The following is a 127,331-nucleotide window of genomic DNA, read 5'->3' on the forward strand; positions in this document are numbered from 1 at the left end:
GACGAGCTCACACTCACCACACCTACTCTCGCACTGATCACACATGGTCAGTCACAATGATCACACACACTGCACACCAACTGCACATACATGCCCATGCACACCGACCTCATTCACTCCCAACTCACACTGATCACACATACACAAAAACACATACTCCTACACACACACACTCACACACATGCACTTCCTATCATGCTCCCCTTTATCCACACACACACAGCACACACACACACACAGTGGCCTTGTCAGTGTCCCAGAAGCAGAGGCACCAAGAGGCACAGAAAGGGACACGGAGGACAGCAAGGACATCGGCGGATAGGCCGATGCTGTTGGAGAAGAAAATGGCAGCGGAATCAGGAGAGGCTCCCAGATGCAACCAGGGAGTGCTCCCGGGAGGTGGCAGCCCAGCCTAGCATGCGTCACACAGGGACAGCTGAGGCCAGAGCGCCATGGGGATCCCACCATGAGGTGGACCCAAGCTCCCTCAGACTGACTTGTTCTGTGGAGATTTCCCACCCACTTTGGTTCGCATTAAGTTCCTCCTTCCTCCCAGTGACCCCACTTGGGTGTGAGTGCTGTGTCATCGCACTGCCAGGACCCATGTTTGGGGAGGGTGAGTAACTGAGATCCCGTGGCCTCAGCTGCTTAGCCAGGGCCCAGGCTGAGTTCTCGGACTGCGGAGGGCCGGCTTCCTCCCGGACCACGTGGCACTCTCCTCCAGTGACAGGGCTCGAACCTCTAAGCCGGTGGGAGTGGATGCAGGGTCTGGACCCCTTCCTCTTGGGCCAGTGCTCTCCTCCGCCCTGAGCATAGGCATCTAGGTCCTCTGTGCTGTCCTGTTTCCCGCCTCTGAGCCCATCACTCGGCCCCTTGCAGCTTGCACACACCTGCCAGTACTCCAGAGTGAATGTGCCACTCGACAACCCCTTCAGCACGGGATAGGAAGCAGGAATCAATGTCCCCCACCCTCCAGTCCTCCAGTGGAAAGTTCTGAGGCGCTCTGTGCACGAAGGAATTGAGCCCTATCAGCCACTGTGCTCCCTGTTCACACACCCTTGTCTTTACTGGGTTTCCTATCTTCTTTCCCTGGCAATCACTTGTCCAGTCAAACCAACTGCATGTAGGCCCTGGTCTCAGGCTCTGCCTTTAGCTAAGGCCCCAAACAGGGCCCTCCTGGGGCCCAGCATCAGGGGAGCTAAAGACCTTCTCTCCTCCCCCTTCTCTTTCCCCAGGACACCAGGGCTCTGCTCTGATCTATTGTTTGCAGGGTTCAGGAGCCGCCGCATCTCTCCAGGGGGCCAAACTACTCTTGTTTACGCAATAGCAATTACTGCTCGGCAATCATCTCCAGTCTCAAGCCATACAAACAAGAGGTGTCTTCAGCAAAGAGATATCCTGTCCCCGATCTTGAGTTAGGGTGGGGGTCAGGACGCCCACCAAGCTTCTACCCAAGCCCAAGATTCCATCTTCACTTTAGAACATGCGTCCTAGGCAAGTCACCCACACAACCATTCATAGTCCTAGGTTGCGTGGGTGCGTGCCTATGCGTGTAACGTGTGTGTTTTAAGATAACTTACTGTATCTTTGGATTATGAAAGCAAATGCTTGCCAGTTGTCCGGATTACAGCAACAGAAAAAATGTATAGCTTGGGAACTGAAGGCACCTCCTATCCTATTCTTGAATGGAGTTGTTTTTAATATCCTTAAACCAGGGCATTTTCAGCATCAATGAATGAGGTCTATTGGCTTCCTCATCAGCAGGAGGTGCCCTTATAAAGTGTCGTTTTCTTCTTAGGGAAATCATTTCATTCCATGACTGTTTGGCTCCAGGTGCCGGAGACGTTGCCAAGAGCAAAGACAGACAAGGAAGGCTCTCAGGCCTGTCGGCCTCTCTCCCAATATTGTGTTTTCCCCAGTCTCTGTGCACAGCACCTCAAGCAGCTTGCTTGCTCTGGAATATTCACTCAGTTGCCTCTGACTCTTAGCGAGGTCCACGGAGCTTCCCATATCCACAGGGAAGGGCTGCACCCATTACCCAGAATGCCAAGCGGTGGTAGGGAGGTTGTCAGTCTTTGTCAGGAGGCTCCAGGCCTCTGAGGGTGCCCCTTTCAGGACAAGTCCCAAAAGGCCCAGTGTCAGGTCGCCTCTGATTGCCGCCCACGCCCAGGGTCTGTCTTGTTGGGGGATCTGGTGCTCAGAGCCAGCAGGCATCCTGAGGGCAGGGGCTGGGAGTAAGGGGGGGGCATCTCTGGCCTTCCCTGATGCCTGGTTCAGCTGCTGAAGAGCTGCCCACAACAAAGAGAGGAAGAGTAGGGATGGTCAGGGAGTTGGAGCAGTGTAGGAGAGCCTTAGGGCAGGACCGTCAGGAGACTGGGTTTTTGTGTGTGTGTGTTTTTTTTTTTTAATCAGAGACAACTGTGTGGAATCCTCTCCCTTCCCTAGGGGAGTTTGGAGCTGAGGCTGAGGCACAAGGGCAAAAACCCAGCAAGGAACACACACGGCCCAGGAGCCGGGCATGGTCTTGCCGAGTAGGGAGCCGCACAGGAGAACTCCAAGGGTAGTCCCATGTACCAGGAAGGGGGAGGTGTCCTTTGTGCCAACGCAGACCCAAACAGTATTTTTTTAATTTAAATTCAATTTAGTTAACATATAGTGTATTATTAGTTTCAGGAGTAGAGTGTAATGAGTCATCCGTTTCATACAACACCCAGTGCCCATGACATCAAATGCATCCCCCAATCGAGGCCTAAACGTCATCCTCTTTTATTAACACCTGTCTCTTTGTTAAACATAAAAACCATGCCTCCTTTAACTGCACGCAACAATTCAAAATAAAAAACACTGGGACTCCAAACAAAAGAAAACAATGGGAAAAGGTGTTTTATTCAAATTATGTTTCTCCTAAGTTTGAGCTGACACCCCCCCAACCTTGGTAATCAGAGCCCTGACAAGTTTGGACTGATGTTGGCTGCATTTCAGAATTAGCATGAGGGACGGAGAGAAACAGCTGTGATAGGATCCATTCCCTGATGAATCTTCTTCTGAGGGCTGAGTTAATTGAGGCTCTGGAAAGGGATCACTCTTTCCAGGACCTGGATGGCTGAGTTTTTCTCTCCTTTCTGATCCGTGTCTTCTGCTCTCCCTGATGCTGCTGGCTGTCCTCAGCAAACCCCCCCCCCCCGCCCCCCATGCTTTGTTCCCTTTCCCTTAATTCTTAAAGCCTGTGGCCTGTAGTGGCGCTTGGCAAGGTTCTAGCAAAGCCAAGGAAAGGAATTTTTTTTTTTTAGATTTTATTTATTTGACACACAGAGAGAGATCACAAGCAGGCAGACAGGCAAGCAGAGAGAGAGGGAAGCAGGCTCCCCGCTGAACAGAGAGCCCGATCCCAGACCCTGAGATCATGACCACAGCTGAAGGCAGAGGCTTAACTCACTGAGCCATCCAGGCGCCCTGCCAAGGAAAGGAATTTATACTAAGGTGTAAGAGATTAATAGGCTTAACCATTCACAGGAGCATTTGGGTTTTTATAGGGTGTTCGTAAATTCAAACCCATCCCAGGTGGAATGCGCACGGGAGATCTTTCTGAAGCCAGGTCTCTGGCATTCCACGTGCCAGGTGCCCAGCGGGCCACTCCTCCCCTCTTCCTTCTCGAACGGAGCTCGGCTGCGGGCCCCTCTGCAGAAGGCTGGGGCTGCCAGGGTGGGCGGGGACACTTAGGCCCGGCGCGCCCGGCGGGGCAGGCGTCCCCAAACCTCAACCCCGGCCTCTCATCTCCAGGCCCAGGAGGAAATCGCGGCGAAGGAGGCGGCGGCGGGGGTGCCGCGAGCGCGCCTCACCTGCGGGAGGCGGGAGGACACGGCCCGGGCTCCCTTCTCCAGAGACCCGGCCTGCCGCGGAGCTAGGTGTCGGGTCGCCCATCCTTCCTGCCCACCGCCCACCGCGGCGCCTCCACCGAGCGGCCGCCGCCTGCTCGCCGCCCCGGGTCAGAGCGCGGGGACACCGGCGCCTCGGCCCCTCGCCCCCCCGCTCTCCTCCGCGCCCTTCTCCTTCCCCCCGCCGGCCGCGCGGCTGGAGCGGGGCGCTCCCCCCCACCCCCCAACTCCCGGACGCGCTCGCCGCCGAGAGGGCGGCGACTGCGGGGGGAGGGAGGGGCGCCGCCCGCCTCCCGGGGCCTGGAGCGCGCGTGGCCCGGGAGCCGCCGGCGCCGCGCGGGGACTCACAGTGCAGCGCGCCGCGCCCGGACTCGGCTGGCTCGGCTCGGCGCGCGGGCGGCCCGGAGGATGCTGGCGGGCTGCCCCGGCCTCGGCCCGCGCTCCCGCCCGGGAGGGCCCCGGGCGCGCCCCTAGCCGCGCCGCCGCCACCGCCGCCAGCGCGGGGGCGAGAGGGAGGGGTCCGACCGCGCCGCGAGCCGCAGCCCCAGGGGCGGGCGCCCCCCGGTTTCCCAGCCCCCGCCGCCTCCTTCCTCCTGCCGCCGGGCACCCGCGGATGCTGAGGGGCAGCCCCGCGCCTCCCCCTGCCGGATCCCGGGCCTGACGGCGGGGGTTGGGGGGTGCTCGCGCTCCGGCGGGGGACCGGGGACCCGGGCGCTGGCGGGGCGGCGCGGTCCCCGGGCGCCCTGAGCCCTCCTGTCCCCGCCCGCCACACGCGTGACCCAGCCCCGCAGCCCGCGCAGGGACCGGCCGAAGCACGCGGCTCCCGAGTTCCCGCACAGGTAAACGCAGGGGCAGGCCAGCCTTCCGGAGGGCAGGTAGTGCCCCGAGGTGGAGAGCTCGGGGCCTCCAGGGGTCGGGTGGGAAAAGGAAGTAAACAGAAGGAAGATTCGGGAATCCCGAGGATGGTTCCAGCTGCTCTCGGGCACGTTTTATCTCCCGCTTCTAAGGCTTGGGCCTGGCGGCGTTTTAGGTGAGGAAGTGAGGGACTGAGGGAGCAGAGATGACACAGAGACGGACCCGGAGTGTGAGGGGTGGAGAGGTGGCCAGGCCTTTTGGCCAGCCGGGGACAAGAAGCTGTTCCACGAGGACAGGAGTGAGTGTGAGTGTGTGTGTGTGTGTGTGTGTGTGTGGCCGGGCGGTGGCCTGAGTGTGGGGGTGGCTGGAGAAGGCCCTGGTCCTGGAGCGTCGTGCGCAGCGATCCTCTCAGGAGGGGTGGGGTGGGTCGTGCGGAACCCCAGGCAGGAAAGCAGAGGTGTTTCTACTTAGCCATGTCCTTCTAAGTTCCAGATGACCCGCGCTACCTGTGCCCTGGAGGTCTGCGGTGCGTTGCTGCGGGAGGTGGCTGGCCCTCTGTTTGCCCCAGCTCTCCGAGAGCCCTGGTAGGTGGCCCAGTCCGGAGCCCTCCCGCCGTTCCCGGTCCCTTTCTCCTGGGCCAGTAGAAGCAGCCCGCAGCCAGGATGCCGAGGAACCAGGGCTTCTCCGAGCCTGAGTACTCGGCCGAGTACTCCGCGGAGTACTCGGTCAGCTTGCCCTCTGACCCCGACCGCGGGGTGGGCCGGACCCACGAAATTTCGGTCCGGAACTCGGGATCATGCCTCTGCCTGCCTCGGTTCATGCGGCTGACCTTCGTGCCCGAGTCCTTGGAGAACTTGTATCAGACCTACTTCAAACGGCAGCGCCACGAGACCCTGCTGGTGCTGGTGGTGTTCGCGGCCCTCTTTGACTGCTACGTGGTGGTGATGTGCACCGTGGTCTTCTCCAGCGACAAGCTGGCTCCCCTCCTCGTGGCCGCCATGGGACTGCTGTTGGACCTCCTCCTCTTCGTGCTCTGCAAAAAGGGGCTGCTTCCGGACCGGGTCACCCGGAAAGTGGTGCCCTACCTGCTGTGGCTGCTGATCACCGCGCAGATTTTCTCCTACCTGGGCCTGAACTTTTCGGGAGCCCATGCGGCCAGCGACACCGTGGGCTGGCAGGCCTTCTTCGTATTCTCCTTCTTCATCACGCTGCCGCTCAGCCTCAGCCCCATCGTCATCATCTCCGTGGTCTCCTGTGTCGTGCACACACTCGTCTTGGGGGTCACCGTGGCCCAGCAGCAGCAGGATGGCCTGAAGGGCACGCACTTGCTGAGGGAGGTGAGTCCTGCCTCGGGTCCCGCCCTGGGGCTTCCCTTCCCGCCAGCTCTCATCCAGAGTGGCCACAGTTTCCGGGGTGGGATGGCACTGTTTTCTTGGCCTTGGCCTTCGAGTCAACATGCTTTGGGGTGGGTACGTGCTTCTGGGGATCTCAGCTGCTTGTGCAGGAAGACCGTCTCTCCCGCAGCCCCTGGGCTTGGCGCTAGAGCTTTCTGTGCTGGGCCTGAGGGAGTGGAGGATGTCCGGACATTGGGCCTCAGGGCCACTGTGTCACTGGTGTCCTGCCCAAGTGGGTGGCAGGAAGGCCTATGAGGCCTGGTCCTGGGGCGGTAGTTTTCAGCCATGTCCCAGCCAGTCCCTGCCCTTGATCCCTCCAGAAAGACCTCTTGTGGGGAAAGGAGCTCCCTTGGCTTCTGATCTCTAGCCTGTCACGGGTTAGCTTCAGCAGCTGTCTAACTCGTGCAGATGCAGTGATTCTCTGTCAAGTGGGGGCTGTCTGTCTGTCCTAGTGCTCATTTCCAAGATCAGAGGGAATGTGGGTGAAGACACACTAGGAGACCTGAAGGTGTGATGGCCCTAGATCCTGCTTGTGCCGCAGGGAGCTCAGGGTGTGGGGATTACTTAGATGACGTGAGGTGTGGTGTGGGGACACAAACAGGGACAGTCGTGCTGGCCACAGCGGTGAAAGGTCTGCTAGTTCTTTGAGGACGTGTTTTGCTGGAAGGGGTGGAATTTTGGCCTCAGCTTAATTAAGAGCCCCGTGCTCTGCCCAGGACCCAAGAGCCTGGAGGTGCTGCGGGGCTGTAGAGACTGGGAGATGCCATTCTCAGCCTCCGTGTTTATCTGGTAACCCATTGGGAGGAGTCTGGGGGGGGGGGCTTAATAAATTCCATCATCCTGCTACCTCCTTTATGCACGAGATGGGAAGTGACCTGCCTAAGGCCCATCGGTCGGTACAGTAGTCATGTGCCCGGAGCGTCCATTTCTCACTTCCAGTTTCAGTGATCTTCCTACTTTATTGTGATGCTGGCTGCATCTCGGCCAAAGCCATCATCCTGGTCTTTTGCACTTGAGGGCTGAGTCTCCAGGGGCCCCGTGGGACTGTGGGGCGTTGACGCAAGAACCCTGTGGGGCTTGCCCCATCGCCTCCCCCTCGGTTAGAGGGAAAACACAAGTTTGCAGTTTTGACTTTTTCTGGGTCCTTGGACCCAAATTCTTCCTGTTCCTCCATTCTGGCTCACACACTGTGCTCACTCGGGAAGCTCTGTGCTCTCGTTCTGCAGAAGCCTAGCCCTGGGCTGGGGCAGCATCTGAACCCTGTGGGTACAGCAACAGGTCCTTTGTTTTTCTCCGAACACCCCGTTCACATAAAGTGACGACCTGGGTCTGCCGTCGCTGTCTCCACTTCTGGGTCGGTCGGCTTCAGCCTGTGCTTCTGCCAGTCAAGGGCCCTGCTGGGAGCTGTCTGGGTAAGAATGTGGCAGCCCTGCTGCTTGGAATCAGTAGGCAGCACAGACTGGGGCAGACAGGCAGGTGGACATGGCAGCATTTGGGGTCTGTGATCTGACACTGAACCGTTCCTAGCTGCTGCGGGCATTTTCCTCTCTGCTGGAGCCCCTGAACCATGAGTCTCTCCCACATGCTTCATTGTCCGTTAAGGAAGCAAAGCAAAAATTCCATCCTTTGGAGCCTCAGATGCTAAACCCAGGATTGCTGGTATCCTTTGGGCACTATTAAGAGGAGACAAAAACCCGAAAAGATTAAGAAACAGGAAAAGAAATAAGTAAATAGAAGATAACCACGTTAGCATCCCAGGAGAGCATGGCCTTGACGTGGAGGCAGGGCCCTCCTTGTGGCTTTGGGGGATGGTGGGGAAGGAGGAGGTGGCTCTCGAGGTCCATTTGGGAGCCTGAGATAGAATGCAAGAGGCCCCGGCTTTCAGTAGGCTGTGTTCCAGAAGTTTGAGTCACTTGTTTGGAACTCCTGTGACTTTTTAAAAGGTGCCTGGGTTCCCAGGCTCACTCGCCAAAGTTTTCCTTAAGTCACAGAATTGCCGCCTTCAGTATTTCTGGATGGGGTGGAAACAGCCCAGGTGTGTGTGTGTGTGTGTGTTGTGAGGACACTGCATCCAGCTGTCCTCCAGCTGTGGAGTGAAGCGACACTCACCTGCCGGCGGCCCTGGTGGGCCCAGCTTACCTCCTGGGATGGGACAACCATCAAGGGTAGGTTGGCCCAGGGGCTGCGGGGCAGGGATGTGAGGCTGGGGGAGCTGGATGCCCAGCCAGAGGGACACCAGGCACGCACTCCAGACCTCCTGCCCCTCCTTGCTTTTCTGTCTCTTACCTGCAGCCTCCCGTCTTCTTTTTCTTTGCCCATCACCTGTTGGTTCTGGCCAGGAATTCCCTTCTGGGCCTGTGGGGCGGGGGAGTGTGAACTAAGTTTCATGGTTAGAAGCAGACCCTGGATTTGGGGGCTTTGAGAATGCTTCTGTTGCTTCTGCCTTCTCTGCACCCTTTAATCTCTCAAACCTATGCTCTGCTCTCATGGGGGCTGGGGATCGACAGAGGGATGGGGGGGGGAGTCCTCACAGTAGCCCACATGTCCCAGGCAAGTCATGCAGCCGGCCCCTGGCTCTTCTCATGGGAGGCAAGCAGGTTGGGGTTCCGATAGGAAGAGCAGGTGAAATCTGGCTGTCGGGTGGGGTGTTGCTGGGACTTTATTTGTGAAGTAATATTACTGGGCAAGAGGGATGGGCCTTAACCTGCAGGGTTGCGACTAACAGGAATCCGATAATCACAGTCAGGCACTGGGGTGGAGGGGAGCCTGAGCTGTGGCTGGCAGGGTTTCTCTACATCCCTTTCCTGGCCTCAGTCCTGGCACCACTAGGTCTCTTATGGCACAACTTGCCTTCTGCTGCCCTGCACCACCCCACGTGATGTGTTGGAGCAGGAGGGGGTCAAGGGCAGGACCAGGCAGCAGCCAGTGGGTGAAGATGGGGAGGGGGAAGGGCAGAAAATACAGCCACGGTGATGGGGGGCATTCCTGAGACCAGCGACCATTCCTGAGACCTTGATGCATTCAGGACCTATTAGCATCTGATGGGGGTGTTAGAGCAAAGAGTCTGTGACAGGTTAGGGGACAAGGAACAACATTTACAAAATCACTTGTTGCTTTATTTCATAGCAGAAAGGTTATTTGGAAGCAAAATTTCCTCTTGGAATTAATAGCCTGTTAAGACCTTTCCTTACAAATTAGAACATGACAGAGCCGTGGATGTGTAATTCCCGCCACCCATACCATGACCTAGACCATTCACTGTTCACCCTGTGAAGGAATGTTCGGCTCCAAGGGGCTGGAGGCAGCTACAGTAGGGGTGTTGTGGAAGGGCTGATGCTTCCAGATGCCTTCATTGGCGGGCTGGAGTTTAGGGTTCTATGCACATCCTCCCATTCAATCCTGGATGGTTACCAGCTCCATTTGACTGATGAGGAAACCGACGCCCAGGGAGGTTGAGGGATGGAGGGGCCGGGTAACTGGGGAGGGTCACTGGGGAGTGAGAAAGTGGGTGCAGGGGGTGGGCAGGATGGATCCCGGGGCTTCCCTGAAGGCCTCTTTCTCTCCGTATGGCCTGAACCACCAGAGGCATCAAGGTAAGAGATGGGTGCAGGCAATGTGGGGGGGACGGGCAGGAAGGCCAACCCCGGATCAGCTCTGCCACCGTCCCAGAGCGGGACAGAAACGGCCATCCACTGCCCCCACCCCTCAGAGTGTGCAGGTGGGCAGGTTTTAGGCATCTGAATAATAAGGAAAGGCCTCGAAGGGGACGGGGAGGTATAGAAATCCAACTGTGAAAGAACAGTCAATTAACGAACACATAAACACCTTTGCAGCACGTCACCCCCTCAGTCCTGTCCTGGGTTGCATTTCTCTGTGGCCTCTTTGGGTCCTTCTCTATGTGGAAACAGCTTTTCCAGTATGTCCTTGTCCTGCACGTGCGGTGGGCCCTGCCTTTTGCTGGCTGCATTGCCTCTCAGAGCTTTAGCCGTGAGTGTCCAATCCCTCGTGTTTATTTTAAATCTGTGCTTTATCCTTAGTGGGCTTCCCTGGAGAGGAAACCAGAGCCCGGGGCTGGGCTGCTGGTGGGTAGCTGGGTAGCAGCAGGCTAGATTAGACACCAGTGTCCGTGCTGCGGTCTCCCTTTGCCCCCCCGCCAGGCCCGCCTTGTGGGCAGGTACATGTTGTACGTCCATCCATATGTGTGTACACATACACGCACACCCAGGCTTGGTCTGCCTCACAGCCTGCCTGAAAGCCCCTTGAGATGGACTTGCCGGGACTCCAAGGTGACGCTCATCCTGCAGTTTCTTGGTCAGTAAATCCCACTAGGGTGCTCCAAGCCTGCATAAATATTCGGACCTTCCCCGCCAACCTCCCTCCCCTGTCCTTTCTTGATATGCACTCTTGGGGGTAGGCGTCCGTGGGTGTCATCCAGACCGACACTTGGATGTGTGTGCTCAGGGCTCACGCCCACGTTCAGGGCCAGGCCTATGGACGTGGAGTATACACAGGTGCCCTCATTTACTGAGCTCCACCTGGGTTTCTGTCGAGGAGCTCCCAGCAGGAGGTGGATATCATTTTCATTTTACAGACAGGGAAACCAAAATGCATGATGAGTGACGTGACTTGTCCAAGGCCATATAGCTAGCCGGTGGCGGAGCAGGATTCAAACTCAGGTCGGTGGGATTACAGTGTTCCTTGTCTTCTGCAGTCCTAAAAGAACCTCTTGGATTAGCTATCCTCAGCCCTGTTCCAGTCGGGATAGGATTCTTGGTTCCTTAACTCACAATCCTTCCAAGGAGCAACGTGGAGGAGGAGGTGTTTCTGGGGGCAGGCATGGCGCTGTGGGTCAAGAGCACTGTGGTCTGGGGGGGCCAATGAGGGTTGCAGCCAAGAGCCTGTGCACTTCTGTGGCTGCTGGAGCCTTTGCTGTGCTCCGGGACCGTGTCTAACTGATGTGTGCCAGGCTGACTCGCTCATCCGGAAAACGCTGAATTACATCTCGTGTAAGATGGGGCGCGGTATTGCTCTCTGAAAACATTTTTGGGTCAGAATTGGGTAAAGACTTGTTTGAATATTTTGGTTCTCTAGGAAATTCAGTGTGGGGCGGCCCTTTTCTCAGTGGCCTTCCCGCACACGTATGTGCTCACGGACTATGTGTTTCTCTTACCCTTTCTGTGATAGTCTCAACACGAGAGCCTACTGTCTCATGAGTCCCTGGGTCGGCTGTGCTCAGCAGGGCAGTTTTTCTGTTTCCGAGGCACCGACTGGGGTCACTGTCTTGACTCTGGCCCTCAGCCTTCGGCATCCAGGAGAATGCTGTCCTGGAACGCTCTAGGAAGCCTTGCGTGTCCGGAGCCTCGGAGCTCCCTCACGTGACTTCTCTGTGTGTTCCACTAGGGCTTCCTCACAGGTGTGGTGGTCCCTGAGAGAACATGGAAGCTACTAGAATGTTTTAGAGGCTAGACTAGTCATCGTGGTCAAAGCAGGTCACAAGGCTAAGCCGGATGCAAGATAAGGGGAAACGGATTCTACCCCTTGATGTGAGAGTGGCATGTTTATATCGGGAGGGAAGGGATAGAGGCCAGGCATCTTCTGAGGCTGCCCACAAACCAGGGGGGCACAGGGGGTGTGCTGGGAGAAGGGATGAAAGAAATCCATGAGTCTTGGGGGGGGGGTTAAAAAAAATACCATGTGATCACAGGTTGCTTCCAGAGTTAGAGATGTGATCCAGGCAGGGTGTATAGAACTTTAAGGCATTGCTTCTCTGTGAAATTCATCATTTCTAAGATTTTCAGAAAGTTCCAGAAACTGCATTGCACATAGAGAGACAGTGGCTCATAGTTCATCTGCATGGGCTATGGCTTGCCTTATGTTTTTGAGAAGACTTCGTTCTCTAGTCAAACATGCAGACCCGCTCTGTCCAGGGCTCTGTGCCAGTTCCTGGGGAAGCTGTCCCTGCCTCCAGCCCTGGTCCATGCATCGGCTAGATTGGCAGCCTGGCTCTGATGTTTGTCTTCCTTTCCCAGAAGGTGGGAGTTTGCTCAGGTACGTGCTTCAGAAACATGTTGGATTCGTCTGTCTTAGCAGGTTGTCATTTATTTCAAGGAGATGTTAAGAATGATTGAATTCCTTTTCAGCTCTTTGTGGTGCCTCAGTTGTGACTGTCACTCTGTAAATGTTGAATACATACATTCCTGCTTTGCTTTTACATTTGTTTCCTTCCTTATCATCTCGTGAAGAGTTTGATAAATTTTTGGTTCGATCCAAGATGGGAATGTTTTAGTGCTAATCCAAGTGATTTGAGAATTTTTAAAAGCAAGATTTATATTACCTTTCAGGGGGTGCTGATTCATACTCCCTTGCTGCTTGTTTGAGGAGAAAAGCAGCAACAAAGGAGGGTTCTTAGGAGCCCCCAAAATGAGTCCTAGATCCTGTTGGCTTAATTCTAATCTCCTCTTTGGACAAAAATGTGATTTGTGTGAGATCATACAGAAGAATGGCTAAGCCGAGTTAGACCTCTTACCATCTCACCTCCTCTGCTATTCCTGTAGTTTAAGGAGAAACTTCATTCCTTCCACCACCTCTCAGATATTTCATCAGGACTGCAAGCAGTGATCTAGTGAGAGTGTACGGAGAGGAAAACTTGGCTCCTTCCCTTTAGAAGCTCCTTCCCTCTAGAAGCTTTCCTCTTGGTACAAGTCCTGTTAGTGAGGACCTACCTAGGCAAAAAGAAGGCTTCTTAAGGAGCTGGCCATTGATCTGGGTTTTGAAGGATGAGTAGGAGTTTTCCAGGGGGAATAATAGGAATGGGGCTTTCCAGGCAGAGTCATAGGAGTTTTGCTCTTGATTGGGACTGGTGAGCATCATTATGTGACAGGAACATAAGTGGGTTACAGGAGCTGGAGAGACAAGGTGTAGAGAAGTCAGATTTGGGCTTTGTTCCTACAGTGGTGAGGTCCATCAAAGGAATTTAAGTAGGGGCAGATGGAGTCTGATTTACATTCTGAAGAGTCATTTTGATGGACTTGGGTGAGGCCAAGATTGATTGATTACAAGACTGTTGAGGTCATACGGGCATGATGCCATGGGGGCCATCCAGCAATATGGAAACAGGCTGGAGAAGATGAGTTCAGTTTGAGGTGCCCATGGGACATCCACGTAGAATTATCAGCTTATTCAGTGGGTAATTATTGAACACTAGGCCCTATATTCAAGATCTGGAGCTTAGAGACATTTAGAGTTCCAGATTTGGGAATCATCAGCATTTAAATGGCACCCATCTCCATGGGGAGGGTGAGTTTTGTCCAAGAAAAGTGTGTAGAATCAAGAGAGAAGAGGGCCTAGGACTTAGCTCTAGGGAATAGTCAGAGGAGGAGTCCCCAGCACAGAGCATCCATGCCCCTCCCCGCTTCCTACTGAGGTCCCTGGTTATGTATTGTTTTGTGTCCTCTATAATTTTTCTTGCTTACCAATATGGATGCCTCATTTCTTTTTCTTGTCTGATTACGATGGCTAGGACTTCTGGTACTATGTCGAATAAAAGTGGCAAGAGTAGACATCTTTGTGGTGTTCCTGATTGTAGAAGAAAAGGTCTCAGTTTTTCACTATTGAGTAGCGTGTTGGCTATGCATTCTTCATGTATGGCATTTATTACCTTGACGTATGTTCCCTCTGAACCCACTCTGAGAGTATTGTGAACAGTTGTTGAATTTTGTCAAATATTTTTTTTCTGCATCTATTGAAATGATTATATGATTTTTATCCTTCATTTTGTTGATGTGGTATATTGTGTTGATTGATTTGCAAATATTGAGCCATCCTTGGATCTCTAGAATAAATTTCACTTGATTGTGAAAGATGATTTTTTCCGTGTATGGTTGAATGTGGTTTGCTCATATTTTGTTAAGGATTTTTGCATCTATGCTCATCAGGGATAATGGCCTGTAGTTCTTTCCTTGTTGTGTCTTTGGCTGGTTTTGGCATCAGGGTAATGCTGGCCTCATAGAATAAGAATATATTTAGAAGCTTTCATTCCTTTTCTATTTTTTTGGAATAGTTTAAGGAAAGTAGGTACTTGCTCTTCTTAAAATGTTCAGTAGAATTCTCCTGTGAATCCATCTGGTCCTGGATTTTTATTTTTTGGTCGTTTTCTGATTATTGATTCAATTTTGTTACTAGCAATCTGTTCAGGTTTTCTATTTTTTCCTGACTTAGTTTTGGAAGGCTGTATATTTCTAGGAATTTATCCATTTCTTCTAGGTTGGCCAATTTGTTGGCGTATAATTTTCCCCGGGTGTTCTCTTACAATCCTTTCTCTTTCTGTGGAATCATTTATGACTTTTGTTTCTGATTTTATTTGGGTCCTTTCTCTTTTTTCCTTGAAGAGTCTGGCTAAGGGTATATAAATTTTGTTAAACTTTTGAAAGAACCAGTTTTTTGAGTTTCATTGATTTTTGTTTTTCAGTCTCTGTCATTTATTTCTGTTCTGATCTTCATGATTTTCTTCCTTCTACTCACTTTGGGCTTTGTTCTTCTTCTTTTAGTTCCTTTAGGTATAAAGTTGGACTATTTGAGCTCCCTCCTGGCCATTTTCTGTCTGACGTGTCTTCCTTTCTCTGTTTAGGTTTTTAGCCATTTCTTCCAGCAAAATTCCTCTTTGTGGTTGTGAAGAAATTTCCTTTGATTAATAACGTAGGCTTTTCTTTTTTCCCTTTCCTCTCTTCAAGAACACTTTCTTTATTGTAAACAAAACCAAAAATGACATGTTTAAGAAAAATTCCCACCCCACCCTTTACCCCCATTCAAAACCCCAAAGTAAGCAACTGGATTTGAACCTTTACAAGATTTCCATGGTTGTGGTTTCTTGTTCCCATGTCCTTTCAAGACTGCTCCCTATGCAGTGTAACTTGGGTCCAGCTAAGTGAGATCTGGCAGCATAAGGCCAGGCAGCTGCCTCTCCCATTTCTCTGCTTGGCTCTAGATGAGCTTCTGGACTGCTTCTGGAAGGCTGTTTCCCACTCAGTGGGACTGGGCCCTGGGTAACTGATCCCTACTGGCCAGATTCTGAAGAGACTGACTGATCAGCCCAAGGCTTACTCACCAGCGTGATGATGATAGATGGACCTTGCCATCCTCCTGAGGAGGAGAATACTATGCATGTCTGTTTTTTCGTACAAATTGACTGCCAATTCCTAAAAAAACAAATCCATAATTTCCTGAAGGGGAATCTGAGCACAGGGCATCCAGTGCTGCTGAGGGTGGGTCATCCTCTCAGGCTGGGGCTGGGAGCTGTTCCTTCTGCTCCTGCTATCCTTACGGCCTGTTTCCCAGTATTGGATGACGCCATTAGACACAGCCTCCCTCTGATGGCTGGCAAAGGGGCACGATGCCCTCTTCAGCTCTTTTCCTGAACTCCTACATGTGATTGTAGTTGATCCTTCATGAGCACTCTGGAAAACACTACCCTCCTCCCACCCCAAAAATTGGGATGGTAAATTATACTGCCCACCTCTGGGAACAAATCTGGGACCCTGCCTCTTTATTTCAGGAAGGATCCAGTGTAGCCTGGCCATTTTAGGGAGCGTTTTCTCTCCTTTCTGTAGCCTCTGGTCTCCAGCTGACCTCTACGGTTATAAACTGGTACAGGGGCCTTGGGAGCCTGGCCTGCCCATGAGCTTGCTGCTTTGGGAATCTGTAAAGGCAACTGGCTTCCCACCTTTGACTCTGAGTACCTCCTGGTTCCCCAGCTTACCAGCTGTGAGCTCTTCGGTACATCATTTAATCTGTCTGTCCAGCATCTATCTCTGTGACCAGTGTCCGTGGCCTTCCAGCACAGGGCTGGTTCACTGCCAGTGCTAGCCATGCTTGTTGCTCCGGCTGGGGCTGGCCTTGTTCCTGGCTCTGATAGAGAGGAATTTCGAGCAGCTTGGGCCAGTCCCAGGGGAGAGAAGAGCAGCTCCATGTTCCAGATGTCTAGAGGGCATCTTGGTTGGTCACTGGACACTTAACCCCCTTTCTGGGAGGGGAGGGGAGCTCGGCCACCATTTTGTTGTCATTGTTGTTGTTGCCTTGTAAATGTTAGAGGGAATGTGTTTTCAGCTGAGGTTTCCCATGAGGACAAAGAATTCTGTACTTTTTTTTAAATTCTGTACTTTTGATGCGGGGGTTTTTGTTTTTGTTTTTGGATTTGCCTCACAGCATTGGCCTTTCATTTAGTATCTTTCCCTATTTGGAGAGGACTGAATTAAGAGTAGGTCATGCGTGGGTGAAGAAAGTCTCCAGAACAGATTTGGATGGAGTCATATCAAATGTATTCTCCTGGGGTCAAATCACTTGAGCCATGTGGTGCTTGGTTTCTTTATTGGGAATAAAGGGGACCCTGGGGGCTGGGGGACATCCTGCCTGATCCTGGGTGGCCTTGCTATGCTCCTCTCCACCAGTATTAGTGACACATACCGCCTAAGACTTCTCACTGGACTTGGGGTGGAAAGAGTTGTGGGGCTTATGGTCCAACACACAGGCTGTGGATGCCCCAATCCATTCTCTAGTCTTTGCTTCCTTTTTTCTGGGGCGGGGGAGCTCCCTTTCTTTACCAACAGCCTAATTGGTCTGAAGACGCTGTTCAAACTAGTTCCAAAGGACATTTACATAGATCTTTAGAGTACTTCTTAATCTGCTGAATGTCTTTAGTCCTCATACCTACTCTGAGTTGATATTCTTGTTTCTGGAAGAGAAGAGGGCAGAGGGGCATGGGGGTAGACGAATGCCCAGGACCATGCACTGAAAATGCAGTGTAGGCTCATCTCAAGTCTTCTAGATCCAAATGTAGTGAAAGTGCTCTTGCCTGATGAAATAGGGGTGGGTCGCTGGCCAGTGAGTGTGCAAAGTTCCAGTGATAGTGGCCACACAACTGTGTGCCAAAGCACATAGACTACTATACACCGAGAGAGTAAATTCCACTGTATGTGACAGGAGTAAAAGCCCAGGCTGGATGGCTGGGGGTCAACAGATGACCTCAATATGGCATGGTAGGAGACACACTACCTCAGCAGGACTGTTTGTGGGGTGAGGGCGCAGACTTGGATGGACCCTGATGGAACATTCTGGAGTGAAAAAAAAATGTTCCGGGTCGTGATTGTGGATGGAGTCCCATAGCTGTTTGTATTTGTCAACACTCCTCAAAATACACACTTGCCGATTGTAAAGAAGAATGCAATGAGGTAGAATTTTTTAAAAAGTCAGTAGAATCCAGAGATCGCAAAGCAATTGTATGTATGCAGATACATTTATATGTATTTAACATTATTTTAATTGAATACATTTAGCTGTATCATCGCTTGTTCGTCTTTTGTTGAGGGGAAGATCTTTCCTTTCCGTCCAGCTAATGTTCCTTAGAGCGAGGGTAAGTCATCTGTAACTTCCAGTTTCCTTAAGAGAGAGGATTGAGGGTCAGTTGGAAATAATCCAGATACAGAATTTTAGAGTATTTTTTTCTTAAGACTTTGTCAGAGAGAGTACAGAAGCAGGGGAGTGTCAGGCAGAGGAAGAAGCAGGTGCCTGCTGACCCAGGACCCTGGAATCATGACCTGAGATGAAGGCACACGCTTAACAGACTGAGCCACCCAGGTGTCCCAGAGTTTTAGATTTTTAGGATCTTTTTTTGGTCAAATTTTTGCTGGTATCTTGCTCACTTCTAATTTATCAGCAGTTTCTTCTAGCTGCTCACTCAAAATTTTCCAAAATATTCACTTTACTTTCCTTAGAAACAATTGCCTTCTTTAAAAACTCAAACTTTATCCATTTAGGTTGTATTTAAATTATGTAAATATGATACCAAAAAAACAGTGGACAGACCCAGGTTTGGGACTAAACACAACTGCCTCTGGGGAAACACTCCAAAAGTTGGAGCAGAAATGCAGGCGAGTTCCAGAGATGATCCTGCCAGCTACTAAAGGCCAGGAAGTTTGAGAGGGACAGATGGTCTTGCCTCCTCTGGCGTATTGGTTCACAGGACTTTGGGGCTGTCCTGCACTCCTGGCCTTTCTCTCTGCGCCCCTTCCTTCCCTCTCTTAGCGTCTGTTCCTAGTTGTAGTTTATATCGAGAGAGATGTGCACCTGCCTCCTGCTTCCTGTCCGGCAGCCCTTCCAGTGTTTGAATTTGGCCACCTCGCTCCCCTCAGTCTTCTCAGCTGAAGCCACCTTACCTTTCCAACAAGTCCTCAGGAGACGAGGGTTTTGGACCTTACAGGATGCTGGGCACCTTTTGCCTGCAAATCGAAACGCGGTGCCTGGGAGCACCGGCTCCTGTCTGACAGACCTCGTCCCCCGGCCTTGCTAAGAGCCTGCCTGGCTTGCCTTGTCTCAGGACACATGTGCTAGTGGCATACATCCTTCTACAGCTCTTCTTTAACATTTGGTGGCGAGGGTGGTCTCTGCTCTTGGACAATTAAGGGATCAAACCTTCAGGAAAGAATTATAGTCTCCGCAAATATTTACTGTAATGTAGAGAAACCCACTGCTGCTGGATGCCTGCTCGGCGGACACTGTTGGAATGTTCCCCTGCCTGGCTGTGCTGTTTAAGGGAGTGGGGGGTAGGCAGAGGAGCCCTTCCAAAGGACCGTGCAGCTGGGGACTGCTGCTCAAGCCTGGAGGGTGTGTTAGCTAACCTGGGCTGCCCACAACCCCTGGCCATGATTCTGTAGCCTGCACGCCCCTGTGCCGTCTCCTTTCTCTGTTGCTTCTCTGATTCCGTGACCCGCCAGAATAGCCAAGATGAGTGTGACTTCCAAGTTAACCTGAGTCGGACCCATCCCCGTCTTTGCTGTCGTTTCCTGCAGGGATGATGCGTGTGATATTGACTACCTGGACTGGGTAATTTCATTCGCACGTCTGCTGCTGGCCATCTGTGGTCCATCTAGCTAGTCATTCTTCTTTTTGGTCAGCCAAACACCTATGGCTCTGGATCCATGTTTGTGCAAGGTGCTGGGGCTACAGGAATGAGTAATCTGGGGTCCTGCCTACAAGGGGCACCCAGCTTGCTTTATTTACTTAAAACCAAAAAAATTGTCTGAATATGAGCATGGCACAGAGTGGTGCCTCCATAAATATTTGTTGAATGTTGATGCATGAATGATTAGGTGGGATCATCTGAAATCACCAAAATCCAACCACTTTCAATCTGTAAAAAAAAAAAAAGGTAATTGCATTGCTTATGGTTCAGTCTAATATAAAAGTAACAAATGTGCCCATTATGGAAAGCCCGGAATAGACTAAATAGTATAGGAAAATATTGCCCATGTTACCCCTCAAGGATGCCTACTGGTAACATCGGGCCCCTTTTTATCAATCGATAGATACGAAGATTGATTTTCTTCTGTGTTGTGTGAAGTGCTTGATGTAAGAAATGATTCGACCCAGGCAGGAGCTATAAATAGTTATAAATAGCGAAAGCCCCCCCCCCCCCCCACACTTCCGGCCCCTGCTCCCCTTTCCATAGGCCCCCGCTACCAAGTGTTTTTGTGTGTGTGTACTTCCAGAGAACTTCCTATGAATTTGCGTATTTGTGTGAGTATATGCACATTTAGGATTGAGAGATTATTCATACGTTTATGCAAATCACTGAAACTAACTCCTCGCTAATGCCCACCCCGCTCGCTCCTCCTCTCCGTCACCCGGTTTTCCCTCTCAAGGTGGGGACATATACCTGCAGCCTGCAGCAGCCAGGGGGTTCCCACCCGAGGTCCATGTTGTGTCTCTCGTGTGCAGCTGTGGCTGCTCCTTAAGCCGAGGAAGAGCCGGGCTGGTGTGGTGAGCTGCTCCTGCAGCCTCCATGCCTCCCTATGACAGCATGGGGGACTCCCACGGAGCAGGAAGTGCAGGCCCAGCCCAGCGGGCTGAGGGGGGGTGGCTGGAGGGGTCGGGGAGGTGGACGGCAGCACCCTGGCCGCGGGTGAGGTGCTCCATGAGTCCCGGCACTTGCTGCGGCCCCGGTCTTGAGTGGGGCACTTAGAGGCACCCGCATCAGCACAAATCAACTTGCCGGGCAGAAGAGAGAGAGGGTGGCACTTTGTGCAGATGGAGGGGACCCGAGCTGGGAGCTGGCCACCCAGGGCACTGTGGAGAGTCGGGGCCCCGCAGTACCCACCTTTCCTGCCTGTGCTGACATTCTTCACGCTTTGCCTGTTTCATCACTGTTTCATCAGGGAATGGGAGCTGTGTTCCCACAATGGTCTTCTTTGGGTGCTGGCATCTGAGGCAAGCCCTTTGATGTTCCAGGGGTTGGTTGGCTCCTCCCTGAGTGAGGAGGCTAGAGGGGCGAATCCCTGATGAGTAAGAGCCAAATGCAAGGCCAGATGCTGGGGTTCCAGGGCTGGGTCTGCCATTCATCAGCTCTGCCGTCTCGGTCAAGTTGCTCAGCCCGGGCTGTGCCGCCCATGTTAAGCCTCTGCGTGAGTGATCGTAGGTAAAGCTCTCAGAGCAGCGCTGGCCTCACAGGTTTGCTGAGATGCTGGGGACCAGCCCGCTGGGTTGTGGCGAGGAGGGTGGGAGACGATGAGTGCAAGTCCTTTGTGAACCACCAAGCCCTGCTCACATGCAAGTGTTACTTTGCGTTTATTGGTAACCATGTTAAACCAGAAAATGTATCCTCAGGGAGAGGTGCTAAACTGCATTTTGCTTGAGTGGAATTTACAAATTGTGCTGAGCCCAAATTTACAAATTTGCAGCTAAAAGGACCTTGTTCCTTCCGCTTTCTGTCCCCTGCTTCGCATGTTGCTTCTGCCAGGTGGGGGACGGCCTTGGAGAGGTTACTGTTTCCAGAGAGAAGATGCCGAGGCCTAGAGGGGAGGTCACTTGCCTGGAGGTCACATGAGAGATGGTGTCCTGGCCCCTCTGGGTAGCACTAGTCTCCTGGTTCTCAAGCTGGCTCTTTTCCATCCCCTCAAAGAAGGGAGCTGATATGATAAGGCAGGGACGTGTAACAGGTACAGTAAATGGAAGGTGGAGGGTCTGTTTGTGCGTATCCTGTGTGGTTCTCCTCCAGGAACTTATGTGGAGATGGGAGAGCCTCAGAGGACTGGGGGTGGAGGGGTAAGTGGGCATTGGGATATGGGGTGACAAGGGTACATGAGGGTTAGTGGGGTATTATGAGGAATTTACTCAAGTGGAAGGGTATTGAGTGTGTGGTTGTGTGAAGAAGATGTGAACAGGAGGTGGCGGTCAAGGAAAGGTGGGTGACCTAGGGTGGGCACACTTGGAGGGGATGGTCCGGAGTTCTGTACCTTGAAAGAGCTTCCAGTGTAAAACTGGGGTGGCCTTAGGTTTTTAGATTTTTTGCTGGGGAATTGTTCTCAGTTGCATGGTTAAACTTGCTTTTGTTTTCCCAATCTTGGGAAAGGTTTGTTGTCCTGGGGCCAGGGCTCTCTCCTCTGAGATCTGGAGCCAGGAGCTGTGTGGTTTCCTGGGACAGGATTGCCTGCCCCCTGCTCCCCTGGCTGAATAAGAAGGAAGTCAGAGGCTGGCGTGGTTTTTCTCCCCAACTCCTGAGAGGCTGTATTGAGAGAAACTGATCTGACAGTAAATACCTCTACGGGTATTTCCTCTGGCTCAGAATAATTGACTTAATCTGCAGTGTGGCTCATTTTTTCCCTTTGGAAATAGGAGAGCTTCTGCCTGACTCACTCCTTCGTAAGATACTGTTGCTCACCTTCTCCCTCAGGAAAGTCTCTCATAGGCACATTTTTGATATAATCGTTACTTCTACTCCCAAGACAGAGACATTTGGGTCCAGCACCTTTCCTTTTCCTGGGCATGAGGGTGGGGCTCACCCCAAACTGACTGAAAGGATGTCCTGAAACCCTCAGAGTGCCGCTATGACACATAAGACTTATGAGAGTACAAAGAATACAACTTCTTTCTATCTTGAGAGGGAGAATGCTCATGGAGGAGGCAGTACTGAGCTGGGCCATGAAGGGCAAACTCCACTGTGAGCTCTGTATTAAGAGATGGAGGCAACTTTTAGTGAGCAGTGGTCTAGAGGATAAACATATATTAACAGAGATCCTTTGGAGAATTGGGTAAGATAGTAAGAGAGAAAACTAGAAGGTAATTTTGGATCTGAAGTGGAAGACCTGAACAGACATTTAAGACGACCTTGACTGCAATCTGTAGTCCGTGGGGAGCAGTGCAGTCCCAGAAAGGAAGACAGAAAAAATATTTGAAGTTGTGTCTGAAACTGTAAATCCATATTTTAAGAAGCACAGCATAATTCAAGTAGATACAAAAACCAAAACTAAAGAGAATCACATCGGCGCCAGGGTGGCTCAGTCGGTTGAGCAGCCGCCTTTGGCTCGGGCCATGATCCCAGGGTCCTGGGATCAAGTCCCATACTGGGTTCCCTGCTAAGCAGAGAGTCTGCCACTGCCTCTCCCTGCTGCTGGTGCTCTCGTCCTCTCTTTCTCAAACAAATAAATCTTAAAAAAAAAAAAAATCTCATCAAGGTGCATCATAATTGAAATGTTTAACACTAGTAATAAGGAGAAACTCATGAAAACTGGAAAGAAAATGAAAAGACATGTTATATAGAGAGGAAAAAGAATGATAGCAGATGTCTGGTCAGAAATTATTCTAAGGCAGAAGACAACAAAACTGAAAGATAAAAATGGTCAATCTAGAATTCTAACGCCTGGGTGGCTCAGTTGGTTAGGCAGCTGCCTTCGGCTCGGGTCATGGTCCCAGCGTCCTGGGATCGAGTCCCACATCGGGCTCCTTGCTCGGCAGGGAGCCTGCTTCTCCCTCTGCCTCTGCCTGCCATTCTGTCTGCCTGTGCTCGCTCTCTCCCCCTCTCTCTCTCTCTCTGATAAATAAATAAAATCTTAAAAAAAAAAAAAAAAAAAAAAAAAAAAAAAAAAAAACGGCAGCGCCACGAGACCCTGCTGGTGCTGGTGGTGTTCGCGGCCCTCTTTGACTGCTACGTGGTGGTGATGTGCACCGTGGTCTTCTCCAGCGACAAGCTGGCTCCCCTCCTCGTGGCCGCCATGGGACTGCTGTTGGACCTCCTCCTCTTCGTGCTCTGCAAAAAGGGGCTGCTTCCGGACCGGGTCACCCGGAAAGTGGTGCCCTACCTGCTGTGGCTGCTGATCACCGCGCAGATTTTTTCTCCTACCTGGGCCTGAACTTTTCGGGAGCCCATGCGGCCAGCGACGACACCGTGGGCTGGCAGGCCTTCTTCGTATTCTCCTTCTTCATCACGCTGCCGCTCAGCCTCAGCCCCATCGTCATCATCTCCGTGGTCTCCTGTGTCGTGCACACACTCGTCTTGGGGGTCACCGTGGCCCAGCAGCAGCAGGATGGCCTGAAGGGCACGCACTTGCTGAGGGAGGTGAGTCCTGCCTCGGGTCCCGCCCTGGGGCTTCCCTTCCCGCCAGCTCTCATCCAGAGTGGCCACAGTTTCCGGGGTGGGATGGCACTGTTTTCTTGGCCTTCGAGTCAACATGCTTTGGGGTGGGTACGTGCTTCTGGGGATCTCAGCTGCTTGTGCAGGAAGACCGTCTCTCCCGCAGCCCCTGGGCTTGGCGCTAGAGCTTTCTGTGCTGGGCCTGAGGGAGTGGAGGATGTCCGGACATTGGGCCTCAGGGCCACTGTGTCACTGGTGTCCTGCCCAAGTGGGTGGCAGGAAGGCCTATGAGGCCTGGTCCTGGGGCGGTAGTTTTCAGCCATGTCCCAGCCAGTCCCTGCCCTTGATCCCTCCAGAAAGACCTCTTGTGGGGAAAGGAGCTCCCTTGGCTTCTGATCTCTAGCCTGTCACGGGTTAGCTTCAGCAGCTGTCTAACTCGTGCAGATGCAGTGATTCTCTGTCAAGTGGGGGCTGTCTGTCTGTCCTAGTGCTCATTTCCAAGATCAGAGGGAATGTGGGTGAAGACACACTAGGAGACCTGAAGGTGTGATGGCCCTAGATCCTGCTTGTGCCGCAGGGAGCTCAGGGTGTGGGGATTACTTAGATGACGTGAGGTGTGGTGTGGGGACACAAACAGGGACAGTCGTGCTGGCCACAGCGGTGAAAGGTCTGCTAGTTCTTTGAGGACGTGTTTTGCTGGAAGGGGTGGAATTTTGGCCTCAGCTTAATTAAGAGCCCCGTGCTCTGCCCAGGACCCAAGAGCCTGGAGGTGCTGCGGGGCTGTAGAGACTGGGAGATGCCATTCTCAGCCTCCGTGTTTATCTGGTAACCCATTGGGAGGAGGAGTCTGGGGGGGGGGGCTTAATAAATTCCATCATCCTGCTACCTCCTTTATGCACGAGATGGGGAAGTGACCTGCCTAAGGCCCATCGGTCGGTACAGTAGTCATGTGCCCGGAGCGTCCATTTCTCACTTCCAGTTTCAGTGATCTTCCTACTTTATTGTGATGCTGGCTGCATCTCGGCCAAAGCCATCATCCTGGTCTTTTGCACTTGAGGGCTGAGTCTCCAGGGGCCCCGTGGGACTGTGGGGCGTTGACGCAAGAACCCTGTGGGGCTTGCCCCATCGCCTCCCCCTCGGTTAGAGGGAAAACACAAGTTTGCAGTTTTGACTTTTTCTGGGTCCTTGGACCCAAATTCTTCCTGTTCCTCCATTCTGGCTCACACACTGTGCTCACTCGGGAAGCTCTGTGCTCTCGTTCTGCAGAAGCCTAGCCCTGGGCTGGGGCAGCATCTGAACCCTGTGGGTACAGCAACAGGTCCTTTGTTTTTCTCCGAAACACCCCGTTCACATAAAGTGACGACCTGGGTCTGCCGTCGCTGTCTCCACTTCTGGGTCGGTCGGCTTCAGCCTGTGCTTCTGCCAGTCAAGGGCCCTGCTGGGAGCTGTCTGGGTAAGAATGTGGCAGCCCTGCTGCTTGGAATCAGTAGGCAGCACAGACTGGGGCAGACAGGCAGGTGGACATGGCAGCATTTGGGGTCTGTGATCTGACACTGAACCGTTCCTAGCTGCTGCGGGCATTTTCCTCTCTGCTGGAGCCCCTGAACCATGAGTCTCCCACATGCTTCATTGTCCGTTAAGGAAGCAAAGCAAAAATTCCATCCTTTGGAGCCTCAGATGCTAAACCCAGGATTGCTGGTATCCTTTGGGCACTATTAAGAGGAGACAAAAACCCGAAAAGATTAAGAAACAGGAAAAGAAATAAGTAAATAGAAGATAACCACGTTAGCATCCCAGGAGAGCATGGCCTTGACGTGGAGGCAGGGCCCTCCTTGTGGCTTTGGGGGATGGTGGGGAAGGAGGAGGTGGCTCTCGAGGTCCATTTGGGAGCCTGAGATAGAATGCAAGAGGCCCCGGCTTTCAGTAGGCTGTGTTCCAGAAGTTTGAGTCACTTGTTTGGAACTCCTGTGACTTTTTAAAAAGGTGCCTGGGTTCCCAGGCTCACTCGCCAAAGTTTTTCCTTAAGTCACAGAATTGCCGCCTTCAGTATTTCTGGATGGGGTGGAAACAGCCCAGGTGTGTGTGTGTGTGTGTGTTGTGAGGACACTGCATCCAGCTGTCCTCCAGCTGTGGAGTGAAGCGACACTCACCTGCCGGCGGCCCTGGTGGGCCCAGCTTACCTCCTGGGATGGGACAACCATCAAGGGTAGGTTGGCCCAGGGGCTGCGGGGCAGGGATGTGAGGCTGGGGGAGCTGGATGCCCAGCCAGAGGGACACCAGGCACGCACTCCAGACCTCCTGCCCCTCCTTGCTTTTCTGTCTCTTACCTGCAGCCTCCCGTCTTCTTTTTCTTTGCCCATCACCTGTTGGTTCTGGCCAGGAATTCCCTTCTGGGCCTGTGGGGCGGGGGAGTGTGAACTAAGTTTCATGGTTAGAAGCAGACCCTGGATTTGGGGGCTTTGAGAATGCTTCTGTTGCTTCTGCCTTCTCTGCACCCTTTAATCTCTCAAACCTATGCTCTGCTCTCATGGGGGCTGGGGATCGACAGAGGGATGGGGGGGGGGAGTCCTCACAGTAGCCCACATGTCCCAGGCAAGTCATGCAGCCGGCCCCTGGCTCTTCTCATGGGAGGCAAGCAGGTTGGGGTTCCGATAGGAAGAGCAGGTGAAATCTGGCTGTCGGGTGGGGTGTTGCTGGGACTTTATTTGTGAAGTAATATTACTGGGCAAGAGGGATGGGCCTTAACCTGCAGGGTTTTGCGACTAACAGGAATCCGATAATCACAGTCAGGCACTGGGGTGGAGGGGAGCCTGAGCTGTGGCTGGCAGGGTTTCTCTACATCCCTTTCCTGGCCTCAGTCCTGGCACCACTAGGTCTCTTATGGCACAACTTGCCTTCTGCTGCCCTGCACCACCCCACGTGATGTGTTGGAGCAGGAGGGGGTCAAGGGCAGGACCAGGCAGCAGCCAGTGGGTGAAGATGTGGGAGGGGGAAGGGCAGAAAATACAGCCACGGTGATGGGGGGCATTCCTGAGACCAGCGACCATTCCTGAGACCTTGATGCATTCAGGACCTATTAGCATCTGATGGGGGTGTTAGAGCAAAGAGTCTGTGACAGGTTAGGGGACAAGGAACAACATTTACAAAATCACTTGTTGCTTTATTTCATAGCAGAAAGGTTATTTGGAAGCAAAATTTCCTCTTGGAATTAATAGCCTGTTAAGACCTTTCCTTACAAATTAGAACATGACAGAGCCGTGGATGTGTAATTCCCGCCACCCATACCATGACCTAGACCATTCACTGTTCACCCTGTGAAGGAATGTTCGGCTCCAAGGGGCTGGAGGCAGCTACAGTAGGGGTGTTGTGGAAGGGCTGATGCTTCCAGATGCCTTCATTGGCGGGCTGGAGTTTAGGGTTCTATGCACATCCTCCCATTCAATCCTGGATGGTTACCAGCTCCATTTGACTGATGAGGAAAAACCGACGCCCAGGGAGGTTGAGGGATGGAGGGGCCGGCCGGGTAACTGGGGAGGGTCACTGGGGAGTGAGAAAGTGGGTGCAGGGGGTGGGCAGGATGGATCCCGGGGCTTCCCTGAAGGCCTCTTTCTCTCCGTATGGCCTGAACCACCAGAGGCATCAAGGTAAGAGATGGGTGCAGGCAATGTGGGGGGGACGGGCAGGAAGGCCAACCCCGGATCAGCTCTGCCCACCGTCCCAGAGCGGGACAGAAACGGCCATCCACTGCCCCCACCCCTCAGAGTGTGCAGGTGGGGCAGGTTTTAGGCATCTGAATAATAAGGAAAGGCCTCGAAGGGGACGGGGAGGTATAGAAATCCAACTGTGAAAGAACAGTCAATTAACGAACACATAAACACCTTTGCAGCACGTCACCCCCCTCAGTCCTGTCCTGGGTTGCATTTCTCTGTGGCCTCTTTGGGTCCTTCTCTATGTGGAAACAGCTTTTCCAGTATGTCCTTGTCCTGCACGTGCGGTGGGCCCTGCCTTTTGCTGGCTGCATTGCCTCTCAGAGCTTTAGCCGTGAGTGTCCAATCCCTCGTGTTTTATTTTAAATCTGTGCTTTATCCTTAGTGGGCTTCCCTGGAGAGGAAACCAGAGCCCGGGGCTGGGCTGCTGGTGGGTAGCTGGGTAGCAGCAGGCTAGATTAGACACCAGTGTCCGTGCTGCGGTCTCCCTTTGCCCCCCCGCCAGGCCCGCCTTGTGGGCAGGTACATGTTGTACGTCCATCCATATGTGTGTACACATACACGCACACCCAGGCTTGGTCTGCCTCACAGCCTGCCTGAAAGCCCCTTGAGATGGACTTGCCGGGACTCCAAGGTGACGCTCATCCTGCAGTTTTCTTGGTCAGTAAATCCCACTAGGGTGCTCCAAGCCTGCATAAATATTCGGACCTTCCCCGCCAACCTCCCTCCCCTGTCCTTTCTTGATATGCACTCTTGGGGGTAGGCGTCCGTGGGTGTCATCCAGACCGACACTTGGATGTGTGTGCTCAGGGCTCACGCCCACGTTCAGGGCCAGGCCTATGGACGTGGAGTATACACAGGTGCCCTCATTTACTGAGCTCCACCTGGGTTTCTGTCGAGGAGCTCCCAGCAGGAGGTGGATATCATTTTTCATTTTACAGACAGGGAAACCAAAATGCATGATGAGTGACGTGACTTGTCCAAGGCCATATAGCTAGCCGGTGGCGGAGCAGGATTCAAACTCAGGTCGGTGGGATTACAGTGTTCCTTGTCTTCTGCAGTCCTAAAAGAACCTCTTGGATTAGCTATCCTCAGCCCTGTTCCAGTCGGGATAGGATTCTTGGTTCCTTAACTCACAATCCTTCCAAGGAGCAACGTGGAGGAGGAGGTGTTTCTGGGGGCAGGCATGGCGCTGTGGGTCAAGAGCACTGTGGTCTGGGGGGGCCAATGAGGGTTGCAGCCAAGAGCCTGTGCACTTCTGTGGCTGCTGGAGCCTTTGCTGTGTGCTCCGGGACCGTGTCTAACTGATGTGTGCCAGGCTGACTCGCTCATCCGGAAAACGCTGAATTACATCTCGTGTAAGATGGGGCGCGGTATTGCTCTCTGAAAACATTTTTGGGTCAGAATTGGGTAAAGACTTGTTTGAATATTTTGGTTCTCTAGGAAATTCAGTGTGGGGCGGCCCTTTTCTCAGTGGCCTTCCCGCACACGTATGTGCTCACGGACTATGTGTTTCTCTTACCCTTTCTGTGATAGTCTCAACACGAGAGCCTACTGTCTCATGAGTCCCTGGGTCGGCTGTGCTCAGCAGGGCAGTTTTTTTTTCTGTTTCCGAGGCACCGACTGGGGTCACTGTCTTGACTCTGGCCCTCAGCCTTCGGCATCCAGGAGAATGCTGTCCTGGAACGCTCTAGGAAGCCTTGCGTGTCCGGAGCCTCGGAGCTCCCTCACGTGACTTCTCTGTGTGTTCCACTAGGGGGCTTCCTCACAGGTGTGGTGGTCCCTGAGAGAACATGGAAGCTACTAGAATGTTTTAGAGGCTAGACTAGTCATCGTGGTCAAAGCAGGTCACAAGGCTAAGCCGGATGCAAGATAAGGGGAAACGGATTCTACCCCTTGATGTGAGAGTGGCATGTTTATATCGGGAGGGAAGGGATAGAGGCCAGGCATCTTCTGAGGCTGCCCACAAACCAGGGGGGCACAGGGGGGTGTGCTGGGAGAAGGGATGAAAGAAATCCATGAGTCTTGGGGGGGGGGTTAAAAAAAATACCATGTGATCACAGGTTGCTTCCAGAGTTAGAGATGTGATCCAGGCAGGGTGTATAGAACTTTAAGGCATTGCTTCTCTGTGAAATTCATCATTTCTAAGATTTTCAGAAAGTTCCAGAAACTGCATTGCACATAGAGAGACAGTGGCTCATAGTTCATCTGCATGGGCTATGGCTTGCCTTATGTTTTTGAGAAGACTTCGTTCTCTAGTCAAACATGCAGACCCGCTCTGTCCAGGGCTCTGTGCCAGTTCCTGGGGAAGCTGTCCCTGCCTCCAGCCCTGGTCCATGCATCGGCTAGATTGGCAGCCTGGCTCTGATGTTTGTCTTCCTTTCCCAGAAGGTGGGAGTTTGCTCAGGTACGTGCTTCAGAAACATGTTGGATTCGTCTGTCTTAGCAGGTTGTCATTTATTTCAAGGAGATGTTAAGAATGATTGAATTCCTTTTCAGCTCTTTTGTGGTGCCTCAGTTGTGACTGTCACTCTGTAAATGTTGAATACATACATTCCTGCTTTGCTTTTACATTTGTTTCCTTCCTTATCATCTCGTGAAGAGTTTGATAAATTTTTGGTTCGATCCAAGATGGGAATGTTTTAGTGCTAATCCAAGTGATTTGAGAATTTTTAAAAGCAAGATTTATATTACCTTTCAGGGGGTGCTGATTCATACTCCCTTGCTGCTTGTTTGAGGAGAAAAGCAGCAACAAAGGAGGGTTCTTAGGAGCCCCCAAAATGAGTCCTAGATCCTGTTGGCTTAATTCTAATCTCCTCTTTGGACAAAAATGTGATTTGTGTGAGATCATACAGAAGAATGGCTAAGCCGAGTTAGACCTCTTACCATCTCACCTCCTCTGCTATTCCTGTAGTTTAAGGAGAAACTTCATTCCTTCCACCACCTCTCAGATATTTCATCAGGACTGCAAGCAGTGATCTAGTGAGAGTGTACGGAGAGGAAAACTTGGCTCCTTCCCTTTAGAAGCTCCTTCCCTCTAGAAGCTTTCCTCTTGGTACAAGTCCTGTTAGTGAGGACCTACCTAGGCAAAAAGAAGGCTTCTTAAGGAGCTGGCCATTGATCTGGGTTTTTGAAGGATGAGTAGGAGTTTTCCAGGGGGAATAATAGGAATGGGGCTTTTCCAGGCAGAGTCATAGGAGTTTTGCTCTTGATTGGGACTGGTGAGCATCATTATGTGACAGGAACATAAGTGGGTTACAGGAGCTGGAGAGACAAGGTGTAGAGAAGTCAGATTTGGGCTTTGTTCCTACAGTGGTGAGGTCCATCAAAGGAATTTAAGTAGGGGCAGATGGAGTCTGATTTACATTCTGAAGAGTCATTTTGATGGACTTGGGTGAGGCCAAGATTGATTGATTACAAGACTGTTGAGGTCATACGGGCATGATGCCATGGGGGCCATCCAGCAATATGGAAACAGGCTGGAGAAGATGAGTTCAGTTTTTGAGGTGCCCATGGGACATCCACGTAGAATTATCAGCTTATTCAGTGGGTAATTATTGAACACTAGGCCCTATATTCAAGATCTGGAGCTTAGAGACATTTAGAGTTCCAGATTTGGGAATCATCAGCATTTAAATGGCACCCATCTCCATGGGGAGGGTGAGTTTTGTCCAAGAAAAGTGTGTAGAATCAAGAGAGAAGAGGGCCTAGGACTTAGCTCTAGGGAATAGTCAGAGGAGGAGTCCCCAGCACAGAGCATCCATGCCCCTCCCCGCTTCCTACTGAGGTCCCTGGTTATGTATTGTTTTGTGTCCTCTATAATTTTTCTTGCTTACCAATATGGATGCCTCATTTCTTTTTCTTGTCTGATTACGATGGCTAGGACTTCTGGTACTATGTCGAATAAAAGTGGCAAGAGTAGACATCTTTGTGGTGTTCCTGATTGTAGAAGAAAAGGTCTCAGTTTTTCACTATTGAGTAGCGTGTTGGCTATGCATTCTTCATGTATGGCATTTATTACCTTGACGTATGTTCCCTCTGAACCCACTCTGAGAGTATTGTGAACAGTTGTTGAATTTTGTCAAATATTTTTTCTGCATCTATTGAAATGATTATATGATTTTTATCCTTCATTTTGTTGATGTGGTATATTGTGTTGATTGATTTGCAAATATTGAGCCATCCTTGGATCTCTAGAATAAATTTCACTTGATTGTGAAAGATGATTTTTTCCGTGTATGGTTGAATGTGGTTTGCTCATATTTTGTTAAGGATTTTTGCATCTATGCTCATCAGGGATAATGGCCTGTAGTTCTTTCCTTGTTGTGTCTTTGGCTGGTTTTGGCATCAGGGTAATGCTGGCCTCATAGAATAAGAATATATTTAGAAGCTTTCATTCCTTTTCTATTTTTTTGGAATAGTTTAAGGAAAGTAGGTACTTGCTCTTCTTAAAATGTTCAGTAGAATTCTCCTGTGAATCCATCTGGTCCTGGATTTTTATTTTTTGGTCGTTTTCTGATTATTGATTCAATTTTGTTACTAGCAATCTGTTCAGGTTTTCTATTTTTTCCTGACTTAGTTTTGGAAGGCTGTATATTTCTAGGAATTTATCCATTTCTTCTAGGTTGGCCAATTTGTTGGCGTATAATTTTCCCCGGGTGTTCTCTTACAATCCTTTCTCTTTCTGTGGAATCATTTATGACTTTTGTTTCTGATTTTATTTGGGTCCCTTTCTCTTTTTCCTTGAAGAGTCTGGCTAAGGGTATATAAATTTTGTTAAACTTTTGAAAGAACCAGTTTTTTGAGTTTCATTGATTTTTGTTTTTCAGTCTCTGTCATTTATTTCTGTTCTGATCTTCATGATTTTCTTCCTTCTACTCACTTTGGGCTTTGTTCTTCTTCTTTTAGTTCCTTTAGGTATAAAGTTGGACTATTTGAGCTCCCTCCTGGCCATTTTCTGTCTGACGTGTCTTCCTTTCTCTGTTTAGGTTTTTAGCCATTTCTTCCAGCAAAATTCCTCTTTGTGGTTGTGAAGAAATTTCCTTTGATTAATAACGTAGGCTTTTCTTTTTTCCCTTTCCTCTCTTCAAGAACACTTTCTTTATTGTAAACAAAACCAAAAATGACATGTTTAAGAAAAATTCCCACCCCACCCTTTTACCCCCATTCAAAACCCCAAAGTAAGCAACTGGATTTGAACCTTTACAAGATTTCCATGGTTGTGGTTTCTTGTTCCCATGTCCTTTTCAAGACTGCTCCCTATGCAGTGTAACTTGGGTCCAGCTAAGTGAGATCTGGCAGCATAAGGCCAGGCAGCTGCCTCTCCCATTTCTCTGCTTGGCTCTAGATGAGCTTCTGGACTGCTTCTGGAAGGCTGTTTCCCACTCAGTGGGACTGGGCCCTGGGTAACTGATCCCTACTGGCCAGATTCTGAAGAGACTGACTGATCAGCCCAAGGCTTACTCACCAGCGTGATGATGATAGATGGACCTTGCCATCCTCCTGAGGAGGAGAATACTATGCATGTCTGTTTTTTTTCGTACAAATTGACTGCCAATTCCTAAAAAAAACAAATCCATAATTTCCTGAAGGGGAATCTGAGCACAGGGCATCCAGTGCTGCTGAGGGTGGGTCATCCATCCTCTCAGGCTGGGGCTGGGAGCTGTTCCTTCTGCTCCTGCTATCCTTACGGCCTGTTTCCCAGTATTGGATGACGCCATTAGACACAGCCTCCCTCTGATGGCTGGCAAAGGGGCACGATGCCCTCTTCAGCTCTTTTCCTGAACTCCTACATGTGATTGTAGTTGATCCTTCATGAGCACTCTGGAAAACACTACCCTCCTCCCACCCCAAAAATTGGGATGGTAAAATTATACTGCCCACCTCTGGGAACAAATCTGGGACCCTGCCTCTTTATTTCAGGAAGGATCCAGTGTAGCCTGGCCATTTTAGGGAGCGTTTTCTCTCCTTTCTGTAGCCTCTGGTCTCCAGCTGACCTCTACGGTTATAAACTGGTACAGGGGCCTTGGGAGCCTGGCCTGCCCATGAGCTTGCTGCTTTGGGAATCTGTAAAGGCAACTGGCTTCCCACCTTTGACTCTGAGTACCTCCTGGTTCCCCAGCTTACCAGCTGTGAGCTCTTCGGTACATCATTTAATCTGTCTGTCCAGCATCTATCTCTGTGACCAGTGTCCGTGGCCTTCCAGCACAGGGCTGGTTCACTGCCAGTGCTAGCCATGCTTGTTTGCTCCGGCTGGGGCTGGCCTTGTTCCTGGCTCTGATAGAGAGGAATTTCGAGCAGCTTGGGCCAGTCCCAGGGAGAGAGAAGAGCAGCTCCATGTTCCAGATGTCTAGAGGGCATCTTGGTTGGTCACTGGACACTTAACCCCCTTTCTGGGAGGGGAGGGGAGCTCGGCCACCCATTTTGTTGTCATTGTTGTTGTTGCCTTGTAAATGTTAGAGGGAATGTGTTTTCAGCTGAGGTTTCCCATGAGGACAAAGAATTCTGTACTTTTTTTTAAATTCTGTACTTTTTGATGCGGGGGTTTTTGTTTTTGTTTTTGGATTTGCCTCACAGCATTGGCCTTTCATTTAGTATCTTTCCCTATTTGGAGAGGACTGAATTAAGAGTAGGTCATGCGTGGGTGAAGAAAGTCTCCAGAACAGATTTGGATGGAGTCATATCAAATGTATTCTCCTGGGGTCAAATCACTTGAGCCATGTGGTGCTTGGTTTCTTTATTGGGAATAAAGGGGACCCTGGGGGCTGGGGGACATCCTGCCTGATCCTGGGTGGCCTTGCTATGCTCCTCTCCACCAGTATTAGTGACACATACCGCCTAAGACTTCTCACTGGACTTGGGGTGGAAAGAGTTGTGGGGCTTATGGTCCAACACACAGGCTGTGGATGCCCCAATCCATTCTCTAGTCTTTGCTTCCTTTTTTCTGGGGCGGGGGAGCTCCCTTTCTTTACCAACAGCCTAATTGGTCTGAAGACGCTGTTCAAACTAGTTCCAAAGGACATTTACATAGATCTTTAGAGTACTTCTTAATCTGCTGAATGTCTTTAGTCCTCATACCTACTCTGAGTTGATATTCTTGTTTCTGGAAGAGAAGAGGGCAGAGGGGCATGGGGGTAGACGAATGCCCAGGACCATGCACTGAAAATGCAGTGTAGGCTCATCTCAAGTCTTCTAGATCCAAATGTAGTGAAAGTGCTCTTGCCTGATGAAATAGGGGTGGGTCGCTGGCCAGTGAGTGTGCAAAGTTCCAGTGATAGTGGCCACACAACTGTGTGCCAAAGCACATAGACTATACACCGAGAGAGTAAATTCCACTGTATGTGACAGGAGTAAAAGCCCAGGCTGGATGGCTGGGGGTCAACAGATGACCTCAATATGGCATGGTAGGAGACACACTACCTCAGCAGGACTGTTTGTGGGGTGAGGGCGCAGACTTGGATGGACCCTGATGGAACATTCTGGAGTGAAAAAAAAATGTTCCGGGTCGTGATTGTGGATGGAGTCCCATAGCTGTTTGTATTTGTCAACACTCCTCAAAATACACACTTGCCGATTGTAAAGAAGAATGCAATGAGGTAGAATTTTTTAAAAAGTCAGTAGAATCCAGAGATCGCAAAGCAATTGTATGTATGCAGATACATTTATATGTATTTAACATTATTTTAATTGAATACATTTAGCTGTATCATCGCTTGTTCGTCTTTTGTTGAGGGGAAGATCTTTCCTTTCCGTCCAGCTAATGTTCGTTAGAGCGAGGGTAAGTCATCTGTAACTTCCAGTTTCCTTAAGAGAGAGGATTGAGGGTCAGTTGGAAATAATCCAGATACAGAATTTTAGAGTATTTTTTTCTTAAGACTTTGTCAGAGAGAGTACAGAAGCAGGGGAGTGTCAGGCAGAGGAAGAAGCAGGTGCCTGCTGACCCAGGACCCTGGAATCATGACCTGAGATGAAGGCACACGCTTAACAGACTGAGCCACCCAGGTGTCCCAGAGTTTTAGAGATTTTTAGGATCTTTTTTTGGTCAAATTTTTGCTGGTATCTTGCTCACTTCTAATTTATCAGCAGTTTCTTCTAGCTGCTCACTCAAAATTTTCCAAAATATTCACTTTACTTTCCTTAGAAACAATTGCCTTCTTTAAAAACTCAAACTTTATCCATTTAGGTTGTATTTAAATTATGTAAATATGATACCAAAAAAAACAGTGGACAGACCCAGGTTTGGGACTAAACACAACTGCCTCTGGGGAAACACTCCAAAAGTTGGAGCAGAAATGCAGGCGAGTTCCAGAGATGATCCTGCCAGCTACTAAAGGCCAGGAAGTTTGAGAGGGACAGATGGTCTTGCCTCCTCTGGCGTATTGGTTCACAGGACTTTGGGGCTGTCCTGCACTCCTGGCCTTTCTCTCTCTGCGCCCCTTCCTTCCCTCTCTTAGCGTCTGTTCCTAGTTGTAGTTTATATCGAGAGAGATGTGCACCTGCCTCCTGCTTCCTGTCCGGCAGCCCTTCCAGTGTTTGAATTTGGCCACCTCGCTCCCCTCAGTCTTCTCAGCTGAAGCCACCTTACCTTTCCAACAAGTCCTCAGGAGACGAGGGTTTTGGACCTTACAGGATGCTGGGCACCTTTTGCCTGCAAATCGAAACGCGGTGCCTGGGAGCACCGGCTCCTGTCTGACAGACCTCGTCCCCCGGCCTTGCTAAGAGCCTGCCTGGCTTGCCTTGTCTCAGGACACATGTGCTAGTGGCATACATCCTTCTACAGCTCTTCTTTAACATTTGGTGGCGAGGGTGGTCTCTGCTCTTGGACAATTAAGGGATCAAACCTTCAGGAAAGAATTATAGTCTCCGCAAATATTTACTGTAATGTAGAGAAACCCACTGCTGCTGGATGCCTGCTCGGCGGACACTGTTGGAATGTTCCCCTGCCTGGCTGTGCTGTTTAAGGGAGTGGGGGGTAGGCAGAGGAGCCCTTCCAAAGGACCGTGCAGCTGGGGACTGCTGCTCAAGCCTGGAGGGTGTGTTAGCTAACCTGGGCTGCCCACAACCCCTGGCCATGATTCTGTAGCCTGCACGCCCCTGTGCCGTCTCCTTTCTCTGTTGCTTCTCTGATTCCGTGACCCGCCAGAATAGCCAAGATGAGTGTGACTTCCAAGTTAACCTGAGTCGGACCCATCCCCGTCTTTGCTGTCGTTTCCTGCAGGGATGATGCGTGTGATATTGACTACCTGGACTGGGTAATTTCATTCGCACGTCTGCTGCTGGCCATCTGTGGTCCATCTAGCTAGTCATTCTTCTTTTTGGTCAGCCAAACACCTATGGCTCTGGATCCATGTTTGTGCAAGGTGCTGGGGCTACAGGAATGAGTAATCTGGGGTCCTGCCTACAAGGGGCACCCAGCTTGCTTTATTTACTTAAAACCAAAAAAATTGTCTGAATATGAGCATGGCACAGAGTGGTGCCTCCATAAATATTTGTTGAATGTTGATGCATGAATGATTAGGTGGGATCATCTGAAATCACCAAAATCCAACCACTTTCAATCTGTAAAAAAAAAAAAAGGTAATTGCATTGCTTATGGTTCAGTCTAATATAAAAGTAACAAATGTGCCCATTATGGAAAGCCCGGAATAGACTAAATAGTATAGGAAAATATTGCCCATGTTACCCCTCAAGGATGCCTACTGGTAACATCGGGCCCCTTTTTATCAATCGATAGATACGAAGATTGATTTTCTTCTGTGTTGTGTGAAGTGCTTGATGTAAGAAATGATTCGACCCAGGCAGGAGCTATAAATAGTTATAAATAGCGAAAGCCACCCCCCCCCCACACTTCCGGCCCCTGCTCCCCTTTCCATAGGCCCCCGCTACCAAGTGTTTTGTGTGTGTGTACTTCCAGAGAACTTCCTATGAATTTGCGTATTTGTGTGAGTATATGCACATTTAGGATTGAGAGATTATTCATACGTTTATGCAAATCACTGAAACTAACTCCTCGCTAATGCCCACCCGCTCGCTCCTCCTCTCCGTCACCCGGTTTCCCTCTCAAGGTGGGGACATATACCTGCAGCCTGCAGCAGCCAGGGGTTCCCACCCGAGGTCCATGTTGTGTCTCTCGTGTGCAGCTGTGGCTGCTCCTTAAGCCGAGGAAGAGCCGGGCTGGTGTGGTGAGCTGCTCCTGCAGCCTCCATGCCTCCCTATGACAGCATGGGGGACTCCCACGGAGCAGGAAGTGCAGGCCCAGCCCAGCGGGCTGAGGGGGGGTGGCTGGAGGGGTCGGGGAGGTGGACGGCAGCACCCTGGCCGCGGGTGAGGTGCTCCATGAGTCCCGGCACTTGCTGCGGCCCCGGTCTTGAGTGGGGCACTTAGAGGCACCCGCATCAGCACAAATCAACTTGCCGGGCAGAAGAGAGAGAGGGTGGCACTTTGTGCAGATGGAGGGGACCCGAGCTGGGAGCTGGCCACCCAGGGCACTGTGGAGAGTCGGGGCCCCGCAGTACCCACCTTTCCTGCCTGTGCTGACATTCTTCACGCTTTGCCTGTTTCATCACTGTTTCATCAGGGAATGGGAGCTGTGTTCCCACAATGGTCTTCTTTGGGTGCTGGCATCTGAGGCAAGCCCTTTGATGTTCCAGGGGTTGGTTGGCTCCTCCCTGAGTGAGGAGGCTAGAGGGGCGAATCCCTGATGAGTAAGAGCCAAATGCAAGGCCAGATGCTGGGGTTCCAGGGCTGGGTCTGCCATTCATCAGCTCTGCCGTCTCGGTCAAGTTGCTCAGCCCGGGCTGTGCCGCCCATGTTAAGCCTCTGCGTGAGTGATCGTAGGTAAAGCTCTCAGAGCAGCGCTGGCCTCACAGGTTTGCTGAGATGCTGGGGACCAGCCCGCTGGGTTGTGGCGAGGAGGGTGGGAGACGATGAGTGCAAGTCCTTTGTGAACCACCAAGCCCTGCTCACATGCAAGTGTTACTTTGCGTTTATTGGTAACCATGTTAAACCAGAAAATGTATCCTCAGGGAGAGGTGCTAAACTGCATTTTGCTTGAGTGGAATTTACAAATTGTGCTGAGCCCAAATTTACAAATTTGCAGCTAAAAGGACCTTGTTCCTTCCGCTTTCTGTCCCCTGCTTCGCATGTTGCTTCTGCCAGGTGGGGACGGCCTTGGAGAGGTTACTGTTTCCAGAGAGAAGATGCCGAGGCCTAGAGGGGAGGTCACTTGCCTGGAGGTCACATGAGAGATGGTGTCCTGGCCCCTCTGGGTAGCACTAGTCTCCTGGTTCTCAAGCTGGCTCTTTTCCATCCCCTCAAAGAAGGGAGCTGATATGATAAGGCAGGGACGTGTAACAGGTACAGTAAATGGAAGGTGGAGGGTCTGTTTGTGCGTATCCTGTGTGGTTCTCCTCCAGGAACTTATGTGGAGATGGGAGAGCCTCAGAGGACTGGGGGTGGAGGGGTAAGTGGGCATTGGGATATGGGGTGACAAGGGTACATGAGGGTTAGTGGGGTATTATGAGGAATTTACTCAAGTGGAAGGGTATTGAGTGTGTGGTTGTGTGAAGAAGATGTGAACAGGAGGTGGCGGTCAAGGAAAGGTGGGTGACCTAGGGTGGGCACACTTGGAGGGGATGGTCCGGAGTTCTGTACCTTGAAAGAGCTTCCAGTGTAAAACTGGGGGGTGGCCTTAGGTTTTAGATTTTTGCTGGGGAATTGTTCTCAGTTGCATGGTTAAACTTGCTTTTGTTTTCCCAATCTTGGGAAAGGTTTGTTGTCCTGGGGCCAGGGCTCTCTCCTCTGAGATCTGGAGCCAGGAGCTGTGTGGTTTCCTGGGACAGGATTGCCTGCCCCTGCTCCCCTGGCTGAATAAGAAGGAAGTCAGAGGCTGGCGTGGTTTTCTCCCCAACTCCTGAGAGGCTGTATTGAGAGAAACTGATCTGACAGTAAATACCTCTACGGGTATTTCCTCTGGCTCAGAATAATTGACTTAATCTGCAGTGTGGCTCATTTTTCCCTTTGGAAATAGGAGAGCTTCTGCCTGACTCACTCCTTCGTAAGATACTGTTGCTCACCTTCTCCCTCAGGAAAGTCTCTCATAGGCACATTTTGATATAATCGTTACTTCTACTCCCAAGACAGAGACATTTGGGTCCAGCACCTTTCCTTTTCCTGGGCATGAGGGTGGGGCTCACCCCAAACTGACTGAAAGGATGTCCTGAAACCCTCAGAGTGCCGCTATGACACATAAGACTTATGAGAGTACAAAGAATACAACTTCTTTCTATCTTGAGAGGGAGAATGCTCATGGAGGAGGCAGTACTGAGCTGGGCCATGAAGGGCAAACTCCACTGTGAGCTCTGTATTAAGAGATGGAGGCAACTTTTAGTGAGCAGTGGTCTAGAGGATAAACATATATTAACAGAGATCCTTTGGAGAATTGGGTAAGATAGTAAGAGAGAAAACTAGAAGGTAATTTTGGATCTGAAGTGGAAGACCTGAACAGACATTTAAGACGACCTTGACTGCAATCTGTAGTCCGTGGGGAGCAGTGCAGTCCCAGAAAGGAAGACAGAAAAAATATTTGAAGTTGTGTCTGAAAACTGTAAATCCATATTTTAAGAAGCACAGCATAATTCAAGTAGATACAAAAAAAACCAAAACTAAAGAGAATCACATCGGCGCCAGGGTGGCTCAGTCGGTTGAGCAGCCGCCTTTGGCTCGGGCCATGATCCCAGGGTCCTGGGATCAAGTCCCATACTGGGTTCCCTGCTAAGCAGAGAGTCTGCCACTGCCTCTCCCTGCTGCTGGTGCTCTCGTCCTCTCTTTCTCAAACAAATAAATCTTAAAAAAAAAAAAAATCTCATCAAGGTGCATCATAATTGAAATGTTTAACACTAGTAATAAGGAGAAACTCATGAAAACTGGAAAGAAAATGAAAAGACATGTTATATAGAGAGGAAAAAGAATGATAGCAGATGTCTGGTCAGAAATTATTCTAAGGCAGAAGACAACAAAACTGAAAGATAAAAATGGTCAATCTAGAATTCTATACCCAACAAAAATATCCTTCAGAAAGTAAAGGTGAAATATGTTTGAGGGGGGCATGCCTGGTGACTCAGTTGGGAGAGCATGTGACTCTTGATCTCAGGGTCATGAGTTCAGGCCCCACAGAGGGGGTAGAGATTAATATTTTTCTTAAAAAATACTTTTTAAAAGATGTATTTATTTTAGAGAGTGTGCACATGAGAGAGCATGTGCGAGTTGCGGGGAAGGGCGAAGGAGAGAGCATCTTTAAGCAGACTCCCTGCGGGGCATGGCGCCTAATATGGGGTTTGGTCTCGGGACGCCTGGGTGACTCAGTTGGTCAAGCAGCTGCCTTTGGCTCAGGTCATGAACCCAGTGTCCTGGGATCAAGTCCCTCATCAGGCTCCTGGCTTGGCGGGAAGCCTGCTTCTCCCTCTGCCTCTGCCTGCTGCTCTGTCTGCCTGTGCTCGCTTGCGCTCTCTCTCTCTCTCTCTCTGGCAAATAAATAGAATCTTAAAAAAAATATGGGGCTCAGTCTCATGACCCATGAGATCATGACCTGAGCTGAAACCAAGAGTCAGACACTCAACTGAGTGAGCCACTCAGGCACCCCAAGAAATGCTTTTTTTTTATAGACAAACTAAAGAGAATTCATCAATAGCAGAACTGTACTACAAAAAGTATTTATGAAAGATTTTCAATCAAAAGAAAAATGTACTGGACAGAAATTTGGACTGTACAAAGGAACGAGGAGACACTAAATGGTAAATATGTGGGAAAATATGAAAGTCCTTTTTTCCTCATTTAATCTCTTTTGAAGACTATCTAAAGCAAAAATATGAAGAATGCTCTGTGAGGTTTATAACCCAGAGGAAAGATGTAGGACAACAATAGCACAAGGGACCAGAGAGGAGACATGACTATAGACTATTGTAATTCTCTTATACTTTAGGTAAAGGAATATTTGAAGTGGACTTTATTAAGTTAGTGATGTGTATTGTAAATATCAGAGCAACCGTTAAAAAAGTGTAACAAATAAGTATGGCACATAAGCCTATAAAAGAGGTAAAGGAGAATGATAAAATCAAAAGATGCAGGAAAAGAGGAGAAAAGCAACAGAACAAATGAGACAAATAGACAATATTGATAGTTGAAATTCAGCCGTATCGATGAAAATATTAAATATATGCAATGTAACGACTCCATTTAATAGGCAGATATTGTCAGATGGATAACAAAGCAAGAACCAACTATAAGCTATTATAAGGTAACCCATATTAAATGTAATAAAAGGATGGAAAAAGATATCCCATTCAAATATTAATCAAATGCAAGATGGCTTGGCTGGCTCTGTTAGGCAAAACATAAAGACAATGGGACTTGGGAATCTAGAACATTACCAGGGACAAAGAGGGACATTTCATAATGATGGAGACAATTCATCAAAAATTCATCATAATCCTAAATACATATGTACCTAATAACAAAGCTCCAAAATACATGAAGCAAAAACTGACGGAACTAAAAGGAAGAATAGACAATTCCATAATATTTGACGATTACATCATTCCTCTGTTACTGGTAAAACAAATAGGCAAATTAGTAAATATATAGAACATTTGAACAATCTGAACAACCAGCTAGACCAAAGCGTTTTATAGAACCTTCCACCCATCTACAGAAAATGCATTATTTTCAGGTGCACTGAAATGTTCATTAAAAAATGATTAAAAGCATACAACAAAGTATGTTCTCTGACAAAAAAATGATGGATTGAAGTAGAAATAACAATTGTATCTTGAAAAATCATAAAGTATTTAGAAATTAAACCAATACCTAAAGAACCCATGGGTCAAGACAAATCACAAGAGACATTAGAAAATGTTGAGTTAAATGAAAATATACCAAAACTTGTGCAATGTAGGCAAAGTAGTATTAAGAGGGAAATAAAGAAGGTCTAAAATAAATTATGCTCCGACCTTAAGAAAAATCCAGAGTAAAAAGTTGGAAGGAATTTAAAAAAATATAACAGAAAATGGTGACAAATAATAAAAAACAGTGAATCCAAAGCTGGTTCTCTGAAAAACCCATAGTGCTAAATCTCTAGTTAGATGATCAGGGAAATGAGAGCAAATACAAATTACAAATACCAGAAATGGAAATGGGAACATGACTCTAGGTCCTACAGACATTAATAGAAAAATAAGATAATATTATTATCTTTAACTACTATATGCCAACAAATTTGACAACTTAGATATATTGAACAAATTACTGGAGAGATATAAACTACAAAGTTGAGTAGTCCTATATCCATTAAATAAATTGAGCAAGAACTTAAAAACCTTCTTCAAAGAGCACTCCAGTTCCATGTGACTTCAAGGCTAAATTCCACCAAACAATTAAGAGTGGAATAATATCAATTCTACACAAACTGTGCCAGAAAATAGGATGGAACATTTTCCTACTCCTTTTATGAGGACAGCATTCCTGGATATCAAAACCAGAAAAAGACGTGGTGTGGGGGAAGACTATAGGCGAATAGCTCTTTTTTTTTTTTAATTTTATTTATTTATTTGACAGAGAGAAATCACAAGTAGATGGAGAGGCAGGCAGAGAGAGAGAGAGAGAGAGAGGAGGAAGCAGGCGCCCTGCTGAGCAGAGAGCCCGATGCGGGACTCGATCCCAGGACCCTGAGATCATGACCTGAGCCGAAGGCAGCGGCTTAACCCACTGAGCCACCCAGGCGCCCCTAGGCGAATAGCTCTTGTGTAAAAATCTTCGAAAGAACATTAGCAAATGAAACCCAGTATGTAAAAAGAGTAACACATAATGACCAGTTAGGGATTTTCAAAGGAAAATAATGTTTTGACATGTTAAAGTCAATTGATATAATTCAGCATATTAGACTAAAAAGGCAAATTCATGATTATTTCAATAAATGTGGGAAAAGTACTTGACAAAATTCAACACCCATTTATGGTAAAATGCGTTAGCAAACTAGGAACAGAAGAAAATTTCTTTGACCTGAAAAAAGGCAGCTCTGAAAAACTTACATCCTATTTAATAGTGAAAATCTGAATTCTCTCCTCCTAAGCAGGCTTGGCTTTGTGGGCACATGACTTGTGCCATCTTGAAATTCTTGATGTTATCTCTGACCTTCTGTTTTGTCATTGAAGTCTACTGGGACAGTGGAACATGCCTGGGTACAGAGGAAATATGCACAGTATGTGTGTCTTCCATTCTTTGGTCCATCTTCTTGTAGTGTTTGCAGAGCTCCAATGGCATGAATTCTGGGGGAGCTCCTAGAGTCTGGGAGTTCAGCAAGATGCAAAACAAGTACAAAATAAACTTTTGTTGCATCTACAACTAAGTGGAGATCCTGACAACCTTGAGGGGCCTTGCTTTCTGTTCAAACTAGAACTTGCTTCTAATGTGGAAAGAAGTTCAGTGGCATTCTAAGAACATCTCTTTTTACCCACATTGCTTCCCTGTGTTAGCCAACCATTTAACGCAGAAATTGGTGGCATGGAAGGAAAGATAGAAACCATAGTCCCTTTTCTTTTCAGTCCTTCATTAGTCAGCTGAAGGTAAAGTAGACAGTGTTAGTAGAGTGCGTGCATATCAAATGAAATAAGTTTAGTTTTGTACAGTGTTTCCACTGTTTTGGTAAGAATAAAATACACATATGAACCTATACACGTGGAGCTACTCACTGTTTCATTTCAGTGTTCTACATATGTGTCATGTGCTCTTGTATTTGCATTTAAAATTGGCATTGTACAATGTAAAGATGGTGAAAATCCATGCTAATAATTTTTAAATTTAACTTAGACCAATGTTGCATAAAAAATAAAAATCACCATGACAAAGGAAATACCACGGAGGAAAGGACAAAGCTTTGTATTTTAGTACCTTCATTGGCTCTTTTTTCCTGCTTTTTGAATAAGGGAAACTTCATTTTTCCCTTTCCAGTAGTTATGTAGCTGGCCCTGTCCCTCAGGTCAGGAACAAGAGAAGAAAGAAAATTGGTTCTTAGCACTTCTTTCATGAGGTCCTAGCCAATGCAATAAAGCAAGAAAAAGCAGTCCTACAAATAGGAGAGGAATGGAACTGTGTATTTTCATGTGATTGGATCATCTGTGTAGAAAATCCTAAGGAGTCCTCAAAAGAATAGGAAGTTACATGATTAGTGTTGAAAGATCTTTTGTGGGGGTGCCTGCGTGGCTCAGTTAAACTTCCAACTCTTGATTTCAGCTCAGGTCATGATCTCAGGGTTGTGTCATCAAGCCCCATGTTGGGCTCCGTGCTGGGTATGGAGGCTGCTTAAGATTCTTTCTCTCCCTGTGCTGTCCCCCCTAAACACTGCTCTCATGCACTGTCTCTCTTTAAAAAAAAAAAAAAAAAAAGGAAAAAAAAGTCTATTTTTTGTATACTGGCAACAATTAGAAATTGGAAAAAAAAATTGGGAAAAAAAATCCATTTAAAGTAGCATCCAAAACCAAAAACTACTTAAAGCTAAACTTAACAAGATGTGTGAAGACCTTTATAATAAAGAATAAAAATATCACTGAAAAAAATTAAGACCTACATTAATGGAGAGATCACAGATACTAAAATGTCAATTCTCTCTGAATTGTTACAGATTCAATTCAGTGCAAATCAAAATCCTATCAGTCGTTTTTGTAGAAACTAATAAGATTAAAAATTTATATGGATACATATGCTAGAAAGATAACAATATTTTAAAAAAGGTCTTATACTACCTGCTTATAAGATATAAGGTTATAGGGACACCTGGGTGGCTCAGTGGGTTAAAGCCTCTGCCTTCGGCTCAGGTTATGATCTCAGGGTCATGGGATCAAGCCCTGCATCGGGCTTTCTGCTCAGCAGGGAGCCTGCTTCCCCCAGTCTCTCTGCCTGCCTCTCTGCCTACTTGTGATCTCTGTCTGTCAAATAAATAAATAAAATCTTTAAAAAAAAAAAGATATAAGGGTATAGCAATCAAGATAGTACAGTACTAGCCCAAGGATAGATTCCAAATAAAGTCCAGAAATGAGCACATCTATAATCAGTTAATATTCAATAAAAATGCCAAGGTAATTCAATAGAAAAATGATAATCTTTCAACAGATGATATTGGAATCATTGATATCCATGTGGCAAAAATCATAATCCATATCTCACCCCAAATATAAAAATTAACTTGAAATAGATCATAGTAAAACTTACAGAACTTTAAGAAAAAAAAACCCTTGTGACCTTGGGCTGGGCAAAGATTTCTTGAAAGGAGATAGAATTGGAGCTGCAAACCTCATTTTCCACATGAGGAAGTTGAAGATGGTGGTTTTATGGGACCTGCGAACAGATGCTAGAATAGGAGTTGTTGGGCTCCAGAGCCACTGCTCGTCCCGTGGGGTCACACTGCCTCCTGTCGTGGGGTGGGAGAAGGGCTTGCTGACGAATGGCTGAGGTTCTTCGTGTCTCTGTATGGGGACAGCACTGTGGGCCGGTGAAATGCTTGGAGCAGCTGCTGGCACTGCCATCAAAGGCTTCCCAGTCGGAGTGGGTAAAGGGGCAGGGTATTCTCGGCTCACAGAAAAGGAGCCAGCTCACAGCGGCGGTGACTGGCGCAGGTCCCAGCCCCCAGCGACAGGGGCAGGATTCAAGCTCCGTGTCTAACTGCCATGTTAGTGGCCCTGACTGGTACTTCATGGAGGGAGGGGAGGGTGGGGGTGTGTCGGGGGACAGAGTCATCAGGGGCCCACAGAGGACGATGCCGTGGGAGCGTGGAGTGCGGGTGGTGAGCTGGGAGAGGTGCGGCAGCCCCTGTGGGCAGAGTTGGCTGTCTCCGGCCGGAGAGAGCCCAGGTCGGGACCCTTGTGTGTCAAAAGCCTAAGGCCGATAAGTGGGGAAAAAGCAATGGAAATATGTTAAAAGCCAGGAACCTCTCAGGAAGCTGGGGGTTGGTTTTTAGAACTCTTTGGAAGCCTGGAAAATGCGTGTTCCCAGGCCGGGAAATCCCCGCCGCCTCCGTGGCAGCGGCCCGTCTCCCAGGGAGAGCCTGATGGCGGCTCCCGCAGGAGGAAAAGCGTTTGAGGCCACGAGGAAGGAAGCTGGGTGGCTGCAGAGATCAGCCCAACAAGCGAGTCCCGTGGCGTTGTTCGTGAGGGATGGTTGGGCTGATGGCGATGGCCCGACGGAGCCCCCTGGGACCCGCGGCAGAGCCACGCCAGTCAGCGTGTTTACGGGGGGCCACTCCCAGTGTCCGTGAAGAGGAGGCTCTGTCCCCAAGCGTCCCCACGTCTGCTGGCGGTCCGGCTGTTCCACGAAGAGATTTGCGCTAGAAAGATGGTAAGGCAAAACAGGACAGAAGAAGTTGTCCTAAATGTACAGCCCTGCCTTCCCTCACCCCTGCAAGATAACCACGGCTGACATTTTGGTATTTTTGCTCCTGTCCTATCCATCTCGTTCTGTGAGATCGGAGTGCGGCTGCATATTTAACCCCCCCCTCCCCGCCCAGTAATTTATCCTGCACGTGTTTCCTCGTCAAGAAGCGTGGGGGAGACGGATTGCTCAGGCTGTCAAAGAAGGCTCTGTGGAGGAGGCAGGGCTTAGCTAGATTTGTAAGGGAAGGGTGGAAGGAGTGGGGGTTACAGGGGGGCATTTCGGATGGGGCCCTTCTCACATCCGGGTCTCACATCCGGGGCTGGGGGGAGGTGTTTTCCTGCTGTGCGAAGTGTCAGGGTCGTAGCTATGGAGGCAGCATTTCCCTTCTCTCTCCATCCCTCTGTCTGTCCCTCCCTTTGCCCAGCAGTCACTGAGCACCTCGTGCGTGTCCGGGGCTTGCTGAGTGCTGGGGACATGGTGGTGATTGGAACAGACCTCATCTCTGTCCTGCTGGTGCGTATAATATAACGGGCAGACATGTCTCTTTTACTCTTTTACAACATTTAAAAGTAGTAATACAAAGGGGGTTTTCATGGACTAGAATGCCAAGTCCATGTGCCCTAGCAGGGTCGGAGGAGGTTTTCCTCCCAGATGCTTTAGTGGGAAAGTTCAAGAGCTCTCAAAGTGGGGGGCCGTAGTCAGTGCTGAAGCCAGACGTGCCTGCTGGCCACCACACCAGGGATGTCAGCTTGGCTGGAGCAGATGTGTTACGTCAGGGACGTGGAGGGCGGGAAATTTAGAAAAATCGATTGGGGCCAAAGTAGGACTTTGAGTGCCAGAATGAGGATTTTGAATTTCTACCTTTTAGACGATTGGAAGCTAGCTATGTGTTCTGAGCAGGAGATAGTGCTTGCAAAAAGACAATTTGGGAAGATTATGTGATTCCAGGGGGTGGATGGACAGAACCAGAGAGGGGCCAGGGAGGGCCCCATCCTGAGGGATAGGTGATGACGAAGGAAGACCCAGAGAGAGGAGATGGGATGAGTGACCCATGGGTGCTGCTGAAGGGAACCCCCGCCCAACAGGGAGAATGGGCTAGTGCGGGTTCAGGCATTCAAGGAAGGTTTCCTGGGGTGTGCACAGTGTTGGGTGCTGGGTTCTAGTCATCTGGGGTGCACGGTCCCTGTGAACACCGGGGAACTGGACTAAAGGCAGGATCCTTGAACTGGCATTCATGGTGGAAGACCTCTCCGTGGGCATGGCTTCCAATGTAAGGAAGAGATGCAGGTCGACGGGGAAGGGCAGTGAGGAGGTCCGGTGTCTGGGGGGTGAGGGGTGAACATTGGAAAGAGTCAGCAGACAGGAGAAAAATAGGTGACGGGCGCAGGGGGGGGGTGATGGGAAGCAGCCATGTATGTTTGGAGTTTGGTTTATAGAACCAGGAAAGTGGGGGGGGGGGATCTTGGCTTTGCTTTTGTATTTATTACACCACCTAGAACAGTGACTTGTAGAAGAGACGCACCAGAAGTAGAGAGGGTGCAGTGCAGCTTCTTGTGCTGCAGGCAGGAGGGCCCCGGGAGTCCCGTTCTTCAGCTGGTCCCCTGGGGATGCCAACGCACTTGGCTCCGAAGCCCGGAGCTGGAGAGATAGCAACCGAGGGGGAAAGCCCTGGAGGGTTGAGTTGGAACCAGTGACTGAGAAAACCACCCTGGCTGTCATTGGACGGGCTCCGAGGGGCCGCAGGAAGAAAAACCCCTGAGGAAGGCCTCAGCGGCACGTTGGGAGAGAAGGGGATGGCGTCCCCAAGGAGGAGGAGCGGTGGCTGGTTTCTGCAGCTGGAGAACCTGCGGGAAGGCTCACTCTCAAGGTCTGAGCCGCTCTGAAATGAGAGGTCGGCAGCTCTGGAATCCTGGGAGCTTGCTCTGTCCCATGGGGCAAGGGCTCCGATGTTTTTGTGTGATTGGCGGTCTCCCTGCACATTTCCGCATGCTCGGTTTATGTGATGGTTCTGTTTCCAGAATTCCAAAAATCTCCTGTCTCTGGATTACGTGCTCCTCCTCCTCTGGGCTGGTACATGTGTTCTCGAGTTCATTTGAAGACATTTCCAGAAATTCAGGGTCTATGCATTAAACGCAGCTGGATTGCTCAGCGGCAATAAGACCAGAGCAGGAGGCACAGAGCTCTGCTGTCACTCTGCTCACTCTCGTGAGCATCCAATTTATTTTTTGCCTTTTTTTTTTTTCATTTAATATTGGTCATCAGAAATTGGCTTAAATGTTCTTTACCATCCAGAATCCATATATTAAAACATCTATAAAAGCTCAGTGTTGCGTGTGTGAAAGTCCATAACCAAGTTTGCCAGATCAAATTTTACTCCCTCGTGGGGGCCTTTGCTGACCTACCCTCCCCCCCCCAAAGATTTTATTTATTTGTCAGACAGAGAAAACACAAGCAGGGGAAGAGGCAGGCAGAGGGAGAAGCAGGCTCCTGGCTGAGCACAGAGCCTGATGTGGGGCTTGATCCCAGAACCCTGGAATCATGATCTAACCCGTAGGCATGTGCTTAATCAACTGAGCCACCCAGGCATCCCTAGCCTTTTCTCCATCAGGATCAGTCTGTGCTTCCTCTCTTTCTAGTAGCTTCTTTATCCCCACTAGAGTTAAGCTCTTGAGGCCTTTTTTTTTTTTTTTTTAACTGTCAAGGACCCAGTATGGGACCCCACTGTTTCCCAAGACACTAGTGGGATTGAGTTTTTTAAAAAAGGAACTGAAGCCAAACATGATTAAATGTTGTAAAATAGAGCCCTTTAAGTAAAATCGGAATTATTTGGCCTGGAGAAGAGGACCAAGGTGACTAAGTAACGGGGTCACATCAGTAAGAGAAGACACGGAATGCTGGGACCAGATGTCTTCTGTCTGTAGTGAAGCCACTGGAGAAGGGGGAGCTTTTGATGAGTTCTGTGGTTCTTACGTATCTGGGCTAACAGACCCTTCTGAGAATCTGGTGAGAGCAATGGACTTGCTTCCCCAAAAAGGGTGAAACATTTGCCCCTAATTTTAGGGGTTTGCTGATTCCCAGTGTCCTAGTCCCCTTCAAGTGATAATCCCTGGGTCAGTATAAAATATTAGGTGTGGGATGTTCATTCCTGCGTCTCCTCCTGCAGAGAGACAGGCAGGACGGCCTTCTCTGTCTTCATCGCCCTGCCCCCAGGGACATGGCCGTCTTTCCATCCTGGGTGGGTTTGTCAAGATACCGTGTCCTTACGTTCAGCGGGCATCAGTCACGATTTCCTCTCAGCCCCAAGGCCTGTGACAGACATCAACATCTGCTTGCTCGCATCTTTGTCCTCAGAGTTTATTACCGTGCAGTTAAAAAACCTTAGGAAAGTTTCATGTGAATACTCGGACATCAGAGAGGAAGATGATTTTTTTCTAGCCAAGGTTTCCCGACCTCGCGTCTATTGACACCGGGGGCTAGGTGATTAATTGTTGTGGGGACTGCTGTGTGCTGGTGGTAGGGTGTTCTGTAGCGTCCCTGGCCTCCGCTCAGCAGATGCCGGGAGCCCTGTGTCTCCTTGTCGCTGTGGTCAGACAGTCCCCAGATGCACTGCTGCCTGGCCCCCCGGCAGGCTGGACTGCCCCCAGCTCTAGCCTTTGTCTGCCTCATTTTGGCTCTCTTACCTAAGGGAACACGTCAGTGGAGGGTGAACCCTTCTCTGGCCTGCCTTCTCTTGCCATTCACTGTGCTCTGTGCCAGTTGACTGTGCCGGCCCCAGAGGCTGCCGCGGAAGCGAGAGACACCCCTGCCCTTGGAGACTTTGCTGTGTCCCCGGCAGGGAGAAGCAGCAGAAGGTACAGTGGGTGGGGGCGTCCGGTGGAAAAGAGGCATGTGTTTCTCCAGCCAGGACGCTCTTTCTTCTTGACTTTTCCCATGGCGGAGTCTTTTTTGTCATTCATATCTCAGCTTCGAGGTTCTTGCTTCAGGACCACCTGCGCTAACGACCCGTCCGACCCCGAGTGGCTCGTAGCCCCACGTTCCTCACTTGCACGAGCGCAGCGTGGACAGCGCGTGGCCCGTCGGGGCTGCGTTCAGCTGGGCTGGGCTCCAGGCGTAGCTTGGGTTTTGCGGGGCTCGCACGGGTCCCTCGTTCTGCTGGATCCCTGCGCGTCTCCATGCTTATTGTTCTCAAGGCAACAGTGGAAACACGAGAGCACATGCGGGCTTGTCTCAGCATTCCCTCGCGTCATCCGCGCTGAGGTCCGTTTGGGCCAGAACGGATCCTGGGGTCAGAATCCATAGGAGGGAGGAGTCTCGGTGAGGGTGCGGCTGTACAGTGCTCGTCCGGGGAGACAAGAATGGGGCCCGCGCCGGCTCCCTCGCCTTCTGATCCGAAGCAGCTGCCCGTCACCTCATCATCTCTATTCTCTGCTGAGCTCTGACCCTCTTGTTGTTGAATTATGTTTCTTTTCTAGTTCTGTCACCAGAACATCCACTCCTGATAGCTGGAACTGCCTCTGCTGTGTTCAATGCGACATGCCAAACATCTCCCTGGCACAGGGTGGACATTCACAAAACCTTCGAATGAGTGAATGAATGAATGAATAGTTCTGTTTGGGGAGTGGGGGTTGGAGCTGGGTCTTGGGACTGTAACAATAACAGGTATGTGCTGGGAGTTTGAGCCAGGTTATGCTGGAGGGTCATCCCGTGTGTCCCTCCACAGGCGGAGCAGAGGCAGGATGTTCTGGTTAGAGCTGTAGAGCCTATCTTACTGGAGGATTGGAGAGAGGATCAGTGTGGCTGGGGTGAGGGGAGCGCAGTGGGCAGCAGCCAGGTAGAATAAATAAGTGATACTAGAACCCAGTTGTTAGGAATGCCATGTTCCACACCTGCAGGGGAGCCGTCAGGTCAGAGTCTGCAGAGTGGTGCCCCTGGTGTTATGCAGTGCACAAGCTGAGAGACTGTTCTGGCAACCCAGTGGATCATGGAGGACTTCTTGTAACATGTCAGGTTGGCTGGATGCTTATTCTAGAAGTCGTTTTTATTTTGGAAGAGAGTAGACATTGAATATTTTTTAGCAGAGGCATACCCAAGCTATAAAACTAGCTGGAAGCTTCTAGAGGTTTTCTTGTTTTGAGGCCCCTGGTGGAAACTTGACAAATGCCCAGCTTGGAAGGATAGCTCAGTGGTACCTCAAGGCTCAAACCTTGAATGATACAGAGTAGGGTTGTATTTACTGGAGACCCCAGACATCTCTTGGCACAGTGATGCTAGAGTTAGCTTTAGAGTAGCATGAGAGTGGCCCCTGTTGTCCTTTCTGGGTTCTGTGCTCCCCATGGGCCGCAGGTGCCTCAGACTCCACCCAGCCTCTGCTGAGCCTCATCACAACTCAGCTGAGTGACGCAGGGCAGGTCCTGGACTCCTGCTCAGGTCCTGTGCTGGCTTGTCAGGGCGAGGCCAGCAGCGGACCAGTTCTCGGGCAGTACAGGTCTGGTCAGGCTGTCTTCTAATGTTCGGTCTCCTGGGTTGGGGGTAGGTTTTTATTAATGTCTTGAAACTTGAACTCTGTGCTTGGAGCGGGGACAGAAGAGGAAAGAGATCTGGCTCTCGCGTCAGCACCATCAGGAGACCATAACCTTGTTGCTTCATGCCTCTGAATCCAAGTGTTTTCCATAAAATGAGAATAGGAACTTCACTCGTTGTGACATATGAGGATCGTGAACCTGGAGGCTCTGAGCAAACTGTTACAGTGTCGTCAGGAGGGACTGATTTCCCAGAGTCACTCAGCACCTGCTCTGTGCTCAGCCCTGGACCAGGTGGTCTTGCACATGACCTCTGTTTTGATCTTGTGGAGGAGCCTTCAGGGCCACCGAGGGGACTAAGCCACTTGCTCCAAGCCACACAGCCTGACCTCTCTCTGCCACGCATTCATCCAGTGGGCACCGGCCTTCCCGTGTGGACTCACAGTCCCAGGGCTGGGGAATTGGCAGGGAAACAGAAAAACAGAGCCCTGTCCCCTGGGCGCTGGCTTTCTAGTGAAGTAAACAGAGTAAACGGACAAATAAGAAGATCAGGGAGTGGGAAGTGCAGGTACTTCTCTGCAGGGTCTAAAACAGGAAAATGTTAGAGTCGGGGGTCGTCAGGGTAGGTCTCTGCGAAGAGGGGACATAGCAGGGACCTGACTGATGAGGACCACCTATGGTCTGCAGTGAGCTCCAGAGAGGGGTGTCTCTCGGGCACTGTATGGGACCACCGCAGGCTCTGGCCTGGCTTCCTTAGGTTGGGGAGCCTGGTTACCTACAGAGGGGCCTGCTCCCTTGCTCCTTCCTGCCCTACAGCTCCTTGGAGATTTTTTTTTTTTTTTTTTCCAAAACATCTAAGTTAGTTTTAATGAACAGAGGCTCCAATGTGGTCTTCCCCCGACACAGAGCATCACAAGGTCTCTGAGGGCAGCTGGCAAGGATGTTGATTCCCCAGAGCGGCTTTCTCTCTCTGGGTTTCTTCTCCCCAGTTCTAGAGTGTTCTGGAATCTCCAGGCTGGAATGAGCCTATGGGGAGGGGCCAGCCTAGGCAAGGGAGGCACCAGCCCTCCTTGGATAGGATGACTTCCTGCTTGGCCCAGCCCCGTGTCCCCGGGGACTGTTAGAAATGTGCAGGATTTTGTGATTCATCAGATTCCAAGGGGAAGGATTTTGTGAAGGAATTTTCTCACGGCTGCGTCTCGGAGCTGGGGTATTACAGACACTCCATCCGGCTGTCATCGGTTAGATGAAGCTGTCTTCTGAATGTTTGCCCACTTGGGAGATTCATTCATTCTCCTCATTGTTTTAAAAATCTTACATTTAAAAAAACAAACAGTTCTTTTGCACTGAGACTGAGGCCTAGTCTCTTTCACTGGAGAAAGGAGACCACTGGGATAAGAAGAGGTGACCTTGATGGCACCCTAGAACGGGACTTCTCAGGCTTGCTGTGCGGGGGAATCACACCGAGTCTGAAGCCTGGTGTGAAACAGGCTCAAGGTGGCACCACGGCCCCCTGCCTGAACCCCATCTCCCCTGGAGCCAGAGGCCATGCATCAAGGCTCCCATGGGCCTGCCCGGGCTGGGAACCTCTTCCCCTTCTGTTCCCAGGGTCATGTGTCCTGTGTGCGAACCCTGCCCCTGGAGCACCCCAGGGCAGTCCGTGTTGACAGTGATGGAGAGGAGAAGCCTCCCGGCCATGCTGCCATGCTCAGGGGGTTGCCAAGTGCAGTGTCCAAGCCGGTCTTTGTTTCCAAGACTGGCGACTTCCTGAAGCTGTGCAACACCTCCCTGACCCAGTGTGACCCTCCCCACCTGCCTGGCCTCTGTCGGCACTCTTTGCAGGCTCAGCCTTCGCCTCTGGATATTTCCTGCAGGGGACGGTCTCCCATGCTGTCCTGGCCTACACGGTCCCCAGGGAAGTTACCGAGCCTTGTTCCTCTATTCTGATCTGGGGTGGGGTAGGGTGGGAAAGGTGTGGGGTGCACGGAGGGGATATTGACTCGAGGGCTGGCTCCCGGGGAGATCCTGAGGCTGGGAGGTCAGGTCTGTGATGGTTTCTAGTCAGCTGACCAGAGGCTGAAGGGGTCAGGGGGGGGGGGCGAGTTGTGACGTGGTTGCACTACCTCTCAGGTGGGCCGGGGGAGCACAGGGGTGGCGGGGGATGCTGCTGGGGGCCATGGGGGCTGAGCAGGGCTCTTGAGGAGAAGGAGGGGCCTGCTGGGTAGGCCAGCTGTAGCTGGGGGTGGGCGAAGGCAGCCCTGGAGGGCGGAGATGAGTCCTGAAAAGGAGACCTTCCCCCCTTACCCTGGCATGAGGTGGGGGGGCGCGCTCCAGGACTTACTGTAAGACAGCAGGGCTCAGGGCTCAGTTTGGAGATGCCTGTTTGTCCCAGTCACATGAGAGACATGGTTCAGATGCTTGCTGGGGTTCAAGTTTTCCCTGGGTCCTGTAGTGGGAGCAGGACTCATCAGTGTGTTTTGGAGAGAGGACAGCCTCCCTGCTTATCCCATCTTGTCCTCCCTGGACCCGGGCCACCTCCCGCCAGCGGCAGCCCTGGGGGCAGGGACAGTGTCTCAGTCCCCGTGGACTCCTCGATGCCCGCACCGTGCTGGGCTGAGAGCAGGAGGAGGTTTTCTGGCCCTGGACACACAGCAGGCCGCACAGCAGGATCACCCAGCAGCGTTGGCAGACCTCTGCCCACCACGTCCAGCCCCTGAGCGCCCCCCACACCCCGAGGGTGGAGCCGGCCGGGCAGCCATTACCCAGGTGACTGTGTTGCTGTGTGCTTTGCATGTTGAGAGCCTCCCCCTTGAGCAGAGCAGCAACTCCTCACTTCTGAAACTTCCTCCTCCCTAGTGGACCCTGGCTTCCCGGCTGGAGGTCTCCTTGGCTTAGCAGCATCGCCCGATCTGATTCATGGCCTGGACCTGGAGGCAGAGAGTCACCTGTAGGGCCCTGGCTATCCTCCCACGGCTGCGTGGAACAGAGGGGTTGGGTTGGAACAGAGCAACAGCCACCCTGAGGACCCTTTCTTTTGTCGAGGCAAGTTTGGAGAACTGAGGGAGCTCTGAGAATCCCACAGCCTGGGGCTCCTGGGAGAATTCTCTAGGAAGGAATAAGCTCCCCGGGAGGCCGGGAAAGAATTCCCTGGCATGGGAGGGACCTGCAGGACCCACACGAGTCTCCAGTGTGTGACCCAGTCATGGCCATTTGCCTCCACGTCCTGCTGAGAGCGCAGGTCAAGAAGGGGTGGGCCGCGCCCTCTGTAATTCGGGGTGCTCCTGGGACAAGACGCCGTGTGAACGCCCCGGCCTGACCTTCCCTCCTCCGACTCCAGCCTTGCCAAGTGGGTTCTCTCCAGGCCCAACCTTCACCCTCCCAAGTGCAGCCTGATGGGGGCCAGATGGGGTCAGGACGGCAGGGATGTGTGAGAGGAGTTAGCCCGCCCCTCAGCTCATAGATGGCAAAGCAGGGGCTCAGAGAAGGTACCTGAACTAGTGGGTCGCCCATCCAGCGAGGGGCAGCACCCCTGGCCAGTCTGCCTTCTACACTTGTTGTCTGCACCTACGAGTGGAAGGCAGAAGGGGCGCCTGTTTTAAAATAGGGTTCGAGGAAGGGAGTGTGGCTCCATGTAAATGGTCGCCAAGGGCGAGCCGAGCCTGAATCTTGTTTTGCTCCTTGGATAACCATCTTTGGTGGGGGTTGGTCTGAGGCTTTCCCACTGTAGTTGCTGACTGTCGCAAAGCGGGTGTGATTTTCTCAGGGGGCAGCCCGATGGGTCATGACAAAAGTAATCCTGGAACAGCCTCAGCGAAGTACGCTTCACAGAGTCTGTTCCATCCACCGTGCCAGGTGGTCAGGCTGAGCTTGTTGCAGGGCAAAGAGACCCCTGAGCATGAAGCTCTGTCCGTGGCCTGGTATGGCAGCCTAGGCTAGTTGTGGCTGGGACCCAAGATGAGCCTATGGCCCCAGGGAAGCTTGCCTGGGGCCTCTGGTTCGGAGTCATGGACACTGGTATCTATGGGGCCCAGACATGTGACTCCTGATGTGCAGCTACTCCCCTGACCTCTAGGACTCAGAGCCCCATAAAGCCGGAGACCCTTGGTCTTGGTGACTGCTGTATCTGGACCCCACGTGGGCTCTGGCAAAGTGCGAGTGCTCAGTGAGGATGTGTGAGGTACAGCCTGACCTTGTTGACTGGCTTCCTGTACCATGAACTTGGGGCTGGGCAGATGTCCAAAGTTATACTGCCTTGGAAATACAGGTAGCCTCTGGGCTGGTAGGAGGTCCTGGACCTCAGGCCAAGACTGGCTTTCAAACTCAGCATGGTCTGTGTGATTTGCATGGACTCAACATAAATTGGTGGCTCTTTGGACTCTCGGGTATTTAGTAAGTAGCCTGAGGCCATACAGATACTGAGAGCTCAGGTGAGAATGGTCTGTCATGCCCAAGCAGAAGAGCAGGAGACGTCCCATGGGACTTTGAAATCGCCCACCCACCACATGAATGGTATGGGCATTCGGGGCTGCCCAGACCCCAAAACACAGTAAGGTGGTATTTGCTGGAACCAGCCACTGAAGGAGCGCGTGACATCTGCGTTTGATGACCAGTAGCAACACACATGTCACCTACTAACAAGTTCACTACTCAGCAGGCCTTTGCTGATTGCCCAGGCCTGCAGGAACGTTCTGCTGGGGACTGATCAGCCCCGGTGAAATAGAAGTAGGAATATGGCGCAACCAAGAGTCCCCAGGACATTCACGTCAGAGTTAATCTCTCTTATTGTCTATTAAACCATCTTGTTCAAGAATCTAAAATTGATGTTCCTGCATTTTTCACCTATTCAGAAAATTTGGAAAACATGATACTTCACTAGGAGAACTTTTCTCTCCGAGGGGTCAGAAATGGAGAACCTTTGTCACCCTAACCACATCTCAGCTACAGACTTCTGCCTGAAGAGCCACACCCTTCAGAGAAGGGGTCAGGCCTCCCCTGGCGCGGATCAGGGAACCCAGGTGGGGAGGATGTGAGCCGCCCCCCCCCCGGGGGACGTGAGAGGGGCCTGACCTGGAAATGGGCCTCGTGGGAGCTGGAGAAGCTGTAGAGCGAGAACCTGGGCCAGCCCTAGATGGGACCTAGTCAGGGTCAAAGGCGGTGGCCATTTGCACAAGCACTAGGAAATCGGATGTGGTTTTATGTTCCGGTCCAGAGCCAAGGTTGCCTCTGGCAGGAGGCAGTCAGGTCTGCGATCCCAGTAGCTGTGGAAGGCTGGGGACCACAGGCACCAGGGGGAGCCTGCAGGGGGCCAAGGAGGGAGGAATAGACTCTCAATTCCCCAAGGAGGGCTTTGTGCCACTGAGCTTGCAGAACAGGAGTCTGGCCCCATAATTGCCCTTTCCCCTTCCCGTAGCTTCCTCATGGCACCTGGGTACTGGGACTGCCAGGTGGGCTGGCTGAGGGGGTGCATGTGAAGCCCAGCCCCCTCCACGCCTGCAGCCCACACGTAAGGTCGCGTGATGCCTGTGGGTCGGCCCGGGGCGGCTGCCTGTCCCTTGTGACCTTCCATACAACCTGTAGCTTTTAGAGTCATACGCTCCTGGCTGGTGGATCTGGGGGCTGGACCCTCTCCAGCCCTGCTAATCAGCACAGCAGCTAAGGGCACCTACTAGGTCCTCAGCAAGTGCTGGTTGAATGAATGAGTACGTGAATGAATGAATGAAGAATGAACTGGGTAGCAGAGGGACCTCACAGGTGGACAGGATTGGCCAGTTTAGCTGTGGTGTGAAGCAGGGGGAGAGAACAGCCCCTTGACCAGGCTTCCAGGCCTGGGCCTCCCCCACCAGTGGCAAGTGGGGCAGGGTGTGTTCCGGGGACCCAGGTAGGCTCGCTGGGGTCCCCCATGGGCACCGTGCAGCTTGGGAGTTGATTTTTGTTACCCCTGCGCCACCTCCCTCCGTCCCTCCTCCTGAGCTGGAGCTTCATTGCCGCTGTCCTTTTCTCTCCTCGGGGCACAGATCCTGGCCAACGTCTTCCTCTACCTGTGCGCCATCGTCGTGGGCATCATGTCCTACTACATGGCGGACCGCAAGCACCGCAAGGCCTTCCTGGAGGCCCGCCAGTCGCTGGAGGTGAAGATGAACCTGGAGGAGCAGAGCCAGCAGCAGGCGAGTCTCCTTCGGGGTGGCCGCCGGCCTGGAGCCGGGGGGTGGGGGGGGTGGGGGGGAACCAGGGCGGGACCCAGCGGGGGAGGGGGGATCAGAGTTCACTGCCAGGGTCAGGGGTTGGCAGCCTCCCGGGCCTGTCGCCCCCAGAGAGCTCCTCCTGACGTCAGGGAGTTTCTCTCGCTGGAACCTCCCTCCTCTCTCCTTCTCCGTGCTTGACCTAAACCTCCCCTCCGTCTGTGTGTTTTCCCCTGTAATTTAAAACTTTGTAAAGAACTGCATTGACCCAAGCAGTCACCGGTGACTTCCTGTGTTCCTCTTTCAGGCTAAAAAGTTCTGTGTGTTTTTCTTTTGAATACTTCCCCTCCCCCCCCCCCCCCCCGGGGGCATCACCTCCTCGGCTGCCCTTTCTGGTTCTCTGGCCCCCTGGCGGCGCGCACCTGCCGCGGGCTGGCCTGCGCTGGGGTCTCTGCCGCTGTGGTGGGCCCAGCTGTAGGGGGGGCCTTGCCTGTGAGGCCCCCCAGCCTGCTCCCCTCCACCCAGGGTGCTCAGTTTCCTTTGGGCTCAGGGCAGGTTCCCATTTCCTTCTCCTTCTAAGTCACTGATGAAGAAGTAAAACCAGCCCAAGCCCGGGGGACCCCGCCCCGCTGTTTACATTGTCCCACGGAGAGAAGTGCCTGCGTCTCCGCTCTCTGTTTACCGGCTTTACTCCAGCCTGACCCACCCGGTTCTCCTGTGAGTCAGTCGTTTATATAGTTTCTGCTCTGGATTCATCTCAAGTGCCTTTCGACGGTCTGCAGAAGTTCCATCTGCCACCTTCCTGTTACCCATAGGCTTGCTTCCCCCTAACAGACTCAATAGGTTGAAGCTACAGGATTCTCTGGGCTGGGAACCATGTCATTTTGGGCTCAGGTGGTGCTCTTGGCTCTGGATTCGCTGAAATTGTTGTTTTCACAGACCCTGCCACTCAGGTGGACAGAGCCATAGTTTTGGGGGGCCGTTCTGGAAGGCTGTCCCGTGGGCGAGCCTCACCTTCTCTCAGTGGTGCTCTTCAAAGCCACATACTGAGTCGTTGGCTGAGTCCCGAGGATGTGTTTTGTCTGTTTACCAGGGATTGCTAGAAGCTTCTGAGCTGGGCCTAGGGGCCAGCTTCTTCAGAAGACAGGTTTTAGAAGAGAAGTCTCCCCAGCCTCCATTGCCACAGGGGCCAAGTTCAACCCGAGAGCTCACTGTGTGTGTCTCCTTCTCCTATCCCTGTATCCCGTGGTTCCCCAGGAGCTGCTCCTGCTTGCCTGGACCTAGAGAATCCTGCTGTACCGGCTTTATGGAGTCTCTTGAAAGGTGTTTTTCAGTTTTGGCTTTTATGCTGTCTCTTGTGTCTTCGCATCTCCTCTCTCCTCGTGTGGAGTCATCCCACTGGGTTCTCAATGTTAAAAACCACTTGTGTCCCCGCTCAGCTAGGTCAGGAGTTTTTGTCCCTCGTACTTGTGCAGTCTCCAGCCTCCCTGTTCATCTCGTCTGCCTCACAGCGTGTAACTGGCATAACCCAGGACATCTTCGGTCACCGGGGGTGGGGGGGGCACTGCTCCTGGGGTGCTGGGGAAGGTCCTGTGTCTCCCCTGGACCTGTTATCCTCTGCAGAGATAATTTAGACAAGCTGCCCACCTCCCGCAGCCTCGCTTTCCTCGTCTGCAAAGCAGGAGTGTTGTTACTTGTCTTGTGGGGTTCCCTGCAGGTAGGAACCCGGCGGGAGTGCTTCGTAGCCTGTAGAGCTTGGACATGCTGCTGATCAGGCTGCAGTGCACGGGCCACGCAGTGCTTGGGCATTTTCTGATTCCCCTCGAGGCAGGGTCAGCGTCAGGAGCCTGGGGACCACGCGCTCTAGGACTCCTGCATGCCACATGGCAGCCAGGGGGCGCTGCAGCCTGTCCGGGCCACACTGCTGTTCCACGTTGTTGCCTGCCCAGGGCCGCAACCGCAGAGCAGACTCTGGTTGCAAGAGTGGGAGGTCCAGGGAGGCAGAAGGGAGGTGGGGGGGGGCGGGGGAGGAGACACACAAACAGGCCAAGCTGGGACAACACAGGTGCCTGTAAATGCCCATCACGTGGAATGAATTTGGCTCGCCCCGCTCTAGCCCATGTGACCTTGGGACAGCATCTTCCCCTTTTTGGGCCTCAGTTTCCCTATGTGTAAAGCGTACATGAGAACAAAACCTTTGGCGAAGATGGGATAACATGCGTGAGTCCCTCTGGAAATGAGGAAAGCACTGTCCCCTTCAGGAGGGGCAGAATTCTGCAGCCCCCCAGCACCACTGTGCCTTGCACTTGGCTCATGTTTCCCTTGGGACCCTTGTGGCTGTGCATGGAAGAGAGCTGCTGGCATTTTTGCTTTCTTCCCATGTCCTTGGCAGGTTTGGGCATCGTGGTTGTGCTGGACTTAGGAACTAATCTGAAAAATGTTCCTTTTTTTTTTTAACCTGGGGGAGCTTGAAGAATGTACGGGTTCTTTACAGGATTAAAAGGACTCACGAGTGAGGTCCCGTGGCTCAGGAGTTTCCTTTATGAGACTCCGTTTCCTTCACAAGTACAAAGTTTTTGGTTTTTTTGGTTTTTTGTGTAAGTTATAGAATGCTTTTGTTTTTTCAGGAACTCCTCCATTTCATATATATATGTTGCATTTTTGACATGTTTATTCTCTATCTTTGTGGGATTTGTAGTGATGTTCCTTTTTCATTACTGGTGTTGGTAGTTTGTACCTTCTGGTTTTGTTTTTTTTTTATTTCTCCTTAATCTGTCTTAGTTGGGGTTTATTAATGTTTGGGCCTTTTCAGTGAACCACCTTTTTGTTGCTTTTTTTGTACACTTCTATAATTAGTTGTTTTTGACTTTGATTTTCTTCTGCTTTCTTCAGGGTTAACATCATGTTCTTTTTTACCTTCTCAAGATGAAATTTAGCAAGTAATTTTAGTGTTTTTATTTTCTAAAACATGCACTAGATGTTATAGATTTCCCTCACTACTTGTTTTTTTGCTTTCTTCTACAAATTTTGATATGTTTTAATTTCCATCAAGGTATCTTTGATCCACAGGCTATTTGAGAGGACATTAATTAATTTGCAAAGATCCAGGGAATTTTTAAGGTCATCTTTTCATTACTGATTTTTAGTTTACTTCTGGTGCAGTCAGAGAACATATTCTGTATGATTTCAGTCCTTTGGAATCTGTCGGAACTTTATTTTTGATATTGCATTTTTTGCTTGACTTTGATGTACTTAAGGATGACATGTATTTTGCAAAATGCATCAAAATATCTTTCAGCAATGACATAATGTCGGTACGTGTCAATCGTGCATTTTCATCTACACCAAACTAGTACTTTTACCTTTTTGGTCACAGTGCAAGGACCTCACAACGCTCAATTCCCCCTCCCCTAGACTTTCTGGCAATTGTAATATATTTTAACTCCACATATATCTGAAGCCCCGTCAGATGGTATGACTGCATCTTCCTGCAGCAAATAGCCAGTGTGCACACTTGCCCCCATTCTGCCTTCTCAGATGCTCTCTTGTTTCTTCATTTTTGTGCTTCCATCTTGAAGAATTCCCTTTAGTGTCACTTTTCTTGAAGGTCTGTCGGTGGTAAATTCTCTCCATTTCTAATTGCCTAGAAATGTGTCCATTTTGCTTTCAGTTTTGAAGTTCAATTCTCAGAAGGAGAATTCTAGGTTGACTCTGCTTTACTCTGAGCCCTTTGAAGGTGTCTTTCCGATATCCTGTGGCTTCCACTATTTTCGTTGAAATGCCAGCTGTCCGACACACGCTGCTCCTCTTGAAGTAATGCAGTAGTTTTTCCTCTGGTTGCTTTTACAATTTTCTTTGGTGTCCACAGTTTCCTAAGGATGAGCTTAGCACTTTTCTTTACAGCTACTCTGCCTGGTATTTGAAGAGCTCCTTGAGTTGATGGCTTGAGGTTTTTCGTCAGTTTTGAAATTTTCAGCCAGTATCTTTTTGCTTCATTCTGTCCTTTCCTTCCAGAACTCTAGATGTCCTTATTAGATATTTTTACCATGTTCCATGAATCTCTCTCTCTCTCTCTCTTTTTATTCCCCTGAATCATCTTCTTCTTCTTCTTTTTTTTTTTTTTTTCTGGGCTCCAGACTGAATATTTTTACTGACCTAACTTCTGGGTTACTAATTCTTTTATCTGCTTTATTAAATCAATGCTTGAGCTCCTCTGTTGAATTCTTAATTTCACTATTTTTTCATTTCTAGAACTTCCACTTGATTTAAAACAGAACAGATTCCTGTTCTCCAGTTAAGTTCTGTGCATTGTCATCTATTCTTTGGAACATATGGAACATTTTAAAGGCTCTGACAACTGTGATGTCTGACAGACCAATGGGTCTGCTTTTCCCTCATGATTTTTGGTTTTTTCCTATTGACTTTTGCCTTTTGTGGCATTCTGGACTTTTTTTTTTTTTAATGCTGGATAAATTAAATGCTGAATGTCGTGTACAGAGAGTAGTCATGGCTCTGGTGAATATGTTTCTCCTGAGAGGATTTACTTCTCTTGCAGCTCATCTTGATCCAGCGTGGGGACGAGAAGATTTAGGGCTGGGTTTTGGTCTGAGAGTGGGTTTCTCTTTGTGCCTCCTCTTGGGAAAAAGTCCTTCAGGGGTTTTAAGTCAAAGGCTTCTTCCACTCTTGAGGGGCCCTGAACTCCCAGCACTGAGAGGACTGCCCAGACTTCCCTTTGACTTCAGCCTTTCCGCTGTCACTTTCTGCTTGGGTTCTCTGTCTCGCTCGCCTCCTGTAGCTTGGGGGTCAGCAGATGCTTCGAGAAGGTATATGTAGAGAAAGGGTCTCTCCTCTCCAGGACCTCGCCCCTCTGTTCCGCCTTGGAAGCCTAGCTCAGCAAACCTTGTCTCTCCAGCCCCTCGACAGCATATAGCCCTCGCTCTCTGGCCGGCCTCCGAACCCTGGTCTCAAGGGCAAAAAGGGGCAGAGTGTCGGCCTCACTGAAATGTGTTTCCCTGCCCTCAGAACCTTGTCCTTCTCATCCTAGCTCCCTATGTGGTTTCCCATGGTCTTCAGATAGCTGTCTTATCCAGCGTTTCTGGTTGGTCTTGGCTGAAGCATTGATCTGGTGTAAGCACCTCTATAATAGCAAGAAGCAAAGGTTGGACATCCTCCTCAATGCCTTGAAGTTAAATTTTAAGTAGCTCAGAGTGTATGTACATGGTATAAAATTATGAAGGTGTGAAAAAGATTATTCCATGGAAAGTAAGGTTTCCTGCATGGCCATCCACTTCACCATCCCTCAGATCGCCACCGTCACATCTTGTAGACCCTTTAAGGATTCCAGTTACTTCCAAATCTGGGGCACAGACTTTGCACACACAAGCAAGTAGTACACCCTTCTCCTGCCCCAGGTCTTTCACCTGCTCTTCTAGAGGGTTCTCCGGTGACATTGCATTGCCTTATCCTTGTAAATGACTGTATCGTATTCCGTGATCAAGAAGTAACGTTTACTTAACTGGGCTTCCAAGTGTACTGTTCTCAGTGGCATTGAGTTCACGGTGTTGTATGCAACCTTCACTGCTATCCATTTCCAGAACTTTTTTATCATCTCAGACCGAAACTCTGTGGCCATGAAACACTAGCTGCTCCCCCTTCCTTTCCCCTAGCTGCCACCATCCTACTTTCTGTCTTGATGAGTTTCCCTTTTCTCGGTACCGCACGTCGGTAGTATCACGTCCGTCTGCGACCAGCTTCTCGTTCTTGGCACAATGTCATCAGAATTGATCTGTGGTGCCACACGTGGCGGGACGTCCTTCCTTTTCAAGGCCCAGTAATGTTCTGTTGCCCGTACACACCACATCTGTGTATCCCCTCGTTTGTGGATGCCCAGTTGGGTTGTTTCCCCTCCTAGCTGTGGGGAATCATGCTGCTGTGAACACAGGTGGATGCCGACCTGTTTGACTCTCTGCTCTCGATTCTTCGGGGTGTAAACCCAGAGGTAGAATTAACGGCTCATGTGGTAGTTCTCGGTAGTAGTTCTCATTTTTTAGGAAACCAGGCACATTCATGGTTAGTGTTGAGAAATAATACTGAATTGTCTCATATAGAGGTTCAAAGAATTTACACTCCTCCCAGCAGTGAACGAGAATGCACTTGGGCGGTTAAATCTTCCTGGTTTATTGAGAAAATGCTGCTTTGCTATGGGATTGCAGCAGCTCCTCCAGAAATGCCTGTTTGAAAACCCCAGTGGCAGGGCAGGGGCCCCGAGGAGGTCGTGGTGTCCTGTAAGCTCTTTCCTGCTGAGGACTCCTTTGGCTCAAGTCATGGGCCAGGTAGACTGAGGCTGGGAAGAGCTTTCCTTGTCTGTATATTTTACCATACATTGTAGACTATTTGGTAAATGCAAACAAGTATTAAAAAAAAAAAAACACTGATAGAGAATTATCCCTACGAGTCTTTTTTTCTTCCTCTGTGTTTTGAGAGTGTCCTCAGCATGTTTTCCTGATTATAGAAGTAACATGTTATTCTCGTAGATAGCTGGTAAGAATAGCGGCTAAGAACCAGCTGTCCGAGTGTGGACGCCTGTGTCACGTGGTACTGTGGATGCCAAATGGAGAGTCTGTTTTGCACAGTGCACTGGGCTGTCTCCTATCGGATGGTTGTTGTTGGATAAAAATCTGAAGATAGAGAGAAGCGTAGAAAAGACCACCCAAACTTCCCATCCTTTGGGTGTTTGGGAAATATTTAAAAATAACTTTAGGCGTGGCTGGGTGGCTCAGTCTTGGATGTCTGCCTTCAGCTCAGGTCACGATCGCAGGGTCCTGGGATGGAGCCCTGCATCAGGCTCTCTGCTCAGCGGGAAGCCTGCTTCTCCCTCTCCCACTCCCCCTGCTTGTGTTCCCCTCTTTTGTTGCCTCTGTGTCTGTCAAATAAATAAATAAAATCTTTAAAAAAAAAACACCTTAAAAACTACAATGTGATAAGTTGTTCTCTGCTAGAAAAGGTCTTAGAGCTTTCCAAATTTGCTTTTTTTTTTCTTTTTTCCTTTTTATGGAGGTGAAATTCTTGTGCCATCGAGTTAACCATACGAAAGGGTGTCATTGAGAACCTTCCCAAGGCTGTGCCAGCACCATATCTAGTTCTAAAACATGTTCATCACTCTGAAAGAAAATCCCATACCCAAGCCTGATCTTCAAAACTGCACAGAAGGCACTGCCTGAGCGTCAGGCCAGCCCCGAGCAGCTGGTTGCTTTCCTTGCCCCTAAGGACTGAGGCCTGAGGTCCTCGCACGCACCTGCCGTTCTGTGTGCGCCTCTCCCTGGGACCGACCCCAGGGTCTGAAGCCTGCACCACAGGCGGGCCCCGCTGATGAACTTGGCCCTGGGATTTGTGTGCATTACTTCCTCCAGCATTTTCTGGGGAGAAGTGAGACCCGGCTTTCCCACCTTTTTCTCACCTTGTGATGTTGGCACTCTGCCTGTTTGGTCTTCACTTTTCTGCAAAAGTGAGATTAAAGATAATGCCGCGTCATGGGGTTGTCTGGAAATCGCTGAAGTAAGAACACGGAGATGGGTCTAGAGACGGCGAAGCTCTTTCGTGCTATTGGCTGCTGTTGCGCTGGCTCCTGCCTTGGGGACATTGGCTGGGGAAGGGGCCCCAGGTAGATGGGACCCGGCTGCCTCCCTCCCTGGGTGGCAGGGCCGACCTGACATCTGGGAAGGTCGGCTGAGTGCCGGTGAGGAGGAAAAGTCAGCAATCTCATATCGCTGTCCTCCCACGAGGACCTCTGGTGAGAATAAAAATGAGATTGTAGGGGCGCTTGGGTGGCTCAGTGGTTTAGGTCAGCTCAGGTCATGATCCTAGGGTCCTGGGATTGAGCTCCGCATCGCATCCCCCTCTCTCTGCCTGCCTCTCTGCCTGCTTGTGATCTCTGTCTGTCAAGTAAATAAAATCTTTAAAAAAAAAAAAAAATGGGATCATAGATGTGAAAATGCTAGAAAGGACTGCAGAAAGTCGGGGAAGCTGGTTTCATTGCAGCTTCCGTGCGAGGAGCTGTCTGAGGTCTGGGCCTCTGTGGTCCCTCCCAGTGTTTAGATGCCTTGGTGAAAAATTCCTAATTAAAAATACGCTCAGTAGATCCTTTGCAGAGGAGGCCTCATTTCAGAATTGAGTATATCATGGTTCATGTCTCAGTTTGGATTTTGTTGGTGTGTATTTATCTTGTTTTCTAAGCCTTGCCGGGGGGCGGGGGGGGGCGGTGGAGCAGCGTGTACACCGACGGGGGGAGCTGCCCTGGCGGCTGGGCAGCCTCCAGCAGGACGGTGGCCTCTCTGGGCCTCCTCCCCTTCCCCAGCCAGGCTGAGGGGATCCCATCCCAGCTCTTCAGATTCTGTTTTCCTTGCCACTGTCACCTGGGAGGTCGTACTCTCCTTCACGAAGATGGCCAGCGTCCTGCTGGTAATGGCAGGTGACCCCTGACAGTGGGCCCCCTTGCCCCCACCCCCACCTCTGGAAGGTGCAGAGCAGCCCCGGGCCTTGGTGTACAGGCTTCCCCTTCTGTTTTGGCACCGAAGTGGGCACGTCTGTGTCGTGAGAAGGAGTGGGATGGGGGTTCTCAGGTTCCAGTCGCCCCATTGCTGCAGCCTCCCTGACCCCAGTCTCCTGTCTGCAGGGTGGGGTCAGGGGGTCCTGACTGCCCCGAGGTCGTTGGGAGCCGGAGTTCTGGGACGGCACCTCTGGCAGGCACGGGGCACTCTTTCTGCTGAGCACCTGTCCCACTGCGGAGGCAACCCCTGCACCAGCCTGGGGCACGGGGCCATAGGATGGACCTGGGGCCTCGCTCCCGCCTCCCCAGCTCCAGGGGCCTGTTAGGGTAGAGCAGGGAGCCCAGAGGACTGGAGGACTGGCGTTGTTTTCCTGTATACCCGTGTGGCCATACCCCAGGGTGTGCTTGGGGACCTCGAGGGTTGCTAAGTGGCCCAACCGCGGTGTGGCAACGGCAGGCTGACAGGAAACCTGCGCAGCACATACCTGTCGCCAGGTGCAAACGACAGGATTCCGAGCTTCTCTGGATCTCACGCTCAGAATTTACTTCCCAGGGAGTGGGACAAGGTTGGAGGAGGACGCCAGGGAGGATGGAGGGATGACAGGATGTGGCAGCGGCAAGCGTTTCCTTCAGACCACGTTCTCGTAGACGGGTGGGCCTGTCCTTACTCGGGGAAGGGAGGACTGCCCCGGACCCCACCCATCAGAAGGGAGGAGGGAGAGCCCAGGGCTGACTGCGCAGGGTTGATTTTAAGTCAGAGAAGCATCCGCTGGCCTCAGGGAGGGCCAGGGGGCCAGGTCATCTTCGTCTGGGGCACCCTGGGGAGCGTGGTGCGGGTGGTTTCCATGTAGCCCCTGGGGGCATGTGCAGGACAGAACAGCCCATTTTCTCTGCTTTTCCTTCTACTTAAAGCGAACTGTGTCTTTAAGGGTCACTGTGACCAGGGGGTGGCGTTTCTTCTTCCTGCTGGAGTCTTTCCTCCAGGGGGTGACCTTCGGCCTTGACATCTGGGAGGGAAGAACCACCTGTTCACGGGGAAAGGCACAGACTTCTCTCCTGGGAGCCCTAGAGCTTGGGACTCTGGAGCGCTGTCATTTCGTAAGCTCCACTGCTTGTCTTCTTGAACGGTCCTCCTGGCTGACCTCTGCCCACGCCTCACGAGAGGCTGGCTGGGGAGAGGGAAGTCGGGGCAGGAGAGGACAGACACACAGACACAGAGCAAGAAAGACACACAGAGAGAGACCAGCTACCTCTTGCCCTGGGGTTGGGGCATCTGGTGTCCCTCCTTAACATGCTGGCTCATGTCCTGGCAACAGTGAGGTTGGGGCTGGAGACCTGCCTTCCGGGGAGCCACTGGGCAGGGGTGGGGGGGGCAGGTGCAGGGTGGGAGGAACATGGTCCCAGCAGCTGTGCCTCTAGCCCCTCGTGTGGTGGCCCAGGGCCAGGCTGCTGTGCCATCAGCCCCTGATGTGGGCGGGACAGACCCGTCAACCCCCAGAGAGTCCAGACGACCCTGCACGCCAACACCAGGCTCGAATGTACTTACCACCTGAACTTCCAGTGTATCGGATATTTGTAAGCTTCATTTCAGCCACGAGCATGTCTTGGTTTGAGAAAAGCCAGAAGGCGAGTTGCCCGGGGTGTGAAGCAGGAATTCATGCTTCTGTGGGCTCCACCACCACCCCTCAGATTTGACAAAACGTTCTTCATTCTAACGTTTTAGGACTTAGCAGAATAAATCCACGTTTTAAATAATGCAAGGGACGAGCCCACAGAGGACAGGTATTTCCCAAGCCATGGGGCCTCCCGGGGGCGGGCGGGCATCTGCAGGGTCGGGCAGCCCCAGGACTGAGTGAGGGCTGCGTGGCTTCAGAGCTATGGCCCAGGGGTAGGGGGAGGTGGCGGCGGTCAGAGCTGCAGCGCCTGCCCCCCCCACCCGCTGCGTGTGTGTCCCCAGTTTTAGCGACTACCATCCGTGTCCATGACCAGTGTGGCTGGGGCTGTGCTGAGTCCTGCCCTTTCTCTGGCCTGGGGCCCAACGTTTTGTTTCATCATGGGGTAGTTATGAGCAGGTTACTTTGTGTCGAGCCCTGGGCTGCGTTTTCACGGGATTACCTCCTTGAATCATCCCGGCAAACCCAGCGCAGAGGTGGCGCACCTCCCTCCCAGCGGGGGCCTCTGTTCTGGGTACCGGCAGCTTCACGGGTATCTTCTTTGGACCACGCCTGGCCTGTGGGGATCTGCTTCCTTTGACCTTGCCTAGAGTTTAAAACATTTGTAATGCTTAAGAATTTGGACATTCTCTTTATAAAACTTGTATACCTGACTGCCTTGGAAAATGGAAAGATACGAGAGCACAGGGCTCAGGAGTCAGACTCGCGTTCACATCCGCGCCAGCCTCTTACTTGCCACATGACCTTGCGCCCGTTAATTATGCCCTCAGATCCCCCTTGTGAAGTAGGAATGGAGTAAGCTTGTTAAAAGGTCTAAAAGAGAGAGCATTTATTGCAGAAATATTGTGGGCCCTGTCCTTGGCGCTGGGATGTGGTTTTAAGCAAAACAGATTCCAGTGGGGAGACAGATATTAAATGAGCATATGCTATTAGCAGGTAGGAAGGCTGTGGGCAAAGCAGGGGATGGAGCATAGGAGGCTTTCAGATAAAATAAGACTTGAGCAGAGACCGGAAGTCAGGGTGGGAGCTGTACAATGTTTAGGGAGAGGAAGCAGTAAGTGCCAAGGCCCTGTGGTAGGTTCACGTGACGTCATGGCAGTGGTTGCAGGTTGAGTAGAAGTCAGGGGAAGAGAGGGAGGAGGTGAGGCAGGGAGTGGGTGGGGGTCAGTCCTGCAAGGTCTTGTAAGGACCATGGCTTTCCCTTGAGGGAGATGGGAGACCCTGGAGGGTGGTAGGTTTGAACTGGATCCATCTGGCTGCTGGTGGAGAAGAGCGAGCAGTGGAAGCAGAGCGACCAATTTGAAGCAATGCGGTAATTTTTGGAAGAGAGGATAGTGGCTCAGACCAGGGTGGAGGGGACGAGGGGAACACTTCTGGATGTGTTTTGAAGGCAGAGCCAACAGGACTGACTGCTGAGTGACCCAGGAGGTGAGAGGGTGGGGAGTCCGTGATGGCGGTCAGGATTGGGGCCAGGAGGCAATTGGAGGGGGAGGAGGCCCAGCTTCGGTGGGGGGTGGAGAGTCCGTCTTTCTGATGTCTAGGAGGAGAATTGATGGCACCCAGCTCATCCTGTGCCCTGCCTGCATGTTTGGGAGGCTCGCTGGGCCAGGTCTGCATCTGCATCCTCCGGAGGGGCCCTCCAGGGGTGAGGAGGGGGTTCCTGTAAGACAGGACCTCATGCTGGGGAGTCCAGCGAAAGTTGGCAACCACACGGCCCGGGTCAGAAGGGCTGGGAAACGTGTGTTCAGGCTCGCATTTGTAACGTGATGGGTGCGGATTCTTGGGTGGCTTTTCAAGAAGCCGGGTGGGTGCTGGCCAGTGCACACTGGGGAGAATGGAGTCCCGATCCACGTGGAAGGGCAGAAGTGGGTCAGCGGGGGCTGAGTGCAGAGGTGAAGCAGGACACGTGGCGGACGGAGTCCTCCCCAGAGCACCCATCACTCGTCACTTGCATGAGAGAGCCTGGGGCCGGAAGCCCAGCCAGAACTGGGCTGGGGCCGAGCCGAGTAAAGGCCCAGAGAGTAAAGGAAGGGGGGAGCTGTGTTTGGGAAAAGCACTGGTAAGATTTACTGCTCCATCGGGAGGAGCAAAGGGAGCGAACCCAAACCACCACGACCCTCACAGGTGGAGAGCTGGTCTGTCAGACTCGCTGGAACCTTCACGCCTGGGTGGGTTGAGCAAGGACGGAAGCCCGTGGTTGTGCTCCCACCGCAGACACGGCAGGTCTTTCCCAGTGACAACAGATGTGGCCTCGGGGTCCTCCAGGCATCGGCTCTCGGTTACCCAGAGTTGGCCCGTCAGCCGCACTTGCTTGCTACAGTGTCTAGAACTGCATGCACTGATAAGGAAGTTACTAGTCATATGTGGCCATGTACATTTAATTAAAATTGAAAAATTAAGCATCAGTGTGTCTGTTGTACCAGCCACGTCTTCCGTGCCCCGTAACTACAAGTGGCTCGTGGCTACCATCTTGGACAGCACAGACCACACAGCATTTGTTTGATTGCCGAAAGTTGCTCGAAGGCGACGGCTTGCCCCTTGGGCCGCGGCTCCTAGTTGACAGCTCATTATCTCGCCAAACCTCTATGGAGCACCTGCTCCGTGTCAACCACGCCGGGCCAGGGCTGCACACACCACACACGTGGCCGTCTCTGGGCCCAGAGGGCCATCTCCTGAGATGGCAGTCCCCTTGGCCCACACGGTGGCCCCCATCTCTGGAGACCGTACAGGAGTCCAGGCAAGTGTCCCCTCTCCCCCTCCAGCAGGGTCAGGGTTCTGCGCTGCCCTTGGGTCTGTGTGATTTCTGCACTGTCACTGATGACATGGCCTGGTGGTGACTTGTTGGCCCGCCCCCCTCCCCGTTCTGAGATTAAGCATGACGCTGCTTCCGTCTCGGGGCTGACAACTTGGGAGACTCTGGGGATGCTGTTTTCACATACGAGGGGCTTGTTTAAAGAGATGCCGGTCTTTGAGCTGCCTGTGAATGCCCACAGCCCTTGGCTGAAGACAGCAAAGCGCTCCGGCCCCATGAGACCAGTCACTGCGGGAGGACCTGAGTGCCCAGGCCGTCGGACCTCTCGGGAGGACTGTTTACCTTTGACCTTGCTGGCATTTAGCTTGGGGACTTGCAGAGATGACCAGTGATTGTTCTTTGAGGGACGTGGTGACCGTGTCTTTGGATGGGGCAGCCCGTGCGGGTCCCTCGTCTATATGGTGGCTGCGCACCCCGGGCACATGGCAGCTCGGGAGTTTCCCGATTTCACACGTCGTGGCCCTTCGCCCTCTCACTGGGGAGAGGTGAGCTGTGTGGGTTCTCGCCTCCTGGGGCCGGCCAGGTCCTCCCGCTCCTTGTTTCCTTCCTTGTGCTGCCTCCTCTGCTCAGCTGGTCAGGCCAGGATGGGCACCTGTTGTGGCCGTTGGACGTTTCTTTGGCTTTCAAGTGTCCTGGGAGCTCCAAGAATCTGGAGAAATCAGGCCCAGAGCAGATGTGTTTGTGGACAGCTGTGCATGTGCTCACAGCCTGTTATGGGTTGTAGTGAGGTGTGTGTGTGTGCACGGCACACACAGAGGACATATGTGGGTGTGCACAAGGACACAGCATGCAGACTCCGTGCTTGCTCGGTGCAGACGCCGCACACAGCCCCCAGCTACCCGGGCGCTGCTGATCTCTCTCTCCCTTGTAAGCCTTCCTCCCTCTGCCCCTTGACAAGGATGTTGTAGAAACTTAGCCGCTCATCAGCCAAGCTCAGGTATCCACACCCCTGCAGCCCACGTGCTGTCATCCACTCCCGAGTGCCGCCCCAGGACCCCTGGGGGTAGCAGGGGCCTCCTGCTTCTGTCTCAGTCCTGAGCCTTACAAAGGCCAGGCCTGGCCTGAGTCACTGCTAAGGAGAAGGGGGCGCGATTGGTTCCTTCCCAGAGCCTTGTGGAGGCCATCCGGACCACCTGTCCCTGTCAGGGGTTCAGGGCCCACCTGAGCAGTGCGGCAAATACCTGTTTCCAGATCCCTGCCTGGGACTGGGACACACGCTGCGCCCCAGCCCGTCCCCACCCCACCCCACCTCCGCACAGTGCCCAGGGCGGGCTCCGGTTCTTCTCCGTGGGATCTGGGTACCAGGAAGTCTACTAGAAACTTTCAGGGCTTGTTCGTTGTTTTGCTTCCTTTGGTTCTTTTCCCAGAGCAGGTCAAGGCCTTGACTTGGTGCGCATTTCGAGGACAGCCCGCAAAGCACAGCGGGACTGGGGAGAGACCACGTGAGGCAGCTGCCCACCTTCCCCATCTCTCTGCGTGGACCCGTGTGGCAGGGCCCCTGGCCTCGGCCTGACGGGTCTGGCATGTCCCTGTCCGCTGGACCATCCTGTGGTTGGCCCCCTCCGGTAGCCTCCTCATCCGGTGTCTGGGACCAGAGCACACTAGCTCTCTGGGCAGCATATTCCTCATATTCCTTGTTTGAACTGCTTTGACTCGTAGAACATTTTTTTCCTGCTCTAGAAGCGACAGTCTGTTCCCCAAAGCCTTGCCTCACCAGCTTCCTGTTGTGGGAACCTCCAGGCAAGCACCATTCCTTCTCCACACACCCTCAGGCCTGAAGGTTGCTCTGTGTCACCTCTGGGTGGCTTCCCGGCCCCTCAGCCCACCTCTGATCCCTGGCCTCAGGCTCTTGCACCGTGTGGTCCCTCCCCAATGAGGGCCCAGGTGAACAGTTTCCTTGAGGAACTCTTTCCTTGAAGGCTTTTAAGGGGGAACTTCTAAACTTTAATGTGGTCACAGGTTACCTGAGGTCATCTGGGCCTCATCAGGAAGCGGCCTCGGGTGATGCTTGAGGCTGCCACTCGGAGCAACGATGCTATGGGGCCTGAGGTCCTGAGGGATGGGCTCGTTGGAAGCAGGGACCTCCTGGAGCCCAGACGTCCAGGGATTTGCCATAGATTTCTGCTCTTGCGGGTAGCGGTGTCAAACAATGCCACATTTCCCCCATTAACCTTACTGGGCCCCTTGCGGGCAGTTGGGTGGCCTCATGCTGTGGATGTGTCACGGTGGAGGCCTTCTAGGGCCCCCACAGCTGGCCTCTGTCATAGCTGTAGGGTGACTCAGCATTTGACCCTCACATTTGGCCCTGTTGGTTACATTCAGGGTCCACAGCCAGTCACCGAGACCAGGCCTCCTGGCATTGGCCCCTCTCCCCTCCCCTCAGCCTGTGAGGAGGGTGTACAGAGGCTGAGGGAGGTCACTGTGGCCTGCCGGGGTCTGTCATGGGGAGCCAGGCATCTCCCTCAGTAGCACCTGTCTCCTCTCCTCTGCTCTGCTGACCCATCAGAAGGAATGCCAGCAGCTGCCACGAGCCCTGGCCTGCTCTCCCTGAGGCCCCGAAGGGTCTGGTCTGGGGCACCTGGGTGGCTCGGTGGGTTAGGCCTCTGCCTTCGGCTCAGGTCATGATCTGAACTTAGGGTCCTGGGATCGGGCTCTCTGCAGGAGAACGGGGAGCGTGCTTCCTCCTCTCTCTCTGCCTGCCTCTCTGCCCGCTTGTGAGCTCTGTCTGTCAAATAAATAAAATATTTAAAAAAAGAAAAAAAGAAGGGTCTGGTCTGCTGCCGGGCCACCATGCTGAGGCAGCCACAGAGGTCTTAGTCTGCTTCTGCAAGGAGGGACCCACACCAGGAGTGGCCGGACGTCCCAGCTCAACTCCACGAGCACGGGGCAGCACAGAAAGGACGTTCCAGTGGCTCACCCACGGGAGAGTCCTCGTACGGGTTTCTAGGTCCTTACTAGGGAAGATTTGGGTACTGCATGTTCCTTCATATTTGCAGCAAAATAGCGTCCAACTTGGATGAGAGAATTACTGTGTCAAAAGCACATTTTTTTTGGTGAAAAAGAAAATCCCACCCACTCTTTCGGTCCAGGAGCCCTGGGTTCTGGTTCTGGATCCGTCACTGACTCTGAGGTACCTGGGGGAAACCACTTACCCCCTCCATGGTTTGATTTGGTCAGAATGGAAGCAGAATTACACACACAGGAAAATACAGGGGAAGTGAGGAAGTTTTAGCGAAGAGAGACGGCATTGATATTAGCCCGTAGTGTCCATCTGCCTGGGGAGTGGCGAGACAGAAACCAGCCCGGGAGGATCGTTCTGTCACTCGGCCCTCAGAGAGGACCCCTGGCCACCTTCCTCTTGTGCTGTGGGGAGGGGGTCCCCCCCTGGCTTCGAACCTGGGCATCAGTCTCCTTCTTCAGCTCATATCCAGGCGGACGTGGGAGTCCGGAGCGAGCCCGGTGGACTTGCAGGGCTCTTCCCTTTCTAAGAAATCTGGTCATTGCAGCCAAGTGGGGTCAGGGTCACAGCTGGCGTCAACAGGAAGTTTTGTGTTTATTTCCTGTTTAAGAAGTACGTGAAAAGTCAGCGGCAGCATAACCATATAGCAGTTTTGAAAAACCTCCCGTTTTCTCTGGATTCCATTCGCCAGGTCGCAGTACCCTGTTCTCTCTCGCACACGCTCTCCTGCCGTGGTTCAGGGCCACACCTGGGTCTGCTGTCGCCTCCTCAGAATACGGTGTTGGGTCTTTTTCCTTTTGGTCATGTTTGCCTCACGGCACTAGTCATTATGATGATTTCTGAGGTTCATCCCAAGGATGTGTCCCAGTTGAATGAGCCACTTCCTGGGCATTTGGGCCTTCTGGTCTTTTCCACAAGTGTGAGTAATGTTGCCTTGAAGTCTCTCTGGCATGTATGTCTTTTTCTTCTTGTGGATTCTATCTGTTAGAAAAATTCCCAGGAGAGCCATTAGTGGGCCAGAGGCCTGGAACATTCTTGTGACTCCCAAAACATATAGTAGTTTCTTTTTGAGGAAGAGCAGGCTCTGCCTCTATGCTGGGGAGACCAAGCCACAGCCCTCAGCTGCTCTGGGTCGCCCTGTTCCCCTGTAGAGGCCTAGCTATGTTTTTAGGGCAATTGGGACTGTGATCCGGGGCACAGAGCACCTCGCAGGACTGGACTGGTTCCCAGGTTGCCCAGAGAGGCTCTTCTGGAGGGGCGGGACTCTGAGGTGGGGTCTGAGCGCGGGGGAAAGGCCTGATCTGTGGGCGCTGGGTGCGGGCTGCTGGGGCTGGTAGGCGGATTGGCCGGGAGTCCAGCTCAACACTGGGACTTTCCTAATCCTTGGTGTCCCGCGACCCCTCCCTGCGCACACACCTGCGTGCCCTCTTCCCTGGGGTGCTGGGCCCTCCCGCACTCCTCACACGTCTACCTTCTACCTCTTCTTCCCCTTAGCGAGCACCTGCACACACACGTGGCGGGGTCCAGGGGGTGGGGGACAGAGGGAGAGCAAGGCAGGGACACGCATGGAAGGAGGGAGCCAGTTCCCTTTCATTGTTGTGCCTGGACCAGACAGAGTTCCTAGGCCTGGCCAAGTGACCCCAAGACTTTCTTCTCACCCTGGACACCCCACTGGGACTCTTAACCTGTCATAAACCTGTGGCCAGCTTCAAGGCCCAAAGGATTTTAGGCCTCGTCTTTCTGAGGCACCTGTTGTCTCCACACCCTCAGGAGCCACACTCTCCTCAGCTCAACAGTTATGTCTCCTCAGGTGTCATAACAGCTGCTGTGTATTGAGTGTTTACTGTATACAGGCCTGTCCTTCATGCCCTACAGTGAGGAGTCACTTTTTCTCCTGCTTTACCGATGAGGAAACCAAGGCCAGGGACAGTGAGAGTCATGTGGTGTCACCCTGCGTGTCTCAGTGGCGGGGCCTGAAGTGAGCTGTGGGGTCCAGAGCTCAAGCTCTTCCCGTCCATGTGCTCCTGTCCCTACCAGCCGGATTCCTGCCCCAGCGCTCACCACCTTCACCCTCCAGACTCCGGCAGCTCCCCCCAGGCCGCCCTGAGAGCTGGCAGGGCCCCAGGTCTCTGGCTTGTCCGGAAAACCCCCCCTTGTGGCCCCTGTTCTGCCCCAGCTGAGTGCTTGCTCCTGCCTGGGGTCAGTCCGGTTTCCGAAGGCCCCTCACCATGTGCAGGCAGCGGGCACAGGGACCGTGCCTCGTGCTCCTTCCTGGGCTCAGCGGGAGCCACAGCAGGGCACACCAGGCTGATTTTGGCCCCTCGTTCCTTGGCATTGGCGCCTCCCGGTTGGTGGTTAGCTGTGGGGGCCACATAGCCGTGGAAATGGGAGAAAGGTGGTAATGGCTGTGGTGCTTCAGGTAAGAGCCGTGCCCCGCACACTGGACCAAGGGCCCACCTGGTCCTTAATGGTGTGATTAGCCACAAGAAGGAGGGACAGGGGAGAGGGACTTCCTGTGGCGCAGGGGCGAGTGGGCCGAGGCTCTGGTCTGCACATAGTCGTGGGAGTAGAAGGGAGGGGCTGCCCCTACCGCTCAGCCGTCTTCTCCCAGAGCAGGTGAGGCCCCAGCCCTCTGCCTTATGGGGGGCACGGGCCCGGGCCCCCGAGGGGCTCTTGGCTGCCTCACTCCAGGGAGAAGAGCAGAACCTCCACACCTTGGTTCTCCTGCCCCAGTGAGAGGTGTGTTTAATACGCAGGGCTGGGGCCTGTGGCCTCGGGGTCCACTGAACACAACAGAGAACAAGAGCCAGTGGGACCCGCGTCCTCCCAGGCCCTTGTGGAAGGCGGGGTCCCCCGCTCCTGTGCCCCCCAGGACCCACAGCCCCTGTTTCTCTATGGTCCTGTGACGCCTGGCCTGGCCCCAGGCGCTGAGGACGCAGAGCAGCTCTTGGTTTCCTGCCACCCCTGCACCAGCAGCAGGCCGGCTAGACACGGTGCTCCTGGACCCCCCTCCCCTCCCGCCTGGCCCCTCCCTGTCCGTCAACCTGGTCAGCAGCACGTGGTCTGGTGCCTCAGAATCACTCCAGCACAGGGGACAGACCCAGATGTGCCTCTCCGTCCCCTCCCATTCCTGCTGTGCCCCCCCCCACCCCGCTTCTCCCAGGCTGCCCTCAGTTTTGCTGCCACGCCCCGCAGGCCTCCAGAGAGCCTCACCGCAGCCACACTTCCCGAAGCTGTTGATGCTTCTGAGCTTCCATCCCGCAAACCTCAGCTTGAGCCGCAGCCTCAGGTTTCTCCCCACCTCGGGGGAGGCCACGCACCCTTGTTGACGTGGCGCCCGGCCTGGGCTTCCCTGTCCGGCTTTACCTCCTCCTGGGGTCCGTCTCCTGCCCCGGCTCCCAGCCCCGTAGCCGGCTCGGCCTCTGCCCACAGTGCGTCCCAAACCAGCCCTGTCTCTCCTTTCACATCTCTCTGCCTCTCTGGTCCTGACCCCTCAGACCAGCACCTTCCACCCAGAAGCCCAAGCCATGGGCCTGTCCTGCCTGCTTGGTGCAAACCCTCCCTCTGCCTGGGTGACAGCTGACTGGTCACCCTGCCCCACCCCACCGTGTCTGCCCTGGTCCTTCTCTGTGGCTTTCAGGAAGGAGCGGTCCTGTTCCTCGCCTGGCACCCGAGGCCCTTTGTGGTGCAAAACGGGGGTCAGCAGACATTTTCTGGAAAGGGCCAGAAGAGCCCTTTCAGTTTTGTAGGCCATATGTTCTCTGTCACAGCAACTCAGCTCTGCTGTTGGAGGGAGAAGACAGCCGTAGATGACACGGAAACCAGCGAGTGTGGCTGGGGGCCAGCAAGACTACTTTGGCGCAAACAGGCAGTGGCAGGATTCGCCCAGCAGATGGCAGTGTGCTGACTACGCCCCCCCACACCGTCCCCCACACCGTCCCCCTCCCCGACACCCCCATCCGAACCCACCTCTGGAGCTGCACTTCCCTATTTCTCCCTCCACTGAAGGACTTGCAGGTCCCTGAACCTGGGGTCCTTAGGTCTCTGTGCCTTTTTTTTGTGGCTCCCTCCGACGAGATGTTCTCAACATCTTAATCTTCAAGCCTCACTTCCAGGAAGCCCTCCTGATTGCCCCGACACCCCCCGGCTGATTCTGGAACCCTTTTTTCTTACTCCCCTGCTCTCCCTCGCTCGTCTGGGCACGTACCGTACCGCACCGCAGTGGACACACTTACCTGTCCCCCATGAGACCCTCAGCCCTCTGAGGGCAAAGACTCACTCCTTTGGTAGCATTGGTTCCCAGCGGGCTACCTGGCACATGGTAGGTCTTTGGTCATGTCGAATCAGAATTAAGTGATTGCTCTGTGCAAGGTGGGGTGGATGACACAGGTCCTGCCCTTGGGGGCTCCCAGCGATGTAGGCACTGTCGCCTTCCCTGTGGCCTTGAGGATGTTCTAGAGGCACAGAACCAAGCGTGGGTTTCTTCATGAGTGTCTGACTCCCGTCAGGGCCCGAAGAAGCTCAGTCACAGGAAGTTGCTGCCTGGGCCTCTGGCTGCTTCCCCGCGTGGGGTCTGCGCGGAAAGCCTCTGGCTGACGTCTGCCGCCGGAAACCTCCGAACCCGCCTCTGGAAGGATGCAGGCCAGACCTGCCTCCCCACTAACGCTGTCCTCCTCCCCGCAGGAGAACCTTATGCTTTCCATCCTGCCCAAGCACGTGGCGGACGAGATGCTGAAGGACATGAAGAAGGACGAGAGCCAGAAGGACCAGCAGCAGTTCAACACCATGTACATGTACCGGCACGAGAACGTCAGGTGCGCCGCCCCCACGCCCGGCAGCAAGAGCGGGACGGGGGCCGGACTTCATGGGTCGGCCGTGCCCTGTGGAGTTCCAGAGCCCTCCCCAGGCCTAGAAGCCGGGCCACCCCCGCCGTGTGAGCCTCAGCCCCTGCGGGAGCAGTGGTGCTGGCCGATGCTGGGGCTGAGACATCGGGGCCGTGTGGTCCAGCCTGTCAACCTAATATCACCCCAGGGTGGAGAGGTGACATCCCGGAGGTCACCCAGCCGTTCAGGGCCAGCACGGGGGCTCACAGCCACGCTCCTTCTAGGAGGGGTAGGTTCCCCCAGGAGTGGGCAGCGTAGGGGAAGGTGGCCCTTTTGAGGGGGGCCCCCACAAAATAGAGCCCCAAACCCGCCCTGGAAGTGCAGGATCTCACTGCTTTGGGGCCTGAGCAAGGGCCCCGTCCGCCGGGATCCTGGCTGCCTGCGTTCGGGTGCCGGGGCTGGCGGGGGGACCCGCGCGGTGTCTGCAGCCTCACGGCCACGGCCCGCCCTCCTCCCGCAGCATCCTCTTTGCGGACATCGTGGGCTTCACCCAGCTGTCCTCGGCCTGCAGCGCCCAGGAGCTCGTGAAGCTGCTCAATGAGCTGTTTGCCCGCTTTGACAAGCTGGCTGCCGTGAGTACCCGGGCTCACCCGGCTTTCGGGGTCGGGGGCCCCCTCGGGGTGCGGGCCTGGCCCTCCCTGGTGCGCCCGGTTTCCTCCCGCCGTGCGAAGGAGGGACTCAGAGCCACCCCCACCCCTGTCCCTTCAGAAATACCACCAGCTGCGGATTAAGATCCTGGGCGACTGCTACTACTGCATCTGCGGCCTGCCCGACTACCGGGAGGACCACGCCGTCTGCTCCATCCTCATGGGGCTTGCCATGGTGGAGGCCATCTCGTGAGTGGGGTTCTGGGGTGAGGGCCGGGGACCACGGGAGAGGCAGGCCTTTCTGGTGCGCACCCCAGGCCCCCACGCCGGGCGGGTGCCGTGTTGGTCGGCAGGTTGCTCGGTGCCCGGTTCTGGGCAGCGGGGACGTGGTTTGCATTCGTCACGGCCGAGGGGCCGCGAGCCTTCCACAGCCTCCGAGGGGCCCAGCCTCCATCCGCCAGGGTTTTCTGGAGAAGTGGCAGTCATGGCGAAGTCTGTCATGCCCCCTCACGCTTGCTGGGACTTTCCTCTCAGATCCCCTGTTCTTCTCTCAGTGTTTTCTCACTGTGAGCCTCCAGGCTCATCTCAGAAAGTCCTTGTGTGGCCACGAGGGACTGGAATCCTGGCCTCTGCTCTGGGCTCCCAGCCAGGGCTCCTGCCTCCGGTGCTATGAGGCATGAGGACGTGACCCTTGTCCTCACACTTCCCATCGCTGTCCTCCCACAAGCCCCTTGGAGGCCCTACCAGGCAGGCCCTGGCCACATCAGGCCCCCCAAGAAGCCCCCCAAAGGGAAAGGGGTCCTTGCTGAAGCTTCTCCCCTCAACCATGGTGGGGCCAACAGGGGTCACCTTGCCACCAGAGGGCCGTTTTGCATTGTTACCCTTTTCTGGGTTAGAGCTCCTTTGACATTAGCCTAGAAACAGATGCTGTGCTGGGGTGGGGGGGCAGCTTTCCCGGCTGCACATGGGCTCCGGCGTGGTGTCCAGCACAGGTGGATGTGGGGAAGCAGCAGCCTTTGCTCTGTCATCTCCCACCTGCACCCCCATCACGTGAGCCTGTGATGTGGAGTCTGGGCACAAGCCTGCTGGACCCCCAACCGCAGGTTACTCAGCTCAGGTGGAGGCAGAGAGTTGTGGGGGGCCCAGGAGTACCCTGGGCCTGGAGGGGAAAAACCCCACGCAGAACTCCTCCCACGGGCACAGAGGGCTGGTCACCTTGCTACGGCCAAGCCTGAGCCCCCTCCTCTCCACGTGTGCCTGGCAGGTACGTGCGGGAGAAGACGAAGACGGGGGTGGACATGCGTGTGGGGGTGCACACAGGCACCGTGCTGGGGGGCGTCCTGGGCCAGAAACGCTGGCAGTACGATGTGTGGTCGACCGACGTCACTGTGGCCAACAAGATGGAGGCCGGTGGCATCCCCGGGTGAGCAAGCGTTTCTTCCCCGGGGGGGAGGTGCGGGGGCTGAGGCAGGGGTTGGCAGTGACCGTGCAGCCGCCCATCTGGCTGGAGCTCTTTCCCGGACTCGGCCGGTCAGGGTGGACACCCCCCGAGGGCAGTCATGATTCATTTCTCTGCGGTGACTCCCCAGAAGTGGGTTCATTATCCCCGACAGCCGTGTTGCAGCTAGGAACCCACGAAGTACACACCTCACGGCAGAATTGAGGGGGGCCTTCCGAATTCCTTACCTCCCTCAGTGCTCTGGGCGGCCGAGGACATGTCCTTCCTGCCTCGTGGGTGTAGCGCTGAGGCTCAGAGGGCTGGTGGCCTCCCCTGGGGTCTGCCGGCCTGATGGGCCTGACGGGCCTCTCGCTGCCATCCAGGCGCGTGCACATCTCCCAGAGCACCCTAGACTGCCTGAAGGGCGAGTTCGACGTGGAGCCAGGCGAGGGGGGCAGCCGCTGTGAGTACCTGGACGAGAAGGGCATCGAGACCTACCTCATCATCGCGTCCAAGCCAGAGGTGAAGAAGACAGCCGCCCAGCATGGCCTCGGCGGCCCGGTGAGTCCCCCACCCACCCCGGACAGGGCACGGGAAGGCGGGTTCTAGAAGCAGGGCAGGTAGAAGAGTGGGCAGGGGTGTGTGGAGGGGGCACCCTGGTGGAGGCGGGAGGAAGCAGGCTCTGGGGAAAGGAACGGGCCTGGCTCCGGCGGGTTGACAGAGGGGAGGCCCCTGGAGGGGTCTCTGTGGCCCTGGGATAGCAGCTGGTGAAGACAGGTCTTCCCTACATGGGGGAAGCGGTCGGAGCCATGGGAGAGCTGGCCAGGATGCCAGCAGGCGGGGGGCAGGGAGTGGGGTTGGCTTGGTCACCGAGGGGAAGAACGGAGGCCGGGGAGGTTTGCTGGGTGGGAGATGAAGCAAGAACAGGATGGAAGCAGTGAAACCGCCCCGCCCTGTTCTCGTCCCTGGGCTGCTTCCCTGCATCTCCTCAGACCAGGTGCCCACAGCAGCTGCCTGGCTTCTCCGGCCCTGTGCTGGCCTCCTGGCAGGCCATCTGGTTAGGAGCCACCAGGGGCCGCTGCAGAAATGGGCCTTCTGTCGTCCTCTGCTGAACCTGGGAATTGTTTTGGTCCTTGTAACGTTGTACTTAGGAACCCACCCGTCATGAGAATCGAACGAATAAGGAGTTTGGCGCTCTCGGGGTCGACATGTGGTCTGAGACCATCCCAGGGCTGGGGCTTTGCATAGTAATAACAAAAGCAGAGCATGAGCTGGTCTGGGGAGGCTTCAGGGGCTGTGGCTGAAGATGCAGCCCGTGGGGAAGTTTTAAAAGAAAAATACACCTTTCCCTTCCCCGAAAATATATGGTGATGGCCAGCAAATCAAACACAAACGAAGACTCATCCGTTAACTTTAATCACAGCCACTATTCCGGGAGTGCTTCTGGGCATCTGTTATCTCATTCTTCAAGACAACTCTGCGAGAAGGGGGCTGTCATACCCACTTTGCAGAGGAGGAAACTGAGACCCAGAACTCTGCAGGCGAGTTGCAGATCTAGTAGGCAGCAGGGCTACTGGGCCTGGTCCCCCCGCCTGCCAGCCACCCTGCCTCCCAGATGCGCGTGTGTCGCTCCTGTGTGCAGCTCACACAGACTCAGCACCGGGGGGGGGGGGGGGATGCACGGGTGTGTGGGCCACCGCCTCACTCCGAGTAATGTAAAATGCCCCGGCGCCCGTGGTGAAGCGGAGGACAGCTCAAGATGCATTGTGTTGCATGTAAGGTTTGAGCTACAGTTAAATGCTCCAAAGAACTCAGAAGAGTAGGCACCGGTCTTTCAGGAAATTAGGAACTGTCAGAGTAGAAAGGAAAGCCTCATGAGAGAAGACTTGACCTTGCCCCCAAATTAACAAGTCCTTTGTATTTGTCAGAGTGCTGCATACAGAACTTCAACATACTCCCTAGCACATGTTAAAAATGTGTCTTCTAGGCTGTTCTACGAGACTGTAATAGACAGTACTTTAGGAAATCACCTACTTTTTTGTGAAGTGCTTGGGAATTTATAATTTCTGGGATATAAAATTTTGTAAGTAGAGAAATGTTCTTCCATTCAAAAATTACCCCCAAATTGGGCTTTACCAGGGACCACCGTGAAGTCACAAAGCAGCAGTCAGATAGGTCTTTGGGACACTCGTTCCCGTTCATTCTAATCTTGCATTCTATTGTGCTGATTTGAAATTTGGGTCCGGCATTGTTCGCCTGACACCCCCACTCCGAGGGTGCAGATGAGACCACTGAGGCACAGGGAACTTGGGCAGAGCGGGCCTTATGAAGCTGTTGAGCTTGAGTTCTTAGCTTCCAAAGGAGAGAAAGGTTGAGCTTGTGGTGGCATCGCTTCACACGTGAGCACGGAAGCCGTGAGCGAGGAGGAAGGGGCCCGCGCGGAGGCTGCTGCCCGCACAGGACGGGTGGTGGTGGCCGCCGGCACACTGACCTTGCCGTCCGGGGTGCCCCGTCACACGCGGCAGCCAGCGCCCCTTCTGATGGAAACATGGACACCGTTCTCTCTTCAACACTTCTTTCAGTGACATGTTGTGGCCATCGAGGTTTTCAGTATTTTGTAAAGTTGATTTTTAACGGTTTCTTAATGCTCCTGCCGGAGAAATTTCTTGAAGTAGGAAGGCTGGGTGAAGGGTTCTGCACGTGGGAAGTTTTACTCCTGTCCCCGCTCACTCACCTCCTGATGCCCCCCGCCCCTGGGCACCCTCCCTGCCTGGCTCTGAACCCGGCTTCGGCCCCCTTCAGCTACGTGGGGGCTCCTGGTTGACCCGAGCAGGGAACCCTCGCTCAGGCGGCCGTCGTCAGGCTCTTGTCAGACGTCCAGCACGTGTCAGCCCTGCTGCATCTCGGGGACTTTGAACGTTTAGCTGTGGTAGCTCGTCTCCCCCCCCGCCGCCCCTGGATCCCCGTGTTCATGGCAGGGCAATGCACAGGTGAACCACGCATCACGGCTGGTGTAGCTCGTGTGGCCAGCTCGGCGACTGTTCCAGAAGTCTCCTCCTCAGCCACATGTGTATAAGGCGACATCTCCATGGGTCAGAAGCAGTAATGCATGGACGATATGGGGGGGTGGGTGACGCAGGTGTAGTTGGGGGGGGGGGGACAGTGGGGTGAAGGAAGGAAGGTGGTGAGGGGATCTCCTCGGGAAGTCACAGCAGCGAGCGCAGTCCCACTTGCAGAAATCTGGGCCCGCGGTTCAGCGCAGCAGAGCGATGGACGGGGAGGAAGAGAATCCTCGCGAGTCCTTCCAGGCCTCTCCCTGCCCACCCTGCCCTGTTGCCAGGCTCACCCAGTCTCCTTGTCTCAAATGCCACCTCTGACGACTCCCGGGTCTCCACCTCCGGCCCAGCAGCTTGCCCGCACTCACCCCTGCATGAGCAGGGGCAGTTCCATCCCAGGCCCGGGGCCTGCTCATCCCTCCGGCCGCCCAGCTCCCCGGCGGCCCCTTCGTTCTTTCAGCAGCTCAGACCAAACACTGAACACAGGCTCGAGCCCGGTCTCTACGGGACACAAGCCAGCTCTGTCGACCCTCCTGTGAGGGAGGGCTCTAACCGCCCCCCCCAGCACCCTCCCACCGGCCACCACCTCCCACCCCCCACCGCGAGCCAGGCAGGGCTGTGCCTGTGTGGCCAGATCGCAGGTCTCCAGCTAGTGATCCTGCTGCTGACCCGGTCCTGCCTTCCCTTCTCCCCAGCAGGCAGTGCTCCCGCTGAAGTGACAGGGGACATCCTGTCGCTGCCTTGGTCTCCGCCTCCCTCGGAGGGAGAGCCAGGTCCCACGGAGGCCGGGAGAGCCCAGGACACCCAGGCCCTTGCTCTGCTGTCACTCATTGCTTTGGCAGCGGCATGGGCCTCCTGGAGGCGGGGGGACATGCCTGCTGCAGGGCCTTTGCACCAGCTTCTCTCTCTTCTTGGGGCGGGGGAGAGGGGGTGGAGGCATCCCCCCGGGAGCTGCAGGATTCACTCCTTCGGGTCATCACTGAACTGTCTCCCTCGCGGGGACACCTCCCCTGGCCTCGTTACCCTCTCGCTGCCCAGCGATCCCTGGGCCCTTTCTCGCTTTACCTCTCTCCAGAGCACTTCCCCCTTCTTCCAGACTGTACTGATTTGACTGACTTGCCTTCCTGCTGCCTTTCCTCACTAGAACGTGAGCTCCACAGTCAGGAATTCCAGTGTATCCCCAGAAGTTTAGGGATTCGGCCAACGCCCATGAATCGAGAGGACTGTTCGGCCGTGTTACAGGGTTTGACTTACTCTGTCAAGGAAAAGGGACTCGTCACTGGGGAGACAGGCTGGTGGGACTTAATCAGACTTTTGGAAGGCGTTCGTCAGGTTCTACGACCGGCAAGGACCTCTGTGTCAGGGACTGTGTCAAGCTATTGTTTTAGAAATAGGAGTGGGAACAAGAGGGTCTTTCTCTGCTTAGAAAAATTCCGATAGTAGAAACCGGCACCGGCAGAGTACGGAGTTTTAAAATTAACGTCCTAGAGGAGGAGTCAGGAAGTGACCTTTCTTAGCCTCCCGTGGCAAGATTCCAGACGGAGGGCGGACCGAGCGCGTGTGCCGGGGCGGGCGGGCGGCTGACGGCTGCTCCTTCCCACGCAGGCCCTGCTGAACGGCGCCCCGGCCTCCTCCAAGCCCGGCTCCCCCGCCCTCATTGAGACCAAGGAGCCCAATGGGAGTGTCCACACCAGCGGCTCCACGTCGGAGGAGCCCGAGGACCAGGATGCCCAGGTGCGTGCAGGGCGAGGGCCGGGGCGTGAAGGTTGCCAGAGGAGGTGTCCTGCATGGGACTCGGGCACCTGGCCACTGGCTCTGCTCCTTTTCAGCACTGTCGCCTTGGGCGTCACCTCCTCCCCTGGTCCCACGGTCTCCTTAGTAGTTCCTGGGCTGGGGGTGAGTAGGGACAAAAGAGGTGCTCAGCTCGGAGGCTTTTGTCTAGCCCTCCTGTCCCAGAATCCTGTGGCTTTGAGGTCAGTGAGGACATCCATGGAAAATTCTGTAGGGTCTGACGAGACCGTTGTCGAAGTGAGACCTCAGGGTGGGCTCACCTGTCTGGCGAGGTCCAGACTCCACAAGGCCTGGGCACAGATGGGGCATTTCCAAAGCAGTGAACATGGTCCCCGCCGAGGACGGGGTCCTCGCTGGGAGAACATCCAGGGCCTGCCCTTGACTACGGAGCTGCCCGGCTACGTTCACTGACGAAGGCAGCTGCCCTGTGGCCGGAAGCCTGGCCTTGCCTGTCCTCCCTGTCCCGGTCCCTCTAGGTCAGGCTCTGTGGACTGAGAGGGGACACAGGGCCGGGAGCTGCTGGGTTTTTCTGGATCACCATGACATTCAGCAGCTTTTCCCTAGTGTGATTTTCTTGATGCAAAGTGGAAATGCAGACCCGACGTGACTCAGCAACAGGGGCGCCATGGTTTTAGCAGCCTCTGGCTCTCCTGTCCTCACGCTCAGCCGCACTCTCCCACGCGTACTTCGGGGACACAGGTTCTCGGTGCTGGAGCAGACCTCCCACGTCATTTTACAGGGAAGAAAGCTGGAGCGGGGGAACATGCGTGACATGGGTCCTAATGTCAGCCAGTGGCACCGGAGCTTAAGGCCGGGGCCGTCTTGGTTCTGGCTTCCGTGTGCACTCTGGACCAGTACACACAGCTCCGATGGGCCCAGTGTCCCTTGTTATTTAGGCCGATGGCCGTGGAATCAGTCTGGATTCCCATCTCTGGAGCCGAAGCTTACCCTTTATGGGAATAAAAATAGTAGCGGCCCCAGCCCCACCAGCCCCAGCCCCACCAGCCCGCTAGTGACAAGGACGTCCCTTCCTCTCCGAGCACTTCCCCCCCAGACCTTCCTTCCCCAGGTGAGCTTGATGTGTGTTCCTTTAAGAGCTCCCGGAAGCCTGAGGGTTGGGGGTGGTTCACCTCCCCAGCGATAACCAGGGGTGACCCCACGGCTGGGGGCTCCCCTCCTCCTAGCAGCACAGCAGTCTCACACTGCTGGCCCCCGCTCCCCGACGGGCTGCTGGTAGCAGGTGGTCACTGCAGAGCCGTGGGGCCGGGAAACCAGGAAGGACTGTGTCTTTGGGTCCAGACCCAAGCGGGACGCAGCTGCAGGGGGGCATCGGGAACGCTTCCCTCCAAGTGGTTCCTAGAGTGGAGGGCCTAGTCCTCCTGAGTGTGATCCTTTTGTTCCCCTCCCCTGACCACCCTCTTCCCCCAACTCGCCCCGCGTCCCTCCCGCCCGTCCCCACCTGGCGCACTGGCTCGCAGGCCGACAATCCCTCGTTCCCCAACCCGCGCCGGAGGCTGCGCCTTCAGGACCTGGCGGACCGAGTGGTGGACGCCTCTGAGGACGAGCACGAGCTCAACCAGCTGCTCAACGAGGCGCTGCTGGAGCGAGAGTCCGCCCAGGTGTAAGTGGTCTCCCTGCACGCACCTCGTAGGCCCTAGCTCGGGGGTCAGCTGTCCCGGGTGGGGACCCTTCCGATGGGCCAAGACAGGTGTGACATTTATCATTTCCTGGGTCTCATTTCCTTTGCAGAGTGAAGAAGAGAAACACCTTCCTCCTTTCCATGCGGTTCATGGACCCCGATATGGAAACCCGCTACTCGGTGGAGAAGGAAAAGCAGAGCGGGGCTGCCTTCAGCTGCTCCTGTGTTGTCCTGCTCTGTACGGCCCTGGTCGAGATACTCATCGACCCCTGGTGAGGGAGGGCATGGCAGGAGCCAAGAGGCCGGGAGAGGGTGAGGTGGTGAGCGTCCTAGGCCAGGCGGGAGGGAGGTCGCTGCCTCCGCAGGAGCAGGACACTGGGGCAGAAGCTTGGTCTCGTTCTTGCCTCCAGTGGAGCTGCCCAAGTGAACTCAGGCCCAGGTGTGGCTATGACCGTGCTCTGGACCCCCTTCTTCCTGTCTACCCCGGGGTTCTAGAAGAGCACTAGCATCAAAACTCGGACCGAGAAAGCCCAGGGACAGAGAGGGGTCCAGGAGGTGGGAGATCTTGGCTGCGTGGGCCTGAGTGGGGCGGGGACAAGGAGACAAGATGGGGACATTCCTCAAGCCCAGTCGTCAGGGCTGATCTGGCTCCCGTCTCTTGCTTCATCTTAGCAGATGGATTTCAGGCTCTGGGTACAACCAGACCCCTGGCACCCAGCAGTAGGTTGTCCGAGGCAAGGAATGTTCTGGAGTCCTCGCCCCAACTGTTGAGACCCAAGTAGAGGGCGGCTGCCCGCCCCCTCCCTCCCCATACCCCCCTCCACCACTGCAGCTCACTCCTATGCAGGGGTCCCTGCTCCCTGTGAAGGGGGGCGGTGGAGACCTGCCCCAGCTGTAGCTAGGGGAACCATGAGAAGCCTTGGATTTTATCGTAGCTTCTAGACACAGTTTCCTTGCCAGTCTGTTGCACCGCTGTATCACCAAGGTTCCAGAAGCCAAAGATGATGGTGGTGCTTGTGGCTTGAAGGTGGTCACATCTGCCACTAACCCCTGGGAGGGCTGGGTCACATGCACTCGTGCAGTGTACAGACGGCGGCTAATCAGCGCCAGGCACCGAGGGGCCAGGACGTGCCGTGAACACAGCACAGCAGCTCCCCGGCCCGCGTGGAGCTGATGCCCTCCTAGGGGGCATCAGAAAGGGCGCGCAGGCAGGGGCCAGCGGGGCGGGTAAAAGTGAGGAAGGCAGCAGGAATGCGGGCGGCGAGTTCCATTTTGTCTGCGCCGCCTCTGCCTAGCGCGGGGCGGAGCGGGCCTCACGCACGGGGACAGGGCGGTGTTGCGGCAAAGAGCCAGAGTCGGGCGAGAGATGACCGCGAGCCAGGCGCTGGCCTAGCAGCGGGGGTCTCTCTGGATCCAGATGGTGGGGTTGTGCGAACGGGGAGGATCTCCCAGTCATGAAGGCGGTGTTCAACTATGAAGCTGTGTGGTTGCCCGGGGGTCACCCTGCCAGCACCACCCCCGCCCCGACAGCCGGGCTGCCCCGTCCCAGGCTGCCCCCTCGCGAGCACAGTGCTCACCCTGAAGCACCCCCAGGTTTCCACTGGGCACCCAGCAGCAGAGGAGGGGCACACGTTCCCAGGCCCTGTGCTCGGCCTCCCTCTCGCCTGTGTGGCAGGAGGCAGGAGTCGGTGGCATCGTGGGGACACCTGAGGAGTGGGCGCAGAGGGCCTGCTCTTGTACCTTCTCTCCTCTCCCAGCCCTCCCCCCTCGACCCTGATCTCACTGGTTCCTCTGTCCCCCTCCCTGTCTCTCCCTGTTACAGGCTAATGACCAACTACATGACCTTTGTTGTTGGGGAGGTTCTGCTGCTGATCCTGACGGTCTGCTCACTGGCTGCCATCTTTCCCCGGGTAAGAGCCACTTGGGCTCAGGAGCCCTCCCGGAGGCAGAAGGGGTCCGGACGGAGTTTTGCGTCACCCGACTCCTTACGAATAGACTGTTGTGTTGGGACAGCGCAGGCGTGTGTCCATCCATTCATTCCATGTCACTCACTCGCATCTGCTGAGCTAACAAGGCGCCTACGCCGGAGCCCAGACCAACGGGAAACTGTAGGACAGCAGTGGAGGCCCAGCTGGAAGCGGGTTGGCCCTGGATTGTGAAGGACCAGGAGAGCCAAAGGGACTGAGGTTTCCTCCTGTAAGAACTGGGGTGCCACGCAGAGTTTTTGATCAGAATGACAAGAGAAAAGCAGTGTCTGAGGGGAATGGGTCCAGCAGGTGGCTTGCTGGGTAACTTGGAGGATTTCGGGTGAACTGACCCAGGAAAGGCGGGGGCAGCCAGGCAAAGATGGCTGCCCCGAGACTCCTTCCCCACCACGGCCTCGCTGCTGGGACTTACACGGAGCGGGCTGCCGCCGGCTGGTGCTGCCCACAGCCTCCTGGGCTGGTCACAGCGACTGCTCCAGAAAGGGCTCCTGGGTGGCCCTGCTGTGTCACAAACCCCTCCAGAAGGACTGACAAAGAGCACCAGGGTCCTGCTCTACGTCTCAGCTCTGCCAGGTTTTGGTTGACTCGCAGGCAAAGGTCTACATTTTAGGTTCCTGGGAGGTAGGGGAGCAACCAGAGTCATTAGTAGAGACCTTTTATAGGAGAAAAAAACATCAAAAGTTTATGAAATTCCATTCCTGAATGGAATGGAATCCCATTCCTTCTAGGCCTTTCCTAAGAAGCTCGTTGCCTTCTCGACCTGGATCGACCGGACCCGCTGGGCCAGGAACACCTGGGCCATGTTAGCCATCTTCATTCTGGTCATGGCAAACGTCGTGGACATGGTGAGCTCCTGCTGTGCCTGGTGAAGGGACCTCCCCCACCCCCCTGTCCAGTGGAGAAAGGCTGGTGGTCAACCAGTCCTCCCCCACTAGACACAGGTTTAGAGTGGCACTCAGTTTCCTAAACACATCACCTTGGCCAAGTGGAGGGGATCTTCTACCCCAGAAACCTGAGACTGACCTGTTTCCCCCAGCTCCTAGCTCTCTCAGAGTCCAAGGGCTCAACCCTAGGCCCCAGGCCCCGTGGCGGACGCTGACTCATTGAATCTTTCTAACATTCCCAAGACATTGGTATCATTATCTACAGCTGCAAAGCTCAGGTTAATTCACTTAAGGTCACAGTCAGTAAGTGACAGAATCAAGGATCAAGCAGTTCTAGATCCCAGTCCTGGGATCCTAGATCCCTCACTGCTCAGGGGACACAGTGCTCGCCGCTGGCAGCCCAGCACTGTGGACTCAGAGCCACCAGGCAGCGACTGAGCCTTAGCAGCTTGGAGCTGCAGGGAATGTTCTTGTCAGTCCTCATGGTCCCCAACAATTTTGGCTGTACTGTATACGTGCTCTTAAAAAGTCCTACTTTTTACAAATAAATGTTACATCATTTGCTTTATTTTCTCTAACAATTTAAGCCCCGGGGTTGGGGAGAACCTCACTGTGGAGACTTGTTCTGTAGCAGCATAGGTGAAAAGGCCCTTAGGCCAACTGCTCCAAAGTCCAGTTAGAATGCCACGTTCGGAGCTGCAGAACCCCACAAGCCCGGGTCACGCGGCGCCCGAGTGCAGGGAAGGAAGCCTGAGCCCCTGGCCTGCCTGAGCATCCCTGGAGCCTGGCGCCGGGTCTGGGGACCACTGTTTTAGCAGGGTCACGGACACTGTGCAGGACAGGATTTCGAGATCCCGTCGCCAGGGCAGGATGAAAGACCAGGGCAGTAGGACAGCTTTTCACTGAGAACTTCCCCGGGGCTGGCCGAGTACCGGCGGGTGAAAGTTCCGGGAAGTAGGTTTGCTGCGGCAGATGGACGGACTTGCCATTGACTTACGTCTGCCAGGCAGCGGGCCCAGGCCCGGAAATAGAAGCATCTGAGCAGAGACTGGCTGCCAGGCGGCGAAACCGGGACCGAGGCCCCCTGGCTGGCCCCTCCTTAAGCAACAGTGAGAAGGGACAAGCGCACATTGTACGGGAAACCTGAACGCTGGACCCCTCGCTCTGGCGGTCCCGCTTGCTGAGCGCGCTGCTGGGCGCAAGCCTAGCCTCGGGGGGCTTTCTGTAAAGGTGGCGACACTACAGATACTCGACGATTTTCATAAACATCCAGCAAGATACGGTTCAGTTCTTAGTGAGAACTACTAACTTGCATTGTTCCTTGGTAGCTGTCCCGTCTGTCAGTGTTTCTGAGGGAGCTGTGGGACGTGGTGGCCACGACCCAGCCGCCTCTGACCGGTGTCTGCTGTCCCCTTGCGCTCCGTGTCCTCCTGCCCCCGGGTCCTGGCCTCCAGCTCAGCTGTCTCCAGTACTACACCGGGCCCAACAACAGCACCGCAGGGCTGGACGTGGAGGACGGCTGCGTGGAGAACCCCAAGTATTACAACTATGTCGCCGTGCTGTCCCTCATCGCCACCATCATGCTGGTGCAGGTCAGCCACATGGTGAAGCTCACACTCATGCTGCTCGTCACGGGGGCCGTGGCCGTCATCAACATCTACGCCTGGCGCCCCATCTTTGATGAATACGACCGCAAGCGCTTTCAGGAACACGAGTAAGATGAAGCCTGTCTGGGGATCTGTATCGTCTCCTTCCTCCACCCCAAGTCCCCACTTCGAGGTCCCAGGCCTGGGGCTCATCGGAGGATGATACGGGAGTCGGGGTTCGCGACTAGTGGGCTGTGACCCTGGGGTAGATCCTTTCATTCTTGATGAGCAGACGATCCTGGCTCCCTCCGTGTTTGGCTGTTGGATGTCAGCCACTTGTCCCCAGGGAGGAACTAAGGGTGCTACATTCTGTCCCGCAGCTTTCCCGTGGTCGCCTTAGAGAAGATGCAGGGACTTTCCACCCCTGGGCTCAACAGCACTGGCAGGTAAGGGCAGCGGCTTTCCTCTTCTTGGTCGGGACTTAGTCGCCCTGCCCTCTCTTCTAGAGACAAGAGAAGGCCATGATCTCACCCCTTCAGAGGCACACAGTGTGGGATTTTCATTAGAGGAGGGTTGGAGAGAGCCAGAAGGACGCTGGTCTGGACACTCCGGGGCCAGAGCGAAGCAGGGGAGCAGCAGCACTGTGCTTTAGCGGGCGGGACAGGGCTGGGTTGAGGTGAGGAGAGTGGGAGCCAGTGGGATGGACAGCAGAGGAGGAGGAAGGAAGACTGCACCCAGTCTAGAAGGTTCGAGGATGTAGCTTTGCTCCCTGCTGCACGGCTGTCTCTGGGGCCACAGGCAGGCCAGTTTTTTAGTCTATTTTACATCTTAAAGAGGATATTGGACTAGAAGCTCTCCAAGGTCCCTTCTAGCTCTTAACATTTTGATTCAGTGACTTGATTAGACCTTCAAATTAAAAAAAAAAAAACAGATTATGTAAGAGAATTAGGGCAGAAGAACAGAATAGGCCCTTCCTAAAAGAAATCTAAATGGCTACTAATAAATGAAAGGCATTCACGTAATCACGGATGTGAACATTAGGACCACAACAAAAGACCACTACGCACCTATCAGCTGGGCAAGGACGGAGAAGTCTGGTACTATCAAGTACAACAGTGACGTACTCCTGATGGGAGTATAAACCGGTACAACCATTTTAGAAAACAATTTGGAGTTATTTAGTAAAGTTGCAAATAGTCCTACGACGCAGCATTCCCACCGAGCCCTACGAACATCACAGAAATCCGTGCGCACCTCACCACTCCAGGATGTGCGCACAGTCGTCCAGCCCCGTCGTTCATCATAGCTGCACATACACAGGAATACACAAAGCAGATGAGAACCCAAACCACATCAACAGCAAATGGCTCCACAAGCTGTGATACATTCATACAACAGACTACTGTATAGTAATGCAAAGGGTAGCTCCATCCAGAAATGTGAAATTATTAAAAAAAGAATCATACCCTCGTATGTACCCTCGTCTCATCACTGCAACGCCAGGCTCTCCTTTCTCCAGAGACTTCATGGTTGCACCTATGGTGTTTTCTTAATACCTGGGGAGCCCTGAGGTGGATTCTGGGAGGGGCCAGGGCTCGGCTGCCTGTTAGGAGCCCAGTGGTTGAAGAAAGATTGACGTGTGGGAATCTGGACTTGCTGTGAAGGTGCCTAAGGAGCTGGGAGAAGTTTCTGGCCCAGGGTGACAGGAAGGGCCCAGTCCCATTGGAGGGAATCAAGCTCTTCTCTGGCCCACAGGCTGCCCCTGGTGCCCTCTAAGTACTCCATGACCGTGATGATCTTCATCATGATGCTGAGCTTCTACTACTTCTCGCGCCACGTGAGTGCTGGCACGCCCCCCCCCCCCTTGCACACAACCCGGTGGGGCCTCCTGAGAAGCTCAGGATCCAAGAACCCGAGCTCCTCGGGAATGCTGCTTCCCTTGCGTAGCCTGACATGTGGGCCTGCCTGAGCCTTCACCCCCTCCATTTTTCGGTTTCCTGCCTGTAATACAAGAGTCTTTGCCTCTTCCTCCTGACCGCCTCCGGGATGCTGAAGCAGAGCACAGAGACTGAAAGCTGAGAGAAAATCTGTTTCCTAGGTCAGGGCCCGTGGGTTTTCACCCACCCTGGCTCTGGGGGTGGTCACTAAGACACCATGGAGCCAGAAGAGAAAGGGAAAGAAGCTGATGAAGTTTTGTTTGCTTAAAAGGAAGAAGAAAAAAAGCAAGCAGACCTGGGGGGGGGGTGTGGAGTAGCTCCCCGAAAGCCCAAGTGCCCCCCAGTGGTTTGCCAGGGGAAGTACAGCCTTCCCTAGCCACTTGTTGGCTGATGGGGCCCGCTGGAAGTCGGGGCTCCACCCCAGGCTAGGAGGTCCCCACTGCTGCCACCAGCCTCCTAGACAGACCCATAGCTAGAATGAGGTCCCAGAGCTAGGCCCCCACATACCCAGAAGGCTCTTGGAGCTCTACACAATCACGGCGAGGCCGGGAACCCCACTGAGGTGTCGGTGCTTCTCTCTGTGTCATCTTTCCTTGGCCACTTGGCCGTCTTCCTGTGGGTGTTTCCCCCGTGGAACCCCTCCGAGTTCCACTCTTCGCCTTTCCATCAAATGGCCGGCTGAAGCACACACCTTGCCCGCGTCTGTCCACAGGTGGAAAAACTGGCAAGGACACTGTTCTTGTGGAAGATTGAGGTCCACGACCAGAAAGAACGTGTCTACGAGATGCGGCGCTGGAATGAGGCCTTGGTCACCAACATGCTGCCTGAGCACGTGGCCCGCCATTTCCTGGGGTCCAAGAAGAGAGATGAGGTGAGGGGTGGCCTCACACGGTCGCAGGCAGCCAGGACGCTGTGTGTCTCCACCTGGCTGTCGGCGGCGGACGCGAGGCCGGCAGTGCACAGGCTTCCGGGACGTTTTTCCGCGGCCACACATCCCTGGAAGGCCCCACCCTCTGCCAGGGGTCATCTCCTCACACGAGGGTTCTGATGCCTCATTTCCCGACTCCATCCACCCTCCTCCTCACAGCCAGGGCTCTTACAGGGCCCAGGGAAACTCATTCGAAGTCGCGATGGGCCACATCCTTACAAGCTGCAGTCCATCCAGAAAGCGGAGTCCACCGTCCTGGGGGTGGGAGGGATTCATTCCTGGGCACCGACCCCACCAGGCCCTGCCTCCTTAGGAGCTGTACAGCCAGTCCTACGACGAGATCGGAGTCATGTTCGCCTCCCTGCCCAACTTCGCCGACTTCTACACGGAGGAGAGCATCAACAACGGCGGCATCGAGTGTCTGCGCTTCCTCAACGAGATCATCTCAGACTTTGATTCCGTGAGTGCCCCTCCCGCCCCTCCCTCGCCCTGTGCCAGCCCGTCCGGGTTCTAGCGCAGGCCGGGCCGCAGCAGTCGGAGAAGCTGCAGCTACGCCAGCGGCTCGGTCTTCCCGTGTGCGCCTCTCCCGGGAGCGCAGGAGCTTCTGCGGCCTGGCGGGTCTGCGTGGGGCAGGCAGGAGGGGGGGGGGGGGGGGGGTTACCTACACGATCACAGCGGAAGCACTGGCCCAAATAAGATTCTGAGGCACCGTCTGCTCCAAACCTGATTGAGATTCCGTAACTGTCTACTGGGTGACTTGTGTTGCCGAGGAAAATACTTTTCCAGGTAGGTTCAAGCACCCTAGGGGCCTGGCAGTTTTGTCGCATGTTAAGGTGACAGAAATGGAGTCTCCGTCGGCAAGTCTGACTAACATCATGTGACCGATAAGTGGCAGAAGAGCTTTGGTGGAGTCCTGTGGGGCTGCTGTACACAGGCATATCTGTCACTTAGTTGACTCGTTTATCTCCTCGGACTCTGGTGACCTTTCTCTCCTCTTTACTACTGGCCTCAGCTGCTGGACAACCCCAAATTCCGGGTCATCACCAAGATCAAAACCATCGGCAGCACCTACATGGCAGCTTCAGGAGTCACCCCAGATGTCAACACCAACGGCTTTGCCAGCTCCAACAAGGTAGCTAAGCGCCCCCCCATGGCTGGAGGGGATGGGGCGCTGTCTCCTGAGGCAGGAGCGCGGCAGTCCACGGCTCGCATGCGAAGCAAGGAGTCACCAGGGTAGCTGACGTGAGCGAGCACTGCTGGCTCAGTGGGTCACACACACACCAGCACGTAAGGCAAACTTAAAATTAGGTTTATTGGCACAGTTTTTTTTTTTTTTTTAAGTTTTTTTTTTATTTGTCAGAGAGGGAGAGAGAGAGCAAGTGCACAACCAGGCAGAGAGGCAGGCAGAGGTGGAGAAAGAAGCAGGCTCCCTGCCGAGCAAGGAGCCCAATGGCGGCACTCGATCCCAGGACCCTGGGGTCCCTTTACCAGCCCAGTTTAACGGGCAGAGAAAGAGTAGGCTACACAGCCCCCCTCCACCCCTGCAACTGGTGCCCAGCTTAGGCCAGGCAGAACTGCTCTAACCGTGGCCATGCTCCCTTTACGCTCTAAACTTTCTTTCTTTCTTTTTTTTTTTTTTTTAAAGATTTTATGTATTTATTTTGACAGAGAGAAATCACAAGTAGATGGAGAGGCAGGCAGAGAGAGAGAGAGAGAGAGATGCGGGACTTGATCCCAGGACCCCGAGATCATGACCTGAGCCGAAGGCAGCGGCTTAACCCACTGAGCCACCCAGGCGCCCATACGCTCTAAACTTTCTAAAGAGCTGGGGAGTAAGCAACCATCCACGCAATTACGTGACAATGAAAACATCCAGGTTGGGGGAGCAGTTCTGATAGAAAAGGGGTCTTTAGAGCTCACTGGCCTGCATCAGCCTGTTCTTTTGTCTTGTCGGACTTGCAGAGCTAGCTGTTTACGAGAGGAAATGAGCTGTGGGGGCCCAGGGCCCAAGAGCTGTTCTTAAACTGTTATCATCCTATTTTGTTTTTCAACTGTCCTATACAAGTACTACTACCATCTCCATTTTATGGATGAGGCTAAAGAAACCCAAGATGGGTCATGACCTTCAAGGGCTTAGAATCTAGTTAAGAAATCAAAATGAGGACTACCCCAGACATGAGCCCAGGCAAGGCGATGAGGTAGGACTCCTGATCGGCCACATAGCAGATGGGAAGCAACGTAGCTGGCCAGGATTGGCCCCACCCCACCTGGGGACCCTCGGGACCCTAAGGGATCCAGGGGAACTGTCAGTGACGAGCCAAGGTAGAGGTCACGGCCTCATTTGTGGGAGGTGTAGGAATTCGCCTCCAGAATGCCGCAAAGGGAGGAAGGTGTCCATTCCGGCTCCTCATGCTCTCGCCGCTGCTCCCCTGCTCAGGAGGAGAAGTCAGACAAGGAGCGCTGGCAGCACCTGGCTGACCTGGCAGACTTCGCTCTGGCCATGAAGGACACACTCACAAACATCAACAACCAGTCCTTCAACAACTTCATGCTGCGCATCGGTAAGGGTTCTCGGGCCTGTGCGCTCCTTGCCATGCTCCGAGGCAAGGGCTTCAGCACATCCTGGGCAGGAAGGGCCAGAGACTTAGCCTTGGAGGCGTTTAGGTTGGGGAGGGTCGCACTTGCACAGCTCTGGGACCTTAGGGATCTCAGATGATCAGACGGCACATCTGGCAACATGGCCATACCTCACGGTGATGAGCCTGCCTTCGGAGCGTGGCTGCGGTCAGGCTGCCTACTCCGGCCCCCCAGGGCAATCCTGCATGCCTGTGGAGAGCTCTGCTGCCTCAGTCCAGCGTCTTAAGAGTTCATGTCCCCTGCTGTCCCCTCTGTGAAGAGGTGGGGGTGGGATTCTCACTCCTGGCTGAGCTCACAGGACCCCTGCAGTGACAGATACGCGTTGAAACTGGCAGCTTCTGTGCTGCATGAGTTAGCATGGTGGTCAGGACAGGACAGGACAGACGGGAGACATATCTGCCCTCTGGCGGCTTAGAGACGAGCTTCCTGAGGACTCTGTTCACAGGCTTGGGAGCCTTGTGGCTGGGATCAGGTGGTGAATTCTCCGGGAGAGGAGCTGGTGGCTTCTGAGATGGGATGGCGAGTGGGATAAATCATGGCTCGCGGCTGCGCTCAGTTTTCTGTCCCTCCACCAGGCATGAACAAAGGAGGGGTCCTGGCTGGGGTCATTGGAGCCCGGAAACCACACTATGACATCTGGGGCAATACGGTCAATGTGGCCAGCAGGATGGAGTCCACGGGGGTCATGGGCAACATTCAGGTGAGGCCTGCAGCAGAGCAGAGCGTGTGCGCAGACGCAGGAGCCGGGAACAACATCGGACTAGCGTGTGTTGCCATGTGCTCCTGCCTGTCTGTTGGCCCAGGGTATCAAGGGGGTAGCTCTGGAAGGTCACAGGCAAGGGTGGGAAATACTTCACTCCCCTTTGCAAAATTTAGGCTTAAGCTCTTGGTAACCCTATGCTTTTGGTATGAACTTTCTAATCTCTTGCACCACCACCAACTTCCCCCTGAAGCCACCCCGAATCATGCCAGCTGGGTCTGGCAGAGAGTGCCGACAAAAGAACAGGGAGCGATGCTGCCAGAGACAACCTAGGGCTGTCCTTTGGGTCAGCGAGCGCTATTGCTGTGAGAGAGGCCCCAGGCAAACTACCCTGGCCCCCTCATGCGCAGAATAAGGGGCCTGGCCGAAGACATCTGGAAAAGAGCACTACAGGCAGACTCATCGGGACCCGCAGGCCCCATGTGGACACCTCTGGGCAGCCCCGGTCTGAGCTCACACAATGTTCTCCCTCTACAGGTGGTGGAAGAAACACAAGCCATCCTTCGAGAGTACGGCTTCCGCTTTGTGAGGCGAGGGCCCATCTTTGTGAAGGGGAAGGGGGAGCTGCTAACTTTTTTCCTGAAGGGGCGTGATAAGCCAGCTGCCTTCCCTAACGGCTCCTCGGTCACCCTGCCCCACCAGGTGGTGGATAACTCCTGAACGGCCTCCAGTTTCACCACAGTCCAGATGGGAAGGAAGAATCTATTTTTTGGAATCAGAGAAAGGCCTTGGGAAAGGACACATGACCAAGTCCCGACATTCCCAAACTGTTGAAGTGCACACTCACATAGACTTTAGGTTTAAAAATCTCCTCAAGCCTTCATTTGTTCATGGATACGTGAGCTCTGAGGGTGGCCATACTCTTCCTCAGTGTGCCTGTAGCTTCCTCAGAGAGTAGGGGTCTTAGGCTTAGTACTGGAACAGAATCTTCCAGAGCCCTGGGTCTGACCAGCCCTCCTTCCCCCAGAGAGGCCATGGCCACTGTGAGCAGGAAACGTGTCCGAGGTGGAACAAAGCTGCCTTTGCTTCTGGGCTCGGAGCACAGACGGGAAAGCTGTGCTTCAGACGAGGACGTGGTGGGACAAGATGGCCGAGCAGGCAAGTGTTCTGCTCCCCAGTGCTCACCTGGAAGCAGTCTTTCAAGTTGGAGACCTGCTCGTCTCAATCTGGTCCGGGTTAGGTGAACTGGCCCTCATGCTATGTTCCTGATAATCTTGAAAGGTTCTTCCGGAACCCCTGCCACCTTAGTCATGACAGCAGAAAGTGCAATATTTCCTTTTACCTGGTGGGAGGGAGGGAAAGGGAATTTATTTCTGAGAGAAAAATATATAAACAGATCTTCTACATTTATATTTTTAACTTTCTGTTTAAAAAAAAAAAACCACTTTCCGATATTGCCTTGCCTCTTGAGCTCTTGCTACAGTCAGTCGCCTTTGCTACTGCTTTAAAAAAGAGAATTTACAGGTATTGATAAAGAACAAGACTGTTTTATTAAAAGCTTTATTCAACTTGAATGTGATCATTGTGAAAATTCTGTGTAGTACTTTGCTGACTCACACCGCGCATCCTTACCAGGTGCCTGGAAGGCAAGAGCCTGAACTAAGACGGCTGATCCTGCTCAAGCCCCTTTCTTCCACATGGTGGTCCCAGCCGACTCGACCCGCCCCACGGGCGCCCACACGCGCAGGGTTGCTTCCTGGTCACCTGGTCTAGGAAGTGACCGTGTTAGGGCAGGATGCGGCTGTGGGCCCAGGGCAGGACGGGGAGTAAGGACACCTACTTGTGCCTGGGCAACGTGCGGACAGGCTCTCAACAGCTGGACCCTGCCAGACGCAGGCTTTCACATCCGGGCACCGTCCCTCTACATATTCCCATAAGGAACAAAACATGTCAGCAAGGCTGAGGCCGGGGTTATAACGTAAGGAGAAATGATCCTTGTAACTGAGATCAGGAGACGGGGGGAGGCAACTGTGCAGCTGTGGCCAAGAGCCTGCAGGAGAGCGAGGAGGGAGGGTCTGCGGCCCCTGACAAGCACGGAGTAAGAGCAGACTTCGGATCACGCTGTTTATAGCTGACTTAATACACTCAACTCTCTACTAACATGTTTAGAAACAAAGTATTAGCTACATACTGCCCTGATTATCCATGGTACTTAACACGTATTCTTTATAAAACAGTAGCCTAGAACACAGGGCTTCAAACTAAAGATCACTCTTTTCTTAGCCATGTGATTCCTGTCATATCAGGAACCTGGAGTGTTCGTTCTAAGAACTTTCTTTTCAAAAGTCTCAAGAAAATGAAACAGAATTACTTAAAGCTCTCAAAAAAGCTAGGAATACTCTCTAGTTAAAAGGTACTTACTCCCTCTTTGACAACACGCCTTCAACTGCCCCATCACATCCTCTGGTTTTCAGCTAAAACACGATCAGATCGACACCAAAACTGTCCGAACCGCCCCGACCACCCTGATGGGCTGCGCGATTGCTCTCACTGCAAGGATGGTCCCCAGGCAGGGGGTCTGAACCTTTCAACAGTTTTCAGTTCACAGGACCTAGCCTGGGGACTGTGCACAGTATTATTTTACTCACTTTTTGACATGTTCCCAATGAAAATATTCTAGGAGACCAGGCTCATATCCAACTTTTCTCCTTTTCTTGCAAATGAAGTAAACACTTGATGTAGGGGCTTCGAAAAAAACAGATTTTCATGGGATGCTCGCTGTTCTTCCCACGAGGGGGATAATGCGTCCGTTCCTAGAACAGATTATATCGACCTCATTTAGTGCGACTAAATGAGGAAAGAACCCAGATCGCTGATGTTCTGGACCCATGTAACCTTTTTTTTTCGGTCTGGAACTGAAACTGCCCTTTATTGGACCAATGACATTTTAAGCCCCAAACAGACTCTGCCCAGAAGTCTAAAACCTATAGTGTAAAATGTGTGGCAGCTTTGAAACTTTCCAACTTCCTAAAAATACTTGATCCTTTTTTACATTATGTCCCATGTCACATTACTCTGGTTCATTTAACCAAAACAGTTACACAATCTCTCTCAGCCAGGGCTCCAGAATTCCCATACACCGAAGGGTCTCTAGAGAGCTAAGTGTATACTTATTTGTCTAATTGGCTGCCTAGTGAAACGAGTCTACTGGCGCGCTCGGTGAGTGACCCCATGACTCGGCCTCATTAGCTGTCTCTCGAGAGGGGTCTCCAATGACGACGCACATGAACTGAAGGAACACTGGCCGAGTCCGATGGGGCAGAGGAGGTGGGAACTAGGGTAATTATGTTTACATAATTACAAAGAGGAGAGGAAAAATGGTAGAAAAAAGGAAAATAGTCTTTGTATTGTACTGAGTAAATGTCTAGAGTAACAGAAGACTGGGGCTCCGGGAGAGAGTCCACCATTTTACCCCGTTTCATTCCACCTGAACCCCACAGAGCACGTCATCATTTCTTTGCCAAGGTGTCCTTCCTCTCACCTTGGTACGTAACGGTGACGTCAGTTGGCAGGGTTGTCGTGAGGTCCTTATACCGCAGTCTGGCACAAAATGGGACCGACTGACCCTGCAGCTCCACTTTGTAAGTGAAGGAGAGCAAGTTGCACAGCGAGTTTCTCCGCAAGGGCCCGGCCAGGAAGGCTGCAAAGTCACTCTGAGGAAGGTGGGGGTCAAAACAGACACAATACGGGATGGTGACAGTTCCAAAGGCAGTGGGTGGCTGTGACACTTCAAACATGTCTACAAAAATACGGCCCGTGAATCAAATTTCAGAGAAATAAAGGGCAGAAAGAAGCCTGTGAAAAGGACTAATGATAAAGACTTATAAGATAACCAAGAGTTGGCAGCATCCTAGAAAGGGCGGCAGGAAGCACTGAATAAACGCCCAGGGCACGAGGGAGATACACGGCCTTTGTGCGGCCGGCGGAGAGGCTCTGTGTCCGCCTTCTCGTATCCGTCTACCCGAAACCTGAGAGCGTCGGAGGCACTCGGAATGCAGGCAAGCCGGGGCGGGGAGAACAGGACACGAAGCTGACAAAATTCACATATTCCTTATCTGCATTCATTTTCCATCTATGTAAAGAAATTTGTTTTAGCCCAACCCTAGTTCCATTACATCCCCCCAAAAGGCCAGAGTTTAGACAAAGATGGACAGTACCCCCTATGTATTATCCCGCTCCGCATCTATACCCAAGCTTCGGCAAGGCACCCGGCACAAGGCAGATTTGATAAACCCCTGCTGAAGTGAAAGCACAGAAACTACACGGACATACGCTGGAGATACTGTGGGTTGATTTCCCAACCACCGCAATAACCTGGAATTTTTTGGTTTCCTAGGACAATTATGTTTATACTACACTGTAGTCTATTAAGTATGTAATAACATTATGTCAAAAAAACTAGTGTATACATTTTAGTTAAAAAATACTTTAATTAAAAAATACTTTATTGCTAAAAAAAGGCTAACCCTCATTTGAACTTTTAATGAGGTGTAATCAATGATCAGATCGCCATAACAAATAATGAAAAATTTGGTAATGCTGTGAGAATTAGCAAAATGTGACAGAGACACAAAGTGAGAAAATACTGTTGGACAAATGGCACCAATAGGCTTAACACACGCAGTTGCCACAAACCTTCGATCTGTAGAAAAATGCAATTATCTGCAAAGCACAATGAAGAGAAATACCAGAAAACGAGCTGTGACTGTACTACTCTGTGATGGGAAGACAGGGTCAAGTATTCAAGCCTGAGGACCACCATCAGGGAGTATAAATAATCCCTTAACCAGTATCCATGCTTCAACAGCATCCACCATTTCAAGAGGGGAAGAAGGTGGAAAACAGCTTGTATATAAATAAGAAACATGCACCATAAGGATAATGGTCAAATTTCAGGCTCAGAATTAAAAAGCATTTTAGAATACGAAAGAAAACTTGTTCGCCTCCCCCCTTTCTTTCCCCTTTTTAAGCCTATTCTGAGCTCATAAAATATAAGATCCCAGACAGGGGCACCTGGGTGGCTCAGTGAGTAAAGTGTCTGCCTTCAGCTCAGGTCATGATCCCAGCATCCTGGGATCAAGCCCCACATCCAGCTTCCTGCTCAGTGGACAGTCTGCTTCTCTCTCTCCCTCTGCCAGTGCCCCTGCTTATACTTTCTTTCTTTCCCCGTCAAATAGATAAAATCTTTAAAAAAAGACAAATAAACAGGGGCACCTGGGTGGCTCAGTGAGTTAAGCCTCTGCCTTCAGCTTAGGTCATGATCCCAGGGTCCTGGGATCGAGTCCCCCATCGGGCTCTCTTCAGCGGGGAGCCTGCTTCCCCCGCTCTCTCTGCCTGCCTCTCTGCCTACTTGTGATCTCTGTCAAATAAATCAATCTTTAAAAAAAAAAATAAATAAATAAATAAAAACCCCAAAACCCCAGACAAATACCTGAAGTCGATCTGCCTGGTACTTCCTCCCAGCGTAAGCATTTAGGTATTCACAAAGACAGAACAGGAAGTGCTGAATATTAGTCTGTAAGTATTTTGCAGAGATCTCCTCGAGGGGAATGAAGACCGGAATGGAATGGTGATGTATCCGAAGTGGCTTCTGTATGACAAGGTCGACGAAATAGGAATCCAGCAGATTTCCCTCAAAAGCAGTGCTGATGCAGACACAGAACCCTCGGCTGGTCAGCTTCCCACTGAGCCCTGCAGAAAACAAGAGAAGCCTCTCAACAGACAGCAGCACAGGGAGTGTCTTCTTCAGCTGCGCACCCCTTCGCTTCAGCACTGCCGTGTACATACAGTATGAGCTCAAACTGTATTGAAGGAACATCATAGACACTTTCTGCTCACTCTGGCTCATTTTAAGTTTGAGCTGCTAAAACCAGAGAAAATGGTGGAAAAGATCAAACATCTTAATATCAAATTATGGAAGAAGAGATTTCGAAATTTTCATTTTACCTCTTCTTTTTCTCTGAGTGTCAATTAATGTACAATAGTCCAGTTCCTTCCACAATCCTCTATGCCACAGATAATGGGCAAGATAAATCCCCATTTTAATGGGGAAACAGAGACTTAATGGGTTCGAACTATTTGACCAGTGGCATTAAGGCAGCCAGTAGCAAAGGCAGTTCTAGTACCAGTTCTGATACACACTGAATAGCTAAAATGAATCCTCTAAGCTGGCCACGAACCAATCTTCTGCAAAAAGAGGCCAATTTTCTAGGTCAAGATGCCTACAGAGAGTATGCCAGCTTTGTATGTTATGTTGAGGAAGGCAAGCTCATGAAATAAGTCCAGGATCAATAATGTATCTAGCAAACCAACTCACTAAAAACAAGAGATTCGGACTGAAGCAGGTCAGAAAATAAATTATACCTGTGAAACGATACGCCCGCAGGATGGCTTTCACATTTTCTCGTCTTCTTTCCGCAACTTCTTGCTCACTGATTTCCAGGGTTTGGTCAGGTTCTACATTGGCAGCAGATGCTTTAATCTGCAAAATATGTAGTAAATCAAACTGGGTAGGGGCATAGCACAGAGTTCTTACCCTGACACAAGTAGAAAGAAAGCTAAATGCGGAGTTTGTTTTTTGTTTTTAAAGACTTAATTTATTTATTTGACAGACAGAGATCACAGGTAGGCAGAGAGGCGGCCAGAGAGAGAGGAAGGGAAGCAGGCTCCCTGCTGAGCAGAGAGCCCGATGCGGGGCTCGATCCCAGGACCCTGGGATCATGACCCGAGCCGAAGGCAGAGGCTTTAACCCACTTAGCTACCCAGGCACCCCAAATGCAGAGTTTTTAAAATTATTATGTAATATCTCAAGAAATGCTACTGTGACCAGGTAATGCTATGAATTCACAACAGAGGAAGAACCTTGTGGGTTACAGAAGTAGAAACTGTGCTTGCCTGAAGAACAAATTAAGGCTTTGGTGGGACTGGAGAGTATTGTGAGAGGAATAAGACAAGGATGTGAGGGAAGTCTAGGATGAGTATAGGGTGAGCAAAGCAATGAAAACATGACATACCACAACTTGAGGGATATAGTTAAAGCCATGTGCTATGGACTGAATGTGAGTATCCCTCAGAATTCATTCGTTGCTGGTGATTAGGTCACAGTGTTAGAGCCCTCACGAATGGGATTAGTGCCCTTGTAACTAGTGTCCAGAGGGCTAGCTTGCCGCTTCTACCATGTGAGGCTACATGAGAACAGTACCATCAATTGGGAAACAGGTCCTCACTAGATGGACATTGAATCTGCCGGGTCCACAGTCTTGGACTTCCCAGCCTCTAGAACTGTGAGACCTAAGTGTTGCTGTAAGCCACCCAAATCACGGTATTTTTGTTACAAGAGCCCATATTGACTAAGACACTGTTTAGTGGGAAATTTATAACCTCACATACAAAAAGGGGAAAAGAAAGACTTAAAAAAAAAATTAAGTATTCATCTCAGGAAGCTAAAAAGCAACTTAAATCCAACAAGAATGATAGAATGATGAGACGATATCAATGAAAATACAAACACAAATGCAATACACATGTACCAACAGAGAAAATTAATAACACCAAAATTAATAAAACTAATACAAAATTGATAAAACTTAAGAGCGATCCAGAAGAGAAAAAGAGTAGAACAGTGAACACAAATTACCAATAATAAAAACAAAAATTACCAGAATAAAAAATGAGACCATATTACTGACTAATCCTACTCACAAGCTGGTAAGTTGTTTGAGAAGGTTCAAACAACTTTATAAAAGTGAGTTTAGATGAAATGGACAAATTCCCTGAGAAATGCGACTTATCAAAGATGACCCAAGAGGAAATAGGAAATATAAAACCTTTATATTAATCAAAGAAATTGAAACAGATGATTTTATTTATTATTTGACAGAAAGATGGAGAGGGCGAGAGCAGGCACAAGCAAGGGGAACAGCAGGCAGAGGGAGAGAAGCAGGTTCCCCTCTCAGGAGAGAGCCCAATGTGGGGCTCGATCCCAGGATCCTGGGATCATGACCTGAGCTGAAGGCAGATGCTTAACCGGCTGAGCCACCCAGGATTCCCCAAATTAGAAATTTAAAACCTTCCCACAGGGGAGGCCTGAGGGGCTTTCCTAGGTAATTCTTTATAAAAATTTAAGGAAAAAACCACACTATTTTATATAAACTCTACGATCAAATTGAGGAAAAAAAGGGAAAACATCTCAAAATTTGCATTCTGAGACCAGGTTAAATGTGCTGCCAACACCTGACAAGGACATTAAAAAAAAAAATCATAAGACAATCTCATGAATTGAGATGTAAAAGTCCAATTAGCAAATATCAGCAAATAAAATTCAGCATTATATAGAAAGGATAACACATCAAGCCAAATTAGGTTTATTCCAAAAAAGTAAGCCATTATCAAACACCAACCAATATGTAGCACCACATTAATAAAAGAAGAAAAACATGACAACTTTAATATATGCAGTAAAAACATTTAAAAAACCTCAATACCTGATCACAATTAAAACTCTAGCAAACTAGCCATACAAGAGGATTTCCTTAATCTGATCAGAGTATACAAAATTTAGAGGGAACATGTTAACCCTAAGACTATTTCTACTCAACAATATAGTGAAGATCTCAGCTAACAGAATAAGGCAAGAAAAACAAGTTACAAGGATTGGCAAGCAGTAAAACTGTGATCGTTTGCATATGACATGATTCCAAATGTAGAAATCCCCAAAGAATAGAGAGAGAAATAGAATGTAGATTTAGCAAAGTTGTGAAATATAAAGTCAGTATACAAAAATCAAATATATTTCTACACAATTTGAAAATCAAATTTCTAAAAAACAATCCATATATCAGAGGTCATCAAAATGTGGCTTGTGGGTCAGACCTAATTGGACACTTATTTTTGTAGATAAGGTTTCACACCCATTAAATTACACACTGTTTGCGCCACTTCACAATACAACAGCAGAGCTAAGTAGCTGCCCTAGAGACCGTCTGGTTCACAAAGCTTCATATACTGACGATCTGGCCTCACACAGGAAAAGTCTGCTGACCCCTGCCTTATATGGTAACAACAGGAAAAATCAAATACCCAAAGATAAATATAATGACTGATTTAAGACCTCTACACATAAAACTACACACATTGCTGAGAGATTGAAGAACTAAATAAATGGAGAGAAAGATCATATACACTGGCTGGAAGATGCAATACTGAAAATATTTCAGTTCTCTCCAAACTGGTGTACAGATTCAATGCAATCCCAAATCAAATGTATAGGTTTGTTTTTGGAAACTGATGGCTGATTCCTGAATTTATGAAAAATTCAAGGGGCCAAGAATAGCCCAAGATAATTCTGAAAAAGAGGACATATATGACAGATGTATATCATATAGGACATATATACAGTAAATGAACCTCTGGTACTAGCACAAACAGACCAATGGAACAGAAGTCAGAAACAGGCCCGCGAGGGACCAAAGATCCATTACAATACAATGGGGAAAGAGTGGACTTCAGAAAGTGATACTGGATGCAGTGGATATTCATATGGAAAACTAAAAAAATATGCCTTCTATTGCATACCATACACAAAAATCAATTCCAGATGAACTGTAATTCTGAAAGTACAAAGTATAATAGAGCGTTTAGAAAATACCACAGAACAGCTTCATCATCTTAAGTTAGGCAAAGATTTATTAAAAGAAAACAAAAGCAGTAAGTCAAAAGTTAGATTCCTAAATCAAACTTCACTGAAATGAAGACTTTCTTTTCATCACAAGACACCATTAGGGAGTGAAAAGGTAAGCCACAGGCCAAGAGAAAATTCGTAATAAATATCCCAAACAAAGAATTCATATTAAAAATAAGTAAAGATTCTACAATGCAGTAAGAGATAGACAATGCAATAAAATTTCTGTGCAAGCCTTGAAAAGCACATTTCACAACAGAAGACTTTCAAATTTCCAATACAAGCCCTTAACAGCATTAGTTATGAGGCGAACGAGATTCTAGGACACTCCCACCAGAGAGACGGATTTTTTAAACTGACAATATCAAGTTCTGGTAAAGATGCACAACAATGGAAATCTCATACCCTGCTGCTGGGAATGTAAAATTGGTATAATCACTTCAGAAACTGTTCTGCAGTATTTACTAAAGACAGTATACATACCCTGTGACCCAGCAACTCTACAAGGTATATACCCAATAGAAAAGTATATATTTCCATCAAAAGACAGAAACAAGAATGTTTCACAGCCCCAAAGTGAAACAACCCAAATAACCCAAATGTCACCAACAATACAATTTAGTAAATAAGTTGTGGACTAGTCATAAAATGAAATTACTATACAGCAACAAAAAAGAATGACCACTATATGCAGCAGTTTGGATCAGTCTCACAGAGCAGTCAGGAAAAAAAAAAAAAAGTCGGACAAGAAAGAGTTTACACTTTTTACATTTATATAAAGTCCAATGATGTGGTGTTTTATGAAGCATTTTCTTGCCTGTGCAGGAGTTATTAGAGCAGCAGAGGTACAGAAAGAGAAATAACTAGCAGACTACTGCAATAATCCTGGCACCCAAATCACCTAGTAAACATTTTACAACATGTGGATAATAATTGAAGGACAAAGACAATCTAAAGGAAAATCTGACAGGTCATGCTGACTCTGGGCTTGAGAGAAAACTGAAAAGAGGGAAGAACTGAAGTTCACTGTGTCGTTTCAAGTGTGGGTAAGGGAAAGATGGCGCTAATGACAAAAGTGCCAATGACTCAAGTCAGGCTGAGATTGAGGGAAGACCCGTGCGTCTGAATGCGGGCTAAGAAACAATTCGAAGAACCTGCCTGGCCTGTCAGTGGTGTCTGACAATTACTGGTTCATACTGATATTAGCTGACTCTACAGGGCTGATCACTTGAGAGGTCGAGGGCTGAAATCAATCCAGGAAGATCACAGGTGAAACCCAGTATACAAATCTGCTAATTCCCAGATCCTGCCTGCTCTTTACACTCTCGGAAAACCTGCTAACGTTACCCTTGCACTCACTCTGGCTTGACGCTGCTTTGCTTCAGCTCTCAGCTCATCTCGTAGACATCTCAGTTTATGAATCTTGGTCCTAAGAGCGCCTTCAACAGCCTGTGCTCTCTGCAGATCTTCTGAGTTTTTACGGGATCTATTCACTTGAATCTCTAGTCTTTCCAAGTGAGCTAAAACACCTGAGGAAAGAAAAAAGGCCATTTCACAAGAAGCCAGGAATCTCTAACTCTGGCAACAGGAAGCACTTCAGGGGGAACAAAGGGTGACTCTTTTCAGAATTTGGGTCAGCTAAAATGTTGGACATTAGCCACAATTTATAAAACCAGAGAAGGTGACAAGAGAAATCAATGACAAGCCACCTCATAGCTCAGCACTAATGTACAAGCAGTCCCTGACCAGGACACTGTCCAAAGAGAGCATTTTCTGAATATAACTCATCTCACTTACCCATGATAATAAGGACCACGGGAAAACGAGGTCACCAAATTCAGACTTTCTCAGAACCTTTTCTTAAAATGTAGAATGATTTTTTAAATTGTCTTTTATGCATGTTTTCCCAAAGTGCTAATGCATAACTCTTTGGATTTAGACATCCAGAGAGACTTAAATGAAGTACTTTAAAGCTCCGAAAAGTATTACTCACACAGGACTATAAAGACACACACGAGAGGGAACTGCCTACCAGTACCACTGGGTATCGGAAAGGAAAACAAGTTCGTGGTTGGACAGAAATTCAGAGGCAAATCTCAGTTCCCAAGAGCTTAAAGACCAACACAGGAGAGGTCACAGTTTCAAAATGCCAATCAAGTCCAACAACGAACCGCCTGCTGAACATTTCCTACCTCTAAAGAGTCTTGTGCTAGAGGCTTCACTTGCAAACCATGTAAAGACTGAAAGCATGAAGAGAATGAAGTCCTTCTCTAATCTCTACAACCACCACCGTAAGGCTATCCTTTGCCTTCCCTTTCCAGATGAAGAAATTAAGGCAGAGAAAGGTAAAATAACTTGCCTAAGGCCACAGTATTTCTCAGGGCAGAGCCGGGACTCAAACCTAGGCCTAACCAACACCAAAGTCACTGCCTGGCATCGACCCTTCCACAGGCATAATGCATAGATGACCCCAAAAAATCCTGGAAAGAGGCCTCGCTGGCTAGAACTGTAACTCTGAATATAAACACTGAGCACATGGTGAACTCTACCCTATCGGTTTAGAAAGGGCCTAAACAAGAGCCTAGAAACGTTTTAAGTGATTTTCCTTGTGCCAGGAATGATCTTATGTCCCTTTCAGTCTCCTGTCTGTTCCTTTCACCCTAATGCTCCGAAACAGGCCAGGTCACGCCCGTCAGAGGAGGAAAGGGCTCCTTTAACCTAGAGGTCGTCTTGGCAGCCGTGGTGGGGAGGGGAGGCGACCCTGTGAATACCTCCTTTGGACTTGCCGTCATTCGCCCACTCCATCTCCTCAGATTTCCACAGGCGCCCCTGTGAAGCTGGGCAGGCAAGCGGTAACAGACACCCAGATTTCCTTGCTGGTAAAAGAAAAAAGGCAAGAAAGTCACACCTATTCACGGCAGGACGCGCACAACTCAGGAACGCACCGTCGGCCTCCGGACACCTACCTGCTCCAGAACACGCCGTTTTAAGAAGCCGTTCACCCTTCCACCCTAGTCACGGTCCCGTCCGTCACCAGGTCTTACGTTTACTCTTACCTCCGCTCCTCTCGCTTAGGCAGGACAAGGACGAGCAGTTCCCGCCGTCCACGCCTTCAAAAAATCAAACCAGTCGGACCCAGGGTGCTTTGCGCCGCCGCCGTACAAAAACATGGCTGCCCTCAGGGCCCCTCCCTCATCCCGGCATGCACCGGGGAGCAGGGCCGGCCTTTCGGTGGGCCAGGAAGATGGCGTCCTCTGGCCCAGAGCCGCAGATCCTAGTCCAATACTTGGTGCTACGAAAGGATCTATCGCAGGCCCCATTCTCCTGGCCGGCGGGCGCACTGGTAGCGCAGGCCTGTCACGCAGCCACCGCGGCCTTGCACATTCACCGCGACCATCCCCACACGGCCGCATACCTCCAGGACCTGGGGCGCATGCGCAAGGTGGTCCTCGAGGTGAGGCATCCGGCGGAGGGGGAGGGGCATCGAGGCCGTCGAGAGCGGAAGTGGGTGTGGTGTTGAGGCTGAGGCTTAACTTCGTAGCGCGGGTGCGGCGATAGTTGGGAGGGGCCGTTTACGTCTAAGTGTTGGAAATGGTTCGGGGGCTTCAGCTGTTTCCCCGGGCGTCTTCCCATGGCTGGAGCGGGTCTGTGTAAAGAGTGGACTTCGGTCCACTTATTAATGCTTCCCGCACCCCTCCGCCCTCACCCACGGATGTCTTAGGAGGTGCCAGTGAGGGTGGAGGCCGGTGGAAACGGGCCCTGCCCTTCTACCTGTGCACTGGGCCAGCCTTTTATTGCATCTCCCGAAGGTACTGTCACGCTCCCTCCCGGAAAAACCGATTCGGAAGGGACAAGGACACGGAGTTCCTATTGCAAGTAAAGTGAATCTGAAGCATTACGGGGATATGATGCCTAATTATTTGAAAGTTAATGTGTACTTAATGTAAGTTGAACCTAGCATCATAAATACCAGACACAGGGCGCCTGCCTGGGTGGCTCAGTGGGTTAAAGCTGCTGCCTTCCGCTCAGGTCATGATCTCAGGGTCGTGGGATCGAGCCCCCCATCGGGTTCTCAGCTCAGCAGGGAGCCTGCTTCCCCCGCCCTCCCCACCTGCCTCTCTGCGTACCTGTGATCTGTCTGTCAAATAAATAAAATCTTTAAAATACATACATACGTACGTATGTACGTACATACATACCAGACACCACCGGTGAAGACAGAGGTAAGGTTCTTTTTGCAGATAGCCAAACAGATCTTACCCTCACCTTTACCCTTTGTCAGTTCTGCTGCTGCTGGAAATGTATCACGGGAAGATAATCAGATGCGCCGAGGCGCACTGTATACTACAAGAATATAAATAGGAGCACTTTATAATAGTAAAAAATGTGGAAATTACCAAATTTTCAAAACTAGTGATTGGTTCATTTTATGCCCATAAAATGTGCTATAATAAAGCTAGCATATCGTGGTTTTGGAGCATATTTAGTTGGCATGGAAGAGTGCTCATTATGGGATGCTAACTGAACTGTATTCTATACAAAATGATCCAGATTTTGAAAAGAAAAACTAAGGAAGTACATCCGAATATTAAGCTAGTGGTAGGATTTTGGTTTGTTTCTAATGCTTCTCTATTCTTTTTAGTTTTCGATGTGAAGCACATCTTTTACTTTACATTGTAAAATTTATTTTAAACAAACTAGAACCCTGAGGTGCAGTAATACTTTATGGCTAGCTGGCACAAACCGATTTATCTGTCAAGAGAAAAACTTCTGTTGGGTAGTAAAATATCAGGCAGTAATTTCTATGGGGAAATGTCTTGAGAATCCGAGTAGACAGAAATGAAACAGATTTTTAAAAAAAGATATTATTCATAGGGGCACCTGGGTGGCTCAGTGGGTTAAAGCCTCTGCCTTCAGCTCAGGTCATGATCCCAGGGTCCTGGGATTGAGCCCCACATCAGGCTCTCTGCTTAGCAGGGAGCCTGCTTCTTCCTCTCTGTCTCTCTGCCTGCCTCTCTGCCTACTTGTGCTCTCTGTCAAATAAATAAACGAAAAAAATTTTTTTAAAAAGATATTATTCACTTATTTGTCAGAGAGAGAGCACAAGCAGGGGGAGCAGCAGGAAGAGATCGAAGCAGGCTCCTCGCTGAGCAGGGAGCCTGATGCAGGATTCAGTCTGAGGACCTGGGATCATGACCTGAGCCAAATGCAGACGTTTAACTGACTGACACCGTGGTGTCCCAGCCGATAGCTTTTTGTTTGTTTCTTTGCTTTAAGATTTTATTTATTTACTTGAGAGAGAGAGAGGGCATGAGAGGGGAGAGGTCAGAGGGAGAAGCAGACTCCCTGCTGAGCAGGGAGCCTGATGCTGGACTTGATCCGTGAGCTCCAGGATCATGACCTGAGCTAAAAGCAGTTGTTTAACCAACTGAGCTACCCAGGCACCCTAACAGATAGCTTTTTATTCAGACTCCTTTTGTAGGAAGCAGCTCAAGAAATTATGTGGTTCAGACAACCCCCTCCCCCTCACTTTCAGGCAGATAATATATTATTCACCCCATTTCTCAGATGAGAGATCCGAAACCCACAGAGATTAGGTGACCTCCCCTAAGTCTGAAAGACGTCTGATGATTCCTAACTAATAGCCATACCCAAGAAAGGGACCAAGGAATCACCCCTGAGTAAATTAAAGTGCTGCTGCAGCCATAAAGACCAATAAAATACAAGACCATGCCAAGGCTAATTCCATTTCTTGGGTGCCTGCTATGTGCCAGGCACTAGTCTGAGCCTAATTTCTTTGAGTCATCACTACAAAGAAAGTCCCTGCTAAGTCACGTAACTCATCAAAGATCACACAATTACTGGGACACTTGGGTAGCTTGGCTGGTTAAGGGTCTGACTGTTGATCTCAGCTCAGGTCTTGATCTTGGGGTTGTGACTTCGGCCGAATTGGGCTCCATACTGGGTGTGGAGCCTGCTTAAAATATACACATGTACAGAACACAGTCAGTAAGGGGCAGAGCAAGAGTTTGGGCTTACTCTCACTGTCCTGTGCTAACGTCTGGTGCTGAAGGAGGGAGGGGAAGTCCATGAGTTCTTCAGCGTGGCTGTGCCCAGAGGACTCTAGGTAAAGAGTGACAATCTCAATTTCCTCTATTTCAATGACACATATCTCTAGTTACCTTACTGGCTTCTGCCTTCCTAGGCAAAAAAAAAGGGGGAAAAATACCTTATTCTAAATAGCACACTAATTATTATTATTTTCTGAGAGCTAGCTCTAATACTTCCTGCTAATGGGAGCCAGCACAGTGATAAGGATGATGAGACACAATGGGAGAGGATGTGAGAGATTTGCCTGTTGAGCCACCCAGCGGGCATCTGTCCCAGCAGAAGGAAAGCCCTTCACGTTTGGTCAGGTGGGAAAGCGGGGGAGGACGGAGATGGAGGCGGTGTGTGTTAGAACTCCTTTCCTACAACTCATTTTTTTTTTTTAAGATTTTACTTATTTATTTGACATAGAGATCACAAGTAGGCAGAGAGGCAGGCAGAGAGAGAGGAAAGCAGACTCCCTGCGGGGCAGAGAGCCCGATGCGGGGCTCGATCCCAGGACCCTGAGTTCATGACCTGAGCCGAAGGCAGAGGCTTTACCCCACTGAGCCACCCAGGCGCCCCCTTTCCTACAACTCTTAAAGTCAAAGCTGGCTGAAGGATTAGGGATAGCTGGATGGACACCAGCCATAAGAGAAGTAGAGCATAATTACAGTCAATGCATACAGTATCTCAGGAGGGAAGAGAAAAATCGTTTCTATTTTAGAAACAGATTATACCTCTCCCTCTCTGACCCCCCAAGCCACTTATCTAAGGTCCTTCAGAGAGTGAACAGCAAATGGGGCAGTGAAGCTCTTGCTTCTGGAGACTTGCTCTCCAGCTCTTTCGTTGAGAAAACCTATTTCTCCACTTTGAGTCAGGAGGAACCCCCCCCCCAGCCCCCACACCTTTTTTTCATTGCCTCCCGACACTTCCTCAAAGGGCCATTCAGTCTGTGTTCTGTGCTCTGCTCCTTGTAGGCCGCCGATGAGCGCGCCCTGAAGGACCTGGCTGAGACCCTACAACAGAAGAACGTTGACCACATGCTGTGGCTAGAACAGCCGGAGAATATCGCCACTTGCATTGCGCTCCGTCCCTACCCCAAGGAAGAAGTAAACCAGTATTTGAAGAAGTACCGATTGTTCAAATGACTAAGGTTAGCAGTTGCCTTGATGTATTTGAGCATCAGCTGGATCCAGAAACTTCTTGCCATCCATCCCTAAGCATCATGTACTCCTCTCAAAGGCAACTCACCCTTCCTTTAAGTTACGAATGTTTCTTGAGGGTCAAACCCATGTTCTTATTAAAGTTGTCATTAAGAAGTACTTCCTCCTATTCTTAATTATTAATTAGTTCCGATGGGCAACTGATTAATAGTAGGTGAGCCGCAGTATTGTCTATGCGGCATTGCTCAAATGGAAGATCTGGTTAGACTCCTCTCCGGGGGTCAAGGAAACGAATACCCGTCCTTCCAGTCATCCGGTCACCCAAGTTGAAAACTTTGCCTTTGAATTCTTTATTTCTTATTCACATCCAGATATCATATTCATTGAATCTCGGACACTATCAACTTTAAGATACACCATTATTTTACATGTTGTTAGGAAAGAAGAGACGCTGCCAATTAAGACATGCGATTAACCATAAAATGTATTTCAGTTTCAAAGATGTTAAACTGTACATATGCACACACACAAACACACAAATACATATTTGATGAAATTTGTCAAGTACCGTATTGTGGTTTTTGGTGCTACCAGCCTGCATTAGGCTCTCATTTTGTTCATCTGAGTGTCCCACTGGTCTGCTCACGTCTCATGTGTCCTGGCTACAATCCAGCAGGCTTTCTGCCATAAGGTTTATTTAAGATCACTGAGCACCCGGTTCAGTAGAGACTCCTACCTCGCCATAGAATAAAGTACGGACTCTTCAGCTTAGCCTTCAGATCCTCCACATGTGCATTTCCTACCCAGTATTTTAAGCTTGTCTTCTACATTTTCCGTACACAAACTTGATGCTTCAACAAAGGCACTCCAGTTGCTGCCTGCCGGTCTCTGGCCTGGGAGTCAAGCATTGGTATTCTTCCCTCCCTGTTCCCACCTCTGGACTTGAAACGAATTCTGGCTTAAGTTCGATCACCTTCACAAAGTCTTAGCCAGCCCAAAATGACAGGTCCCCTCTCTGAACATCTAGAACAATCCACAGTGTTTTACACAGAAAGATTTGGAAACATCTACAGAAGACTGCTTGGACCTCTGTGAAGCAAAGGTTTTAAAGGGTAATTTGCTCAACAAATACTTGTTGTAAGTCTATGGTGGGTGGCATTGTATTAGGAGCTGAGAATATAAGGTTGGACAGAACAATTTTTGCCTTCAGAAAGCTGAGAATCTAATGAGAATACAGATACATAGATAATTCATACAGAAAGAACTGTGCAAGGAAACATGGGTATACTTGCCACTCCTCTCTAGACACCAAAACAAATAAGATACTAGATACAAAGATTTTCTGTTCTAAGAGGTGGTCATTTGAAACTGGGAGAGTGGCTTGGAGAATTAGTAGAGTGCTGAGGGCAGAACCAAGTCCAGGAAACCACATCAATAGAGTTTCAATCAAATGCATTGTGGAATTTCAGTATCTAAGTACTAGAAACAGGTCGCGTTTGGGAACATAACGGTGAACTTGTGGGAAGCAGGTGAGGGAGGCCATGGGGTGGGAATCCGACTGTCGTCTATTGAGACCAGAATGGGAGAGGAGGTAAGAGGTGGGGACTGTTCCTTTAAGAAGTTCAGATGGGAAGTCGTAATGACCAAATGGGGGCCAGAAAGATGAATTCTGGGTCCCACAGGGGGACTTTTCTTAGATGTCTAAGCAAGTTTATGGATGAGGAGAGGGAGGCTGGGGAGAAGAGAAATCGAAGTTCCTAAAAGGAATAACTGATAAAGGAAGTCCAGAAAAAGGGGGAAGAGGTGGGGTCCAGGACATAAGGAAGGACCGGCCTTGAGCAGAGAGAGAAAACTCTGAGACTGGAGGAAAGAAGTGGGGAGACGCAAACATAGACACGAGTCTATAAACCAGGGAAGGGAGAAAGTTGCAGTTGACCATCCTTGTTGACTTCATTTTCTTCTATGAAGCGGGAGGGACATGCAGCCTTTCGTAACACAGAACAGACTTCCCAAGCACTGTATTATATGGCACAGCATGGTGGTGAAGGCCTCATACTCTGGTGTCCTATGGCCTGAGTCCAAATCCTGGCTCTCATTCCTTCAAGCTGTGTGAATTCAGAAAAGTCAGTCATCTTCCCTGACCCCCAGTTCCTTCATCTGTACAATAGGAATTTATGGGAGTGCTATGCGGATTAAGTGTGTTAGTACAAACAGGTCCCCTTAGAACAGTGCCTGGGCACTTGTTGCTAGAACCTACGCATAAAAAGATAAGACACAGTCCTTGAAGAGCTTTCAGTCAAGCTTTCAGTCAAGTAAGCCTGTTTTCTGCTTGAGAGGGATGCCATCCAGTTGCTGCTATTAGGAAAATGTTTCTAAATGACACCATATCTTAAAAAACTTTTTTTCAAAATTCTGAATTCTGCTGCAAGACATAGTGATAAAGCTGAGAGAGAGAGAGAGAGAGAGAGAGGAGGGAGAGAGAGAAGTCAATAGAGCTGAGAGAGAACAGCTTAGACAAATCCCTAAAGCCGAGATCTGAGGACAAATAGCATAAACTTGTACCCAAGAGGGGAGAGGAGAGGTATCCACGGTTGATCTCGAGTGAATGCAAGCTAGTACCAGGGAAGTAGCACATCTTATGAGCATCAGCTCAGACCATTGTCATTTGAACTAGATCAGTGTTTTTTGAAGTGTGGTCCCTGGGTCAGCCTCACTTGGGTACTTGTTAGAAATGCAAATTCTCAGGTCTTACCCCAGACCTACTGAACTGGAAACTGGTGCTGTCTAGAAGCAGCCTGGACCCTGGAGGAAGCTGGCTGAAAAGATGAAGAATAAATATGTGTGATTTAGAACCAACCCATTATGGTGGTGTACAACGTGCCTTCAGAAAGGACTGAGACGAAGAGCAAGACTCTAGCACCAAGTACAGTGTAACTGGCCTTGCATATCAAGTTTACAAAAAAAAAAAAAAAAAAGTGATGTATTCTCCAAAAAAGCAAAGATTGTACTGGAGGTCCCAGATAGGTGATATATCCTTGAAAAGAATATCCTATGCTTTGGTAAGTTTCTTATATGTGAAAAATGTTTTGTAATTAACAAAAGACTTTGCTAAGTGCAAATCAATCCTGGCAGTTGCGTGCAATGCAGGCCACCATGTCTCAAGTTTGCAGATACAAAAAGGCTTTGACTTGCCTGCGGTCAAAGTCAGTGGCAGATCTGGAACTGAAAACCAGGTCTTTTGTCAGTCTCATTTTCTCGTAACCTCCCCTAGTTGGCTACTAATTTGGGTTTCAGCCACCTAGCTACTAGAAAGGGGTTTGAAAAGGGGTCATGAGTAGTTCAAGTGCTGGGAAGCTGTATCTTCCATTTTAAATTGGTTAATTGACATTCCGGATTATAAATCAGCCTCCTGTGACTGTGAGTTGTGTGACTCAATACCCTAGAGTCCAATTATCACTGGATGAGCTGACAAAATCGAGTTTCTGAGCTGGTAGCACTGAGAACCCGTGCCTCAGCCATGGCTTCTCGTGGGGCTGGCAGGATGCAGAGGGCTCCCCTGGAGGGGTATTTAAAATCACGTTTTATTGTCATTTAATCAGCATACATCTTCCCCCATGGATTCTGAGATGCCATCCTGGGAGTGTGCCCTGCTTCTTGGTTGAGAATCTTGGCAATAGCGAACCACAGTCCCTGGCGGGAAGGTATCAGTATGGAGACATGGCTGAGAACCACAGCCCTCGGCAGTTTTAGCTGCTGTCTGATGTTAAGCTTAACACAACAAACCCAATTTCTCCTCTACTTCAAGATCCAGGTTTGGTAGGTCTTAAATGCTGGCCTAGGTCTGGCTTTTAGCTGTGGGGGTTTTGCAAGGGCCGAATAGGTAGCACCCAAGTTCTGAACATAGATTCTTGATAAAAATGATTAAAAAATGGATGGAGAAACAAAATGTCACTTCTATTATCAATGGGTGAGAAGATACAGCTTTATCTGATAGCCTAAATGGGCTTGATAATTTCCCGTCCTAAGGAAAGCAAGCAGACAGAGGAGGTTTCACTGAAGTTGCAGAGTACGAAGAGAACAAATCCCCCACATTCAATCTATTAAACTTCGAGAGATTAGTTCCACCCAATTGAGAAACATGGACCACAGGCAATCATCTAGCAAGTGGGTTATTCATTCAACCCACACAAGGAAGAGTAAGGGCTGAAGGAACCAGGAGCTCTATGTTCCTTAATTCACTCAATAAAGGCATAAGTGGACATAAGGATTCCGCCTCCTCCCCAGCATTAGATGTAAGGAACTCCGGAGAAGTGCCAATGATCCAAGAGGAAGACTGATCTGACAACATGTACAGGATGTATTTGCTATGAGTGGAGAGAAACTTTGGGGCATCAGTAAGGAGACTCGTGGAAATATCAAGGCATGACTGTGACGACGTAGCTGCAAAATGAAAATTGAACTATAAGAAACAGGATCTTACTTCCTTATGGTACAAATGACAAAGGCCAGGCAAGTGACTACCTCAGAAGACCTGGTTCAGGCTGAACTTTGCTACCTAATCGCTACGTAATTTTACCTCACCTGTGAATAATTCCTGACAAGAATTATTTAAACAATCAACTCAAATTTAAGGATTTATTTAAAAAATACCTTCTAAGCATATGCTATAGAACTATCATCACATAGACAATTTTGTCTCTTTCAATGCAATCATGATGCTTGCTTACTTTTTTGTCTCATCTTATTGCCTTATGGAGACGTCTAACTGGTCCTCCCACGGGTGAGGACCTGTAGCCCAGGAATGGCAGTGTGAACTCCTACCCTTGACTTGCTGTTGAACATAATGGGAATTTTTTAAACCTTCGCTGTTTGGTACATTATTTGTTGAGAGTCTCAGCAAATACTTTATATCAGATCAAGGAAGATTCCCCTCTGCCACAGGCCTGCTAATTAAAAAAAAGTCATTTATGGGATTTTTTTTTTTTTAAAGAGCAAGTACATTTTCTGCATTTGCTGAGATAATCATGTAGTTTTTCTCTATTGTTACTGTGTGAAATCGCATTGCAAGACTTCAGATACTGAACCATCTAGTTCCTCTATAAACCTTACTTCAGAATGATTATGTAATGTGAGAGAAGTGGCCTAGTTAAGAGACCTGGGTTCCAGGGCGCCTGGGTCAGTCAATTAAGCATCTCAGTCAATTAAGCGTCTGCCTTTGGCTCAGGTCATGATCCCAAGGTCCTGGGATCAAGCCCCGTGTTGGGTTCCCCACTCAGTTGGGAGTCTGCTTCCCTCTCTACCCCTCTCCTTCCGTCCCTCCCCTGCTTGTGTGTACTTGTGTGTGCCTGTGCACTCTCTTAAATAAATAAATAGATAAATAAATAAAATCTTTAGAAAAAAAAGAGAGAAAGAGCTGGGTTCCATTCATCTTTTAGCCTCCTGGTTTTAATATAAGCCAACAACTTCCAAATTTGTGTCTGCAGCTCCAACTACCCCCTAAATTTTAAACCCATCTATATCCAACAGCTGATTTGATATCTCTGCCTCCAGTACGTCTAACAGGAATATCAAACTGATCATGACAGAAAACTGATTAAACCTACTTCTTTTCCCCATCTCTGTTGATGGAAGTCCCATCCTTCCAGTTTGGCTCAGGCCAAAAACCTTGGAGTTTCTTTTGATTCTTCCCTCACACTCCACATCTAATAATGTCTGCAAATGTTGTTGTTCCTACTTTCAAAATACATCTGGAATCTGACCACCTCCCCCGATTTCCACTGCTATGATCCTGGTCCAAGTCATCATCTCTTGCCTGGACTATTGCAGTAGCCTCCTACAGGTCTACTTGTTCCTGTAGTTGCTTTCTTTACAACTATTCTCAACACAAAATCCCAAGCGATTCTTTAAAAACCCAAGTAAGATCACATCACTCCTTTGCTTAAGATGCTCCAATGGCTCCCCATGTCAGAACAAAAGCCAAAGTTCTTGCATTGGTCTACAAGACCCTTCACTATACTGGCCCTTGCTACCTGTTTGACTTCATCTTCGGCTATTCTCATTCATTCTGCTCTAGCCTGAAGACTTCACAACTCTCTTAGAGAGCTTTTTCTCCCGATTCCCATGGCTCACTCTCTCACCTTCTTAGGTCCACTCAAACATTACCTTCTCTGAAGACCTGTTCTGTCCTTCCCGTTTTAAATGGTCACCACTCTCTTCCAGAAACACTCTCTGCTCTTCCTTCCCTACTTAATTTTTTTCACAGCACTTAGCACCTGACACACTGTGTATTTTGCTCATTTGTCAACCAACCTTTATTAGAATGCAAGCTCCGTGAGAACAGGGATTTTTATCTTCCTCATTAATGTAGCGCCAGTGCCTGGAATAGTAATTGACAAATAGTCAATGGTAGGCAAGAAATTAATATCTATTGACTGAAAATATATATTACAACTTCTTTAAAATATTCATTCTTTGGCTAAAATTGACAAGTTAGGGAATGACAGAGGCTGGCGAGGATGCGGAGAAAGGGGAGCCCTCCTACACTGTTGGTGGGAATGCAAGTTGGTGCAGCCACTCTGGAAAACAGCATGGAGGTTCCTCAAAAAGTTGAAAATAGAGCTACCCTATGACCCAGCAATCGCACTACTGGGTATTTACCCTAAAGATACAAATGTAGTGATCCGAAGGGACACGTGCACCCAAATGTTCATAGCAGCAATGTCCACAATAGCCAAACTATGGAAAGAACCTAGATGTCTATCCACAGATGAATGGATAAAGATGTGGTATATATGTATACAATGGAATACTATGCAGCCATCAGAAGAAATGAAATCTTGCCATTTGCGACGATGTGGATGGAACTAGAGGGTATTATGCTGAGTGAAATAAGTCCATCAGAGAAAGACAATTATCATATGATTTCCCTGATATGAAGAATTTGAGAGGCAACGTGGGGGGGGGGGCTTGGAGGGTAGGAAAGGAATAAATGAAACAAAATGGGATCAGGAGGGAGACAAACCATAAAAAACTCTTAATCTCACAGAACAAACTAAGGGTTGCTTGGGGGAAGGGGGAGGAGGAGGGTGATGGGGTTATGGACATTGGGGAAGGTATGTGCTATGATGAGTGCTGGGAAGTGTGTAAACCTGGCAATTCACAGACCTGTACCCCTGGGGCTAACAATACATTATATGTTAATTAAAAACCAAAAAAATCTTTTAAAATATTCTTAAAAGAATATTTAAAGTAGTAAATAGTAGTAGTAAAGTAGTTCTTTAAAGTAGTTATCATGCAATGCTTTAAAAAACAAACTCTTAAGTCTGAAGGTTCCCAAAGCTAACCACAGCTTCATTTTAAACTGGAAATTGATAGAGTGACTGAAGTCATCTCTTTATTTGGGGTTATAAAAATCACATATCAAAGACAGATTTTAAAACCTGGAACGGGTTCATTACACCATGTTTTCTACTTTATATGCACTTGAAAATGTCCTTAATAAAAGACTTTGAAAAAACTTTCAAGAGAAGGTAGGATGAAATTTTAGTCTAAGCTTAGATGTTCATGAGTCTTTAAATAAAGTATGTTCTATGGTAGATCCTTTTTCCCAGCTGGTTTTGGTTGAACTTTAAAAGTCTAGCTTACTAGTTAATTCTCATTTAAAATGCAATTACTAACATCAACACATTAAGTGGAAAGCTAATTTTAAAATTAATGATTATTTTGTGGAAGTTTGCAAGTTAAAAAAGAATTCAGCCTAAAATTTAGTACAGGCAGGTATATAATAAATTACTTTAGATTTGAAAACAAAGCAGAACTGAGCAGGACTGACTCTTCGGGTATGAGGAAAGGAATTCCAGGTAAGACATTTGTTCTGTTAAAGAAAGGTCTTCCTGTTCATCGACCTGTTCCATCTGTCTGCTTTTCAAATTGATGAAGTCACTCGCCTTCCAGAGGCACTGGTTTTAAAGGCCAGTTGAAAAGCTATTTCACGAAGAGCCTTCTTACTCGTATTTAATTTTACCATGAATCACTTCTCAGAGTGATTCTTCTATTCTAAGTGAAAGAGATAGCAGGGCATTCTACAAACAGATAGTCCCTGATTTATTATGGTTGGATTAACGACAGTTGGACTTAAAAATCTTCAACTTTATAATGCTGCAAAAGCAATATGCACTCAGTAGAAACTGCACTTTGAATTTTGAATCGGTTATTTTCCCAGGCTCGTGATAGGCAAGTACAACACTCTCTCGTGACGTGACGCTGGACAGCAACGTACACCTGTCAGCCATGCGATCAGGAGAATGGACAGCACACCGACCACCCTTCTGTACCCATACAACCATTCTGTTTTCCACTTTCAGTAGTCAGTAAATTACATGAGATACTTGACATTTTATTATAAAATAGGTTTTGCGCTAGATGATTGTGCTCAGCTGTAGGCTAATGTAAGTGTTCTGAGCACACCTGAGGTAGGCTAGGGTAAGCTTGGATGTTTAACAGATTATCTGTATTAAATGCATTTTCCAGTAATGTTACTTTCAGCTTATAACAGATTTATTGGGACATAACCCTATCATAGTCAAGGGAGATCTGTACTCATTTGGGGAGAAAAAACTGGAAGGGATTGTCTCCCCTGATCTGCCTTTTCTATTTTTTTCAGTTAAGACTGTAGTTAACCAATCAGCTGATTTTCAGTGAGGAATTAATTTCTGAGAAAAGTAAAGGGTTTAATAGAAGCATGTTATGTCATCTATAAATACAAAGCTTGAGAGCATGATAAAAGTATTACTTTTGAGTAACTTATAAAAACACCATAGAGGTGGAAGTATTAAAGGTAACTACTGATGTTCTTCCAATTCCCCAAATATGTGGGGCTCACATTTCATGACAAAAAGGGAATAATCATCAGGGTAGAATTGGGACCTCATCTTGAACTCTTGGACACTTTGCAACTTTTCCTTAGCTCAAAAATCCGTACTCTAGAACGACAACTCAGAGCCTGCTCTGTCCGTCAGCTCCTTTCCCTGATTTAAAATATTGCTTCTGAATCGATTTCTTCAGTGAGCTGTCTAGAGGTTACTATGTGGAAGGCTCGGAGGTGGGAGGTGGAGGGAAAGAAAACGAGCCTCCTCTTTGAAAAGCTTACAATTTAAAAATAAAAATCAAAATCTTATAATTTGGTGGAGAGAAACCAATTTACATATGACCAACTGCCAATGCAAACCCAAACACTGCAGAAAGACAGTAGAGAAGAAAGGGGTTAATTTAAAAGTGTGGGCCAGCGAGGGCGTCTTAGAAAGGATCCGAATTGAAGATTTGAAGGGACAAGGAGGGAGGAGAAAGGAGGAGCATTAAAGGCTGAGGAAAAGGGATGAATATGGTAATTAAGTGAGAACAAATGTTGTCAATTCAAAGATGAAGACCAGATCAGTGTGACATAGAGCATAATGAAACTTAAAAGGCAGGTTGAGGGGTGCCTGGGTGGCTCAGTGGGTTAAGCCTCTGCCTTTGGCTTGGGTCATGATCCTGGGGTCCTGGGATCAAGCCCCGCATCGGGCTCTCTGCTCAGCGGGGAGCCTGCTTCCCCCTCTCTCTCTGCCTGCCTCTCTGCCTACTTGTGTCCTCCCTCTGTCAAATAAATAAATAAAAATCTTAAAAAAAAATAAAAAGAAATAAATTAAAGGCAGGTTGATTTCAAACCAACTATAGGCAGGAAAGAGTCATTAAGACTCTGAAGGTTGTGTTCAGAAAGACTTCTCTGATAGACCATGTGAGAGTTGAAGGTAAAAGGCGTGGAGGTGGTTACTGTAATCATCCAAAGAAAGATAATTAAGTCATGAATTCAGTCTGTGATTAAGGAGGCTAGAAAGGAGAAGATAGCTGTTATGACACTGCAAAGGCAACTGTTAGCGATTTGGTGAGATGAGTGGGAGGAAGTTGTTGAAAATGACCACTAACAGGATGGTGATGCAATGAATCCAGATAAGGGACACAAGAATGTGTTTGTGGGGAAGTGATTTGGTGTGTGATTGAGTTTTGAGGCGCTGGGCTGGGGTGGTGGGATCCATGTACGTGGTAATGTTCGCCAGCGGGAAGTTCAGGCCTGGATCTCGAGGGCGATGGTGGCTGGATTTAAGATGCGCTATCAGCGTAAGTGGTGCTGAGATCAAAGAAAAAGACGTAGTTGCTCCGGAAGAGCACAGGGACTTGCTTGAGAACGGTCACCCTCACACAAATTTAAAATATGAAAAAAAAAAAATTCGGTAATTTAACAAACCCAAAATTAGAGCCCAGTTTTATTTTCAAAATGGAAACCCCTACAAGCTTCTAAGAACAATTGTTAACGCATCAGGATTCCCACTTTTTAGGTGTCACTCTCTAGGTTCTGTCGTCTCTAACAGTTGTATTGTGCGGTGGGAAGAATAGCAGGTCTCATCACAAAACCCAAGGATTGACTCTTGTGTCCAGAACTTCCCAGCCACCTGACCATAAATCTGAGCTTCAGATTTTAATTGCTTCATAGGATTTTGAAGATCAAGACATATGGTATGTGAAAGTGCTGTACAAACTAAGAAGACATTGGCACAAGAATGTCAGTCTAGAACATCGCCGGCAGAGTAGAAATGAGATGTATTTTTTAATGGATGCAGAATCTCCATTATTAGGAATCAGCTTTAGGCAACTATCTCTGTAGTTCCCAGAGAACTGCCTATCACGGTTGTCTATAGGGAAACAGGTCTGGTCATCAGAAATGGAATATATAAACCTTGGTGTCAGGTTTTTTTTTTTATTCTGCACCTTAGGACCTGTGGGCATTGGAGTGGCAAGAAAACCTGAAGGAATAGAAATGATTCCTTTATGGTGTGCCTGCCTGGCTCAGTAGATACAGCATGTGGTTCTTGATCTTGGGGTCATGAGTTCAAGCCCCACGCTGGGTATAGAGATTACTTAAAAAAAAAAAAAAAAAAAAAGCTAACTTACTTTACAGAAAAAAAAAGGAGGAAAAGAAACTATTCCTGTAAACATTTTTGTTCTTTTCTCAAGCCAATGTCTCGGGTTTGCTACAGATACCTGTGGACATTGATTGGTTCTGCCGGTTGCATAAACGACCAAAGTTCTGAGACAAACACAAATGATTAGACCAGAGCCAAATTCCAGCAGAGCAAAAAGATTCTTTGTTTGCAGAAGGGTCCAGAGCCAGAGCCTCCATGAGCCGATCCAAGAAACCAAATTTTCTAGGAGGAATTGTAGGGCTCTGCCACCCAAAAGTGGTCCTTGGTCACTCATTTATACCTCCTGCATAAGGAGCCTACATTTTCCAAAATTCTTTCAAGCTGAGGGAGTGACGCTGCAGTTTCCCAGAGCCCCTTCCCCAGTTCCTGTTCAGATTATGCCTCTAATGCCTCTCCCCAGACCGTGGGGGGACATCTTCCCGATAGGATGCCGAAGCTCAGCCCCAGTTAGGCCCTGAAGGGCAGGCTCGGACGGCCTCTGGCGAAGGGCCAGGTTCTCTCTCCTCAGCCCTTCGGCTCCCACCTCACCCCACCCCAGTTTTCAAGGCCTGTTTTTTATTAAAAGTTATTTCAGAGGCGCCTGGGTGGCTCAGTCGGCAAAGCGTCTGCCTTCGGTTCAGGTCATGATCTCAGGGTCCTGGGATTGAACCCCGCATCAGGCTTCTGCTCAGCCTGCTCCTGTCTCTACCTCTGCTCCTCTCCCTTGCTTGTTCTCTCTCAAATAAAAAATGAAAATCTTAAAAAAAAAAAAAAGGTATTTCAGAGAAGAAAGCCTTGCTTAAGGCCACACAGTGAGATTACCGCCTGTAGACTCTGAAGCAGTCCTCTAGCCTGTAGTCCAGGAAGGGGAATCCAGAATTTGGAATCAGAAGACTTGGCTTCAGGTTCCAATTCCCCTGATAAACCATGTTTGTGGCATAAGCTTTCAGTTTGTTTTCTCTTTA

At 51.1% G+C, this 127,331-nt stretch overlaps 4 protein-coding genes across 8 annotated transcripts; 3 read left to right on the forward strand and 1 right to left on the reverse strand.

The window, feature by feature from the left end:
• The first annotated feature begins 4,167 nt into the window (after positions 1 to 4,167).
• Positions 4,168 to 25,159, forward strand: LOC123391739 (adenylate cyclase type 3-like). Its single transcript, XM_045078951.1, has 4 exons — positions 4,168 to 4,714; positions 5,217 to 6,143; positions 23,275 to 23,504; positions 25,088 to 25,159. Exons 2-4 carry the CDS (start codon positions 5,393 to 5,395, stop codon positions 25,157 to 25,159), a joined length of 1,053 nt encoding a protein of 350 aa, XP_044934886.1. The 5' UTR covers positions 4,168 to 4,714; positions 5,217 to 5,392.
• LOC101671296 (adenylate cyclase type 3) lies at positions 23,333 to 99,954 on the forward strand. Of its 4 annotated transcripts, XM_045079302.1 has the most exons (21): positions 25,556 to 25,725; positions 58,176 to 58,325; positions 79,013 to 79,143; positions 79,673 to 79,784; positions 79,921 to 80,048; positions 81,064 to 81,222; positions 81,621 to 81,798; positions 85,899 to 86,027; positions 87,563 to 87,705; positions 87,834 to 87,995; positions 89,546 to 89,633; positions 90,437 to 90,553; positions 92,047 to 92,306; positions 92,559 to 92,624; positions 93,934 to 94,015; positions 94,828 to 94,986; positions 95,357 to 95,503; positions 96,056 to 96,175; positions 97,481 to 97,604; positions 98,256 to 98,380; positions 98,918 to 99,954. In XM_045079302.1, the coding sequence occupies exons 1-21, from the start codon at positions 25,708 to 25,710 to the stop codon at positions 99,098 to 99,100; spliced, it is 2,781 nt and encodes a 926-aa protein (XP_044935237.1). In that variant the 5' UTR covers positions 25,556 to 25,707; the 3' UTR covers positions 99,101 to 99,954. The 4 variants fall into 4 exon arrangements, with proteins under 4 accessions (XP_004745985.2, XP_004745987.1, XP_044935237.1 ...); XM_004745928.3 differs by lacking the exons at positions 25,556 to 25,725; positions 98,918 to 99,954 and adding an exon at positions 23,333 to 23,504 and having other exon boundaries at positions 98,256 to 98,713; XM_004745930.3 differs by lacking the exon at positions 98,918 to 99,954 and having other exon boundaries at positions 25,553 to 25,725; positions 98,256 to 98,713.
• Positions 99,125 to 111,311, reverse strand: CENPO (centromere protein O). Of its 2 annotated transcripts, none has more exons than XM_004745931.3 (8): positions 111,176 to 111,311; positions 110,891 to 110,995; positions 109,479 to 109,648; positions 104,804 to 104,921; positions 103,872 to 104,131; positions 101,922 to 102,093; positions 101,029 to 101,193; positions 99,125 to 99,722 (listed from the first exon to the last, which is right to left on the reverse strand). In XM_004745931.3, the coding sequence occupies exons 2-7, from the start codon at positions 110,922 to 110,924 to the stop codon at positions 101,057 to 101,059; spliced, it is 891 nt and encodes a 296-aa protein (XP_004745988.1). In that variant the 5' UTR covers positions 110,925 to 110,995; positions 111,176 to 111,311; the 3' UTR covers positions 99,125 to 99,722; positions 101,029 to 101,056. The 2 variants fall into 2 exon arrangements, with proteins under 2 accessions (XP_004745988.1, XP_012908428.1); XM_013052974.2 differs by having other exon boundaries at positions 111,086 to 111,280.
• A 10-nt stretch (positions 111,312 to 111,321) lies between these two features.
• On the forward strand, positions 111,322 to 115,531 carry PTRHD1 (peptidyl-tRNA hydrolase domain containing 1). The gene is made up of 2 exons (XM_004745932.3): positions 111,322 to 111,573; positions 115,187 to 115,531. Exons 1-2 carry the CDS (start codon positions 111,322 to 111,324, stop codon positions 115,355 to 115,357), a joined length of 423 nt encoding a protein of 140 aa, XP_004745989.1. The 3' UTR covers positions 115,358 to 115,531.
• Positions 115,532 to 127,331: the final 11,800 nt, after the last annotated feature.

Source organism: Mustela putorius, unplaced genomic scaffold (genome assembly GCF_011764305.1).
Source record: "Mustela putorius furo isolate JIRA1106 unplaced genomic scaffold, ASM1176430v1.1 tig00000281_pilon_pilon_pilon, whole genome shotgun sequence".
In the NCBI taxonomy this organism is placed as follows: Eukaryota; Metazoa; Chordata; class Mammalia; order Carnivora; family Mustelidae; genus Mustela; species Mustela putorius.

Excerpts from the sequence above, each read along its gene's own strand:
- LOC123391739 (XM_045078951.1), top strand. The coding sequence starts at position 5,393 with ATGCCGAGGAACCAGGGCTTCTCCGAGCCTGAGTACTCGGCCGAGTAC. Across the intron at positions 6,144-23,274 it reads GAGTGGCCACAGTTTCCGGG|ATTTTTTCTCCTACCTGGGC; the intron begins GTGGGATGGCAC and ends ATCACCGCGCAG. Across the intron at positions 23,505-25,087 it reads GCACGCACTTGCTGAGGGAG|CTGCTGCGGGCATTTTCCTC; the intron begins GTGAGTCCTGCC and ends AACCGTTCCTAG.
- PTRHD1 (XM_004745932.3), top strand. The coding sequence starts at position 111,322 with ATGCACCGGGGAGCAGGGCCGGCCTTTCGGTGGGCCAGGAAGATGGCG. Across the intron at positions 111,574-115,186 it reads TGCGCAAGGTGGTCCTCGAG|GCCGCCGATGAGCGCGCCCT; the intron begins GTGAGGCATCCG and ends TGCTCCTTGTAG.
- LOC101671296 (XM_004745930.3), top strand. Across the intron at positions 94,016-94,827 it reads TCTACTACTTCTCGCGCCAC|GTGGAAAAACTGGCAAGGAC; the intron begins GTGAGTGCTGGC and ends GTCTGTCCACAG. Across the intron at positions 95,504-96,055 it reads TCATCTCAGACTTTGATTCC|CTGCTGGACAACCCCAAATT; the intron begins GTGAGTGCCCCT and ends TACTGGCCTCAG.
- CENPO (XM_004745931.3), bottom strand. The coding sequence starts at position 110,924 with ATGGAGTGGGCGAATGACGGCAAGTCCAAAGGAG. Across the intron at positions 104,922-109,478 it reads CAAAGCAGCGTCAAGCCAGA|ATTAAAGCATCTGCTGCCAA; the intron begins GTGAGTGCAAGG and ends CATATTTTGCAG. Across the intron at positions 101,194-101,921 it reads CGTCACCGTTACGTACCAAG|GAACGGACGCATTATCCCCC; the intron begins GTGAGAGGAAGG and ends AATCTGTTCTAG.